This window comes from Augochlora pura, chromosome 6 (assembly GCF_028453695.1).
Source record: "Augochlora pura isolate Apur16 chromosome 6, APUR_v2.2.1, whole genome shotgun sequence".
NCBI classification, from domain to species: domain Eukaryota; kingdom Metazoa; phylum Arthropoda; class Insecta; order Hymenoptera; family Halictidae; genus Augochlora; species Augochlora pura.
The window spans coordinates 6,072,499-6,199,168 of NC_135777.1; the positions used below are offsets into that span (position 1 = coordinate 6,072,499).

General features: G+C 37.6%; 23 protein-coding genes across 48 annotated transcripts; 12 read left to right on the forward strand and 11 right to left on the reverse strand.

Moving 5' to 3' along the window:
- Window positions 1-1,602: 1,602 nt before the first annotated feature.
- LOC144471749 (uncharacterized) lies at window positions 1,603-2,702 on the forward strand. Its single transcript, XM_078184110.1, has 2 exons — window positions 1,603-2,223; window positions 2,332-2,702. Exons 1-2 carry the CDS (start codon window positions 1,893-1,895, stop codon window positions 2,634-2,636), a joined length of 636 nt encoding a protein of 211 aa, XP_078040236.1. The 5' UTR covers window positions 1,603-1,892; the 3' UTR covers window positions 2,637-2,702.
- Window positions 2,648-4,254, reverse strand: Mrps7 (mitochondrial ribosomal protein S7). Its single transcript, XM_078184108.1, has 5 exons — window positions 4,064-4,254; window positions 3,571-3,756; window positions 3,271-3,502; window positions 3,059-3,196; window positions 2,648-2,840 (listed from the first exon to the last, which is right to left on the reverse strand). The coding sequence occupies exons 1-5, from the start codon at window positions 4,111-4,113 to the stop codon at window positions 2,757-2,759; spliced, it is 690 nt and encodes a 229-aa protein (XP_078040234.1). The 5' UTR covers window positions 4,114-4,254; the 3' UTR covers window positions 2,648-2,756.
- A 426-nt stretch (window positions 4,255-4,680) lies between these two features.
- Window positions 4,681-8,271, forward strand: LOC144471746 (dual specificity mitogen-activated protein kinase kinase 4). Of its 2 annotated transcripts, none has more exons than XM_078184102.1 (9): window positions 4,681-5,139; window positions 5,324-5,395; window positions 6,291-6,411; window positions 6,503-6,577; window positions 6,714-6,891; window positions 6,960-7,079; window positions 7,225-7,524; window positions 7,610-7,836; window positions 7,939-8,271. In XM_078184102.1, the coding sequence occupies exons 1-9, from the start codon at window positions 5,097-5,099 to the stop codon at window positions 8,102-8,104; spliced, it is 1,302 nt and encodes a 433-aa protein (XP_078040228.1). In that variant the 5' UTR covers window positions 4,681-5,096; the 3' UTR covers window positions 8,105-8,271. The 2 variants fall into 2 exon arrangements, with proteins under 2 accessions (XP_078040228.1, XP_078040227.1); XM_078184101.1 differs by having other exon boundaries at window positions 4,683-5,139; window positions 6,488-6,577.
- Window positions 8,272-10,436: 2,165 nt separating this feature from the next.
- On the forward strand, window positions 10,437-19,940 carry LOC144471747 (forkhead box protein J1-B). 5 transcript variants are annotated; one of them, XM_078184106.1, is made up of 10 exons: window positions 10,437-10,592; window positions 11,213-11,280; window positions 11,376-11,478; window positions 11,608-11,902; window positions 12,573-12,743; window positions 14,609-14,802; window positions 14,882-15,056; window positions 16,533-16,892; window positions 17,844-18,022; window positions 18,337-19,940. In XM_078184106.1, exons 8-10 carry the CDS (start codon window positions 16,655-16,657, stop codon window positions 18,757-18,759), a joined length of 840 nt encoding a protein of 279 aa, XP_078040232.1. In that variant the 5' UTR covers window positions 10,437-10,592; window positions 11,213-11,280; window positions 11,376-11,478; window positions 11,608-11,902; window positions 12,573-12,743; window positions 14,609-14,802; window positions 14,882-15,056; window positions 16,533-16,654; the 3' UTR covers window positions 18,760-19,940. The 5 variants fall into 5 exon arrangements, with proteins under 5 accessions (XP_078040232.1, XP_078040230.1, XP_078040231.1 ...); XM_078184104.1 differs by having other exon boundaries at window positions 11,608-11,728; window positions 12,573-14,802; XM_078184105.1 differs by lacking the exon at window positions 11,608-11,902 and having other exon boundaries at window positions 12,573-14,802.
- A 75-nt stretch (window positions 19,941-20,015) lies between these two features.
- Window positions 20,016-31,436, reverse strand: LOC144471745 (cytochrome P450 4c3). The gene is made up of 8 exons (XM_078184100.1): window positions 30,870-31,436; window positions 28,093-28,290; window positions 27,212-27,394; window positions 22,889-22,958; window positions 22,223-22,349; window positions 21,905-22,141; window positions 21,630-21,792; window positions 20,016-21,340 (listed from the first exon to the last, which is right to left on the reverse strand). The coding sequence occupies exons 1-8, from the start codon at window positions 31,090-31,092 to the stop codon at window positions 20,988-20,990; spliced, it is 1,554 nt and encodes a 517-aa protein (XP_078040226.1). The 5' UTR covers window positions 31,093-31,436; the 3' UTR covers window positions 20,016-20,987.
- LOC144471750 (uncharacterized) lies at window positions 24,252-27,109 on the forward strand. Its single transcript, XM_078184111.1, has 4 exons — window positions 24,252-24,320; window positions 24,768-24,990; window positions 26,535-26,625; window positions 26,730-27,109. Exons 1-4 carry the CDS (start codon window positions 24,252-24,254, stop codon window positions 26,890-26,892), a joined length of 546 nt encoding a protein of 181 aa, XP_078040237.1. The 3' UTR covers window positions 26,893-27,109.
- A 4,461-nt stretch (window positions 31,437-35,897) lies between the features above and the next one.
- On the reverse strand, window positions 35,898-37,020 carry LOC144471292 (uncharacterized). Its single transcript, XM_078183190.1, has 3 exons — window positions 36,865-37,020; window positions 36,454-36,601; window positions 35,898-36,354 (listed from the first exon to the last, which is right to left on the reverse strand). The coding sequence occupies exons 1-3, from the start codon at window positions 36,929-36,931 to the stop codon at window positions 36,129-36,131; spliced, it is 441 nt and encodes a 146-aa protein (XP_078039316.1). The 5' UTR covers window positions 36,932-37,020; the 3' UTR covers window positions 35,898-36,128.
- A 909-nt stretch (window positions 37,021-37,929) lies between these two features.
- On the reverse strand, window positions 37,930-41,832 carry LOC144470827 (transducin beta-like protein 3). The gene is made up of 15 exons (XM_078182374.1): window positions 41,670-41,832; window positions 41,504-41,555; window positions 41,219-41,426; window positions 40,943-41,117; window positions 40,602-40,772; window positions 40,348-40,526; window positions 40,074-40,270; window positions 39,791-39,994; window positions 39,508-39,697; window positions 39,315-39,433; window positions 39,063-39,221; window positions 38,723-38,888; window positions 38,427-38,651; window positions 38,204-38,331; window positions 37,930-38,127 (listed from the first exon to the last, which is right to left on the reverse strand). The coding sequence occupies exons 1-15, from the start codon at window positions 41,693-41,695 to the stop codon at window positions 37,936-37,938; spliced, it is 2,391 nt and encodes a 796-aa protein (XP_078038500.1). The 5' UTR covers window positions 41,696-41,832; the 3' UTR covers window positions 37,930-37,935.
- Window positions 41,833-42,984: 1,152 nt separating this feature from the next.
- On the forward strand, window positions 42,985-48,418 carry LOC144471604 (pH-sensitive chloride channel 2). Of its 2 annotated transcripts, none has more exons than XM_078183818.1 (9): window positions 42,985-43,099; window positions 45,250-45,439; window positions 46,092-46,321; window positions 46,709-46,791; window positions 46,872-47,027; window positions 47,153-47,308; window positions 47,382-47,547; window positions 47,620-47,806; window positions 47,910-48,418. In XM_078183818.1, the coding sequence occupies exons 1-9, from the start codon at window positions 43,005-43,007 to the stop codon at window positions 48,171-48,173; spliced, it is 1,527 nt and encodes a 508-aa protein (XP_078039944.1). In that variant the 5' UTR covers window positions 42,985-43,004; the 3' UTR covers window positions 48,174-48,418. The 2 variants fall into 2 exon arrangements, with proteins under 2 accessions (XP_078039944.1, XP_078039945.1); XM_078183819.1 differs by having other exon boundaries at window positions 47,620-47,800.
- A 140-nt stretch (window positions 48,419-48,558) lies between these two features.
- Window positions 48,559-59,798, reverse strand: Dic1 (Dicarboxylate carrier 1). 5 transcript variants are annotated; one of them, XM_078183822.1, is made up of 9 exons: window positions 54,685-55,310; window positions 54,236-54,298; window positions 54,051-54,163; window positions 53,757-53,912; window positions 53,526-53,692; window positions 53,247-53,454; window positions 52,892-52,972; window positions 52,774-52,830; window positions 48,559-50,525 (listed from the first exon to the last, which is right to left on the reverse strand). In XM_078183822.1, the coding sequence occupies exons 3-9, from the start codon at window positions 54,144-54,146 to the stop codon at window positions 50,412-50,414; spliced, it is 879 nt and encodes a 292-aa protein (XP_078039948.1). In that variant the 5' UTR covers window positions 54,147-54,163; window positions 54,236-54,298; window positions 54,685-55,310; the 3' UTR covers window positions 48,559-50,411. The 5 variants fall into 5 exon arrangements, 4 of the variants coding, with proteins under 4 accessions (XP_078039948.1, XP_078039949.1, XP_078039947.1 ...); XM_078183823.1 differs by lacking the exon at window positions 54,236-54,298 and having other exon boundaries at window positions 54,051-54,197; window positions 54,685-55,311; XM_078183821.1 differs by lacking the exon at window positions 54,236-54,298 and having other exon boundaries at window positions 54,051-54,157.
- Window positions 59,799-60,244: 446 nt separating this feature from the next.
- Elp6 (Elongator complex protein 6) lies at window positions 60,245-62,163 on the reverse strand. The gene is made up of 2 exons (XM_078183824.1): window positions 61,959-62,163; window positions 60,245-61,644 (listed from the first exon to the last, which is right to left on the reverse strand). The coding sequence occupies exon 2, from the start codon at window positions 61,637-61,639 to the stop codon at window positions 60,827-60,829; it is 813 nt and encodes a 270-aa protein (XP_078039950.1). The 5' UTR covers window positions 61,640-61,644; window positions 61,959-62,163; the 3' UTR covers window positions 60,245-60,826.
- Window positions 62,164-62,270: 107 nt separating this feature from the next.
- Hop (tyrosine-protein kinase hopscotch) lies at window positions 62,271-68,503 on the reverse strand. Of its 3 annotated transcripts, none has more exons than XM_078183813.1 (12): window positions 68,176-68,503; window positions 67,525-67,823; window positions 66,966-67,325; window positions 66,036-66,239; window positions 65,682-65,962; window positions 65,228-65,552; window positions 64,738-65,127; window positions 64,219-64,592; window positions 63,958-64,085; window positions 63,551-63,832; window positions 63,136-63,473; window positions 62,271-63,014 (listed from the first exon to the last, which is right to left on the reverse strand). In XM_078183813.1, the coding sequence occupies exons 1-12, from the start codon at window positions 68,275-68,277 to the stop codon at window positions 62,681-62,683; spliced, it is 3,417 nt and encodes a 1,138-aa protein (XP_078039939.1). In that variant the 5' UTR covers window positions 68,278-68,503; the 3' UTR covers window positions 62,271-62,680. The 3 variants fall into 3 exon arrangements, with proteins under 3 accessions (XP_078039939.1, XP_078039938.1, XP_078039937.1); XM_078183812.1 differs by having other exon boundaries at window positions 63,958-64,115; XM_078183811.1 differs by having other exon boundaries at window positions 63,958-64,154.
- A 591-nt stretch (window positions 68,504-69,094) lies between these two features.
- Window positions 69,095-78,515, forward strand: LOC144471603 (FHIP family protein AGAP011705). 3 transcript variants are annotated; one of them, XM_078183814.1, is made up of 12 exons: window positions 69,095-69,623; window positions 69,777-69,988; window positions 70,494-70,745; window positions 70,823-70,973; window positions 71,089-71,334; window positions 71,908-71,955; window positions 72,994-73,161; window positions 73,243-74,526; window positions 74,616-74,814; window positions 75,040-75,051; window positions 75,144-75,303; window positions 75,543-78,515. In XM_078183814.1, the coding sequence occupies exons 1-12, from the start codon at window positions 69,474-69,476 to the stop codon at window positions 75,703-75,705; spliced, it is 3,045 nt and encodes a 1,014-aa protein (XP_078039940.1). In that variant the 5' UTR covers window positions 69,095-69,473; the 3' UTR covers window positions 75,706-78,515. The 3 variants fall into 3 exon arrangements, with proteins under 3 accessions (XP_078039940.1, XP_078039941.1, XP_078039943.1); XM_078183815.1 differs by lacking the exon at window positions 75,040-75,051 and having other exon boundaries at window positions 69,096-69,623; XM_078183817.1 differs by lacking the exon at window positions 71,908-71,955 and having other exon boundaries at window positions 69,097-69,623.
- Window positions 78,516-78,799: 284 nt separating this feature from the next.
- Window positions 78,800-84,436, forward strand: Rilpl (Rab interacting lysosomal protein like). 3 transcript variants are annotated; one of them, XM_078182557.1, is made up of 7 exons: window positions 78,800-79,073; window positions 79,770-80,117; window positions 80,193-80,313; window positions 80,584-80,711; window positions 80,880-81,250; window positions 81,316-81,414; window positions 81,481-84,436. In XM_078182557.1, the coding sequence occupies exons 2-7, from the start codon at window positions 79,806-79,808 to the stop codon at window positions 81,602-81,604; spliced, it is 1,155 nt and encodes a 384-aa protein (XP_078038683.1). In that variant the 5' UTR covers window positions 78,800-79,073; window positions 79,770-79,805; the 3' UTR covers window positions 81,605-84,436. The 3 variants fall into 3 exon arrangements, with proteins under 3 accessions (XP_078038683.1, XP_078038682.1, XP_078038681.1); XM_078182556.1 differs by having other exon boundaries at window positions 78,800-78,945; window positions 80,193-80,334; XM_078182555.1 differs by having other exon boundaries at window positions 78,801-79,073; window positions 80,193-80,334.
- Window positions 84,429-88,793, reverse strand: Pasha (microprocessor complex subunit partner of drosha). 4 transcript variants are annotated; one of them, XM_078182550.1, is made up of 7 exons: window positions 88,511-88,793; window positions 87,162-87,612; window positions 86,816-86,899; window positions 86,298-86,682; window positions 85,937-86,214; window positions 85,408-85,844; window positions 84,429-85,304 (listed from the first exon to the last, which is right to left on the reverse strand). In XM_078182550.1, exons 2-7 carry the CDS (start codon window positions 87,592-87,594, stop codon window positions 84,972-84,974), a joined length of 1,950 nt encoding a protein of 649 aa, XP_078038676.1. In that variant the 5' UTR covers window positions 87,595-87,612; window positions 88,511-88,793; the 3' UTR covers window positions 84,429-84,971. The 4 variants fall into 4 exon arrangements, with proteins under 4 accessions (XP_078038676.1, XP_078038678.1, XP_078038677.1 ...); XM_078182552.1 differs by having other exon boundaries at window positions 87,162-87,615; XM_078182551.1 differs by having other exon boundaries at window positions 87,162-87,632.
- Window positions 88,794-90,051: 1,258 nt separating this feature from the next.
- Window positions 90,052-93,582, forward strand: Tsf2 (transferrin 2). The gene is made up of 9 exons (XM_078183327.1): window positions 90,052-90,193; window positions 90,273-90,685; window positions 90,775-90,892; window positions 90,958-91,137; window positions 91,207-91,670; window positions 91,738-91,902; window positions 91,966-92,054; window positions 92,124-92,464; window positions 92,562-93,582. The coding sequence occupies exons 1-9, from the start codon at window positions 90,133-90,135 to the stop codon at window positions 93,200-93,202; spliced, it is 2,472 nt and encodes an 823-aa protein (XP_078039453.1). The 5' UTR covers window positions 90,052-90,132; the 3' UTR covers window positions 93,203-93,582.
- Window positions 93,583-93,595: 13 nt separating this feature from the next.
- LOC144471366 (uncharacterized) lies at window positions 93,596-94,096 on the reverse strand (the record flags this gene model as incomplete). The annotated part of the gene is made up of 3 exons (XM_078183328.1): window positions 93,596-93,726; window positions 93,794-93,938; window positions 94,019-94,096. Coding segments are annotated over 3 exons (267 nt in total), but the record flags the coding sequence as incomplete, so codon positions are not given.
- A 485-nt stretch (window positions 94,097-94,581) lies between these two features.
- Window positions 94,582-95,381, forward strand: LOC144471367 (uncharacterized). The gene is made up of 3 exons (XM_078183329.1): window positions 94,582-94,792; window positions 94,857-94,986; window positions 95,078-95,381. The coding sequence occupies exons 1-3, from the start codon at window positions 94,694-94,696 to the stop codon at window positions 95,332-95,334; spliced, it is 486 nt and encodes a 161-aa protein (XP_078039455.1). The 5' UTR covers window positions 94,582-94,693; the 3' UTR covers window positions 95,335-95,381.
- Window positions 95,382-95,982: 601 nt separating this feature from the next.
- On the forward strand, window positions 95,983-98,981 carry LOC144470912 (uncharacterized). Its single transcript, XM_078182502.1, has 6 exons — window positions 95,983-96,143; window positions 96,207-96,327; window positions 96,641-97,108; window positions 97,753-98,107; window positions 98,270-98,481; window positions 98,640-98,981. The coding sequence occupies exons 1-6, from the start codon at window positions 95,983-95,985 to the stop codon at window positions 98,979-98,981; spliced, it is 1,659 nt and encodes a 552-aa protein (XP_078038628.1).
- A 373-nt stretch (window positions 98,982-99,354) lies between these two features.
- LOC144470913 (uncharacterized) lies at window positions 99,355-106,803 on the forward strand. The gene is made up of 17 exons (XM_078182503.1): window positions 99,355-99,824; window positions 100,086-100,214; window positions 100,505-100,664; window positions 100,726-101,102; window positions 101,327-101,498; window positions 101,803-101,993; window positions 102,064-102,208; window positions 102,620-102,934; window positions 103,516-103,552; window positions 103,727-104,033; window positions 104,505-104,630; window positions 104,757-104,916; window positions 104,983-105,371; window positions 105,480-105,651; window positions 105,719-105,909; window positions 105,997-106,141; window positions 106,361-106,803. Exons 1-17 carry the CDS (start codon window positions 99,615-99,617, stop codon window positions 106,708-106,710), a joined length of 3,576 nt encoding a protein of 1,191 aa, XP_078038629.1. The 5' UTR covers window positions 99,355-99,614; the 3' UTR covers window positions 106,711-106,803.
- A 292-nt stretch (window positions 106,804-107,095) lies between these two features.
- LOC144471648 (retinol dehydrogenase 14) lies at window positions 107,096-111,609 on the reverse strand. Of its 4 annotated transcripts, none has more exons than XM_078183910.1 (5): window positions 111,386-111,609; window positions 109,961-110,143; window positions 108,319-108,558; window positions 107,455-107,837; window positions 107,096-107,386 (listed from the first exon to the last, which is right to left on the reverse strand). In XM_078183910.1, exons 2-5 carry the CDS (start codon window positions 110,091-110,093, stop codon window positions 107,282-107,284), a joined length of 861 nt encoding a protein of 286 aa, XP_078040036.1. In that variant the 5' UTR covers window positions 110,094-110,143; window positions 111,386-111,609; the 3' UTR covers window positions 107,096-107,281. The 4 variants fall into 4 exon arrangements, with proteins under 4 accessions (XP_078040036.1, XP_078040035.1, XP_078040034.1 ...); XM_078183909.1 differs by having other exon boundaries at window positions 109,961-110,179; window positions 111,386-111,607; XM_078183908.1 differs by having other exon boundaries at window positions 109,961-110,216; window positions 111,384-111,607.
- A 1,374-nt stretch (window positions 111,610-112,983) lies between these two features.
- On the reverse strand, window positions 112,984-115,599 carry LOC144471649 (uncharacterized). Of its 4 annotated transcripts, none has more exons than XM_078183914.1 (4): window positions 115,459-115,599; window positions 113,910-114,221; window positions 113,416-113,616; window positions 112,984-113,335 (listed from the first exon to the last, which is right to left on the reverse strand). In XM_078183914.1, the coding sequence occupies exons 2-4, from the start codon at window positions 114,214-114,216 to the stop codon at window positions 113,019-113,021; spliced, it is 825 nt and encodes a 274-aa protein (XP_078040040.1). In that variant the 5' UTR covers window positions 114,217-114,221; window positions 115,459-115,599; the 3' UTR covers window positions 112,984-113,018. The 4 variants fall into 4 exon arrangements, with proteins under 4 accessions (XP_078040040.1, XP_078040039.1, XP_078040038.1 ...); XM_078183913.1 differs by lacking the exon at window positions 115,459-115,599 and adding an exon at window positions 114,389-115,077 and having other exon boundaries at window positions 113,934-114,221; XM_078183912.1 differs by lacking the exon at window positions 115,459-115,599 and adding an exon at window positions 114,389-115,077 and having other exon boundaries at window positions 113,422-113,616.
- Window positions 115,028-116,676, forward strand: Prosalpha2 (proteasome alpha2 subunit). Its single transcript, XM_078183915.1, has 3 exons — window positions 115,028-115,172; window positions 115,523-115,855; window positions 115,935-116,676. The coding sequence occupies exons 1-3, from the start codon at window positions 115,132-115,134 to the stop codon at window positions 116,263-116,265; spliced, it is 705 nt and encodes a 234-aa protein (XP_078040041.1). The 5' UTR covers window positions 115,028-115,131; the 3' UTR covers window positions 116,266-116,676.
- The last annotated feature ends 9,994 nt before the right edge of the window (window positions 116,677-126,670 follow it).

The window sequence follows — 126,670 nt, forward strand, 5'->3', positions numbered from 1 at the left end:
TAACTCGGGAAGCAGCAGCAACAGCAAAGAAAGGCAGCAGAAGAAAATCAACATCAAGAAGTGCAGATATGAGGCAGCATTTTGGAAAAATGACCAGAATTGACCACTAGGACAACCACGGAGAAACACTCGAATGACCACTAATAATTATTTGAGTGTCCACTGATAACCACTTAAATCATAACTGATATCCACTTAAATTACCGTAACTGACTACTACGATGACCACTAGTGACCACAGGTGGACCAAGGGTCAGCAGTAATCAATGGAAGTCCATCTTGAATCAGAAAAATTTAGTTAGAAGACTTTCGAGAAGCGCTTTTCGAAACACAACTACATTCTTACGAGAACAATAACAGACTGACTAATTGAAAAACAACATTGCGCAGGACGCCTACCTGTCAGTAACGGTCAGCAATGATTTTCATATTGCTAATTCATTATTTAAAAAAATATTTTTCACTAATAAATTTATTATTTCCGATGTCTAAAAATTTATAACATTTCCGATAATTAGAAGTATGGCCAGGCATTCTCTGTTCCATTTTTACATTTAACATGTTAGAGACAATAATTGATTGAATCGGAGATGTGAAATAATTTTTTTCAGCAGGGATAACTCGAGAAATTTTTGCGTTAATAAATTCATTGTTTCTTGCAATTTAATATTTAGAAAAATTATTTAGCGTATTATTCAACTGATTTTCTTTCATTAATAAATTTATTATTTCTGCCTTCTTAATATTTATAACAGTTCCGTTTGTTCGAAATATGGTCAAGCAGTCCCTTGGCTATTTTGTCATTTAGTTTGCCATTTCGCGCTGCGTGACTTGTTCATTGTTTCGAACACGGCCTGAAACCGTCGTCTCTATTTTAACTCGTAAACGAAATGGCGGATTGCATTTTCCTCATCATGTTCGGAGAATAGTGCATTGATCTCTTACAATGTATAATAATCGACATAGCTGATAAGTATATGACTGTTTCGCAATCGATGAAAAACAGTTGAAACTCGCTTCTAAGAAAACGACGCATTATTGACCATCGTGCAATATCTCGCCGTTCTTTTTACGAGATGACAGATCTCATTCGTATTAAACTAGCAATAATTAATATCGTTCATAATTATTATTGTATTATTAGTGATCAGTGTTTAATGACAGTGCAGTGAAAGTGAACGTTAGAGTAGCTTGCACTGAAGACGTCCTTGTGTTCGTCACTATCGCATACAATTTAAACTGTGCCGTTTTTCATACGTTGTCCGAGGTTAATCGACTATTTTCCGAGCATAACGTTGATTTAAACTAAAAGGATGAGTTTCTTATTAATAATATTTCTGAGATTTATCAAATTAATAAAAAGGTCAGAAGATTCACTAATTGTTTATTATTTCGAACGCGACTCACAGTTTGATCGTAGCCCCTTCCTTCCGTCGCACCCCGGAGCGAAGCACGGCTCAACTCGCTGGCTGGATTTCATTGCAGCACGTTAAAAATTTGCGCGCCTGCCTCTGATTGGCTATTGTTTTTCGTTAATAACTCGTAAAAGAAGTCACAGAATGCATTTTCGCTAAGGGAAAAGTTACTCTAAATGGCCTCGGGAATCTCTCATTTTCCGGAGTTACAATAATTTTGATACACCCTTATATAAGGTCTCCCCTCCACTACTCGTAGCACATTCCAATGTCCATACTGATACCATACATAACCGTAACACCGTTCCTGTTGCGAAACAGCTGTTACATTATTATTTAATCCTGTGACTATTCCATGTTTTGTTGTCAAATGATGTCAGAATATCCTTATTCAATGTGAACGCTCAGGATACTTGAAAATCGAATGTAATAGAAGTGTGGATTCGCATATAAAATACAATACAGTGTCTGTAAAAAATGATGCAATGCTTTTCTATGCGTTTATCGAAAATTCGATCTCATGGACAGTTAATGTATCGTTTATTCAGTAATTCGAACATAAACAGATGTTGCAGTAAAAGCTTACCATCTAAACAAGAAACCAATGATCCTATAAAAATCGTTAAGTCTGTGAAATATCCTGATTATGAAATAATATACAGTTATCCATACATTAGATATGTTAGTGGTATGAATGTGGCGAAACGTACTCAAACGGTTTTTTGTGGAGTATGTACCGTGACATCTATAGGTGCGCGGTTACTAAATTGTATATCAACAGATCTTTGTTTATCATGCATAGTTGCTTGTAAGTTTATGAATTATTGAATGTAACCGCGATGTGAAATTTTGAAACAATTTTGAATTAAGATTTTTTTAATTTCATTCGTATTAATCTCTTTATAACACATTTTAGGTAGTTTAACCACAATTTTGGTTCATTTGGTAACTCTAATGTGCAACAATACAATTGGATTTGTATATTTAAGAAACAACGATGAAAGTGTAATATTATCGTACACTAATTATTGGGGTGAAAGAGTAGATCTGAAAACTGATATACACAGTATTTTACCTCTTTCAGAAACTCCTTTGAATCTTTGTTCTAGTATTTATAGAATATTGAACATTAAATACCGTAAAGAACAATTAAAATTAATAAAACGTGGACAAATGGTTCAGAAAGAAAATTTTATAAATATATTTGGTGCGCAATATTGATTCCTTGGGTATAAATTTATAATTACAACTTTATTTTATTGAAATAAATGCCTATGGTAACAATGATTCTATTGTTTCTGTAAATGTCGAATATATAACATGATTGTAGTTATCCCCTCCTTATCGCATCCACCTAAAATGCGCATAGGCACGATTTGCCTCGCACTGCTTATGTAAATCTTGCTTCTTTTTAATAACTCGACCCTAAAATATAGGACTTTCAGAAACATGTTAAAGAAAACGTTTCAGTGCAATAGAAAAGATAATTGAACGATTTAGTCAAGAAAAGTATGATGAGACACAGCAAGAACATAAATCTGTGCAACATTTATCTTAGATTTCTCTCTGGCACTTGTAAGCTACTTTTTTTCTTATCAAAATTGCTTATTTGTAAGAATATTAAATTTATCTTGTAACATTACCTTGTTATTGGATGCATCTATCATTTCCTTTGCTAGCATAAAAGGAAATGTTTGTTTAGAATCTTTCTCGCTTGCTGTTTCAATTAACCAATTCATTGACAAATATCTAGCCCTGTTTTCATTCATTGGTACTGGAACCTATAGATTTACGTTACTAAATAGAAAAGATTAATTCATGAAAATTACTTAAACAAATATATATATATTCATACCTGATAAGTAATTCCACCTTTTCTTATTATCTGTAGTTGCAACATTGGTGTACAATTTTCTACAGCTCGATAGAAAACTTCTTTCGGATCCAACAAAATAGATTCCTTTTGTTTAGGGTTAGAATTATTGTATAGCTCTAACTGCATCATTTTAATATGTTCAAATGCTTTATCCATTATTGCTCTAGCTACTACTTTCTTGCCATCTCGCATAATATAATTTATAAATTTCCTAACAACCATAAATAATAAGTACTTAAATATTGGAACTTCGCTCTCATTAAAAATTAAATAGCATACTTAATACGTTCATCATAAAATTTAGACGATGTCTGAGAATTAAGTGCTGCCCTAATAGGCATATGGGCTATTTCTTTCTCTTTCTCGGTTCCACATAATAACTCCTGTTCTTCTTTTCTATAAATTGGATTTAGGTAATGTGATGGATATTGACTGTAATTTTGAATAATATTTGTTGCTGTGTATCTGGAAATAACAATATACTATTCAGTAATAGTTAATCCTTGTAGTTTAGAGGATTGCCAACACTATCTGTATGGATTTTTGTTTCATTCATTCTTTTACTGTTACATAAACTATAATTTTTACAAGAATTATTCAAGTTATAAAATTTGTAGTGAACAAATTACCAGACGTAATAACGTAAGAAAATATTAAACTTGTAGGTTATGTTAGGAAGATCAAGACTAGAAAAGATCAAGTACAGAATAGCTAATATAAATCCGCAATTTACACAGGTTTCACAAATATTGTATGAAATTTGTAACGTTACCTTTTAACATCTTGTAATAACATTGAATTTAGTGCTCTTGTTAGTGCCATCTCCGCACTGCAGACTACATATACAGTCCAACAACAAAACAAGCGAAAACAATGGTGATTTTGTTTGTCACATCGTCACGTGGTCTGCGTCGTATACACGGACATCTCAAGTTGTATATCCATTGCGTATTGTACTTAATGAAATGTTCGATTGCTAAAATGTGATTAATTTATCAATTAATTAGAAAATTCCAGTTGATCCTCGCTAATTCCTAATATGTACGTATGTACATTCATACATATATGTAACATTTGATACATATGTATGTATTACATGCTTACCTAAGTTTCTTCTTGCATCTCGATCAGTATTTCTTATGTGTATAAAAATTACTTTGAAAAATTAAAAGATATATTTATTCCAGTACATTGCGAATAATTTAAAATTTATAGAATTAATTTCATATTTAATATTTTACATACACTGTACATATGTATGCATATTATTTAATAATAATATGTTAAATATGCAGCAGAAACTACATATGTACGAACTTTTACAAGGGTTGCATTTGATAACAGGTCTATTATTTTTTCTGTAAGCATATAGTTATATATATATGCAATTGTAAGTTATGAAAATACAATTACATACATAATCTAAGCTTGGCGTAAGGTCTTCCTTTTATATGTGCGCGCGTGTACGTATTATTGTACATACATACGCAGGATAGATTGACGTATACGTACACCACTGCAGCCGTCGACTATATGTGTAACTGAACACGACAGGTTTATGGTGACGTGCACTTTCATTTTTATGGTAGAAAGTTAAGTAACTATTAAATAGAAGTATTTCACGATAATAGCAGATTTGATTTCTTCTGTGCACTATTCATCGAAAACTAAAGCTGCACAAATGGTGCGCTTGCAGCAGAACACATATGCTACAGTGTTAATATCTTGCAGAAAGGTCTCCTAAGAGAGGAGTGCCTTTAATAAGTGATTCTTTGCTTATTAGTTAGATACTTGAAATCCTGAAAATGACTGATAATCGTGGGAATTTCTCAATTCCAACAAATCAAAGTAAGTTACAAGACCAAATGAACTGATAGTAAATAGAATAATATGTTTTACTACATAACCTTAGTGTTACTTTCTCTATTGATAAGCAATAATACAATGTCGTTATGTATATTTGTGTTATCCGATAATATTATGACATTAATAATATCATGATTTTTAAAAGAACTATATTGTTGATGCATAGGTTCCAGCAGATCATTTAGTTCTCTACGTTTGGAGTTTGGACCTATCAATGACGTTCAGAATGAATTATCAGGTATGATACATATATACCGGATAATTAATCCATGTGTACAGAAATAGCTGTATTTGTATACATTTTGATTGCATTTAATGTCATTTGTTTTTAATATAGAAACAAAGTACAAAGTACTTTTTAAAGTCTACAATCTTAATTTTAAATTATAGATGAAATTACAGTTTTAGTAAATGTACACGTATGTGTATACCAATTCAAGAATCATATATGGATTTACATTCTTCAGGATTTTGAAACTATTAATTATGTTGATACAGAAATATTTTGTTTTTTTTGTTAATTAAGTTGAGATAGATTACTTTTGCGGAATAATATTCAAAAGGTATTTCTACTGGAATATGATAAAGATGCACTACAATTCACCTAAATGGATTGTAGTTTCTTTATTTTTACATATTATAAAATATATTGAAAAAATATTATATATGTGACCTATGAAATTAATTGTTGAAACATATGTACATAGGAAAGTGGACTCTATTTCACGATTACTCTTATGTATTTCATGATAAATATTTGTAGGAAACATTTATCCATTTAGAATAGATATATAATATAATAATAATTAGGTGTAACACATACGTTTAAGAAACTGAGAGAGGCTAGCATGGTAAAAATTTTATATTTATTTTTTAAAAGAAATAAGCTATTTACAAATGAAATAAATATGAAAGTGATTATAAATCAATTAATTTATAATTGAATGATGCCCTCCAAGAGTTTACTTTTAAGAAATTATAGAATTTGTGTACAGTTTTTAACCCTAGCTAAGAATTTAATTTTTTCCATGACTAAGTATCAGGGAGCAGATATTTGTTAGTAACAACTGTTCAAAGAGATTAACTTAAGACATTTGCGTTAGTATTATTATATTTTACTTATTTTCTTACAGACAAACGAAGACCATTGAAATGTAGTTTTCAGACACAAGGAAGTGATATGACATTAATTAATTCAACAAATTCTTCCCTTTCCAATTCAAGTAGTGGTGCTACAGCAGCATGCCCACCTATGTAAGATATACTAAGTCTGAATATGATATTAAAAGAAACTTGTAAAATTGTTTCTTAGCGTTATGTCTAACCCTAGATCTTTTCGTCCAAGTTTGCCTTTATCTTTGCCGAAACTGCCGCTAAGACCACGTCCTGCAGTTCCTGCAGAACTCCCAGATAAAGCAAGGTAATTAAGTTAATCAAGCATCGAATTGTTAAATAGTACAATGTTATTAAGTAGTGGAATTTGTATTTGAATTATTGAGTATGTTGTCCGATTTATATGTGTATTAATAAGATAAATTGCGTAATATACATCATAGGGATAAGTTACGAATGTGTCAGTCCATGCAAAGTACTGGAAAATTACAGCTATCACCGAATATGATATATGATTTCACAAGTGAAGATCTTCAAGATCTAGGGGAAATAGGACGGGGAGGATTTGGTACTGTAAATAAGATGATTCATAGGATAAGTGACACTGTTATGGCTGTGAAGGTAAACAATTTAATTTATTTGCTATATATCAAATCCACTTCAATTCATACAAATCTATTCGATTACAGAGAATTCGTTCTACAGTGGATGAAAGGGAACAGAAGCAACTACTAATGGATTTAGAAGTTGTAATGAAATCCAACGAGTGTCCATGTATTGTGCAATTTTATGGAGCTTTATTTAAAGAAGTATGTTTTTGGATCTATTGTCGTAATATTAGTTGATTTGACACTGACGGTAAAATTAGATTTTCGTCGAATGAATCGATCGTATAATTTATCGTTACTCTTAAGAAAAGTATTGATAACATGAATGTTATTATATTATGTTCAGGGTGATTGTTGGATTTGCATGGAACTGATGGATACTTCATTGGATATATTTTATAAATTTATTCATGAGGTATTGAAGGATAGAATACCAGAACGTATTTTAGGAAAAATTACCGTTGCCACAGTGAAAGCATTGAATTATCTCAAGGAAGAGTTGAGAATAATTCATAGAGATGTAAAACCTAGCAATATTCTATTAGACCGACATGGTAATATAAAACTATGCGACTTCGGTATATCAGGACAATTAGTAGATTCAATTGCACGCACTCGGGACGCCGGATGTAGACCTTACATGGCTGTATGTAAAGTAACAAATTAAATGGAAGGTATTAAAGTTATATCGTGGATGCATTGAAGAGGTTCATTTTATTGTCGTCTTTTAGCCAGAGAGGATAGATCCTCAACGCGCAAGGGGCTATGACGTGAGGAGCGATGTATGGTCGCTGGGAATTACATTAATGGAAGTTGCTACAGGCTATTTTCCCTATCCTAAGTGGAATTCAGTATTTGAACAACTTTATCAAGTAGTTCAAGGCGATCCACCGAGGTTGTCGCCCAATGAAAATGGAAATCACTTCACTATGGATTTTGTAAACTTTGTGAACACATGGTAAATTATTTCAAGCATATTGACTTCACGTATCTACAGATTTTTACAAATAACTTTGCGTGCATTTTTATTCAAGTTAATCACATATTGTTATTCTTAAAGTTTAATTAAAGAGGAGACACAACGGCCGAAGTACAACAAATTATTAGAGCATCCCTTTATCAGGAAAGCGGAAGAAGACACGGTAGATGTTGCTGCATACATAAGTGGCGTACTTGATAACATGGTTCTCAGGGGTTTAACGCCTTTTACCACTAATCGACATTAAATTAACCACATAAGGATATAAACATTTGTACCTTAATTTCTATTACTTTCGAAATTTTCAATCTAATTACTGTAAATGAGCAGGTCATTTGCACTTTGGTCTAGTATAGATAGTAAAATTAATCGACATCGATCATTGTTGATAATAAATAATTTTGTGTAGAATCATATACTGTGGTGTTACAGAATCCTTATATACATAAAAATTAGAAGTGTTCTAACAAGTTAAAATTTATTAAGTAATACGTAGAGTGAACATTTTTAATTGATCTTTCATTTGAAATTATGACAAGAAACCCTGAAAATAAAAATGTTTAACTCTGTAACTATGATATTTGTTACATGTAACGACAGAAGAACCAATTCAGTTATTTGAGCTTATATCCTTCTCATTCTTAAAGTTTCTATAGAGTCGAAATCTTCAAATCCTTCCACTGGATTTCAATAGAATTTTTCTAATTCGTTGTAGCGTATTGCAATATTATTCCTTAATCATGTTATGCGTTGTATCAAATCGTTCATATAAATGAAAGAGCATGTGGAGAAATATGATTATTCTTATTGTAGTATACAAAAAAGAAATGTAAATTTAAAATTTATTGTCTTGTTATTATCGCAAAATTAATCCATATTATATTATACTACAATATGAATATCAACTTTCCAGTAGTTACGTTGCTTTCTCTTTTGAAAACGTGTAATATTGATTCTACAACGCTTTATTCCAAAATTGAAATGGTTTGGATGGAATTGTTATATAACGATTCTGATGGATGTGATTCTGAAAAATTAGAGTGATGTTGCAACAGTTATGTAACGAATGGAATATAACTGTTGCAACGGTTTCGATTATGATTGTTAATCGACATGTAACGGCTCATACAGAATTACCAGAGACCTTTTTATCCATAGCTGTTGTTATGAACATCATTTTGATTTCAATGATTATCGAGAATTGGAATTAATTTATAGCCATTTTTAACCGCTTTTCTTATTCGACTTTCTTGTTCAAGTTAAAAATTAAAATAGACATGTACGAATACCGCAAAATAGCGCAGTTCCTTCGTTAAATTGTATATGCGTATGTACATATACATACTGATAAAATAATATGTATAAATAAGTATTATTATACGTCTAACATACCTATGAACATGTGTGCGCAGAGTGTTACAGAATTTTAAAAAATTTAATAGTAACACCTGGCTATAAAATTTTAATTATTGGAATGAGAAGTGCATTATAAGACAATGTTGCAATGAAATTTTACTAGTCATATTATATTTACAATTGTGTACATATTAAGTTCATACTTATAAATTTGATAATTAATGATTATACTTATAAATAGAATTATTTTGGTGACTTTTTTCTAAGCTTCTGTGTTTATAGGATTTTTAACAGAACTTACATATCTAGATTCTTGATAGGTATAATTTCTACATCATTTCGCTAGATATCTGTATGTCTTTGATGGAAACTTTGGTGAAAGGATAAGTCAATAAGGTTACTTATTGCATAAAATTATCATAAAAATCAATCGTCGATATATGTAATCGATAAATATGTTTGCATTATTTGCACATTTATTTAGATTTGGAAAATGTTGACAATGAATACATATTGTAGAACAATTAATTCACTCTGTGTACATATGACGGTGTGATGTACACTTGCGCGGTTATTATAAACTGTATATATGCATAAGTCATTAGACTTAATGTTTACTTATATGAACTTTTTTTATTAAAATTGAAATGCATACTTCGGTAGAGTGGAATTGATGAAAGACAATTGACACGTGCGATGAAATCTAAATATTTTCTGTTGTTGTAGCAGACACTGGGCACATCACATCTGCTAGGAAACATCTTGTTATTTGTTAGCCGTACTATTGCGAATCATGAGCAGTATTCGTTTATACAAATTGGCAGTCATTTTGACAAATGTATTAATTTAATGATTTGTATTATTTCTTCTACACGTGTATGCAATAAAACAATTTCATATGCTTCTAAAATTGTTCAACTTCTTTCTCGCCGAGAATATTGCAAGTTAGGAGGAAAATATTATGTTTATCTTAATTAATAATAATAATTATAAATTCTTTATTAGGAAATGTGTATCGAATAAATTGATGCTTCGAGAAAATATGAAACTGGATAACAAATATCCAGATACTCTTGTCTGACTGTATACTCTTTGACTACCATTTAAGAAATCAAGTAACAAATTGCCGCCAAATTTTAAATACAAAGAATGAAGTAGGGTCACGTGACGCTGTAGGGTTCACATTTACTCCGCAAGGAGCCTCATTATCTACCACGCAAGTCTCGCAGACGCGTTATTAGTGAGTGTTCAATAATTTGCTTTTTTAAATAATCAGTTCAAATGTTGGAACTTGCCAATAATAAAATATTAATGACAACGTCAGTAGAAGTGTGATGATGCAATTTGTGACAAAATTCTAACGTTTTCATAGGAAATAGGTACGTTTAAATTTCCGATTCGTTGCTCTTTGCGGAATTCCATATACATATTGCGTTCTTTTGCGCCGCAATATTTACGCATTGCTTCCTATAATTAATATTTCAAAATTAATAAATAATTTTATCGAGTTAGTATCGAATATTCTATACGATTTTGCCTGATTAGAATGATCTGTGGAAAATGTTATTCTTCTCTTGCACTGGTAGCGGTTTGCCAACGTTTTCTAAAGTTTTAAAGCAGTTTGAATCTTCGACCAATCACAGGCCGCCATTCTCACGCCTCTCACAGTTTACGCGTCAAATCGTACTAGCAGAATCACGTGCTTCTAGCTTTTTCGAATTTACAAATGTTTTGTTGTTTTAATAGACTTTTTGTTGTTTAAACATATAAAAAAGAGAATAAAATAAACGCGAGAGAATCATAATTTGTCAAACAAACAATTTATATTTTTTAAGTAAGCAATCGGCCTTCTTTAAATTAATTAAGTAACATTATTAAATGTACAAACGCTATTTTTAAATAAACAAATAGGATTAATTAAACAAATATACATGTTTATGTAATAAATAATTATCACTTATACGCATTATAAACATTTTCTATGTTTCTACGTTCACAGATCGACATACCTTCAAACGTTGTTAGCGAAGTAACCAGGCAAGCTATTGAAGATCATGGAAAATTCTTGTAAGTTTATTTGTTTTTTAAAATTAAATCAGTCTAATTTTCTAACTTAAATCAAACTCTATTTAATCGTTAACGAATTTTCACTTTTGCTTTAGGAACATATTGAAAGGAACGATTCAAGACCATTACCGACATGAAGCCACTGAAGTCCATTATACGCAAGATCAACTATCGGTTGCATCGAGTACTCGCCGATCGGTGAGTCAATGTATTCAATGTTTTCTTAATTTATATAATAGTGAGCATAGTGACAAAATTAAAGGAAGAAGAGAATGAAGAGCTCCAGAAGCTGTAAAGAACCAAAGAATGACTTTAAATTCTTTTCAGTTGAAAGCCATTTTCTAAGTGTTAATTGATATAAACCGGTGCTCGCACATCATTCAATCGAGGGAATTGCAACATCGTTTAAGCTCGGGCTTCTAAATCGCTAAGGTGTAATACAAATGAGGTATACAGAATACTCGATTCTTACTAAGAAGTTTGCTGAAATATCGGTAACGATGAGCGTGAAACGGTAATGGCAATAAGGCTTCAGAAAAACCGGCTTTGCTTAAATTAACACAATTAAACAATGTTTAAACCGCTAATATAACGTGCTCGAACAGAGAATTTCAGATCGAAGGTAAGAGGGCTGTTGGACGGTTTCGGTTTCTACATGTTCGTGTTCGTTTCGTATTCAATTTACAATATCGTCTTTCATTTAACCGCGATGCTAGCGTCACCGTTCGCACTTGTAATGTACTCGCCAGGATCAATTTTGTTAAATATTTGATGGCATTACCATCATTCTCGTGAAAGCTATACTCGCGTTTATGGCTATATCCGTAACCCGGCTGGGCAGTAGCTAAGCTTTTTAAGTTATCCATTGATATGTGTCCACATCATTTCATACCATGACCTATAAAACATATTGCAAGACCATACGACGAAACTAAACGTATCCGGGTCGATCTACATAACTTCGAGGAAAGAACTATGCATTTATTAGTACCAGCGTAAGTTTATTTTCAAGGGAGCAATATTTCAGCAACGTTTTAGCATTTTCTCGTGTTTTGGACGAATAATAAAATAAAAAAGATTATATTTTAGTCACCGTGCAGATAAATTATTTCGTTTAACATAGAAAAAGAAAGAAAAAAGCACTCAGTCTAGTTTTAGAAAAGTCATTGCCTTTATACTTTTTAAAGTATTGGGATAATTTTTGCTAGGGGTTGTTTTCCAACGTTCTACGATTGATATGTAAAATCTTTGATTTTACTCTGTATCTGACGATTTTGTCTTTTCTGTTTTAGTAACCCATTCGGAGCGTGTGATATTTTGGATTTTGGTGCTTTAGAGCTGTTCTTTATTAAAAAGAGCTTAAATTTATCGTCGATCTGTCGCACTTGAAAAAATAGAGTTTGTGGCCAGTGTAAAATCGGGTTTCCAGACCGTTGTGGTCTGGCCGCTGCCAGTCGTCGCAGGTAATACCAGATAGCGATGGAACGGAAAGTGATTATGAGTCACAACCTGACGCGTCTGTATGCTCAGGGGAGGGTAGCAGGTGCAACTATTGTTAGCGCTGGTGGTTCTGGTGGTGCTGCCGGTGCTAGCATTACTACCATTACTGCTAGCTTACAGGGGTAGCCACCAGCTGGGTAAGCCAGTAGGGGAACGGATGTTCCCAGGAGATTATTGATCGTGCAGGTAGATACTTCCACTTGCGACTACATACACGACCGACCAACCACGCCAGAAAAGCTTACAACTGAATTTATATTCTTCTTTTCCTTTGCCAAAAGGGTTGAGATTTCGGATAGAGAGGTTTTTCTTGGTCATCGAACGCTATAACATCTGTCGGACTATTTGGCTATCTTATCTTTTGCGAACGTAATCTGTGCGTCTGTTGATTTTTATGCAAAATACAAATTCTCCGCGTCGACTGCGATAGATAAGAATTAAATAGCATATTCCTTCGATTTTGAAACATTAGATTGCAACTACTCCGTTTTGTCACAAATACATAAACTCCGCAGTCTAGTAATAAGACTATATTGTTTTTGGATTTAGAATAGCTGACACATTAGGCTTTAGCATTCAGATCGTAACAAAATCAAAATTTATATTATATTATTGTTTTTACTGTCACTTAGTTTAATTATCTTTTTTTAATCTTTTGCCTTTAGCATTTAGATTTTAAGCTTTAGACTTTAGGCATAAATTATAAATAAATGAATGTTATAAATAAATAAAGAAGATGTAACATATGTAAAATTCGGCGAAGCGCTTTAACATTTCGGATCGAAGGAACGTCTCAGTTTCATTGGGTTCTTGAGATCATCGAAACGATCGACATCGCCGTGCTTAATTACCAAAATCGGGGAACAGAATCGAGCGTATCGACTATTCGATGAAATTGATTGCACGGTAAACACGTCCGCTTGAATATTTAAATGCTGTAGCATGGTTCCGGGAAAGGTGGGCTGGTCGAATATTCGGATAACGCCCCCCGCGAAGGTTGCGGCGTACAACCGCGTACAAGGTGAAATTGCGTCTGCGTTTCATGCGACTCTGTCGGAGGGAAATTTTTCCCTAACGATCTCGGCGGACGTCGGCCAATAATACCCAGGCCTCTGAAATTTAACACGCCATTCTCGGGCTCGTCGAATGGCCGTCCTTCTTTCCCCACTCTTTCGCGGTTGGATATCGCGAGTGACGGTCACTGCCTTCCTGATTCGATCAATGAAACTACCTCTCGCAGACCGACTAGGTTATGCGTCCACCCCTAGTTTAGATCCGACCAACTGATTTTTAGCTGCCCTCTTTCGATATCGATGCGTGCCCGACCATCGATAGCTCGCCGTCGTTTACTCGTTTGTCGATTGATTTACTTCGCAATTTTTCATTTTCATTTTCGTATTTATTTTTCCTCGATCGGCGTATATAGAATTCTTTTGCGTAGTCTCCAGCCGATGATACTCGTGCCCTTTCGTTTCTCCGGAAACACGATACTATTCGGTTCGAAAATTTCTCGATTTATTAGGCCGAATTTCCTAATGTTTCTGGAAAAATAGAATTGTCAACAACGGGACGACACATTTCCTGTGAAATTCGCTTGAATAGTTGTGTTATTTCTGGCGCGAGCAGATAATTTCATAATCGATATGTTTCTTTGGTATTACTACGCACAACACGAGACAACAATATTATGTGGAGAGCGAAGAGCATAGCGGAGTAGCGTAAAGAGAAATAAAGAGTATCAACCGAGTAAAAATTTGATAAAATTTTATTCGAAAGATTATTCGCAATCTGTTAATCGGATCACTTTTTCTCCAATTTTCCGATACAGCGTTACAAGTCAACTGGATTTTAGTTTGATTTTCATTCAATCGTAATACGAACCGAAGTAACTCGAAATCGATGATCTAACACCGACGAGCAACGATGTTTCAAGAGAACAATGCCAGTACGTTATATTTTCCGGTGATATTTCATGAATTTTGAGCGTTATAGCATCGATAAACATTAACGATGGCTCGAGACGTAAGAACAAGTTTCTAAATAAACCGGTGTAAGGTGAACAAATGCAATTCGATAACAATCGTTTCGAAACTATTTACAGGAGTACGCAACGGTTACCAATTCGTACAATGTTTCTGCAAAACTACGACAATCCAAACAGACCTGTACGATGGACGGAAGCGAAGTGATCGACAATTCCGCGGTACATGTGCATAGTCATCGAAGCCATGAGGGCATGTGCAGACCATGGGGGCCGTTGCAGCCGATGCAGTCAGGTGTGTCCCCGACAGGAACGAGAGAAACAGTTGCGCCATTTCCATGGTTATCGTGCAAATAGGACCATCGTTTCGACTTTTATCGAGTATTATCGTAATATTTGTTTGCGGGTAACGCATACGCGGCTAAATAACTGACGCGTGTATCGTTAAAATTTGAACGATCGCGAATGAAAAATGAACGATCGAGGTTCTAGCTACGGCTGGTATCTCGACAGTTTCGAATAATAATTTCGAAGAAAAAATGTACGAACAGTGTCACCGACGGTGTGTGGCCGAACGAAGAAACCGTAATAGAAAGCGCGAGGAAAGCACGCGTGGGCGAGGTCCCCGGGTGAACCGTGCACCCCGCGAAATTAGGGAAGGGTAGAACAGCCCGTACATATGGTTCACCTGCGAATGGTAGCCCCAACACCTGTCCCGCTATCCTGCCGTCCGTAGGAGCGTGGAGCGTGGAGCTAAGCGCGAGCGTGCAAGTCCAAAGCGCCAACCACGATCCATGGCTCTACGTCGCGTCTACGGCCCTACGGCAAAGAAACTAGATTCAAAGTGGGGGATTATCTGGGCTTTCGCTAACCCGTGCTAGTAGTTTCGTTCGGACGATCATGCGGTTTAGTTGTACCGTAGTTGTACGTCGACGGCCTTGTATACGCGTACACGCGACATAACAACACCGAAACGTGTTTAACGTTACCGGGCTCGCGTTCAGATCTCCGCGTACCCTTTTCCTAAGGGAAGCGTGCAGCCCCTTCTGTTTCGCGGTCCGCGATACCACGAGTGGATCGGTTTCGCGATTCGCGCGACCATCTTTTCGGAAACCGCACTGCGAACCCTTTGTATTTGTGAACCGATCGCGGGACGATTCTAGTGCGACCTGATACAGCTGTTACACGGAAGTGTTGTCGCGTGTACACACGAATGTGAAAGAAACAAAAATTTCTCGACCGATCGAATTCGTTGCGCATCACGCAGATCGGTTTTATCGCGACCGCAACGACACACGAAAAGCTTCTTCCGCGCACTTGTCCTCCAACGGAAAGGATATCTTCGTATTTGCTGGAATATTTTATGCACGCCGGTGAGTCGAACTAGGCGGAACGGTGACACTGGTCGCGGCAATTTTCCTTCTCGGATCAATGAAATCAATTCGAAAAAATATTCTTCCACCGGCGAACAGATTCTATATATCCAAGTGATACATGGAACAGAGTGTGTTGCTGAACGTAATTAATTTGCTAAAACCTTTATCCTATATATATATATTTTCCATGCGACACAGTTCTCCGTTGGAACCGTTCGATAAAACACTATCAAAGAGTTGTGGTTCGAATTAAATATTCATGAGGAATAGTAGGCGGGGTGTGTAGACACTTTACGAAATTCGGTGTGTGTGAGAGAGAGAGAGAGAAAGAGAAAGCGTTACAGGATCTCGACGTTGTTCTCAGGAAATTATTAATACGTTGCGATCTTTTATAGATATCGTACGCACAGCTGTTGGTATTCGATTAGCGAGTTCCCGTGTAATATCAACCATTTTACACACAGCAGATCACCGCGATCCACCTTACCTCTTGACCGTGAAATGAAAGATTATCAAAATGAAGGCGGAGGTGATCGTAATTGAGACGCCAATGGACCGTGGTTCGTCAGCGATGAAGGAGAACATACACGACGACGAGTTCGGCGACGAGGCAGAGCTGACGAGCCTCTCGTGGTTACAATCGCTCGATATTACAAGTGCTTCGAATTTACCAACGCCGCCCTGTTCTCCGTCTCCACCACCTGTAAATAGACAAGCGAAAAAAAAACTTTCGCCTTTGATCAAGGCTGAACTGGGTGAGTAACGGATCCCTTTCGTTGCGAACGGTTGCACAGACTATGGCAAGGATTTCGACAAGATATGCACACGTTTATGATTTCTTTGTAAGAATAATTCGCGTTTCGCTACGTTTTCGTCGTCCGAGATGCTTCGTCGTTCCCTCATTCGTTCCAGAAATTTTATAGTTTTCAAATATATTTCGTATACCGCGTATATTTCTTTATGATCCTTTACGACCTATTATGTGATATTAATTTAAATGTAATACGACAAAGTAACGCGTATCGTATGCTCGTGTTCACGATGTTGTCATTAATTCTCACTTCCGAGGTATTTTATATACATATCTGCGCGACGAGATGCACGATTTCTATCATTTTCTCCAACGACTTGAGACATCACCATTGGCCCCCGCGAATGAAAACGTATCAACGCTCTAATAGCGTCAGACCTCGATATCGATGGAATAAATCAAACGATTCCGAGGACCGACAGTTTTTTTCGGAAGATTACATTGCAACCGGTACGCGTTTGGTAGAATTTAGCAAAGTCGAACGATGCAACTCGTTTATGAAAACGGAAATAAGTGGACGCCGCGGATTCCCATTATATCGTCGTTGGCGTAGTATATTATCTTCTTTCATTAATCATGAACCCAGGTCTTGTACTATTGACCGGCAGCGCATTTGCCAGGAACATGCTAGTAACATGTTACCATTCGGGTCGTTCCGTGAATACATATATGCACACGCTTATGCATACAGCTTGTACAAGTATACATATGGGAATTCGTTGAAATTCGAAATTCAATTCGAATACAAAATTCGTAATAAGAAATAATTTGTAAGAATCTCTCATCGTACGATATCGAACGCGGAAAACAACGCGATTTTCTATGAGCAGATTTTAAGTAACAAATGTATAGGTGTTAACTACAAATCGGTTGTCCTCTTTTCCCCTCCCTATAGATTTAGCCGAAAACGCTGAAAAGTATCGAACCGATCCGGACGCAAAACCGCCATTTTCTTACGCTACGATTATATGCCTGGCGATGAGAGCAAATAACAATAAAGTGTCTCTGTCGAACATATACGCCTGGATCCGAGAGAACTTTTTGTTTTATAAATACGCTGATCCGGCTTGGCAGGTAAGCGATTCGATGGAACAGGGTCAAACTGTTTGCAACATCCTCTCCGATTTCGACGAGACGCTCTGTACGGATTAACACGGTTCGAACAAGGTTTCGTTGCAACTGCGCGGCGGATAAGTGACGAATTTATTGCATGAATTAAAAATATCGGAACGGTGAGAAGGCTGGAAGCAACTGAGTAATCCGATAGATTAATTCACTTGGTTCTCGAGACTTGTAAATTCGTTCGAAATCGGAGAGAAGGACCATGTTCGGTTAGATATGACCGAAGTAGGAAGGAGGGTCCGATTAATTTTCAACTTTGCGAACAGAATTCGATTCGGCACAACCTGTCGTTGAACAAGTGCTTCGTCAAGTTGCCACGATCGAAGGGCGAGCCCGGAAAAGGCGGCTTCTGGAAATTGGATTTGGAGCGGATGGAGGAGGGCAAGAAGTTGAAGCGACGCGCGACGATCTCGCAGCGGGTACGCGGTATCAAGAAGCAGACGCCGGTGACAAAGATTCTAGTGAACAATCCGCTGAACCATTGTGCACCGTCGAACAGTTCTCTGTCGACGCTGTACGAGACGCCACCGAGTAGCGTGTCGCCACCAATACCAGACTGTCTCTCCGAAATGACCGACTCCACGCAAGTTAGTTTAAGCGAGGACGATCTCACCGGCTTGTTGATCGCTACCGCGGGTTGGGACGAGAATCAGCTGGATCTCCTCGATTCACTTCTGGACACGCTGTAGAATCTCTAAAACGTATAGAAACGTAGAATCAACCGGTCGATTTTCTTTCACGATTCCGATATTATATGCTCAAAGACCGTTTCGTTCTCGTTTTTTTCTTCTTTTTTACCGATAGGTGTCAGATTTCGTTCCTAGCGTATTCCGTCCATCTCTAGTTTACCGAAAACATACCGACATTATATATGTACACCTAAATATAAAAAAATATACATACTTGCGATCAATCCGCGAAGTATAATAACGTATCAGGGTCTCGCGGAACGTTCCAATTGTCTTTTGACGAATAGAGAGTATCGTATTAGTCGTGATACTTCTTAGCGCACCTATTTCAATCGTGCACTTACTTTCTTGGCGAATCAACGTTGTTTTACCCGTGTAAACGGACATGTCTCGTTCCGCGTATCTTCGTTACTTTCCTAATAACGTTTAGTTGTGTGCAGTGTATCTTCTCCGAGTCCGAGATGCTTTAAATACGTTTACGAATGGTAAAGGTTGTCGATACGCGCATACGTCGACAATAGGTGGCGGACCGTATCGAATCTTTCCGAACCGTGAACCGACATCGCGTAGACATCTCGAGCGAACGGTGTACGCGTGTACAGCAATATTTCAACCCTTTGTAATACATCGACGAGTAACATTCCCATTACTTGGCGGATACATTACCATTGTTTGAATAAGTTTTCGTACACCTTACTCCCGCACCTATTATTTTGCCGGATCGAAGCGGCAGACAGAAATCTTACCACATAAATTTTAAACGTAAGCGTAAAACGTAATTGTAAACTTCTATTTGGTATACATATATGATATTAGATCGTCGTCTAAGGGAAAAACGATACAAATGTTTGCGATGCGTTAACGTGTATAGTGCCTTTATATAAGTAAGAAACATTTGCATTTTGCGATACGATATTAGCATAAATTTGCCAAGTCCATCGACTCGTACCAAGTACGGTTTATATATTTCTGTTTAGAAATCATGTGGACACGAAGTGCCTTACAAGTATTATTGGAAAATAAATTGCTTGACTCGAAAGGAAAATTTCGCTCTTGTATGAAAACATTTAACATTCAACATATGCGCAACTGAAACAACTATCTTTAGACTATCATAGTTATTGTACATTTCCCACTTGTTTGACTTACGATTACTTTAACATGTAGAACCAGCCTTGGTATCGCCATTGTAAAAAAAAAATATTATACGGCTCCTTGCTATCGTAACTGAAATTCTCGAGAGATTTTTCATGCCGAAGAATTTTCAAGTTAAAAACAAGACTGTGACCGTTTAATGAAGATGGAATAGAATTTTTCTTTTCTTTTTCCCCTTTTTACTTGCAACACGACTTTAAGCATCCGAGCTTCTCGAGTGGATTTTCGAACATCTTCGATTTACGAACATGACGCGCGCGTCCTCTAACAATTAATTATATCCGAAACCGTTTTAAAGACACGTGGCACCGTGTGTGTAAGTCGATATCCTGTAAATTGAAACTACATTATTGTCGAAAATAAAGAGTACGTAAATGCAGAATAACAACCAGAAAGGAATTATTTTTCTCAGTAACAAAGACGGAGTCCGTGTCCCCTTTGCATCTTTGGCACGTGTCTATCTTATAACCATGTCGCGGATCTGTATGCGCAATAAAGATAGTCAGCATTCATATATATATATACGTATGTATACATATATGTATAATACGCATACGCCCAACTCTGATATCGTTAAACATTTGACACATTATCGACCGCTGTTAATACTTTTCAAAACGTGCATGATCGTCCACGCTTACGGACATGTTAATCGACCTAATACTAATAAGTATAATCCGCTCTGTTTTGCGTCGCATCATCTGGGTTTCCGTTAAACAAACACACACAAAAACACGCGCGCGCGCATACATACATACGTACAAACACATATCACAACATCAAAGTTCATTTTGTCGTACTCCTATATACAATTTACCAAATTGCCATGTCGCAGAAATAAGAGAAAGAAGCTAAGCGAAGAGGATGAAATGACCGCGTATACAATTTTCAAGTGTAAAGAAAAATGTAATGTAAACATTCGATAAAAGACTCTATCGTATTAAAGGAAGATAAAATGAAATGGGTCGAATGCATTGTCACTGGAGTCGAAAGTCGAGCAACGATTGCTCGATAAATTATTATATACACACGTAGGCCGGACGATATCGTACGTAAGACGATCTGGTAGATCTCTAGGTAATAATTTTCGGTTCTCTCGGGGTGACTTTAAGCCTCAATCCGTTCGCGTTGTGCAGTACTAATTCGCTGCTGAAGCGAAGCTCGTTTTCAGTGTCCAACGACTCCACGTGGTAATTTCTCAATAGAGTGATGATAACAACTTTGACGATCATGGTGGCGTATCTCCAACCTATGCAGTTCCGCGATCCCGCACTGAAAGGAATGAAGGCGAACGGAGGATATTTGGGTCCATCGGGGAGAAACCGTTCCGGCCGGTAACAGTCCGGATCCGGAAAGTATCGTGGATCGCGATGAAGAAGGAACAGATTGACAAGAAGGGTCGAGCCGATTGGAATGTCGTGTCCCGCTGAAACAAACGTATCCACCGTCAATTCTATCCTATTATTATAACTGTCGCGATATCGAATCGCAATCGACATCCTCGAGCAATAATAATTACATCATCAATAATTATATCATAATTACATCAATGAAATTCTCTATTTAATTGAAAAATCATGCAATTGAAAACCATAAATATGTATTCCCCACTTGCATTTCGACGAGACTGGCGATTAAAATAATTAGCAGTCGATCGAATCCGAATGCTTTCGAATCGTTTTCACGCGTTCCAGTACTCGAGTCAACATACTCACATATGTTAATGGGTTTATAGATTTGTCTGGCAATAAGCGGCGCAACCGGATACACTCTCCATGATTCCTTTATGCACGCCGTCAACCACGGCAATTTGTTCAACATGTCGGAATCGAACTCGTTCGTCCCCGCGACGTTATAATATTCGTCCAGAATTTTCTCCTGTAAAAAAAACAAAGAGAGATTCGTTCAGGTTAGTCCACGCGATTCGTTACGGTCGATACGAGTGGCGTTAAATTCGCTGGCGCGGCGAGCATCGCCCCGGTACACTTGCCTGATACTCCGGGTGACGACCTAACGCGTAAAGGATCCAGGACAAGCTGGTGGCCGTGGTGTCATGACCAGCGAATACGAACGTGTTCACCTCGTCGCGAATGTCTTCGTCGCTGAGGGCGTCGCCGTCCTGCGACAAGTCCAACAGCAAGTCCAATAAAGTCTGGTATTTGGTGACCCGTTCGTCCACGTTTCTTTTCTCCTTTGCCTTCCATTGGCTCTTTCTTTTCGCGATGATCTGCGATCAAGAATAATTTAATAAACACGTGGCTGTCGATGCATTTTGTTTCGGATTAGACGGGAGAATGAGAATAGTTACTTTGTCAACGAAACGATGAGCGACGGTCAACGCGTGCTCGTGAGTTTTGCCCCATCTCGATAATTTGAAGATCGGATCGAAGGACAACCAGATGTTTAGGAATCTTCTTTGGGAGATTGACGCTAATCTATGAAGATGACAGAATATTCATATTAAAGCATATATTATAATTATTGCGACTACGGGAAATGAGGGATCGCAAGATTGGTATAGGATACTGTGGGTGTTTGCACAGTGCGACGCGAATGCAACAGTAAGAAGATTGCAAGAGGGGTATCCGCGATTGAAGTCGCCCACGGCGCGATATGTTAGGAAATTGACCAACACATGTACGCTAACGGGGTTGCTGGCTGTGGCGGTAGTGGAGCCGGGCGGCCGCGTACTGTGCAAAACGCCTTCGCGGAGTCCTTGGAGGCTGATGATTCCGAAAGCCGGTGAGCCGCAAAGCGGGGTAAGTTTCAGTTAATTGTGAATTTTATTTATAACAAAGATCTTTTGATTGTAAATTTTGATGGATATAAATTCATTTATAAATATACGTTAAAGTCGTTTGGTCCACTGTCGAAGAAGATCAAAATGTATCAAGAGATAATATACAGTTTTAATATGAACATTGGGTAACGCTATAATTCTAAATATTTTTGGAAGATGAGAAAATATACTTACGCATCTACAGCCTGTACGTATTCGTTCTTTAAATCCGTTTGTGCGTTGATCTCGCATCCCATGGAACTGTCTGTAAAAGTTACACGACACAATAATAAAAATTTATTAATGAAAGGAGTTTGATTTAATATACTCGCATTGATCGATTTGTTTAGTGATTTGTCTTGCGGGTATTTTGAAAACATGTCAGAATCGATCGTTAGGCTGTTCGTTCAATTAAATTCTTTAAATTGCTAAGACAATGAAATTGTTGAAATATTTAAACTGCTGGTACTAAACCGAAATTTTTACTATTGTTACAGATCCAGCGACTAGGTGGACAGATTATACGCGAATGGCTGGCTTGTCTTCTCTCTCTCTCTTTTCCTGTTCCTGAACTGCAACGCAGCTTCCCTCATCCTCGCATCAGGTAGCGTGCGAATGCAAATTATTACGTTGAAATTTGTAGAATATTTTAACTATTACAATGACCAAAGGAATTGCCCGGAAATCATTTGAATGGTAATTTGTTTTCTAGTTAGGCAGGGTCTTCCTGTACGTAACGATTTTTTGCGATTGTTTCAAGTTTCAGTTGCATCAGCAGGATTATCGGCTTTTTCTGTTCTTTTTTTTTTGTATCGGAATTTGTTGGTTCGAAAAAATGCAGCGCTACTCGGTGAATATCCAGGGCGGCCGAGAACACGAAAAAATTTTGGGATGTCCTATCATTTTGTCGCGCAGTGTAGAATTGTCATTTTGCGAAGCCGGATCACCGAGCTCGGCGAAGGGGCGTATCCGTCCTAGCGTTACGACGTCCAGGCGGGTGGGGGGTTGTTGGGTATCGGTGGAATCCGTCGTGGATCCCAAGGGGCTGCGGACAGCCCTGGACTATCTTGAAATAATAGCGTTGCGACCATAGTTGTTCCACGCGTTGTCTTTAACGTCGCGAAAATTGACAACGTGCTTGTCGCGTTAGAGTTGCGAAATAAATGCCACACTGCGAGCAGCCGTTTCAAGGATCGCTCTATCGTCGCAGAATCGTCGTCGATCTCCTTTGAAGTTGTGTCGAAAACATAATGCGGCAATATTCCCTAAATTGTTTCGATTTTTCTTCCGAATGCATGAAATATGAGAAGCTTACATATTTGAAACATCGTTAACGTTGAATTCACAAGTCGCCTAATTTGTTAATCGATACTCGAATCGATATCGCGCGAGTTGTGGTCAAAACGATCGTTTCGACAAAATGACAGTTTTCGCGAACTGTCAAACGTGAAGAGACTTGCCAAAATCGTCGAGTGATTTGAAAATATTTCAGTATCAATGCACATGAAATAGTCGATAATAATTTTCGTAGCATTTGTTCCAACGAAGGCGGTCGAATATGGTTTCGAAAACAAGAGATTCAACGATCGCTAAACGTCGCGATGATTTATTTTTAGAACCCAGCCACGTATGAATATTTGCATTAATTAATAGACAGCTTTCCCCGTATTTTACATTGATATCCATAAGAAGCCAGATGAATGCTCTATAATAGAAATTCGTTGCTCCAACAAGACTGTTGCGTGCCCACGTAACAAGATATTTCGGTTCTTCTTTTAATTAATACATTGTATTAATTCCATATATTTAATATATGATAGAATTGTGGTAATTTCAAAAAGTTTGTCGTTTCGTTATTCAAATGAATAATAATTGACAATTTTCTCTTGTCTTAATATATTAATTTTGTTATCGAACATACAATGTACTAACTAGAAGTATATAGGTTACTAATCGCGTTACGAATATTTCTGTATCTCGTTTAGATATTGCATCGTATTATCGGAACCTGTTTGCACCATGTTTTTTTAATTTGATATATTATCGAAATCCGATCTGCAATTTTGTCAATTAGGTGAAAATATCGGCCCTCCTCTACGAAATAACCGAGCGCACCAAACAATTGGCCGAGCCGCGGGCTCGGTTGGAAAGCGATAAGAGATTTCAAAGTCGTACGACCGTGGCGAGCATTCCGAAAGCTTCGGCACGTATAGTAGAGCTTTCGAAGCCACGGCAGCCGTATCAGCATCCATCCAAGCCTATCGGTTACGTTTCTCGCGGTGCTCTACACGCAGTTGGTTCGTACTTTGTTTCGTCACTGTCTGTAAAACTAAGTAGTACATATTCGGAATTTCGGTTTACAATCCGGAACAATACCATTTTCTGTTTTGCCTTTTGTTAAAAATATCGTTCAGCGAGTTATGCTGGAGACAGTTTTGCCAATTACAAAAGACGATACTATCGTTGAAATTTCAAGCTTATATCAGATTGGGAAAAAAGAAATCCATTATTTTTTCAGTAGACGGCTGTAATGATCGATCAAATAATTTCACATTTATGCTCGTTGAAAAGGTGACATTTCGCACCACAAAAATTCTTTTTCTGTTTTTTCTTTGGTCCATTCGGTTGCGAGCGTGTTAAAAATGGAAGTTAACATAGATAAAGTTCGGTACATTTTATAATTTTTCTTTGATAAAGGTGAAAATGCAAGCCAAGTGTGTTGAAATTGTGAATGGTGTTTATGGTCTCGATACTGTACCAGCCAATTACGCGCAATTTTGGTTTCGTCGATTCCGTTCAGGTATTTTTGATGTTAAAGATGCGCCTCGTACAGGTAGACCGGTCGTAGAAAATGTTGACAAAATCACAGAAATAATCGAAGTTGACCGGCATGTTAGCGGTCGTAGCATCGCCCGGGAGCTAACGATCGACCATGAAACGGTTTTTGAACCATTTGCACAAAGCTGGATTTAAATAAAAGCTCGACGTTTGGGTGCCGCATCAATTAACACAAAAAACCATTTTGGTTCGAATTTCCATCTGCGATGTCTTGGCCAAACGGAATGAGATCGACCCATTCCTTGAACGCACGGTGACTGGGGATGAGAAATGGATTGCATACGACAACATTGTGCGAAAACGTTTATGGTCAAAGCCTGGTGAAGCAGGTCAGACGGTGGCCAAACGAGGACTAACAGCCAAGAAGGTTCTGCTGTGCATTTGGTGGGAATCATTTATTACGAGTTGCTTCCATATGGTCAAACACTAAATTTGAATCTCTGCTGTCAACAACTAGACCGTTTGAAGCTAGCGATTGACCAGAAACGGCCAGAATTGGCCAACAGGAGAAGTGTTGTGTGCCATCAAGATAACGCCAGGCCGCACACGTCTATAGTGACTCATCAGAAAATTCAGGAGCTTGGCTGGGACGTTTTGATGCGTCCACCATATAGTCCAGACCTGGCAGCAAGCGATTACTATATTTATATTGCATTGCAAGACTTCCTTAGCGATAAGAAATTGGCATGGAGAGAAGATTGTGAAAATCGATTACAAGAGTTTTTCGCTAACAGGGGCCAAGACTTCTACGACAGAGGCATTATGAGGGTACCTTTAAAATGGCAACAAAAAATAGAACAAAACCGTGCATATTTGACCTAAATCAAACAATCGGCAACATGTTAAACAAAGTCTTGAAGTTCGCGTAAAAATGATGGATTTCTTTCTCCCCAACCTAATATTAGGGCGCTCCACGGTAGAACGTGTTTCTGTAATTTCAAAAATCCACATACGTGGCCATTAGTAATTTACATTTGCATTTAACATTAACATCTCTTCGCAGCCACGCAACGTATAATCGAGTTATCGAGACCGAAGAGAAAGCAAAAGGCAAAGGGCAAGAGAACGAAAAAGGTGTATGCTAGCAAATCAAGGTAATTTGTTTGCATTCTTGTACCGTTTTCTTTTCTTTACAACTGTCATGATTGTCGAATTAACAATCTTATTTTTTATACGAACAATGTCACGTTTCTCGCAGCTATTTTGCAAAACACGCGAAGAAGAGGCAAGGCCGCGAGTACAGAAAATACGAGCGTAGGATGAAAAGAAGAAAGTTAAAGAGAGCAAAACAACGTCCGCCAAGAAGGTCGGATTCCGACAGAACTATTATTGTGGTAGATTTAAAATCCAAAAACAAGTGAACAAGTTTATCGTAATTTCATGTATGGTCTCGGTGTGTTCTCGAACAATATAGGTTTCTAAGTAGAAAATATCGCTTTACGATGTTGACATATTTTTATCGATATCTATTTACGAAGAAGAATGCATACGATTCGTTCAATTAATTAGCCGAGCCTTTGAATTTCCATCGGTAATCGAACATCCAAAAATCAATTGAAATTTGCCGGAAAATCATCTTTGGAATATTAAAACATCCCCGAATCGACAGCAAATAGAATTGCGATAATTGCAATTTCGCGTGTACGTGCTGGAAATGCTTTCAGTTTCGAGTTCGCTTACCGCATATTATGTCCAACGTAGCTCGTTTCATGTACGGAAAAACGTCGAAAGATTTGCCGACTTCTTTTCTCAGACAGGAAATTAATATTCCAGCCTCTTTGATCGTTGTCTTCAAGTATACCTCTAAAAGACCGCTGTGAAACGACGGCGTCAACAACTTCCTCCGCGAATGCCATTTGTCTCCTAGAACGGAATGTATAATGTATATTACAATAGTATTTTCAAAAATTTCAAATTATTTAAATAGAAAAAATACTGAATTCCCGACTAAAAATTGTCAACGCATCGAAATGCGAAGTGAATCGCATTTGAACGCAAAAAAGGACGTGATATCAACAATGTAATTATCGATCCAATTAATTCGTATTCAGGCGGCTAATTCATACGTTGGATCTGCGAACACAGTAACCAATGGATAAAAGCGACTGGGTAAGCATCACGTTCCTTTTGTTGACTAACGTGGCTAAAATTAATTCGACCCGTCCATATGCGGGAAACCGCAAAGACATCCATTATGTAGATTATCGTAGATTATGTGCACAATTCGAAATGAATACACGTCGCGCGGTATGTAAAGGAATGTCGAAACATTAGCGGAATATTTCAATGATTCAACTGGTCGTCGTTGCAACGACTGCGTCTGCTAAGCCTCTCGCGTCTCTGCGACGAAAAGTACTCGAAAAGTGAACAATAAGTCGACACGATATACTCGAAAAACAATGTACTTCTCTATTATACCGATTGAAACTGATCCACGCAACTGGCGCGTACTTTAAAGTATCAGTTCTTGCGTCCAATTTTTGGCATGGATTGTTTTTATGAAGAAAAAAATGAACAAAATCAGATAACAAGCGAATACGAAGAGAATGCGAAATGCTTACCGGTGCTGGTTAACAAACCGGTGCCGAGCCACGACCGCAGATACTCGTATTCGAGACTTTTGTCGATGTGAACGCTGCTGCTCAATAACGGCTGAACCGCTTCCGCTTTGTAGAGAAAGATGAAGGGCCTCATGCCTACCCAAAGCAAGTACATGTCACCCAGCTCTTTCGCCCAGCAGATCATCTTCTTGAAGGCTTCTGTAACAGATATCGGTTCGCGCGAAAAGATTAGCAACGCTGACTTGTTTCGTTCTTCTTTTTCCATTGTACAAATCGATTGAACAGAACTCTATATGGAAGCAATTGCTAAAGCAATCTAAAGTTAAAATTACACATGGTGTATAGTTTTTTTTACATGTATCATATATTGTTCTCGTTGACTTTTCGAACGTTATCCTTTTATTTTTAATCTATTAAAAGACACAGATTTCTACCGTATTATTATCTTTATTTTATTAATAGCTGGGTACATCGCCAAGAGTTTCATTAAACCGTGTCGCGCACAAAAATCTCACCGTTTCAAAGAATCCTCGATATCCTGTGCTATTGGACTAATAACGATCGTTGACCCTAGCCATGCCGCGCAGAAATAGATCTTTGACGGTTCTATTCAAGGTTATTTATAATTACGTACCATGTCTCCAATATATTACAAATTTCATTTTATAATATACCAGATTTTTCGTACACGTCGGAGTCGCAGTTTGTCTTTGTTATTAAAAATTTCATTAAAAAATTGTTCCAATTAGAACAGATCTTTATTAGATCTTCAGAATATAAAATCGAAACTTGATATTAGCGGTTGTTACACGGTCCCCTTGTGAAATCTAAAAAGCAAAATATTCGAGCGTGTACCAGTTCGAAGAAGGCGATTTCTTTTTACAAAACCGTTCGACGAACACTTTTATCCAGGGGTTGCGCCGATACGAAATTTCATAGAATTCCATGCAATTATACGGTACAGTGGCGTTATTCAGGACGCAGGCGACCTCGACCTGCTTCTTCTTTCGTCTCGTTCCGTCTCGTTTCGTCTCGCGAGAGGTTCGCGCGATTATCTTCAGCATTCAATACGCGCTCGAGGTGGATAAATCTTTTTTTCTCTCCTGTTTTCCTCTCCCTCCCCGACCCCTCCGGATTCTTTCGCGCGTGCACTCGCGACGATTCCCCCTCGCTTCTCATATTTAGAGCAGGCTACTTATTTCCGAACTATACGTACACGCGTCTTTATCTTTTCCGATTAACGTGCGATTTGTTCGCCGACCTTATTAAACGGTCGCGATAAAACCAAGCGCACATTTTGTTACCGAAAGGACTTTGACTTCTCTCGCTCGCCGAAGATCATTAATTTAGCCGCGCGGTCCCTTGCGATTTTCTTGGTAGAATGCAATTTACCGAGGCGTCTCTCTTCCATGCGAACGAAGTCGCTCGGATATCAGATACATAATTACCATTTGTTTTCCATTCGTTTCGGTTCACTTTGAATTATAGTCCGGTCGATCCGCACATTTCAAATGGGACATTGTTTTACCGTCGATTTCATCGCCGCGGCGGATTTCTTTTATTTCAACAGGGATTACAAGAATTTTTCAATAATTCTATAAGATATCCTAGATGAAAAAAATAACGAATTATTCCTAGAATGAATTAACACGGTTTATCTTAATTATTCGGTTCTCAATTTCAAAATGTATTTCATAGTTTTCGATTTAGCAAACTTCTCCACATTATCGCCGACTTGTTGCAATAAATAAATCACAAGATAAATCACGATGAATAATAAGAAAATAAAGAACGTCTCGCTATAGCGTCTTTGAAATATGCAAGTTTTCCAAAAATATTAAAATATTTAAACTCTTGGAAAATCGAGTTACATTTTCTTGATATTGCTATCGCAACTTTCTCCGAACGGTATTCGTTAATCGAAGCTCGCGCTTGTTCATTGTCAATGTCGATACACCTCCTTGCACGATTAGAGTGTCGCCGCATTCCGATTTCTCGGGGTTGGGTATCAATCGTGTCAAATTGAAAATAAAAGTACGCGAACGAACGAACGGTGGCGGGCGGCGGATATATCCAACGATGTTTCACTCCAGCTACATCGTACCAGATATTTTCACGCGTCCGTGACACATTTCTTTGCACTTCTTTTCTTTTCCAACAGACACTTGTTGCAGTCTTTTTTTAACAACAAACCAATATCGTGCGAAACATTACTTTACATCTTCCCGGGAACATTTCTGCGTAAACATTTCACGTCTCACGAAAAGTCGTTAACAGGTAATTCCAGCTTCTATGCGTTGCCATAATTTTATCGTTACCGCACCGACGAAAATATCGAAAACGATAAAGACATTCGGAAAAATTGATTCGGAGCAATTCGTTCGAGTAAATGATGATATTTACAATTTATTCTGCACTAGTTAACATCGATAATTCAATTTAGAATTTACGTTGCGCACTTGTACACATGTAAATTACCGAGATCTACAAGTCGCATATTTTACATCCTTGTTCCAGTTTCAGAGAAACGACAAAATCAATGCTTTCTCCGAGGAATAAGAAAATTGAAAATGGTTCTTTTCCAAGTTGTAAAATTGAGAAGCGATTTTTCCAAGTGACATCAAAGTTAAAAACGGCAAAATTGAAACAGGTTTACTAAAGACGACCTAGTCGTTGAATGAAACCGTTCAATCTTTCCGAAACATGTTCTCACTTGGACATCGTACCAAAACCACAACATCTCGACAATATCGCAATTGTAGCAACCGCGTACTCACCTTCCGGACTGCAGCACAGCTCGCAAGCATTCCCGATGATCGGAAACGCCGGAGGGTATGGCACCTTCCTAAGGGCGTAGAGAAACTTGCCGCGTCGCACGGCGAGGAAAAGTACGATGGTCAGCAAGCACATGGACAGGGTCAACGTAACCCAAGAGGCTCCCATTGTGAAACTCGGCGGCGGCATTTCGAATGCGCTTCCTCTTACAGAAAGATCGAGCATACGGTTCGCATATTTGTGAAATTCCAGTGGCCTTGACGACGGATTGCTCGGCACTAGCTGCGAGCGAACCGCTTCCAAGAGGAATCGCTGATTCGGATCCCCCGCGGAGAGGGCGAGTTCAGCCCTCCGGTGAATCGATCTACTAATTGGAGGAATTGCCGATGCTGGTTGCGACACTTGTTGCGCAGATACAGTTGAAAATTCGTCGAAGCGAACAAACTCCTTGAAACCGTCGTGAACAAATGGAGGAAGACGAAGACCCCGGGACCGTGTGTGCAACGCGTATCATCGAATGACTCCCTCGGTTATACGTTGTCCGTACCAAACAGTCTCCCTTATATACTACTGAATACTCTGTGTACTACATCAACGGTCAGTGGTTAACTCTCCCACCAATAGAAACAAACACGTGGGACGTGTATAACACAGCAGCAGCAGCAACCGAGTGGAGGTGTCGAACACTCTGGTTCCTGGCAAGGAAGTTACATTGGCCGTTTATCCACGGAACACAACGCAACATTTGCATGTTCGCACGGTGCCGAGCGCGCGTTATGCGCCGTCCACGTTGAAATTGCCTCGTGTGCATAAGGAAATCGGAACTGCATCCACGCAGTTTCCTTATCTTTATCTTCATCCATATCCTTATCCTTATCCATATCCTTATCGTTATCCTTGTCATTGTTATTATATTGTGCCGTACGTGTCCAGGGAATGTATACATTGCACGCCGACCCAAATCTTATTAATACTTATTAATATTATTAATAATTATTTGATTCGCATTATTTAATTTTATTTGTATTATTTCACTTTAACTGCTTTCTTTTATCTTTATTTATTTACAGGCTAATACCAATTAGGAGATATACGATATAAAATATAGAACAGACGCGGACTCTCAAAGAATTTCAAGATACTGTTATATTTTGAAATATAATAGTATATATTAATAATAAATAATAGTGAAATAATATATTTTATATTTTTTAATATATACGAAAAATAGTAATATATTAGTAATAAATATACATTATATTATGAAATGGGACTATACTTTTCAAATACATACCTCTACAGAGAGAAGGGTTCCCTGAATTTTTGAATTAGAAATTTTAACCCTTTGCCGTCACAGCCATTTCAACTTGAAACAGTTATTTCGATTTGTACGGTGTATCTTATTTATTTGTACCAACAGCAACACTGTAACAATTGCTTATCAATACGAGAAGGAAATATTAAAATTATTATTAAATATTAATTATTATACAGAATATGATATAACAATTTTATGTCATCGCTCGGGTGAAAAGATCGTAAATAAAAAATTATCAGAATTCGGCTAGCGTAAAATCCTCGTCGGCAAGAGCAAAACAGTAATGCGCAGGCGGAGATTGGTATGAAAAGGAGACCCTGCGAATCCAAAGTTCAAAGAAGGACAAACTTTTTATGCGAAGATGTTTCACCTGCGCAACGACGACGTCGATCATGATGATGATGACATCGATCACGACGATGATGATAATGATGGTGATGGTAGTAATAAGGATGATGATGCTCTCGTTTTGATCATCGCCGATGTAACTTTTACGTAACATTTTTCTGATATAGCGCTGCACTTTTCGGCTTCGAGATTATGTCACGCGACTTATCCGGTCCCGTCCGGCCATCATTTACTTTCACGGGCGGGAACAACTTTCTATTCCTCCCTTTCGACCGTAACGTTTCGACCTGTTCACCGAAAAAGATTATCGGATCGCGTCGATACCCACCGTCGCGAGGAAGCTGCCGTTGTCGCGAAACATCCCAGCGCGATGACCGGCGGATTCCGTTGATTCGGGAGTGGCGAGCACGTGTGCGGTTTATGGCAAAGCTTCCATCCGCGCCACATGTTCGCGATGTAGTTTTTGAAAGCGTTCACTTTCGACTCTCGGTTCACGGATTCTCGTTCCATCTTTTTTGTTCGCGCACCGATTACTCGATGTTCTCTCTCGGCGTGTCCCATTCATCGTCGAACAACGAGTTCGATGATTAATCGTGTCAAAACAATTACGTCAGAGCATGAATACACCGACATGTGTGTGTCGCGTTCGGTTCTCTCGTTGTGGAAAAAGAAAGAAAGAGGGAGGAGAGCGACACGTGTGCAGAAATGGAACTGCCGAGGGATTTGCATTTACCTGATTAACCTCTTAGGCACGACGCGCCACTATTGTGGCTTTCGTGAATGTTTTGTGCTTTACTCGATTGTTTGATTAATTATTAAAGTAAACGATTAAAGTGAAAGTGTGTATGCATACAATACATTAAGAAAAGAATATATGTAATTAATACTAGGTATAGATATACGGATAAAATGTATATTAAGCGAAAACGGTAATTTAGTTACGAAAAACTTTATTTGCGCAAAATCCTGCCGTGCCTAAGAGGTTAAGTGTAAAGAGTGGAGAACAGCGATGCGATAATAAATCTCGAGAAAGATTTGAAAATCCCGCTGATAAATTGCCGAACGAGTGCTACAATAAATAATACATGGTATTAAACATAGCATTGTATTTATTAAATAGTAATAAATACAATAGAATAAATAAATGCGCGATAAGTGGAGATAGTGAATAATACGAATAAATTATGGATAGCGAATTATAAGTAAAAAATAACAAATAATAAATGACTGGAGTAATCGTAGCAAAGTCATCGAAGAAGCTGCGTCCATTTGTTGGAGAAGCTACTTATGCAGGTTCGACCGTGCTCCATTGTTGCGAATGTAAAGGCGTTGCAACCGCATTGTTACTGATATCCTATGCTGATAAGGAATAGAAGAAGACTCGTTGGTTCGTCGAACTTTGTCGAGCGAGTGATAAGACGACCCCAGGGAAGATTGCGATCGAGTTAATGAATAATAGCCGTTCTATTATGTCAAAGTCAAAATCAAGGTGCGCGCGACAGTGAAACGATTTCGACTACGTAGCCGATGTAAAATTGCAATTGACAGATCTTTCAGGGAATGTGCCAATCACTGTATAGTCATTAGACAGCGGTTTCTATGCATTTTTCACAAAAATTACAAGAACGTTGCATTATTTTCAAACCGTTCGATCAATTTTAGTTATCTTTTAATCTTTAAAATTATAAAAATTAATTTATAGTAATAGTTTAACCACTAAAGTAACCACCATTTAATTTAAATTTCTAATTCAAAATTCAATTTATTAATTATAATTTTTACCTCTTTTACAATAAACTCTCTAAGTATTATTATATACTTAAAAAATATTTGAAAAAAAATCTAACAATTAATTCAAAATCTGTAATTAAAATTCGACTGACTTTGAACAGAAAAAGGATTTGCGCCTTAAAAATTATCATTTTGAAAAAGGATTTCAAAATTTGATAATTATAGCAATTGACTAATATCCACAGTGTAGGCTATATCATTCGAAATTTACGTTCGCTATATACATTTGCTGTACGTATTGCTTTTGAAATTTTCAGAATTCAGACGCAAATTTTTCGCGGACGTATTTTTGGAGCTACGTACATTCTTCGAGAGAATAAAAAAAAAGATGGATATTTTTCAAAGATTCGCGCAATAGAATACCGGGGTGATAGCGACGTGTTGAAACAATGATCGGCGCGTACCACGACGTCGAAACTGGTCGAGAGACTCTGTCAAAGTGTCAAAAGACGATCCCCGGCTGTGGTCGCCGGCTATCGTGCATGGCGTCGCGACACGCCTCTCGCGTGTATAACCGTTTGCCTCTCAAGACAAACGTGTTCCACGTGTCTGACCTCAAACTCCTCGATCTTCCGCGAGTTGGCAAACATGTGACCTTCTATTACATAATCCCGAGAGCGTTTCCACGTGTAACGCGATCTACTTGCTCCGAGGAAGAAGAACACTTTGATCCGCTACAACCGAAAATGTGTCTCGCCGAAATGCTGTTCTCTCTCTCTCTCTCTCTCTCTCTCTCTCTCTCTCTCTCTCTCTTCCCCCTACCCAATCCTTCTCCTCCTACACAACCCTCTGCAGTATAACACAAAATTGTCTTCATTTATAAATTCCTCGTTCGCGATTGCCTTGCTGTTATTTAACAATTTTGACGTTTTTTTTCATTAATTTCTTATCAATTCGTACTATTTCTTCTACCGTATTATTCGGGATATTATTTTTTTTTTTTAAATAAAACAGGCAAAGAAAAAGAAGAAGAAAGACGAGGAGAAAGAGCCTATTGAGAAGTGTTTTGAAAGCATATGGAAACGAGTCTGCCGGCGGTGCAGTTTATTTTGAGATCAGATAAACTTTCTTCGGGTCGTACAGATTCCAAGAATGGTTGCATCGATTATGTCAGCACTGGAATCGAGCCGACCCGAAATCGCGACCGTTCCACAATCGCCGCCCATTCCCGTATCCGAACTTACAAGGACGAACGTGTCCGATTCGTTTCGCGTCGGTCGCTCGAAACAGACCGGTCTGCTGCGCAAGCCGCGTTCGCGAAGATTGTTACAGGGAACGTGAATATCGATGATGCATACGCAAATTATGTCATCCTTTTATTCGGTCATAAATCTCGTTTACGATCGATCTTCGCGAGGCGCCGGTACATTATTCTGTTAGTATCGTATAGTAATCGGTCGCAGTTTCAATCGGAAATCCATTAACGACAGTGGATGAACAGTTTTCTCTGGCATCGAAACAACGATAGAAACTGCTCATCATTTTCTTATTTTCCTTTTTTTATTTACCTCATCGCTGTACCCTAAGTTCGTAGAATAAAAATTACGAAGCAATGGATCATTTATTAGCGTTTAATAAAAACATATAGCGAATTCGTAAGAAGAATAAGAAGCTTATGAAAATAACGAATACACTAAATGACAAATATATTCGAACGGAATATTTATCCGAATGAAATTTTATTTGAGTAAATTGTTATCTGGGTAAATTTTTATTCGATTTTAGATAAATAACCGATAACGTCCAATAAGATTGTATTCTCTTTTATAGGCCATTTGAATAAATATCCTCGTCGAGAGGGTCGCTAAGCGGTTTTGAAATTTTCCAATAACGATCGGTAGTCGTCGCTGCAGCAACAGGTAGCGATCAGTCTGTGCTCCCGGCAAGTGTTCGCATGGAGAAATCGACAATCCGCCAATTTACATTGATAAGGAAGGTCGTGAGCATAAGGGTCCGTACAGCAACACGCGTCGTGCAATAATTTTTCGCCGCAGTACGGGTACACCGAACTGTCGCACAAAGGACACCGTCTGGAACACCGAATCAAAAATTGACCCTTCGCGACACACAATTCGTACACAGTAAACGCGGACCAGTACGATGATCCGCAAAATGCTTGGCACGCTTACCTGTTGTACGATGGTTTGTAAGCGTAATTAATCGGAACGTCGTTATGTTTAACATTCTGCTGAGGTATTCTGGTCGATAAAAGTGAAGCGAACGCTGCTTCTTGCTTCGCCTCTGCTATCGAACTTCTCGTCGTGTCGCTTTGTTCATCTGGTTCGTAGATTAATATGATTATTAGAATAGCGACGTCCATTCGGTATGCATGCATTCATTTTCAAATCGCCATCGGTTGCATTCTCCACGGTAGAATAAGTAAATTCTGTATTTGCCCGATAATAATTAAACTAAAAAGTTATGCCTTGTTTTTGATAGATTGAAAATAAAAAGTTCACGTTTCTAAATTATTGGAAACTTTCCACAGTTTGAAATTGTAATATAGTGTTGAAGAAATTTCTCGGTTTTCGTGTACTCACTCGAACCGGTAACGACGCCCGAACGAAGAATCAAATATACGCCGATCATCGCCGCGAAGCCAGACATTTCTCTTGAATTGCAATTGTAAATTGGTCCGCGCTTTAGCCAACACCGACGAGCACTGCCGCACACGTCTTCCCACTGAAATCATCTACTCAATGTGATTTTTAGTTGAATTTCTTTTCGCAGCCCACGCATTTTCCATTTACATACATGTAGCTCGGGTTTCAGGTTTCTCAGGCGAGAAAGATCCTAAATGGCCAGAGTACCCGTTACTTGTAACTGGTCCGGAGCTTCCTGTTCTTCTTTTTGAAGCGTTGCCGATACGCTTGGCAATCATAACCAAACTGTGGATTTTATGCGTTTGCGATAAAAATGGCATAAAACATAGTAAAAGTTTGAGGACATTTCTGCCATCTCCTCGATTTATTGAAATCATGGAGAGAAAAAACAGAGTATTATTAAAGTTATATTCCTTACAAATTGACTCGGACAATTTTTATTTCGCGTTAAGATCCGCAGTTTAATCGTAATGGTCAAGAATGAGTTTTTATAAACTTGTATGTACCTAATGGATATTCTGATTCTGAATCTCCAATAAATGTTCCTAATTTAAATGGGTGATTCGAATGATCAAGAATGCTCTTCAACGTGATTCGTTTTATTCGATAAATTAGGAGGACAGCCTTCTATGTTTTTATACGATATCAATGCGGTAGATTCTCCTAAACAGTTCTGCATCCTCCGTTTAGTTTTTCAAGCCTTAATTTTGTCATAATTAATGTGTCTTTACGACCCTACAAAGTGCGTATGTGGCGCCTTTATCGAAGAAACAATGAAGCTCGGTTCGTACAGCGCCGCAATTGGAACAGTGGGAAAACATTCAAATTGTTTGCCAAAATCAACTGTTGGTAACTCGGCGAAATTTTTTAGCATTTTAATAAAACAGTGACGCCACATATGCTATCTACAGGTTCGCATAGAAACATTAATTTTGACAAAATTAAGGCATAAAGGTTTTCATACGAGTCGAAATAATTACAAATTATTTTTAATTATTTTAATTTTTATTAAGTGGCGGTTTCCGTAGATGTAATACATGGTTTCATGCGATTTAACGTATATGTTAATAACTGAAGATTTTGTAATAACTTTGTAACTCTTGTATAATGCCTTTCGGTATATGGTATCACTGATTCCAATGCGAATACAGAGTTTTCATGCGTTTGTTCCTGTTCCACTATTAGAGCCTTTATAACAACCTGTTAAACAAAGAATAAATATTATAGTGTCCACAAATTGTTTGTTGATATTTGAACAGTTTGTTTGAATATTTACTTGAGCCAATTGACAATGTTTGCTGTTAGTATTCCATATGATAGCACATCTCAGTAATTCTTCCTTGTACGAAGAACTTAACTCAGTAATTGTTTGTAGAAGCTTGGGATAACTTTCGATTAAAATACCTGTAGAATTTAATTTCTTACTATCGTTTCACGGAATCTTGTGATTTCTTTGCACTTAAAAATCTCAATAATGTTATCGTAAAAATATAACTTACATTCTATAATCTTCAGTACTTGCATGGGCCGTTTCAACTTCAAACTTAAATTTAGCGCAGAAGATAGTTTATTCGCGTCAAGTAAGTTTGCCAATTCCTGTTCTTCGAGGACTAGCTGTTTCGTTTCTAATTCTGCCTTTTCCTTCTTTTCTTGTGTTACGTCTTTCCAAGTAATTAATAATGAATCACTTCCACCGCTAATTATTATTTTCTCGTCTCTTCTAACTACATTTAGAGCGTCACACTAATATATTACAAATCACTGAGAAATTCAAATGTACTCAAATAATACTTGCCAGCCAATGCCCACACACGGCTGTCATGCTCTTCTAAACTACATAAACACTCGGATGTTTTGATACTCCAAAGTTTTAAAAGCCCGTCCCCACTCGCTGTAATTAACTGCATACCACGTGATAAAAATTCTGCTTTCAATACTGAAGATTCATGACCTTCCATTGTCTATAATATTAAAGTTATTTAATGTTAATTTATTAAGTCCAGTTATAGGTAATTTCCTTTAGAGTGCCATTAAAATTCAAAGTATCGCTAATTAATAATAATTTCTACTCTATACTATATATTATTATTACACATATACATATATAACTGATCGGTCTTTATACCATTCCTTACTTTTAAACAGGAAAGATCTGTCAGTGACCAGAGCTTCATTGTACAGTCGGCTGACGTTGTTAAAAGTACTTGATCAATTGGAGAAAACCTTACACACCAAACACCTCTTCTGTGACCATGGAATACTCCAAGCAATTGTAAATCATTGGCTGACCATAACTGCAATACATAGGTAAATCACATTTCTGAAGGAAATATGTACTACAGAGAAAATTATTAATTATGAACCGCTTAAAATTTAATTTATCGCACTTTTGCTGTTTTATCTTGTGATCCAGTTGCAATCAATTTGTCATTTGGTGAAATAGTCACAGAATTAATATCCTTTCCGTGAGCTAAAACGGTGTTCGCCACATTTAAGGAATGTTCATCTGAAACAATCAAATATCTGATGTAGTGTTAAAGATAGAAAGACGTGAATGATGGCCGGAAAAATTATAATTACCATCAAACTGTAAATTGTTTGGTAGGTTCCACAATTTAAGACATGAATCTTGACTAACGGAAGTAAAGAATTTACATGACATTTGAGAAATTGCAACAGATCCAACAGGAGCAGTATGCTTAGTAGCAGATGCAATACAAGACACTTTTAAAGATTGCTTATTCATATGCCAAACACGAATACTATTATCCTATAAATATATAATAATATTATCGTATTATTATAAAATGTAATAGATATAAAAATAAAATATCATATAATAACATATTATTATAAAACCAACCTTCGCCGAAGACAGGAATAAATAGGCATCGGCAGGCGTTGTTGCAAGAGCGATAACAATGTCTGAATGCCCACGCAATAATTCGCAATTCATAGTTAATGTATCATACAATTTAATGTCACGACTGTTAGTAGCAACAGCTACATGAGTTCCATTCTCTCCAACGAAAACCACATCCAAAATTTCGTCGCTATAACCGGCCAACTGAAAATAGTTTGATTTTTTTATTACAATCGGTATTGTATTTAAATATGAATCAATTACAGACAGTAGCACAACTCACCTGTTTAATACATTCAAACGTTTCTAATGAATAAACAATGATATTGTGATCAACAGTGACTGCAGCAAACGTATTATTGTTCTGATTATAAAGTAGATGTGTTATAGAAAGGCTTTCTTCTCCTTCTGTCGATATGTCTGATAATTCGTGGGCATACACTTCTTTTCCAGCTTTCATTTCCCAAATCTTAACTGTACCTGTAACAAATTAAATCATTTATCTCTTGAGTCAGTAGTTTAAAGTTAATCATTATGTGATTACAAACAATCTAAACCTTTATTTCCCGCAGCTGCAACATAGACATTATCATCCAATCTGTTTTGAGCAATTGTTGGTAGTGATACATTTTTAGGTATAATGAAGGCATCTTCAATTTCTTCGTACACTGGTAAAACACGTATAGGCGATTGTGAAGCAATATTCCATAAAATTAGTACTTTATCTCTTCCTGAACTATATGAAATGTAGCGTGGTCATAATACAAACTCGTTTGCAAGCATTTCAAGTCGCGTAATATCGTTACGTTACCTAACTAAGTAGTCACTGTTATCATGAAACGATATAGATGTAACTTTGCTGAAATGACCAAGGAGTGCAATTTCTCTGTTACCAGTTGATATATTCCAGCCATAAATTTTTAAATCATCGCCAGCAGCAAACAAAAGATTCTTTTCATTGTCAGGATGAAAATCTAAAACACTAAAATTATATAATAGAATACAATACCGTTAAAAATATCTTTTTCACCTTGAAAGACTTGAGAGAGTTTCTATTACGATAAACTCGGCAAAAATTATTATTCCTTGTTACAAGAGATGTGTCTAAATATTTTAGGAATTCTCCGCATCGTAATTGAGCAGAGATTATACCTGACGACTCCTTCAGCTCCTCTTAGATTGTGAATACAAGTGTGATGTTGCAAATCCCATAATTTGATAATACCATCAGTGCCTCCTGATGCCATCAAACTGTTTTTGCTACAGTAAGCAATACGTGCTACCGGACCCTTGTGAGTTGATTTCCATATCTTCAACAACTTATTATCTGAAACGGCAAACATCATTTTAATACAAATAACGTAACAGAGAATACAATAGTATCAAACTGATACGGATTGTAAAGTTACAAAAAAATAATGAGATTACCTTTCCAATCCCAGAATTTAAAGAGACCACTTTTATGATGTGTAATTACGTTTAAATCATCGCTGCTTGCTGTAAATGTATTAATCGCGTCTTCATCTTCACTGTTTCCATCTTGCAAACGAGATACCACCGTTAAGTTATTCTGTATGGATACAACAAAAACTGTAGCATGCTTTTGACAGAATAAATATTGTCCGTCGGTGCTCCACTGTAATATTAAACAATATAATTATTTTATCCCTGTTAAATTTGAAGTTAATCTGTGCATCAATGTGCACAATGTACCTGAACATTTCCTCCGGTGTAAAATGGTCCATGCTTTGATTCAACAGCAAGCCTGTAATTTGAATTTCTTTAGTTAATTGTCATAACGAACACTGACATATATATAAACACACAAGAGTAGTACGATAAATTAAGTATGAATTTTTAAAATAACAAAGTAACTTACGCTTCTTTTAAACCGGCGTTACTCATTTTTCTATAAATATTCCAAACACATTATCATAAATTTAATAAATATGAGAATTACTTCGATAACCTGGTTGCAATTGTGTATTCCTCGTAGGTTATGTTATTCTCGCGCACGTGGTCGCGCGACATCAATCGAGTGCGAGAAATCGAGTTCAATTTCTCGTGAATTGTGGCGCCACGTGCTCCGTCAATCGGCGCGACATGACAAGAAGACGGACGTAATAACCGCTAATACCGAATGTTAAATAGTAACGCGTTAAGCTTAACAAATCCCGTTTGTTCTTCGTGAAATAACAGAAAAGATAAAATGAAGACGAAGCAACGGAGGAAGACATATCAAAGCATTAGGACGCCTCTATCTGAATTGACTTGAAAGATGTATTTAACTGGACGAGAGTAAGTCATTTAACTTTTTCACCTTAATTTTTCTTCTATACTACATGCTCGAATAATAATTATAGGCTATTAAAAGAAGCGTACACGTTAACAATTAATCTTTTGCTGTTTCCCTTTTTTATTCATCTAATTAAGTCACCATGATATGATTTAACTAAAACGTGAAACATTTAACCATGCTACCATTATTACTATCATTGTTACGATGTTCATTTATAATTTTTTTTCTAAACAGAAGCTATCTTCTTAAATTGTACCAAACAGGAACACGATTGAAATTTCGTTCTTTGTTCAATACTTTTAATGAATTTAGTGAGTTTAAATTTTACCGAGTAAACATATATATGTTTATATGTATATAGGTATGTATGCATATGTGTACATGCATGTATGTCGTATTATATCGATAACGAAATAAGTGAAAAATTCACGTTTCTCCAATTTATTTTTTCTATCCCCGAGCCTGTAACAAAAAATTGAAAGAGACTGCAGTTCTTAGATCTCGGATAACTTATACGCGTACCGATAATTGTCTTGAATTTTATGGTTAAGATTGTCAGCATGTATACAAGTTGACAAGATTTAGAATACGCGTCGTTTAAATATTTGTTCGTATTCGAAAAGAGTTATTCCGTTCGGATGGTGCCCGAACATTTCGGTGGGGTGTAACTATACGTCGCGGTAGTCGCTGTAAGAGATATGCGATTAATAATTTCGTTTGCCGTGCAGCGATATATTAAAGATGCTAATGTGTGGCCAACTATACCGTGCATTTATTGTTTGCTGTACCATCATGTGTTCCCTATCATATGCAAACGGCTGAATGTAGCATTGTAAACGAATCGGCGAGTGGGAGAAATAGCTGGGTAATGTCTGGTTTCCAGCGAATTAGTCTGAGTTTGTTAGTAAAGCAGTGATGATGGAACTTAAAACGTTTTTAAGAAGAAAAGATCATGCCTTCGGATTTCTCGTTTATCTCGTACAAATATTGCACCTGACCTCGTCCACCATGTGAGTTATGTTTTTTTATTAAAAAATTTACTCGCGAGCTACTATATAATATTAACGCTTCTAACGCGACGATTTCATTTACTATAACCGTACAATATGGTGTTACCGCACAGGTTAGAAAATCGATCATTTCGTAGCGTGTTAAATTTTCAACGGTATTTTGCTAAAATATTTTTCATTTAACTTTATTCTACGATCATGCTCGTTATCGATGAAATTGAAATTATAGTGCATCCAGGTGTAGTTAATTATTTATCAAATCGTCGTATTCGCATCGTCGAATTTCATTCGATTTCTGATTATTCGCACGCGTTTAATTGAAACAGCTTGAAATAAGTCAAGAATAAATAAGTGCACGCGCGCTTAAATCCGTGAAAATTCGAGGACAAAGCTACCATACAATGTTCTGTCGTGCAACGAGAAACAGCGTTATAGAAAGCGTGTACCGTAGAAAAATAAATGAAAACTCTGTTTTCAATCGCGACGATGTACGATTCTAAGATAACCTGTACAAACACTTGCATGTTTGATCCTATAAATTAAATGTGTTTAGCTAGATAAGATGTAAATGTTGTAATTAGCGGTAGCCCCCGTCCTATCGATTTCGAACGAACTTTTTCTTCCATTCGGAAATGTACATCACGGAAATTTCAGTAAAAGACAGAACAAGATAGATGAATAAAGTGATGAGATACTACAGATAATAAAGTTTCTCTTTATTATTTTCGACTTTGCCACTTATTTTCTATTCTGTCATATCTTTTCACCGCATTGCTTGTTTTCTTTTCCCTTTTCTTATTTTATTCATAGATCATAGAAATTATTATTATTATAAATTTCGTCTCGAAGAATCGCGACAGATTTTCAGCGTATCGTAAACGCAGTCTCTGCCGGCCGTATACAGAGACTACATTATGCTTTTCGGGCAAACAAGCGGTCTCTTTAATCTGCGGAACAAAGATTTCTGCGAGCGAGATTAGATCGTTTATTATGGCGCCGGTCTCACGAGACTGCAGCTACTTGGAACAAGAATGTATAGGGTGGTACGGTAAGAGTATCGTTCCAATTGTGACAACTTTCAGCGGACAAGCTCTATAAATGAGTTGTCCGTTCGCGACAGGTTTTTCAAATGGAAATGTTTCCGTAAAAAATGGCTTTTCAACGAGTGACTAATTATTGTCTCCATTGCAGCGCGTGAAACACAATATCGCGCTAAACTCGCGAGCATAGAATATGTTTAGGCGTTATAAATAATATAATTGCGATGCGCATAAAACAGGCGTACGAACAAATATATATCGGAATGTAGAAAAATATTGTTTTCATTTTCGGTGCCGTTACGAAGAAAGAATTAGCTTGAACAAACAACGCTATCGTATTGGAACCGAGTAAGCGCGTCTGACCATCGCGCGTCGATTCTACTTCGTAGCAATTCGAATCGGGAACTGTTCTACTGGCGAGTCCATGAATTTATTAAGCCGAGCGGCGGAATCAGGTGTGGACAATGTGCATACCCGTATTCTCGGCGTGAAACAACACACGTATAAATCATGGAGGTGTCGAACTATATGATCGAGAGACCTTGTCGATAGCTGGTTACGTTGACACTGTGCGCAAGCAACGTGATTTAACGGACGTTGCCGGGAAACTATAACAAGCAAGCGCGAAGCTTTAAAATGTTTACAGCTATTAAATTACTTTAATTTCTATTTCCATGAGATATTCGAACACGTTACGCTAATCGTCGAGGGCGCGAAGCTGGATGGACGCGAAGACGTTCGCAATTAGAACAAATTGACGGCGGTGGCTTTCTAAGTTTATCAGCGGATCACGCGTTGAAAAATTAGCTTTTGTGTTTCGAGGAGTCGCGTGCGTTGCATCATGTCACGCGCGTAGTTATAAATACAAAACAATGAACTCAACGCTGCGACGGATGGAATTGAAATTCAAGGCTCTTCATTCGAAGCAACTTCTTCCTTTATCTTTTGTATAATAACGCGCTACGGCGCTTGTCACTTTCGCGCGTGGATTTTTCTACCATTTCGTTTTCTCGTTCCTGAAAAATTGTAACGGAGGCGGCTTCCAGAGACTCTTCGAAATTCGGGTCGAGCAAACTTTAGTTTATGCGAACGATGCGATCTTGTTTCTAGATTGGAAAGTTGTCCGAAATTGAGCAACGATCATTCGATGACGCAAACGGAGCTTATACAGGAGTTGACGAACACTTGCCGTTATGATAAAATGGCCAGGCCGCTGGGTGAAACGAACGCCACGGAGCCAGTTAAAGTCTATGTCAGAGCTTACATCTATACGATCAAGTCGAACATGGCGAAAACATTGGTAATTCGCGCAATCCACGATTTTACATTTAAAACTGGTGCACTTACTCTTGGAAAGCGGTAGAGAGACTCGGCTCAAAACTGACAATTTCTCTACCAAAATCTTACGTGGCCGTCTAACATGATCGTCTCGCCATTTTATATTATTTTTTAAAATATTTTTCGACATTATTTAACGTTATTTGACATTATGATGACAATTATAATTTGACGTTATATTATTTCTTAAAATGGCAAAATAACAAAGTGGGCTATATCAGAAATTGTATTTTAACCCCTTGCACTATGATTCCTTTCGCGCTGCGTTAATTAGCATTTATTCGTTCTTAATATTTTCTTTAATAGGACTAAACAATTCCTATTTCTCACATTGTCTTTATTTATCTTCGTCTCTGTGCTTCGATAACAGAATAATTATATTTGATTTCGATTCGAAATAAATGAATAATATTCATATTTATGAAATCTTTGTCACGAGTCTGATTCATTATTATAGCGCAAGGGTTTAACGATACAACGGCAATGCGACGGCCATGCTAGATTTTGAACGACCTAGAACGTTGCTTTTGACCCCGATCTGCTGCCCTACACGTAATTTATAGTATGTCTAACAGTTCTCTGTTCCATACGCACGTGATACACTGTGATTACAGCAATTTGACGTGCACATGATACTGCAATACAGATACTTGGACAATAGGTTAAAATTCGCAGATATTGCTCCACGCTTGAACCAAATATACGGCGGGCACCACGTGCACGATATAATTTGGACACCGGCCGTCTATGTTTCCAATGAACGAAGTTCAGCCCTGGTAGGGACCAACGTTAAAGATCTGCTCGTTTCTGTAGATCCGATGGGACTCGTTACTTTAAACACCAGGTTTGTAAGAAGCAAGAAACAAAATTTCTAACCAGTGTGCACGACTCAAGATTTATGATCCGTCCCGATTTTCAAATATAAATAACATTTTATTTTAAGCTCGCTTAATTTTCTTACAAATTCTTATTTTGACGTTGTTTTTCAAGATACTCGATGATACTTAATGCTTTATTATTTTTCATATAATAATATTTGATTCATTTGCAGGAGGATTATCATTAATTTTCATATTTCATTTCTTCTTCTTTTTATTATTATCTTTAATGTACGATATCTATTGTTCAAAGTTTTTATTGTTTATCGCGTTGATCATCGATCTCTCATTCTAGCCAGACACCACATGTAAAAGACAACAAATTCTTACTGAAAATTACGTCCATTTTCCAGGTTACAAGTTACTCTGAATTGTGGCCTCAGGTTGGAAAAATTTCCGTTCGACGTCCAGGAATGTCCGCTGATTTTCGAAAGCTGTAGGATGGTCGTTGTTGTTGTTGTTATTGTTTTACGAGAACAAAGTGTTTTTACGAATGAATGGAATTTTTCCCTACAGGGACATACGACGTGAACGACATGATGCTGATTTGGGATCGGGATCCGATAATATTAGCCGACGAGTTGCATTTGACCGAGTACAAGCTTGTCGACAAGTGGGTGAACAAGACGGATGTGTTTTACACCACGATGGAACAGCATTACGGTCATTTTGGTATGTTACCGTGTTCAACGTTATCAACATTATCGACAAATATTGTTTCACTTTAAAGCCATGCTCAGTACTTGATTTATTTAATTTATTCGCTCAACATGAAATTGACTTGTAACATTTCACAGCCGGCAATTTCAGTACGATCAGTATCACGTTCAAGCTTGCTCGTGAAATGGGTTTCTTCATGATGGACTATTACATACCATCCATATTGATAGTCGTGATTTCTTGGGTGTCCTTTTGGTTGCACATGGATGCGAGTCCGCCACGAATAGTTTTAGGTAACGCGTGACAGGAACAATGCTGGATTCGCGAATAAATTCAAGATAAACATGTCTCTTTTCATATTTTTAGGTACAAACACTATTTTGACCTTCATGACTCTGGCGTCGAAACTAGAAAACTCGTTGCCGAAGGTTTCCTATATAAAAGCCAGTGAAATTTGGTTCCTGGGGTGCACGATATTTTTATTCGCGGCGATGGTCGAATTTGCATTCGTCAATACGATCTACAGACGGAAGTAGGAAACATTACGCACGATTATTATCGTAATTGAATCGTTACAATTTAATCGCTTTCCGATTTTCCGTAGGAAGAACGTGCCGCTGAAGAAGGTGAACAGCAAATATATTCTGAAGTCAACGTTGACGCCGAAATTGGCGCGCAAACAGTTCCAAAAGAATACCTCCAGCCTGGAACGATCACGTTCGTGGTCGTCGCTCGACAACGCTACCAGCACCGATCAAGATTACACGAGTCAAAACTACCTCACTGTACATGTCAGTTCATTTAGGAAAATGGAAGCATCGGTTTCGACAAAGATGTTTTCAAATTTTCTGCGACAAGCGAGACTGCCTTTCTATTGAAAATGCTGTTTTCCAGAGTTTCCCGAGCACGCTGAACATACCGTCTGTGAAGATCGAGGAAGACAAGGATCAAGAATGTTCCGTCGGAAGCATCGTGACCGTAAACAATACTCCACCGCCGAAACCTTTCTCGAGAAGGGCAACCCTAGCCCAGTTACATAACTTCACGACGATGACTCCTCAAGAAATTGCTCAATGGATCGACAGACGTAGCAGAATTGTGTTCCCCGTTGCTTTCATTATATTCAACATTTTTTACTGGTCCTTTATCTGGATATAAGTGTCTCGTTTCGCGATGCAATTATTGCTGTATTCCATCTGTTTTCTATATTATCGGCAGAAAGTTTCAACCTCTTGCCTTCGAACACTGTCAAGCATTGTCTAAAATCGTTATCGAATCTTGTAGATATCATGAGATTTTCTTCCTCTGCTTATAGAGTATTGTAGATTGTAACGATACTCCTTCATAGTATCTTGAAAATAAAAAGCCGTGGAACGTAATACTAAACCACGGGGTTAAATCGCTATCTCTAGGCATCTCATTTTTATTTTAACAACCGCTACAAGTTGTAATTCTAATTGTTTATAATATGACCAACGTAATATTATTATTATCGCCAGGTATGTATGTACCTTTTTCATTTTTAATAAGAAAAATCGAGAAATTTCTTTTGCAATAGCACTCATTTTATTTCCATAAATTACATAAATATATTTGTTTGAAAATAATTTGTGATAAATAAAATTCGCAATAAATACCATCTCCGTAATGTTCGCATCAAAAGTTTCGTAAACTGTAAAAATATTTCTTCAAATATCGCTCAATTACGTATGCGAGTAGAAATTTTTCTACTGTTTTGGTACATTCGTACTTAAGTATAGTATAGTAACGCACGCATGGAATGTATTAATTTGTACGGCAACTATTGTCGACTTAACTGATAAAAGATAGCATCTACAGATTGTTATTCCAACCACATACAATTATGAAAGTAACAGAACGAAGTTTCTTGTCTGTGCGATAAGCTTTAGAGCGAATATTTGTGCATCTTTGAAAGAAAAGCCTAGGCCTGCTGAAAAGCACCCACCAAAACAGTAAAAACTACTGTCCGCTCTATCATTTTATGCCTCAATTTTCTTGGTATATGTTGTATATATCGAATCATTTAACGTAAAGACTATTGAACACTGAATATAACGAAATATTTACAATTTATCTCAAAGTATTCAGCTTTCCATCAACTCATTTTATATACTTAATTTCGTTACGGCGTAACGAACATATTGCAGCGTAAAATGATACAGTTCCTTAAACCCTGCAGACCTTTACAGTTTTACAATTCCTTAATTTCTCAATACAATCAAATTTAGAATTTTTGTTTCAACTGATTTTGAAACTAGATCGTAATCAGTCGCAATTCCTTGAATCACATTTGTGTTTAGAATGTTTTAGAAAATATTACAGAAATGTATGTTCACGCGGTACGAAAATCAAAGTATAGCATTGATTGGAATGATCTTCTGTTACAAGTACATATGTATCATACCTACATGTAAATAATTGAACGAATTGTGTTTCAGAAATGAAGAGGTTTCTGTTTGACAAGAACGAATCGATATTCTGATCAACGATACACACATCGTTTCAGGTACAAATTTTCAAATGCCATAAATAATTATTTACGACTGTATGGTCATCTTGAAAAAGATCTAAACATTTTTCACAATTCTCACCTATACGATACCTTAGGCAAAATTAAGCGATTAAAAGTAATATGATAGCGTAAATATAACATTACTCCATTTATTCGAACGAAACATTATTGAAAGATTAAATAATAAGCAGAGATTTGTTTAACAGCGCGAATCATCTACGATAAAAAGTAGAACAGAAAATACAATTTACTCGAATGAAATTCATAGAAATATTTCTAAGCTCGATTACCATTTCCGATATGTATATCAAATGTCTATCAGATTTAACGCTCAAACTTTATTTTTATATACGCGCTACTATATAAGTTTTCCAAAATAGTGACACATATTTATTGTTTCGCTAACACGACATTTATAGATTTTGAGCGATCGTAACAATCTGTATTGCATTGTCTAATGGCATAACGTCCGACATATTGGACTGTGAATCTTTTTTACCAAAAAGAAAGGTAATCCTTAATCAGATTTTAAATCGAGATAAATGGAGTATTCTTTCCGAAGTGCACAGAAGTATTATAATGCTGACAGCCTGCGTTCATAATGAAAGATTTTTGCAAACGGTTATTATCATTATTTCAGAAAATGACTAGTTCTACAAATGCTTCGCTCGTGTTATTAATTAAATCTTGCATTTTATTTAATAATAAAATTATAGCGCCTTAACTACGTGATTATAAGACGACACAATAATTCGAACTCTGTGGCACCTGGTTTTTTTCATTGTTTTCGAGAGCATTTCAATACTTCCATGACACTTTTGACGTACAAAAATATTTTGTGCTTCTCAGACAATAATTCAAGTTTATGTTGTTGATTTTTCAACAGGATAAAATCCAAAATTAGACCTCAGTTGTTCCAAAAACACAAAAGTGAGAATAGTGTGCGGAGCTAATCTGATAAATGCAGGTACATAGCCCTAGAATAAGAAATATTAATCATATTTTGAACAATACGAATTCAGACCAGTTCTTAGACGCACGATTTCAAATGAAAAGATCACAGTTCGCATTTTTCAAATTCTAGTCGTTTTAAATAAATGTTATAAAAATGTTTATTTTTCCTATTTTCTATATCATAAACTTTTAACGCTGTTGAACATTGTTGTACCTTCGTTAGATTCTTATATCATAATAAAATATCACTTTAGACTAATTCGAAAATTAATTCTAAGAATGGTTAATTGCTGTAATTTCAACTATGTACATGTATTGTACTGTCCTGTTCCTGCAAGGTTATTAGTAAATTGTTTATTGGCATTGTTCAGACTTTATAGGATGGATGATCGGGATTATCGATAAAGCTTGGTTACTTGGAACTGAAAAACCTTGAAAGTGGGGGGGATATGAGACGATAAGACTAACAATTAAAAACGAACTGTTGTCAGACGGTGGCTGGTGGTCCATGATTGCAATAATATATGGATTCTTCCGATTATTAGTTGACACGCAGGAATGTTTATGAACGAGTGGCGAGTGAAACTTGAGAATTGCGTAACGGCCCGACGCACCACGTTGCATTCAATAAGCCTTAAAACCTAAAACATGTGGACAGTTTCCGGTTCTTATCACGTCTAGCAGTAAAGTCGGAAAGACGAGAGTCCAATAACGAAACTACAAACTTCTGACAAACTTCATCTCATTTAGAGACTGTCTTGTTTACAGTTTATCAATCGTAAAGAGCAACTAGTAGCAATCTTGAAGCAAACCGTAGTTTCACTAAATTAAAAGTAGTAAATACTAAACTATGTACTACTATAATGTCTGAAAAATTATCTAAATTGACGTTATTATCTACTGAAAATATAAATTGTGTAAAAATTTCAATTACGAAGACGTAAAGCTAAGAATATACACTTATGATGATTGGGTTCATGCATGTTTCTGCAGCACAAGTTTTGATAATAACTAACAAAAACACGTGTTTGTGATTTGCGTCACTTTTGAAATAAAGGTGCGATGTCATTTGTGAAGGGAAATAAAGAGTAAGGAAATATGAGTAAAAATTTTATAGACTACTATAAAGTATGAAGAGAAAACGGAACACTCCAACAAGAAGCTAATGAAAGAATGCGTACAGGACATGAAGAGTGAGTGAGTGAGTGAGTGAGAGAGAGAGAGAGAGAAGAAGAAGAAAGGAAAAGGGACAAACGTGAAGAATAAAATAGGAACAGATAGAAAGAAAATGAAAAAGTGTACGAAAAAGTAGCACTGTGCACAGGAGAGAAATATTTTCTAAAATAAAACTAAGGAAACTACGTTTCAACGAGAAATTAAAAGTAATCTCTTAAAGATGGGTCTGATGCGAAAATTTCATGCACTTAGACGACGATCGTCGTTTTATGTAGCTAACTGTTCGAAATAAAAGAATCTAATAGAATACGCAATGGATCTCTGGATCGCATATTCAAATAGTTACTCACGTGAGTACGTGCTCGTGTAATGAACTGAATTAAAGATAAGGTCGAAACAATTAATTTTGAATATTCGAGATTATTTTATTTAACATATCTAGCCAAAAAGCATGAGACAACACCGTGACATTGTACTGTCGTTTCCAATACGAAATTATATGGTTTTCTTGAAATCATAAAGAAATATTCAAACGAATTTTGTTTTAAAATCATACGGATAATCATACATCATAATAAACTAGGTACATTTTATAAATTATTTAGACCATTCATACAACATTAAAAACTACTTGTTGACTCTTGGACTTTTTTATTAACTGATTTTACATTTGACAAAGTTTGGCAAAAATATATATTCGTCTAAACTATGATCTTTTCATATTGTCTAGTATACATTTGAATACAAATGTCTCGGAAATGTATCAAAATAAACTAAAAAAGTCATAAAGAATCTTTAAAAACATTATACTAAATATAAATGTATTATTCTCTTTTATGCTTTCATAATTTTTCTTTGACTAAATAAACACTGTCGATAAATTCGAGTGTGCAATAGTATGAAGAGTCTATTTTAATGTAGCTTCCATTGTAGACATTCCTATTTATAGCTTCTACAGGTTAATGCACTAAGTATATCTACATAAACTGTTAGAACAATTCTATATAATATTCGGAATCGGAGTTTCCAAATGTATACTGATAAATGAGTACTACAATTTAGTAGAACATGAATAAAAATAATAAGTGAACTTACTTTGAAGAATGCTGTTGGTCCAAGCTTCGCAGTGTATACAAATAATTCCACAAGGTTCTGTAAAAGAGTTTTAGGCAATTTAGCATTTCTTAATTTCTGTACATATGTTAAATATTACCTTAAATTCTCCTGGTTTGGCATTCATTGCACGAGTTTTCAATACATCTAATGGCTGTGTAAGAGTTGTTGCTATAGCACCCTTACATTTGAACAAATATTTGGTTAGTACATAATAATTTGAAATAAACACGATGCCTGAGTAGTCACATGCAACTGAGTAGTCACTACATTTTCTTATAATAGTAACATGTTATAATAGTATAGAAAAATATAACACATATAGGTTATAGAAATTAAATACAATATTATATTGATGCAATAGATATTTGAAAATGTTTTCTGTCTCATCTTTTCGGTAGTTTGTTTTGTATCAATAATTAACTGAAAATTACTTATTATTTACAAATACTTACTGCGCATACACTCGCTAACACATGAGTAAGAGGATTATCTACAAAATGACCGCTCTGCAACATTATAATTTTTACTTGATCATAGAAGCTCAGTTGTCCAATAGTCATCAATGCAGCTCTTGCTGTTGCAGTGGAACAACCACTAAATAATTTAAATAAACCTTCTTCTCGAATTATGCGCACCACTCCATCTAAAGCATGCTTATAACTGAAATAATATTAAATATTAACCAGTAAATAAGAAGTATAATCTATAGTATGTATTTTGTATGTTCTTACTTTCTTCTTAATTCCGGTGATAATTTTATATCATTCTGCATGCGTACATTAACCAAATCTCCTGGTGTTCCAAGAACACCACCAATCATACCAGAAAAACCAGCTAGTAGTAACTTTTCACGAAATAGCATAGGCTTCTCAGGAGTTTCGAACGTTTGTTTACCTACCTATATACAAGAGATCAATGAAATAAATTTTCTTAAATTATTAGAAGAGAAAATAGAAATTTACTTCGTATGCTCCAAATCTGGCGGTAGAATATGTAAGTTGTCGAAGCAGAGAAGCACTAAGGCCATTGTACAAAGCCAAAATTCCTTGTTTCCTTATTATATTGCCAGTTAATTGTATTACAGATATTTTGCCTTCCTGTTGTGTTTGTAAATGCACCTACAATGAAAATATTTTTATAACATATCTAGAACTGTTATACATATATTTTTAAAATCTGTTACAAATATTATTGGAATCGAATTAAATATTAATTTCTGCATAATATTGATCAAGATAAATTTAACAGCAAAATACCTTCAATAAATCCAAGGGATGTGTAACACAAGCAGCACCTGCAGATGAAAGCCCACCAAAGTACCAACGTGATAGTTTTTTTGTTTTGTCTGCCATTGTTTCATGTTCTGTATCTTTGCAATAAAATGAGAAAAATGTGTCCAGTAACTACATACAAGTATAACATGTACATATATTCAACTTACCTGCTTTCTTAAATACACTAATTATGAATAACTATTAATTTCAAATCAATAGAAATTCATACACTGTAACTCATTAATGTTTATTAAAAAATAATGAATGCGTTCAATTTTAATATAACAGTGAATTTGCTTTCATTATAACGTTATATGTACATATATATAAAATATACATGTATGATGCATAAGTGTATGAGTAACATTATGTAAGAACTCTTCACTGACATTAATAAATTGTTGATTAAATGAAATGTTTAAATTACACAGAAATCATATGACAAAGATTCTTTTGAGAGATCGATTTAATTAATGTTTAAATGAAGAACATAATTGTGTTACTAGTCAAACATGATACATCAAATTTTACAGGAAATGATAAAAAAAAAATAGAAAGTAATGAAAAATTTTCTATACTAATTCAGAACGAATATATTGAAAGGTATATAACTTACGATATTGCACGGATACGATACAATACGCGACACATTTAAATCATTGTCGCGGAGTTAATACATTTGAAAATGTTTCATTTCTATCTGACGAAGCGCCCCACATTATTTAACCGAGTCTGGAAACCACGAAGGCGCACGCATCAGCTGATAGCCACGTGTAATATCACCTCTTTTTGTCGCAAGGCTAAAATCACTATTGACACACTTGAATTTGCAAATGATTGCATTTATTCGAGAATTATTTACAAGTTCGCAACGTCATAATTTCGGGTCACTTCAAGGGGTTTAAGATGATAACTCTGGACGTCGGTTTTTGGGGTATTAATAATTTTGGTGTAATAACAACGTTATCGATGAACGCGCTCAAAACGAGTGTGTCGGACTTGTATGTATTGAATCTCGTAAAATGTGCGCGTCTGACGTCGAATCTTCTATTCCGGGCATTTTCACGGTATTTAACAATTTATATAAGATCCGAACAATACATAATGCATATGTATATATTTGCGAATATTATCATTAAAGTAACGTTGATACAATCTTGTCGTTGATGATTACATTGATATCGGTTACTCGTAACGTATACTTTCTAATCTTTTAAAATGCAGTTGTATTTACAATGCAGTGTTCAATGAAATTGTTAAATGTTTCAAATGAAGTATTTAATATTGCTATATGTTTGTAGTTTATAATTGTTGGTATCTACGTTTACACGAATCGTTTGGAAAATTCTCAGTTCTTTTTATGAAATATCAAAAATTTACGTGATTACAATAAAGAAACGTTAACTAGAAATTTTCGTACATTTAAAAAATTCTACTTGATTGAAATTCCATAAGGATTTGTCACGTAAATAATAAAATCTACATATATATCAGATTATTCATTTATTTTACACGAATAGCATTTTACATAAGCCACTTTGCATACAACTCCCTTCTTGCCGTTTACATATGTACATACGCATGTACATGAATGCGTATAATTCTGTACACACAGTCATAACCTAATTTTCTATTCATACACTCTTTTTTTTATGTATTTAAACGCGTTTAACATATCACCCGTACAATTTAATGACGTTGTAATTAATATACTAAAAACCAAATTCTTCTCGCAGTTAGCCTAATGAAATAATTTGAAGAACTTGCCGTAGCAAATGAACAGTTAAATCTTCTTTCCGTGGGAAATACAAAATTTCATAAATTCTCGGTATAGAGTAGACGTGTTAAATAATAGTTGGAGTTTACTTATCTTTTATTTACTGCTACTAAAGAAACCGTCTAAAACTGATGCCACATCAGCTGACTAACGAAGGCGCCTCTCCTTATGCCTATGAACGACGTCGTACGATCCAATCGCACGCACCTACGTATTCTAGGACAAATATGTATCGTCTTTCTTGTAAGGTCACTAACGCAATCTGTAACAGATGTATGTATGTATTTCGCATATGTCTGCAGAGGCATTGCAACATTTAAGTAACAATGGAGTATTCCAAAAATACGTGGAACAATCTGAAAACATTCATACCGCTAGTTCAAGTCTCATTTCCGAGATTAGTAATGTTTTAAAATTGGAAGTTCCACTTCCGACGCGCGCTAATTTCGCTGCTGTCAGCTGACTGTTGGGTCACACGTACCATGTGCACACATGGTAACAGAGGCAGAGGTCGACGACAATCTCTCGACAGCTGTCTCTTTTCTGGGCAACCCGCTATGACTTCCCATATCTTTTCAAATGTTTCTTCCTCTTCCTCTCCATTTTGACCGTAACGTTAATTTTTCAATATTTTTGGAAATCATTTACATCAACTACACTTCACGAATTCGAAGTGGAACATATGTATTCATATTTTTTGCGCGAAGTAAACGGTAAAAGCAGTATTTGTAATAGAATATTATTTTGATTTATCGATACACGATTGAAAATATGAAATTAAAGATTTCTCGTGTTTCTCGCATCTCTTCGTTGGGGTCGTCGTGATCTCAGAACTGCAGAGTTAAATCATTCGATGACGTGCCCGACGCTGGGTTCTCACAGAACTTTAAGGATCGCCGTTGGTAGTCCTCTTCGTCGCAAAAGACCTGCTGCAATCTCGTCCGTACTATCAACTTCCTATCTTCGTGAACTTTCCTCAGATATGGCAACAAACTCAGTAAAAAGTGATAGTCGGCGTCGTCGATGTGGTTTTGCGGATTCGAATGATACGCAGATTTTAACTCTATGAATTGTTTCTGTTCGGTATCCAGCAGTTTGTCGAAGCTATTGAATTTCTCGGATTTTTGCCGTCTTTTCAGAGACATCTCCGAATTGTGTGCCCGACGTTTTCTCGATTGCGACACCTCGATTTCACATTCTTTAATCTCGTATTCGGACGCGTCGTTTGCTAATAGATTTTCCGATCTGTCCTCGCTTTCCTCGGTGTGCGCCGCTTGCCAAGGATTCTCGTTCAATTCTACTTCAAGAATATTATCGCTAAATTTCCGAGACGTAAATTGATCTTTCAAAAACAACATGCTAGAGAAATGCGGCCAGGATGATCTCGCTGGCGTTCCTCCTTCGTCGCTCGAACGTCTTTTTGGAATCTTTTTTAATTCTCTTCGAAACGTGTCGCGTAAACCTCTCCATCGAGTTTTAACCGCTTCAACTAAAATATTGAAAATAGACATCATTCGATCGAATCATCAGATTTCTTCCGTAATTAGAAAGGGCAGTTTCCGGCATTTTTCCGTCTTTAGCGACTTTCTAAAATTTTGACAAATATGTGGCTTATTTTGGACATCAAGCCGCATGTTATAGAATTTTTTCAGATTTTTCAGTTGCAAGCTGTGATTATCAAAAATGAAAAACCAAAAAATAATCGGAAAATTGAAGATTTCTCAAAAACTAATATATTAGCTATTTTTATATTAATTCCCTGATAAGGTACTATCACTGCTCGTGTACTCAATTTTTCTCAGTTTTTTTGCTTTATTGCAACATTGTCAAAAAAAAATGAAGACCGAATGTGTTTTAACGCGCGTATAACAGATAAAAGTAAAAACCATGTACATATACGTATACAGGGTGTCCCGTAGCATGTGGGACCCACTTCAGGAATAAATTTTACACGCGAAAAACAATAAAAGAAATTGTAGCGTCGATTCTGACCGTTACGTTGCAAACGACATCTATTAGAAATTGTTGGCATTTCTTAATCAAGAAGAGAGCTCAGGATAAACAAGGTATCTTCCATTTTCTAACAAATTATATTCGAATTTGTACATTTCGTTCAACAAAATAATCGTTTCTGTGATAGTTTTACAAATAAAATTATTACTACTTTAGAACTTATAAAAATTTCAGAACATATTTTATACATTCAAAATTATGAATGTATAAAATAAATGTGGAATCAAATTTGATTAAAATGTTTATTTCTATAATCGTCCAGTATTAAGTAAACATCATTTTATTGAATAGTATCGAATATAATGTTTGGGGACATTTTTTTTTATTACTTAACAAAATTATAAAAATATTTTCATTTTTCAATCTCTTTAATTCCAAAAACATTTCAAATTCAAAGAATTTATTTATATCTGTTCCTCATTGAAACCTATGACATTTTTTTCAAAAGTACCACATGTAATGAATGTCAATGTCGAAGTTTTTCAAATTCTGAAAGATAGAAACATCGCGCCCATCGACTATATTGAAGAACAGATGATTAGATTGATAGATAACGTAAACAGGTACTTACCGTTCAAGCCCATTTCTTTACTAATTTTCTTCCATGTTTGGCGAGATATATCCCTGTTATGGTAATTTTTACTACTGGTGTCCCACAAATTATTATGGGAGAAAACCGTGAGTATCAGTTTTTCATTGTCCATCTCAATGAAGTTTAAGTTCGTACGAATGATCCTGGATCACGCCGGTGGCCTCTATTGCGACTCGCATCAGATCGGACGAAAACACGAGATGATTTCAACGACCTGCGTGCTGCTGCGTATACGGACGAACTCGTACGACCTCGCACGTCAGAACCTCGCACCTCTCGCATCGGACGACCTATAATACGCCTATACGGTATACGTACGCATCCAGTAGAATCGCTCTCGTTTTCTTAGCTGTAGTTATAATGTTTGAGATCGAGTTCGCATCGTTTATCTGTATACAATCGATTGCAAAAATGTTTGGACGTTACTGCAAGCAAACAGAACTTCGAAATAAAACCGTCGTTGATTTACTTTAATTTACAGTTGAATTGACTTCGTTCCTAAGCGAAACTTGTCATTGTTCATTGATATTTACTTCGCATGTTCGGAAACAATCTGAACGCGACGAGGAGATGCTATCGAGAAAGTGGTTTCCAAACAATTCCACGGAAGAAGAAATGAAAATGGAAGAAAACCAAGAGAAGAAGAAAAGTACGAAGAGTGGTTGAAGGGAAGAAAATTTCCAATTCGCACCTCTTTCCTTATTTAAGAAGATGCGAAGAAAAACTGCAAAGCGTCGAATGTAAATCAATATTATCATGTATCAATATTATTATTTCGTAACGGAAGACAGTCCAATATATCGAAATAATACTATTAACTATGAAAATAATTTTGTGATCGACTGTACGTTCACATTACAGACGACTAGCTTGTCGCGAAACGCGACGATACTAGTATATCGAATACTGCATACTTTATTGTACTGTATACGTACTGTTTACCGTATGCGGCATGCGAACATTATTAGTCGTTCGCGTATGATCGGACTTGATCGTCCGAAACGAATGGTTACGGAGTGTATCTACTTCTGTAATATATGTACGTGCGTCGTGTAAAATGGACACGAATTTTACCGATTATTATTTGAACGGAATAACTTGCGAAAGTATTATATATATATCTTCGAATGAATTCTGAAGCAATGGGCAATGTAACATTTAAATATGCGAAAGAAGAACGCGACGTTGCATTAACGTATCAATGTATGCTTGATCATTGAAGAACGATTGCTTCGATTAATAGCGAAACTTACAAAATTATACCCGCACCTCGGGAGCTTAGGTCGCAACAGATCGGACGAAAACTCAAACTGATTTCAACGACTCCGCGTATATGAACGAACTCGTACGTGCGTCGTGCGGCATCGGACGATCAATAAATGCCCGGTATAACCGCTCCCATTTTTCTTACCGTATTTCATCTGTTCGTTCGTTTCATCTGTAACTTAAAGAAAGTAGAATGCCGATTACAAAGAGAATGTCAATAAAACGTACGCGTAACAGAACTTGAAATACAGTTGTGTATGTGTACTATATGTTTCTACTATTCGTTATTTTAATATACACTATTCGTATATTTAATAAAAGCAGCTATTTGCAAATTAATTATGAAACGTAAGAATTTAACAGTCAATGTAAATCCAATGAAAGAGAAGATACAAAAATCAGTACATAGTTATCGCCGATGGAACGGTTGAACGGAAGTTGCAAAGTAGGAGGAAATGTGGACTTTCAAGCGCGTAACACCTAGGAAAATTTAGTCGTTAGTTATTAATTGATTAGAGATTGATTAAATAAATTGAGAAATATTCTTTATTTTCGAGAAACTATTCTCGACGGAGAAAACTCATTGTCAATTTTTTAATTTGAAAAATGTCTACTACTTTCGAAAGTTGTAAAAAGATATGTTCGAATACAGATTACGTTTTTGATTAACAAAAAATAGTACCACAAAACGCATGTGGCAATGCTCGCTATCGCTTATTATCACTTACCATTTAAAAAATTACGAATCCAATGTTAGATGAAAAATCACTGGCAACAAGTTATCAGATGCAATGTCATTTGATTTTTCTCAATCCAAAATGAAATCTGCATTCGAATTTTTTATTTTATTATGGTTCATAATATTGCATTATGAAAAACGGATACTTTTTCTTTTTTATTAATTAACGATATACATATGTAGAATTAGGTGTCTCTTATCTATAAAATATGTATCATCTATCTTAAAACAATAATGAAAATGACATAATTATTAACATGTGCGTTAATAAAAGACATGGGTTATTTTTATATAATTTCAATATATGTATAAAATCGTATAAGGACAAAATTCAAATCACATTCAATATAATTACTTTATACTGAGATTAACTACTGCCCTGGTGAGTAAATCTTTACTTGACGATCCGATACCTTGTATATATATCTTGATATTTCTGACCAATTGTGTTCTTTTCTTATATGATCTACTCTCCAATTAATCGTTATTTTTCCAGACACATCACTGGAATATCCTGTTTCAAAGGAATCGATCATAATGAACAAGTGAGCCATATATTTCATTATAGGAACAGCTAAATCAGCCATGGAATTCTGTAGTTTATCATCGTACGTGTGTATGGCAACGCACAGTTGAGATGTATTGTCACGTTCAATAAGCGACCGTAAAAGTTTTAAATAACACATAGATTCTCTTAACGTGAATCCTAAATTGTAAAGGTGACTCATGTCATCGATTACAATGATTACATTTTTATGATACTTTTTCATTTCATAATATTCATCTCTTATAATCCTAAATAAACTGTTGCTTATACTATTAGTGACATCAGATATCTCTTTAATGCTAGTTTCCTGTAGCTTACACGTCTCTTCATTGCTTCTACTCTCCATATTAGATCCAATAATTTTCATTGGTTCTATTATATTAACTTTACCTTCTGCTTTCAAAACTTTAAGATTATAGCCAAATTTCATACCTACATTGTGGTAATGATTGAAGGTATTATGAAAAAGTACAAAACAAATTCCATTATTGTCGCTTAACGCATTGAGGATTACTGAATTTAACACAAAATTCGCGTTGCTGTTGTGTCGTTCTTCAATTAAAATTAATTTTCCATCCATATTTACTTTATCAATGCCAAGTATATTAGCTACTGGATCCATTTTACCATCAACCATATACTCTAAAAATAAGAAAGTTAATATTCACGTTTTAAAATACCCATAAATCTTTTTTTTATCTGTAAAATTATCGATATTCATATTTATTGCATATGATCGCATTGTTTCAGAAAATAGTTGTTCATTGCATTTTCTTCATCTATGACATAACCTACAGATAGCGAAGCAAAATCGTAACGTTTTCATTCGATCGTAATAACACTTGCAACAAATTTGAAAAATTTCATCGAGTTAGAGAAACATAGAAACGTATGTATGAACAACTACTTCCAATTTAATCCCTTAATGCACAATTATTTTTAGACTGTTTATATACCCTTCTAGAACTTGAATTCAATGTTTAGTATATGTTTAGAGTTGATTCTGATCGATTCTCAAGAGAAAATTTACATCGTTCAACCCTCGATGCTAAAATATTCTTCAATTTAGGAATGTTTATGAAAGTATCGAAATTGTTCTTAGTTAAATTTCTATAGCCGTAGACTATGAGACCAGCAATGTACGGAACGCGCCACAATGGCGATGGGTCTCAGGGTGGGGGCAATTATTAAACATTGGAAGAAAAAGAAACTCACTGTATGCACATACCATTTACAGGTATATAAATAAACAAATGGATGCTATTCCATATTTTTAACCTTTCCTTTATTAAAAAGAAACGCTGACTATTTAAATTGTGTCATTGGTTACATTCTGCTCTGTCTATGTTATTTATTGTGTCATAAAAATCATATTCATTTCAAATGCGTCCATAATATAAACGCAATTTAAGATCGCACTTAATTAAAAATATTTCATCGTTGCTAACTTTTTATACTCTATATAGTACGTCATGATATTAACATTTAATTTTCTAGTATCTCTTGACATTAAGGTGTGCACGTCTCATATAAATCATATTTTTCACGTGTCTTCCGCAACGGGCAAGAGATACGAAGTTGTCATTATTTAAGATATTACTATTTGATTGCTGTTACAAAAGAAGTTTTTACTAATATTCACACTTACTTAGTACTCAGTAATTTAGTATTTAGCAAGTTAGTATTCAGCAAGAAGATCTCTAATATCTTTACAAAGAGATGCAAAATCTGGCCTTTGATGGCTTTGCAAGTGCCAACAAGGGTACATAATTTTTACATAAATAGCTTGCGGACAAGTAGCGGGGCAAGGAAGACGTGTTCCTCTTTCTAATGCAGCTAATAATTCCGTACTTCCTTTCTCTTGCTCGTTCTGTAGACGCTCTGTACTTGAGTCAACTCCGGGTAAACGGGGTTCTTCGCCGAAGGCAAACGTTTCATACATGGTCACGCCGAATGACCAGACATCTGATCGAGTAGAAAACTTCCCATCCCTAATACTTTCAGGAGCATACCTAAACAACAATCATATTTTCAAATTCGTCATTCCAATAACCTGAAGTCATTTTTAGTCGATTTTCAGGAAATGTAATTATATTAAAATTAATGTAATGTAATAATATCTAATACTCTTACCATTTAATAGGAAGTCCACGATCCGTCTTCAAGATATAATAATCGTTCTTTCCTGTAACCTGGGCCAGTCCAAAATCACTAATTTTAACTTTATTTTCATCTGCAACTAGAATATTTCTTGCAGCTAAATCTCTATGAACAATGCTCATGCTGCCCAAATAATTCATCCCTGTTGCAATATCCAAAGCAAAACCCAACAATCGTTTGTATGTTAATTCTTGTTTGTGAATTGCCAAATAACTTTGCAATGAACCATGCTTTACATATTCCATTACTAAGCAGACCTCTGGTTCCGATACTACCCCAAGAATTTCTACCACATTCGGATGTTTTAGGGTCTAAATTACATTTCAAAAATAAAATATATAGTAATGTCAAATATTACGTATTAATAATTTTCTAACATTTTTAATACCTTCATTATGGCAATTTCTCTTTCAAAGTCCATTATATCAGCTTCAAGTGCTCTAGTTTTCAATTTTTTAATAGCCACTTGTTGTGGCTCTATATCCTTCCCGTTGTCTCTTTCAAGAGTGCCCCTATAAACTTCTCCATAAAAACCTTGGCCAATTCTACCTTGTAAGATTACGTTACAGTCTATATCTAATTCATATATGCCTCTCAATTGACCTAAAGAACCATTACTGCTTCCTCTAGAACCACAATCTTCTGTTTCTGGTTCGTTTCTTCCTATTACCTATTCAATTAATATTATGATATCGAATATTTATTAAGTATACTTGCTTAAGTTATTTTATGATGTAGAATGAAAGTTGATATAATGAACAGCAAAAGTATATTATATTTATTAACAGATATTACCTCACCCAAATTACTAGGATGTCCAAGTCGAAGAGCTTGTGTAGAATGTCCAATACGATTTATATTAGGAATTCTGTTTTCAGAAATTGAACAACCTTCCGAGTTTCGTCTAGTGCTAGACAGCAAATCTAGATGAGCAGAAAGATCTTCGGTACTACCTATGTAATTGTCATTAGTATTCATTAAACATTGCATACCTAAAATTTAAAGTTACTCGTATAAAAAAATTTTCAATTTATTACTGAATAATAAAAATCTTACTGTCATCTGTATCATTCCAAGGGAGGCTGGTATTGTCTGTGTATAAACTAGACCTTGATTCACTACTTATTGATTTGCTATCGATATTTTCTGAATTATGCTCATCATATCTTTTTGATCCAGAACTGAATAATTTAGGAAACGCTGTTGTATAAGCATGACTCCTTCGAGAATTGTAAACTTGATATAAAATTTGATTTATATCTCTCATAATTGTTTGTGGTTGTTTTCGAGTGCCGCTTAAGTCTCCCCAACAATCAAGCATTAATCTATAAACTTCTGTAGGACAACTATTTGGTATAAGTAAACGTTTTCCAGATCTGTAGTACTTTTTCATAGCAGCAGCATCTTGGAAATCTAATAACGTAGCTCCTCTGAAACAAAGTAATATACAATTTACAATATTATAACAATTCTGATTGATCACTATAAAGTAAAGGATACATTGTTAAAATTGTGTATTGTTCCATGGATGCTGGAAAATATTTGTTACTTACAACACCTAGTAAGTGATATTACCTTGCAAAAATCTCCCAAATTGTTGTTCCAACAGCCCAAACATCAGCTTGGAAACTACGCTTGGCTGATTCAGGATCATTATAAGTTTCAGGAGGCAGCCAATGAATATCTGTTTCCGTATACGTGAATAATCCTGGGTCAGCTAGTTTTACTACAAAACTGTTATTAGTGTGCGCATGTACTAGGAGCTTGTTGCACCTTATATTGCCATGAACTACACCATTTTCTTCAAGGTGCCAAAGTGCCGTTGCTAAACAAGCTGTTGCTTCTACCATATCCACAGTTTTAATAGTTTGAGAAGAAGAACTCCGTAGATATTCGTCGAGGGGTCCTTGTCGTACCAATTCCAAAATCATTCCAATCAATGGTGTAACAGTTAGCCCATACAATCTGAAATATATTTGTAAATTTCAACACAGTTTTTTTAACAGTATATCAACTTCCTTTCTTTTAAATATAGATGGAAAGACAGAGTGTTGTTGTTAATTACCTTACAAGAGCACTAGAACGTAATTGACACCATTTCCCAGCAAGATCCAGAAATTCTTTCGTATAATTTGCTTCCTCTTCCTGTTTTAAAATTTTCAAAGCAACTTCCAATTTTTTTCCTTTAGTTAATCTCCAAATTCCTCTATACAGGGCTGTTGGTGAACAATGTTGAGTCTCTGTACCTCTTAAAAAAGGTTTATAAAGTTCAAGTTGATTTCGTGGTACACAGCGCGGTCCAGTTTTTAAAACTGAAGCTACAATTTCTTCATCAGCTGCGACTTCACTCACTGCACTCTCAGGAGCACAAAGTAGTAGCGACGATTTATCTTAAACATAAAAATATCAAAATCATCTTGATTCTGTAACGAATCACATATAGCTCGGATGATCATTATATTCTTGACACTATATACAATGAATAGTTCTAAAATATAATAAATACAAAGAGAAGTTACCATATTCAGATGGTGGTAAACACTCTGAAAGATATGAACTCCCTTCAGAATTTTTAAACGATGCAACACATTGTGCTAATGAATTATATTCACCAGAAATACCAGTAATAACAAAATCATCTAACGACACTCTCTCTTCTATCCTTTCCGTAAAAAACTTTCCTTCCTTGTTACATGCGTCCAAGTAGTACACATTATATTCTGTTTCACTTTCTCTAAGTAAGTAAGAACCAGGCTTATTGGCACGTTTTTGTTGAAGTTTCGTATACGAGAAGTCTTGCCTGAAGTACAATTGATAAATGAGTAATAAAATATTTAATAGCATTTGAAAACATCAAGTAAATGAGATCCTACCCGACTGGACCATGGCATTTGAGCTTATGTAGCCTTTCTAAAGTTGGGGTAACAATCTCTCCGCATAAATTAAACGTCCATTTCACGGCTAAACGATAATAACCATCCAATGCGGAAACGAAGGACATTAAATGTGCATTTTTTCCAAATGTCAGATACGATGGTATACCATTTTTTCTTGAAATTTCAACTGTGTTGTCTTGTCTAAAACATGATAAATACAAATTAGTTAGCTTTTTAAATAAATTGCAAAATATATACTAAATATTACATAAAGTTTTATGTTCAGAAGTAGTATTGAAAACTACCAAAATTTGAATAAAGTTAAAATTTGTTAACTAGTCGCACTTTTTACATGTAGAAATTCAAATTACCACTTCGATTTACAGGAACATTAAAATAATAACAAGAAAAAACAATGATCTGTTACCGATATTTTCTTTTATTTAGAAAAAATATTCAATACAGAGATTATTTTAATGACAATATGTTATTTTTCAATAATTTATTTACACTGTGTAATGTATGTGATTTTATGTTAGCATATTGAATGATGATATGCTTCTTGATATTAGCCATTCTGTTTGTGACTTTTGCATATACTCTATGTTGGTCATTGTGTTCTTTCTGCAAACAACTATCTGTAAAAAAACATGTTGCAAAAACATTGTTGTGTGTATATATATATATATATATATATATATATATATATATTATATATTAATATACCCAATCGATTACCATCTTTTAGAAGAATACCGCTAATAAGTTTCTCTTAAACCCTCTGGCAAATTCATTAAATTTCTCATAGAGAAAAGCATACGAACTTCAATTTATGAAGTTTTCTTTAAATATAGTAATATCTATGTAAATCAAAGTGATAATTGCGTTCAATTTCTTATTCTATATATTAAATAATTAATTGTAAACCTTATAGAAATAAAACACAAATCTTCAATCGCACATAATACAGTCAATGATGTAGCATTTGTTTCATAGTACTTCACTGCATCTACATTAACTCTCAAAGTTACTTTTGTCGGAGGATTCTGAAGGCCTCTATCCATTAACACCTCATATTCTTCGTATGGATAATTTGGTGCCATGCATTCAAATTGCTTAAGATATTGTTCCTTGACATAATTGGCATCGTATCCAGAAATCTTTCGAAGAGCATTCTGTATTGGTTTCTTAATAAAAAATGCGTGACGTTTTATACATTCCTTAGGAATATATTTTCTATAATCAGATTCCACTGTTTCTCTCGGTACTTTTTTCTCTAACATTACTCTGTGAAAAATATTAGAACAAATTATCCTGACATAATTTAATCATTAAATGTACGAATGATGCTAAGATAAATTACTTTTAAGATATTAAATTAATGTTTTTAAAGATTAAATGATGCTAAATCGAACTATGCAGTTTCTATGAGTTTACTTTATTAGAAACTTAGAGATAAATAATTGCTTAAGTCAACTGTGTATACCTGTACATATCGCACACACCAAGACCAATTAGTTCTTGTTTATGCCTGTCATAGATAATATCTGGAACTTTATTATCCATAACATCTGAACGTGCTTGTTGAAAATAATAGTCGTAGGCATTTGTATCTATATGTTGTAATCTACGTAAACTTGAGGGTTTAAATCTAAGTCTCAAGTCAAATTTATATATATCTTTTGATTCCATACGATGCGCTAACGGATGCCAAAGTTTTGTATAGTGATTTCTAAGCGCAAATAGATGTCTGGCAACTGGTCCGATGCCTATACTTTTACAAACCTATAAATCAACAAGTTATACTTGTAAGGAAGAAATGTAACTGATAACATTAACAATAATGGCATATATAGGATATATAAATATATATTGATATATATTAAAAAATAATAATTGTTCAGTTAAAGTTAGTGTGAGTTTTCTTATGAGTCATTTAACATTTTTTAGATGGTACAAAAACATTGGTTACTTAGTCATTTACAAATTTAAACAGTCAGCGTTTAAGATATTTTTTATCTGCATGAACACGACATGGTTTTCGTTGCCTTTAAAGGATGTCGAAAACGAGATTAAATTTTATTTGTAAATGATACAAATAACAGAGAAACGTAGATAACCCTTGAAGATCGTTTACCTTGATACAGAGATCCTCAATCGTTTGACCATATTTATATGCGAAAGTTAATTCTTTTCCTTCGTTTGCAACATAAACGATCGCCAATCGATCGTTTTCCATTGTTAGTACATGTATACGCTCCTTTCACATTTTGTTATTTGGATAATAAACCTAACAGTTGTTTACATATTTACAACACGAACACGCAACACTGCGCATGCTCTGATAGGACTACATATATGAGTACTCAACACCTTGTCTGTCATGTACAATAATGAGTCCTACTCCTGCACGCTTCCTGTTCTCCCTAAGCTGGTTCGCACATCTTCATCATTTTACTGCGCATCCAGCTTCACACAAGTAGAAAGAGAACGAAATACAACGGAGAGAAACAGAAGGATAGCCATCTGATCCTATGCGTGATGGTGTGCACACGGATGAGAAACCGCTTAGAGATAATACAGGTTACTGTAGTCCATTACATTCATTCGATTGGCGCGTCATCTGAGGCATGCGTCCTGAAAATCTATTTGTAAAGTAGCTTCAACTTTCAAATAAATTAAATCTGTTGCGTCGAGTGTATTTGAAAAAACTGTTCAATGTACTTCAAGGTAAATATGTTCCCTGGAAATGTATCATGACGATAGATTATAACGACGAAAAATGAATAACAAAAGTTAACAGATTTTCAAATTTTCAAATTCGATGCGGCACGTCTACCCGTTGTCCGATCAATTTCAGCTTTTGATTGACTCGTTGGTAGGAAACAGGAATAATTTTATTTATTTTAATTGAAGGTGGACAGGAGTACGATCCATTTACTGTACATACACGCGCAAAATTTGTCACGAAAATCAGGGACACGAACGCATCTACATAGATTGTATACACCGTGGTAGGCGATGTCCTTGTCCTTATAGTTTATAGTTTTACATACGTGTATAGTCCGTGGTCTCGTCAAAAATGGGTTACTTTATTAATATGGGCGATCGTGGACTGGATTATCAAACATACGAAATGCTTCCTGTAGCGTGTACGATTACAGGCGTTAGTTAAAGCATTAGTAATGCGCAAGTCACCTGATAAGTATGAGATTTGCGATTTGCATTATCTCCGTGTCCTTGCCTCGTAGCTGGACAACTAACACGATAAGTAGAACTGTTTTGACAAGGAAACTTGGTTAGTTGAATCGTTGCGGAGAATAAAAGGATATACAGTTTTTATAGTCACTAATGACAGGACATTGTTCAAAGATGAATAATGCGTGAGACAGGCTTACGACAAGCGTGAAAGTGGTTAAAATATAAATTTTCAAAATGAGCTGGTTACGGAATAGCCCGCTGAGAAATAGTTTCAGCAAGCAACGATCGAGAGACTCTCCACCGAAAGATGCAGACCCGTCAGCCTGTTATGACAGTTTCTGTAAACATTGGCAGCAAGCTTATGAAATCATTTTGTACACATCTGTGAGTTGAATTTTTAAAGCGTCAGTGAAATTAGAAAGTGTTTCGAATGATGTTTTGTGTTGTGTGTGTGTGCGTGTGCTTTTCTTTCATTTTTACACGACAGAGGAAAATGACACTGTAATTGAAACTAAATACGTCATTAAATTTATGTAGCCACCTAAGGGAACACTTACGCAGGATGATGTTCTTGGAGTTGTCAATCACATAGATCATATGATAACACTTTTAATATTGGAGTTACGGGATTCTCGGACTTTCAACAATTATCGGCAATCACCAGCAGCGACTCATTCTCCTTGTTTGGAGTATTTGTTAAGTGAAAACCTCCTTGTTAAGCTGTACGACTGGAGTATATATACTGGAAGGTATTTATTTTTTAAGTAGTATACATAAGAAATAATCTTATCGTAATAGTACTGGTATACACATACTATGTGCTTGTATATTTTACTAAATTGAATTATCAATATATTCTCTGCTGCCATTTCTGACAACAGCATCTTTTATAGTTACAATGTTTTATCAATGATTATATGTTTTCTTCATAAGATTAAAGATATGTAACTAAAAAGAAACATTACTATTTTCTTTATACAAATTATAAATTCAAACATATTGTACGTACATAAAACTGTTAGCGAATGTTTTAATTACTCAATATTTAATTATTAATTGGTCTATCGAATTATAAATAAAAACAGTTTTATTCTATTTATTCTTATACTTGTGTATTTAACAATTACTGTTTTTTTTTTTTACTATGTTACTTAGTTCAATTTATTTTTAGGTCTTTAATTAATGTATGCTACAAGAACAATTTGTTCAAATGAACTCTGATATATTATTTTTTAATGTGGATCATTATTTCAGATTTAATAATGCCGTACGGTTGGAACAATTAAAACTTTATGAACTTTTAGTATCGCATAATAGTATTCTTCTTGCCCATGAACCTATTGCCAGACCGTTGTTACGATTGCTTGAAGATTGCGCGAATGATATAATGCTAGCAGAAGTAGAAAAGAAATTGGTAGTGTTATTGAATCAATTATGTGTAACTTTAATGCAAAACATGGCATTACTCGATCTATTTTTTCATCCAACAGCAGTAGGAAAAAACAAGTAGGTAGAATATGCGTATACTTATTTTGCAATTGTACGAACTTTCGGTTGTTGTTAATGTGAATATACTTTTTCAGATTTATCATCTTTACATTATTAATACCACACGTACATAGAGAAGGTGGTGTTGGACAGCAAGCACGTGACGCCATGTTACTCTGCATGTCTCTTTCCAAGAAAAATGATCAAGTCGGAATATATATCGCGGATCATTCTAATATATGTCCTGTATGTACCATTGACAAACATTAAGTCAATCCATAAATAGAATTTAAACATTTTGCAATATTCTAATTTCTCGTAATTTATTGTGTTTAATGTAATATAAATTTTATTTAATCAGGTGTTAGCAACAGGTTTGGGTGCACTGTATTCAGCGCTGCCTAGGAAGTTAGATATCGAAACGAACGATTGGCACAGATTGACACCAGACGATGTTAATGATCTACCAGCATTAATGCATCTAATGAATTCTTTAGAGTTTTGTAATGCTGTCGCACAAGTTGCACATCCTTTGGTGCAAAAACATTTGCTAGAGTTTTTATACCATGGTTTTCTGGTACCCGTAATGGGACCAGCTTTGTTACAGGTTAGTACAGGTCATTGTTCGCATACTTTTTATTGTTTGGATTAATTAGAAACTTTTTTTATAATACAGTCTCTAAAGGATTTAAGTAATTACACATGCAAATTCCTTGAAGTATGTTTCTTAGAATTCATATTTATGGGCATTTTTTTACATTATATTTGCATGTGGTAAAAGAAGGTATTTGCAAAATATGCAAATGCAAATTTTGTTGCTGGCTAATTCATCTAGTGTTAAATTCATGAAATTATATTTAAGTGAACATATGAATATTTTTTAATACATATTTAAACTGTTCAAATTTTGCATATATAATTTTTCATTCTATCTATAGAATTGATATCTATGTACATTTTTTGTTGTAAATCCAAAACCATTGTTTCAATATGTATTCTGTGACTTGTCAAACAATCTTTATTGGATAAATCTTTGTAGTAATATGTTTGTTTAACATCATAGTTGTAATGTATGGTGGTGGTAAATCTAAATCTTCATAGTTAATGCTAATAACATACCAATCATTTATATTACAATATGCTTTTGGTAATTGTCCAATGACATTTTTATGGTATTTAGGATTCACTTGGTTTGACCATAGACCAACTAGATGCACAAGAATACTGGGTTAGTACAAAACATCTTAATTAGTGCGAAAACTTAGTACAGTTAATCAAATTTCGGTAAAGCATAGATTAAAGAATCCCTTTTGCATGTAAAAATATATTTGTAATTTTATTAAATTTAACCATTTGTTTCCTTTAATAGTAACAATTTATCTAACTGTGTGATAATATTTGAAAATCACTAATAATTTTAATTAATTAAGATTGATTTAAGCTTTTACTGACATGCTATACTTAAGTTCATTGAACATTCCAGATACATTTAACAAAGACAGTAACTTGTGAACTGCGTTATATCTACATATTTCTTTCTTTTTAAAAGTTATAAATTATTAATCATTATAAGAATATGTGGTTCACAAGCTACATTTTTCATACATTCATTTTAAATATCATAAAAATTGAATCATTTATCATTTTTGTTGCTTGTAATAGCATAAGTTATATGTCATGTTATTACTGTAATTGCAAACATTTATACAGGCTATTGTTTGCCATGCTTAACTTTGGATACATGAATCATTATTCTGTATAGACTAATAATGTCCAAATCTAATCTAATCATTTAATCTTAATATCTTATCATTTCATATTAAGATATTTTTATTCCAAACTCTTGTAACCATTCTGTTTGGCCAAAGTATATATACTTTGTCTGTATATATACAAAGTATATATATTTGTACATACTGCTTTATTTAATATCACTATATTATGTGTGTAGATGTTGATTTACAAAGTGAAGCGTATAATTTTTTTTAAATTAAACGAATTAACTACTTGCATGTTTTTTTTCTTAAAGACTAATATCCTTCTTTTACCACAAAATAAAGTTTCTTTCTTATGTTTTATTAACGTCTTAATGTGAGAAATCACAATTCTAATGTTTGATATATTAACAAGCTTATTAGTTCTTCAATAAAAATTTCTAAAGTGTTCAACTAAAATTGAAAATATTTCTTACATTTATCTAGAAGGAAATAATTATTTTATACGAATTCCTATAATGCCATGGATAACTAATCTCTTAATATTACAGACCACTGTGGACGAATTAGTTGCAGCAACAGCTTATTTCGATTTATTTCTTCGATCTGTAACAGAACCTGGCCTTTTACGTTCGCTTGTCCGATTTTTACTAGAAGATAATTATGATGAGTGCAGAATACTGGATAGCCTTATTCAAAGGATATCATCGAGATCGAGGGTAAAAATATTATCAGTATAAACGCTGCTTCAGTTACAATACAGTGTAAAGATATCTTCTAGTAACATTCTTATATTCCAGTTATGCATAGTTACCATGGCACTGTTCGAAACTTTGGTCAACTTAAATTGCGAAGATGTTATGTTGGAACTATGTTTAGCCGCATTGAGTCCTTGTTCTCATGTAATGCTTTCTCAGCGTAGAAGACTAAGAGACATAGATCCGTTTGGACGTGCTGCCGAAAAGTTTTTGTCATTAACACCATCGTGCTGTTCACCGCTCGCATCTGTAAATTCTCAATTCAGTTCTTTACCTAATAGTACAACTCAGGAAAATAGTCTAAATGCTACATCTGAGCCTTTTAAATCGCTGTCTGCATCTATAAACTATGGTGCAAGGATATCGGATAGTTTGTACGGAAATTATCATGCATATCTGTGCGACGCTCGACAAAAAATAAGAGCTTGTCGTGTCGCATGTTCCAACTGGTCATATCAGTATGACGGAGAGTTGCCAAAGCAAAGCACTACCGGAAGCGAAACAACGTTGACAGACAACGCTACGTTGGCGGAACGCTCGCAGAATAAAGACGAAACGGTCGAAACTCTGTCATTAGAAAAATTAAAGGAATCGGCAATTTCGAATAGTGTCATCGAAAACACTTCGATAGACAATATTTTAATTAATATTCAATCGTTACTAGATGGAAAAGATTTGAACGCGAAAGAAGAAGAAGATGTAGACAGAATTGAGACAGAAGTAGTAGGTGTAGAGTTATCATTAGAGGAACAAGCAAAATTAAACGCAGACATTGCTGAATTGTTAAACGAAGACTTTGGAATCTTAGATTCTATTAAGGAGACTTCATTGACGGATAAGAAGGAACCCGACAGTGGTATTGACGATTCCAATACCGCGATGAACTCTTTTTTATCGTTAGGAGAGAGTAGTGGATACGAAAGTTTCGCATTTAAAGGTTCGTCCGAATCAACTCCAGACAATGAACCCAGTGAAGATAGAATGAGTGAACAGGATAAAATAGAAATCAAATTGAATAAAGAAAGTAGCATGCCGTTGCATAATGTTACTACGGATTCTGGTTCAATAATATCAGAAGAATCAACAAGGACTAAGCAAAGTAAAGATGCTTGTCGTCAAGATATATTTAATGGACAGCCTAATGTCGGTATATTTTTGGATGTTCTTCTAAGGAAGCTAGAGTGCATGACAAGTAATAATTTATATGTCAACTTACATTTAACTGGTCTTATCAGTAGACTAGCGATATACCCACAACCTTTGTTGCAATCATTTCTTCTAAACCATTCTCTGGTATTTCAACCCAGTATTAGGTCGCTTTTCCAGGTTTGTAACTAAATAATAATAATATATATGAAGATAATAAACAAATGTGTGCCATCTGTTTAAAAAAAAAACTTGATTCTGTTTCTTAGGTACTTGCCTCATTAAAGCATAAAATAGATCAGTTTCTCTCTCAACATAACAATGTAGACATATTAGTAGAACAAGCACGATTATTTTTGATTAGTCGTGAAGATAAGTTAGTGAATGCCAGGAAAAATGCATTAGAGGCTGCCGCTTACTCTGCACCCGTTAAAAGAAATTCTTTAAGTGTAGAGCCATTTTCAAGAGGTATGGCTTTTTTTTATATAATTAGCGATTATATATTAATTAGTGATAGTATAATAGTATAATACCAAGTTGTATCGTATGAAATGATTGTTCAAAATTGGACAGTTCAAATATACAATCGAATATGATAAAGTTTTTCGTATTAGTATTTTATTCTCATATGTGCGCGCACGTTTGCATAAATTAACATAGAATTATCTTAACATCTGTTTGGCTTTCCGGAAGTATTCAAACGATGTATGTATGATCATCAAAATATTAATATGTACGTGTAAATAATGCACAAATATTTAATGTGAACATTATATCTGAAGGTCTTATGTTTTTAGGCGAAAGTAAGAGGTGGAGTTTTACATCGTCTTTTACACAAATGCTTAGAAGAACAAGTGTTAATTCCGGTCCTGGTAGTTTAATCAGCGTTCCCACTAATCAGCCAACTGGTGCATTAGATGATCAGTTAGAAGCTATTGGACACGGTTCTGGATACCGGTAATAAGATTATGTCTAAAACTATTTCTAACATATCGAATTAAAATTAATTGAACAGTAAATAAATAATTTACAACTTTAGCCGAAATGTACTTAATTCTTTTCAATGTGAAATCTTGTTGTCACATACTACACTCGTACTAGATTAATTAAATAAAATACTAGTTCTGAATTCTACAGAATTATATATGAAAAATATTTTAATATCAATTGTATTAATAGAATTTTTAATTTAATAGATATTACACGAAAACTTCCTGGGAATCTCCAAACGAAGTAAGTCCAGTACAAAATGTGGTGTTATGTGCAGTTATATTAGACGAATGGCTAAAAGAATTAGCTGCTATTACACAGGAACATGCCATTATGTCCTTTACACATAGCTTGGAATCTAAAGTGTAATATGTAAGGCGGTCATGTTTACAAATTAAACTTTAGTCGACAATAGGAAAATTATATTCGAAACACTTTCCCTTTTCACAGGGTTTTCATAAGTAAACATGTGATATATTGTTAGATTCGTAAATCATAAGTTCACATTCTATTGTTTAGAATGCTTTTACCTGGAGTTATTGTTCAATGAAATGTAATAATAGTATACAGAATGTTACTGTAGATACAAAGAAAAAAAGTAATTATACTATTTTAATTTACAAATATAGACGCTGCAGATCGAGCAATTGTCCTTCGAATTTGTAGATACATTTTTATTTCTATTAATGTTGCTGTTTATATAACAGAATCATTTTTTATGTGACAAATCGTCTTTGCCGAATACTAATTAGTAATGAACGATGTCAGCCGAATTTTATTATAAGAATTGACATTTAGAGCGATTTCCTATTCAATGTACAATATATTATGACACAAATTATTGATTTTAGGTGACGTACGTCTTAAAATAGATGCAACAATTTAATGTCACAGATATTGAAAAAAAAACATATACTTAAATTGAAAAAGTGCCAAGTTAATACATTAATTGCAGTAATTTAATGCATATTTCATACTCTGGAAACTGTTCCACATGTTTTTCACAACTTGATGACGAAATAATTTTTACGAAAAAAATTAGCTTTACATAAAGAACGAGTTATATACATTAAAATATTTTACACAGTCAGTGCATACTGTAAAAACATTAGAATGCCTGGTTTTATTATTCGTACTTAATTTATTAATATAAACCAAACTTACGCAATTATTGATTAATTTATGTACAGAAATATGTTTTTAAGATGCATTGGCACAAAATGTTAGGTTCGTGCAAATAAACGATCGTTTTCTCAAATAAAATGTTAACTATATGTATTTTCTTCCGAATATTATATATATTCTACATAATCTATACAATACCATTCTATATAATTGTGCGAATTTTTTAAACGGTTAATTAATTTTATGAGACGCCGGATTTATAAATTAATAAATTGTGATTTCATTTGAAGAAACGACGTTATCATGTACATCAACTTAATATCATGTAGATATAAATCTATACCTCAGATCATGAATTTCGAAGTATGTTTAGACGATAATTAATATATAAGTCTAGGTTGAAAGGTATATATATAGTAACATTAATATTTTATATCAGTCGAATTCATTAATTACGCAATGATTTTGTTGAACCTATATTGTACATAGTTTAAAACATAATCAATTTTCACATTCTAAAAAAACGAAACTTAAATATTAACATCTGGATTACGATATGACAAACTGAAAGTCAATACTTGCCAATGTTATTGCACAAATAGTTAATGCTTGCCTCAGTATGAATAACATATCAAAGCTTAATGCAACAATAATTGAGCTCAATTTTTGTTACTAAATATTAGACATCAATATACATATATATATATATGTACATATTATATATATATTAAATACATATTATATACATATATAGTATATATATATATATATATTATGTTAGTGCAATTGTTAATAAATTGTAATAATTAAGTGGCAATTAATGACAGTGATAGTGCAAAATGTACATCAAAAAGTGTTATAATTGTATATTGTGTTAAGAACTTATTGAACAAAATATTTTTTGATCACTTTAAGATTTATATTTAGTATAAAATACTTGCCGTAATGTGATATTAAACTAGGGCCTCGGTGAATTTTCCGAATTCAAATATTTTTACTTCGGTTTATCTCGAATTTCTATCTCGAAAAAATAATCATTGCATCTAAATTATTTTTTTCAATAATAAAGGGGAAAAAATCATGTGTAATCAAGTATCATTATCAAAATAATTTAATATTTGCTTTATGTGTTTGATTATAATGCATGGTGTAATGATATTTTATCCGATCGTATTAATCATTTTTAATGTAACTTGGACACAAATAATTTGTTTATGCTTACAAGAAATCATTAATATTTAATAATTTATTAAGAGCGGCAGTCTGTTGTTTTTTTTTAAATTACGTTAATAATTTGATCCAATTTTTATCGAATACATGCAGTATTTTCAAACAGGTAAATATGCTCGCGATTGTTTATTAAAGAAAAATATTTAATATTTATTATTAATTTAACTTGCTTTTCTGTTATGTTTAAAATTGTTGACATATTAAAAACGTGAAATAGTCTATTGTAATTATTTGACAAATTTAAGTATTTAGAATTGCATGTAACTAACCCAATAATACAGTTTATAAAATGTAAAAGTGTACTAGTAAAACAAAATTGTACCAATTCAAACTAGTTACAATATGAAAGAATTTGATTTATTTAATATTGTATACACGCAATTCTATATAATTTTTCGAAGTATCCTAATTTTTATTGTAGTACATTTTGCTATGATAGATTTGTTATAAAGAATTGTATAATTTAAAGTTCATAATAATTATGAAGTAGGTCTTTGTTAATTGAACATTGATTTCATTCTAATAACATAGCTATCATAATTGTGAAAATTGAATCACGCAAAGTATAATGTACATATAAATTTCGAGAAACTATAATGTTATCCATCTGAATTGTACATTATAAATGTAATATAAAATAGAGCATATATTATTGTGTTATAATGAAGATGTTTTAATAAAAAAAAAAAAAACGGTGTGCAAAAACTGAACAATTGTAACTTATGTTAAATGAAATATTATATTTATTATTCCCTAGAAATTGCACATTTTTGATTATTCAAGGAATGTTATTATTTGACTGTGTATATGTTATTTCCGAACGTGTATGAAATAAATATATACAATCAATTAATTTTTATGTATAAGTTTCATTGTGTATTAATATCGTTATTAGTTACAAGTTCCTAATAAGTCATGTAACGGTTTTTAAAAAATCTAATATCCTAAAGTTTAATGAACATTCAGCTTCTTTAGAAAATTAAAATTTGTAAATGCAATTTTTTGCAATATATGTACACTATTTCGGTGTATCTATGAAATATGTAATCGATTCGATAAGTTTTACCTTCGTTATTTTAATTTGTTGCAAAGAAAATGATCAATATATACATTATAAAAAGATAATCTTCATTGTAAATGTTTAATTTTAGTATTGCAAGAAATTTGAAGTCGTTCGATCGGAAAGACCCAATCGCCGTGAAGCTTTGACTATTTGAACATGCCGTTCGCGAAAATCGCGGAACCAGAGAAAAGGTTAGCTTAGTTAAAGAGTTCCTAGATCATCGGTTCTCAACATATTTGATCCTTTTCTCGAAAATATTTAGATTTCCGCAGACATTTCACATGGTGCACACGACCAGATTGATAGTCTATATATACGTGTATGTATAACAAATAATTGTGTCTCCTAACACAGCGATAATGTACCGAGTTGAGCGGAATTTGACATGAGCATTGAGGGGCGCGATTAATCGTGATCTCATACTTTCAAGTATTTAAATATCGTCAGTTAATTTTCAATAGTATCATTGGCGATTTTGTACGTCAAATATTATCTTGTTAATGAAAGCCACGCCTAGGGTAATACAAGAATGTATTACATAAACATAGTTTGAAGAAACTTATATTAATTGTATTACTTCTACTTAGATGTGCTTAATAGAAATTATAATAAATCACTCGTTCGTGCACAGAATATTCATTTCTGACAGTATTTTCGAACTCTTGCCGGTTCTGTGATAAGGCTAGCTTTAATATTATACTTGAATGCATCCTGTCTTATGATATTGTGTTTGTTAATTTTGACATATAGTCATGCATGAGTAGACCCATTAATTCTGTGTTATTCTTAGAAAATTCTTAAAATGGGATAACATAGATAATATTCAAAATATAATATACTCTGCATTAAAACAAATCTATACGACTGAATGTACACATAACAATGGTTTGAGAGCACCATGGAATGCGAAATGTCGATTGAGATAAAATGTTCTTGACACCCATAGTACTATCGCATTTTGGAGACTTTAATCGATCATCTAAGTAATGCATTGATTTTCTTCTATTATCAACAGATTTATATATAGTACACTCTGATATAAGAAGTATTCATGCCTTTTTGTCTGGAATATTATAAGACCAGCAACATGGAGGACTATACTGTATTATCGGATGTGTCCGTTGTAGATGTTTATGATATTGCTTCAGAAATAGGGAAAGAATGTGAGAAATTAATAGACTCGTTCGGAGTACAATCTGTGACTAATTTGATGCCAAAGGTGATACATGCATTGGAACTATTAGAAAACCTTGCTACCAAAAATGAATGCGAGAATACAATAGTTCAAGAATTACGTGCAAAGATATCACAATTGGAAAGCGATAAAATTGGCAAAGCTGAAGATAGGCAGAGATTTGAAAAAGTATTTCCTTTATTCAAAAATTTCTTATTACTATTCTTAACTTTCTTCATTGATAATTATGTAATTACTATCCAGGAATTAGAACAAATCGAAGAACATTGGAGACAAGAATCTCGTGACCTAGTGGGAATGGTTACACGATTACAAGAAGAAAATAGACGATTAGCAGAAGCACTCCATGAATCGCGTAGTGACAGTCAGTACAGCAGTAAACAAAGTACTAACAATCTACCTTTTATTTACTAACACAATGTTAAAACTATTATCCCAGACAGGATAAGATATTTCAAATTAGCATTTTCGTATAAGATTCGTTTAAAAATAATTATTCATTGTATTATACTTTTCTAAATGCAAGTAACAAGATAAAACTATAGATTAAACTGTAATGGTAATTTCTAATATCTTATCTTGTACTTCTGTAGCGTATATGCGTGTATTATTAATTACACAAATATATTTTCAGCTTTTACTGCTAGTCAGGAAGTCGATGTAGCAGTGTTACAACATTTAAGATCCATGATAGATAAGCAAAGAGATCAAATTCGTACGAGAGACAAAGAGATGGTGCAGAAGAATTTGGAAATAGAAAATGTAAATTGGTACTTACGTTCGTATGTAATTTGATACAAGTAGCAGTAGAATACCGTCTTGTTGGAAGTAGTTTAGGATGTGCTGTACTTTAATTTTTTTTTATTTGTTTTTTCACATCACATAATGTACGTTTCATCCTAACGTGTCTTCACCCTTTTTCTTTTGCAGTTAACAGCACAGGTTGAGAAACTTGGAGTTGTTGGCCGAGAATTAAAACGGAAACAACGTCAAGCACAGATGCAAGCTCGTGGATTAGTGGAAGAAAGGGCAGACTTTTTGGCTCAGTTACAAGACCAAAATCGTGAATTGATAAATCTACGAGCACGTCTTGGTTTGGCGAGAAAGGAAAACGAGGATTTAACTAAACTGCAAGGATGCCCAGATCTAACGAATAAAGCAGTTTATGATCTCGATGATCCCGACAGACCGAGATTTACCACTGCAGAATTGAAAGAAATTTTGCACGAGCGAAATGAACTGAAAGCTAGGGTCTCGGACTTAGAAGATGAATTAGAACTTTATCGACCAAAATCTGACACGTACGTGATTCTTTTCAAATTGCGACTTCCTATTAAAATCGCCTTGTAACTTGTTTCTTCTACAGGACTGAAGAAGATAAAGACGCTCCGGTCCAAGGGCCGCTTCCTTACGAACCGGATGACGCACCTTGGAAGAAAACATCGGAATCTGGGATTCGTAAATTGTAAGTATCTTCAAATATTATAATCATAATTACAATAAATACTATATCGTATAATCTATTTTCCAGTTTCCGGAAAATATTCTCAGAGTCTAGCAGTAGCTTTTTAGTTGGTAGCAGTCCACGTAGAAGTCTTTCTAGTTTATCAAAGATGGCTCTTTCTGGGAATACTACGTGCGATGAGCCTGTATAATGGCTTCTTTATTTTGACAGTAATTAAATAACTTGAAGCGTTTCACGAGAATTGGTTGAACGTATGGTTCTTGGATTAGTATACAACATTGTATGTGATTTCCTGATAATAACTACGCATTTATAATGTTTTTTTTAACATTTAAAATTAGATAACATTAGGTATTTTAATTCATTGACGCAAATGTAGGCATTTATACAAAAAACGCTAATGCATGCATTACTATGTTATTTTTTACTGTACACCGTGAAATGAAATATTCGTAAATGTTCTCTTTTACGTTCCCGACTTATTTCGTGCATTTAGAACAGCCTTAACTTAATTCTATTACTAGTTTTATCCGCTCTGTACATGTTGATGAAAGTACATACATTAATGTTTCTTCTCCTCAATAATTTTCGAATTTTATGTACGGTCGTTTCGTACCAAATATAAAGGATACCAAAAATCAGGATACAAGTAGAAAGTAGTTAATGCTACGTAAAGAAGTATGTTGACGACATAGAATGTAATTTTTGTACCTAAATTTACAAACTGATCTTGGATATTTGTCAAATATACATGCACTTGAGTAACGTCTGACTAAATAGCGGTTAAATTAGCAAGAACTTATTTTATCATTCTTTTAGTCGTGTCGCAATTTCCGATAACAATGTATCAGATTAAATATACAAAGGAAAATTGATCGAGTAACGTAGTATTTTTACTTTTGAATTCCAGTAAAATTTTTTAAAAACACTATACATATTTAACACAGAAAGAAAGATTGTAGATAAAGTCGCGTAACTCCGTTCTATATAATTAAAATTTTATCAATTCTTATTTGAATTTATAAATTCCATTCATTTATAAATTCCAAATATACCATTTACTGAAATGTTAAAATTTCAAAATATACTAATAATGGCAATATGTTGAAGCAAGCTTTATGTAATAAATCAAGTCCTGATTAAACACGATTTTAAATATTTTCAAAATTACATTTTATTTTAAGTGCATGTGCTGAGAAACTTATATGCAAATTAAAATTAGCATTAAAACGTGTTGACTTGTTCTTTAATTATATGGCTCGTAAAGAAAAACATAGCCATGGTATTCAGATAATTTGTAAATAAAAATCAGAAATCGCGCATTTAAAAGTATTAAGGATAATATACTTTGGGAAAAAAGATCTTAATATATGCTGATATAATAAATGACAACAGTAGCGTTATTACTGTAAGAAATATTTAATGAAACACACATGGCATATGATATACATAGTAGTCGTTTTTTTTTTAAATTACTTTATCAATTGAAATTATAAAAGGAATCAAAACAGGCTTTCAATCATCGATAGTTTTCTTACGCGATTGAAAAAGGACACAGATTTATAAACATTACATAAACAATATTATAGATGTAATTAAAAGATGCATACATTAATGTAACATAATCGTACAGTGATATTAATTATTAATTTAATGTTAAATTTCACCAATTTAATATAGAGTTTGTAAAGTTTTGTAAAAGTTTTACACCTTTTAAATATCCTAACATTCTACACACACACAAAAAAATTATTTTAAAAATAGTGAACACACATATGGCTACTTACGTAAATTGAAATTTTATAGGATATGTAAAATAATATTAAAACTTTAATATTCTAAAAGATCATACCGTAACTTAAGTTACATGTACACTGGCAACACATATCTGTAACTTAAGTTATAATTAAAAATTAGTATTATGCGTTCCTTTTGTAATGAAACAATTTCTTTCAACTGTAATCTGTTGAAGTATCATCATAATTCTGATCCTACTAAAATGTGCCTATTATATAAACCTATTCGTCTTCAATAGTCTATGTTAACGTATTCTCAAAAAAAAAGGAAAAAAATCAGAAAAAGATGAATAAAATATGTCGGTGAAATATAATCTGTTACGCATTTTCAAGGAAAATTAAATATGTTTGTGGTATTGAAGAACAATTAGATTTAGAATTTTCCAGAGCATATAATTCCACGGTAGTTACTAATGTTTAGAAATGAAACGAGAATCAAACCAAATACAAATTCTGTATCGTATATATAGGAGAAAAATTAACAAATTATATTAGTCATACTATTGACTATCGTTAAAAGTGCAACAAAACACTTAACAATAATGGCTGGCTGGTATTACACATATCTAGTTATGTAGGAAGAAATTTGTACATGTACCATATAACGTAATGTTTAAACAAATTTCGACGATTTCGTTTACACACAACTATATAATACGTACACGATATGTGAAACTAAACCCGAGTTGTCTGCAATTTACAGTATACAAATAATGAGCGTTAATGTTTGTATTTTCTACACGAGTAAAATAACAGTTAAAGCAAACAAAATTGTTTAAATTACCTTTGATATATAAACAGTATAATATCTATGACTACGTAATGATCAGTAGAACAAAGACAACGTAGAAATAGGACTCACACTGTTTGTGTTACTAATTTTATTTTAACATTATCGAATATTAGCAACTATTCAAGTATTGTATGAAATCTAGGTTTAAAAAAAAAGAAACAATGTAGAAATGAATTATGTGAAGTGCCAAAGAAAATGACAGGTACAGTTAATAAAGTAATGTATATAATCGTGGAAGCAATTGAAATGATTTATTTGTAATTTGATCATTTATTTATATTAATTTTAGTAGTAATTTCAATAGAATAAGTGTAATAATTTTGAATACATTGTCACCGTTGTTAATATGCGAGTTTTGATGCCTTATTACATACAGAACTGAAGCATAGTTTATTGTAATCAGTTCTTTGAAAATAAATGGTCATGTTCTCAACACCACTGTCTTTTTAATGCTCACATATATTTATATATCTAAAATAATCTTAAACGCTTAATTTAAACAGAAATATACGTATTAGCCTCCTCATATAAAAGTAATTCTAATTTTAAGAAAGTATATCTACATCTATAATAGTATAACAAGTAAATCTAATTTAAAAATCTATAATGGTGCAACAAGAATACGGCAGATGAGGTAGTACTCTGTGATATATCGATTGTGTTGACAACTGGAGTTCAGTTCTAAATTTCATTTATTCTCAACCAGCTTCCCATTGCACCATTCACATCATATTGTAAACAATGAATTTGTACAGTGTGTGTAAAAAATGAAAATATTAAAGAGTGTACACAATATGATAATCAGCACCATTTCAATTGAATCATGTTTTTAAAATGTAATGTTCGACATATGAAATACTTTGTGCATGAGAGACAGAAAATAGTAAAGAAATTCGAAGTACTTTTGTCATTTAAAAATCTTATGAAATAAAGTACGATTTGTAGGATTCTCATGATTGACTAGGATGCTATAAATCTACATTGTTCAAGTTAGCTGCGGACCCTGTTGGCAAATCTGGTGGCACAAACTTACCAATAGGTTGTATTGCCTGTCGTTGTTCGGCTAATTTGCGCATTTCTTGTCTAAGTTTACTTAAAATAGCATGATTTGGTTGATTCACCGCGGCTTTACCTTGCAGCAACGTTATCTCTTGTTCCAGTTGTTTCTTCTCTTTGAAAGACTTTACACTACGTGATCCATAGAGCCTCAATAAAGAACCCCAAGACTGTATATGAGGATGCATAAGTTGCAGGATCGCTTGTGCTGCTCGTTGTTTACCATCTTTTTTATTACGACATACCTGAACACAATGATTAGCAATTGAAGTACAGTCTATTAATTGGAAATTTTCACAAGATCATAATGAAATTTCCATTGATTTAGATGAATATTTAATTACTTACAACAGTGGCTTCGTGTTTTCCTACTCGCATTGTAAATTCATTGCGTTGATGCTTTAAAGTATTTACAGAATAATTAATATGCATATCTCCCAGGCCATAATTTCGTTGTAAGCATGTAATTAATATAGCATGTGGAGATGGCTCAGTGGTTTTGGCACAAAATTCTGCGACTCGTGGATCGGTTATCGAGATTTCATCGAAGAACGACAGGTCCGCGTCAGAATTTGTTCTGGATGCCTTGATCATACGGCTGTTGTTACCAGTGGCTGCATCACCTCCATTATCGCCGGAGATTTTATCTCTCATTTGAGGAATTAGGATTTCTAGGGTTTTACGAGCAGCATTAGCCTTTGCTTGTTTTTTGCTGCTACCAAAACCGCTTCCATATTCCATGTCATTAATGCAAACAACAGCGGAGTACGGTGTTGCAGCATTTTCTGAAACGAAATTTTCTTCGAACATTTGCCTCGACACAGATACAACTCGAAGCGTAATTCATTCTATAGAAATCGTTCTTCCTTTGACATACCTAATTCCTTAAATTTATAAGTTGGTTGTTTTTTAAGTGCATGTTGCACGTATTCATGAAGTATACAAACATAACTTTTCCCCGAAGGATTCATTATCCAGTGTTTTGGTGGCCTTTGTCCACCATTGTCATCTCCCGTAACGCCACTACTATTTCCTGTCAAGTTAGTGCTACTAACTGGAAATGTTATTAACTTCGTTCCGTCGGGTAAAGTTGGTCGTTCCAATTGTTTACGATGTTTTTTATTTTTCGTAAATTTTCTTCTTGCCGACCATGACCTGCAATGATAATAATGAAAAACCCTGGCTAAACTACGATGTAATTGGCTGCGAGTTAAGGATATCGTTGGAAACACACTTACTGAAATCTCATTACTTTGATAGCTTTAAAACGAAAAAGTGATTGACAATAAATTCTTAATTGTTCGCTGTCTAAAGAATGCGCTGCCCGATTTTCTTGAATTGTTTCGATTTTTGCGCTAGGTAAACTACAGGCTTCCGTATGCGGATCACGTTCCTTTTCTTTCTGCCTCTCTTCCTCTTCTTCCTGAAGAGCTCTTTTGTATTGAAGGCAAGGTATAGCACTCACAGGTACTTCGTGTTTCCTGACACTACCAGGTCCAAGAAAATATGGTTTGGCAAGAGTACAAACTCTACTTTGTTTATGAAGGTACAAAGGCATCCCGCTGTTGTGTGTTACTTGCACCCAACCCTCAGGAAGCACATCAAAATGATTGTGGCCAATTTCTATAAATAATATAACGCCACTGCGATTTAATGTTTTGGTTTTCCTTTTCAAACCAGACGATGTTGTAATAATAAAGATCATATTTACATACAACTTGCGTAAAAAACAAATAAGAGTATCTTACATACTTACCATCCAAGACAAGTTTCTCTTTTTCTTCGTATGGCACACTATCTTTCTTGTCTTTTCTTTTGCCTTTAAATTCCTCTGGTAAACCTAATAGTAGCATATAATACTCAACTAATAAATGTTCTCTGCTGCTGTACAATCTATGTAAGAAGTGGAAAAAAAAAGAACAAATAATCTCTTCTTTTTTAAAAATTTGTTTAACTCTTCTTCCACCCACATACTCTGTAGCATCATATATTGTACTTTCAATGTGTTTTCTAGAACTTTTACCCCGTAAGCTTATAACACGAAAATGTGAAATATATATATATATTACTATAACAGAACTTCTTATCTCATAAAAAATTACCTTCTTCTAACATAGCTTCAATTTCTTCATCAGGTACATCAGAATCCATACTTTCGTTCGTATCAGAGTCCGTATCTGAACAGTTCTGATCCGGATGACGTTCTAGATCATCCAAAACGTCGAAGTGTCTTAAATCGTCCGTAGCCGCCATGCTGTCTGTGTTAGATTCCATGACATAATCTTCCATGGTGGTACTGTTACACGCATTCGTATCATAAGCGGATACAGTGTCTTCTTCCAACGTTTGACTGCACTGACTCGTATCCGACATTCTGTTGTGAATATCGATAGTGGCTTCCATTATAGTCTTCATTACCGAGATGCTTTTGTTCGTGAAAACGATGTCTTGGTGATTTCCTAAATCCATCTCGCTTCGAGAATTTACGCACAATTGCGACGCTTCTTCAAGAAGTTCTTCTTTATCCATGTCCATTGTTGTATAACGAGGTATCTGCTAAAATACTGTAAGGTCTGATATCCAACGATACATAAGCGCAATATTACAACAGATGTCTAACTTCTCTTAACAGATAAAGTATGCATTCATCAACAGTTGACAAGTGTTCGAATATGGCTTAAGAAATAGATATTTTGATATAAAGCGTGGACTCCGTATATAACTCATAGATTAAATAATATCACACGCGTTGTATGGCCACACCACTTTCACCAATGAGGCCAAAGTCCAATCGATTTGAAACCACTATGAAAATGGCAACGAAAATTGGACATTTGCATTAGTGTTAGCAGTTTGCGGCCTATTATATATCCATGAGTACATATCACGTAACTGACATATTATAACGTTTGAATATTGTAGACGGTTAGCCAACATAATTTCCTGTATAACTTACACGGCTAGCTGAACAGGAACAACATTGAGAAATTGAACCTGTTAACTAGCTTCAACTACGCTTTGTGCTAAGAAAGATAATATAGATTGTGTTTAATTTAAGCTTTTTAATACCTTAACGAAACTAATTATTTAAAATAAATATTAATAGATAATCGAGCAAGTTTCATACGTATCTGAAGTGCGTATCAAGAGAAGAACTTTCACTATTAGTGTGTAGACTGCAAATTTTCTGCATTTTTAAACAGAATAAACTACCAGCCACAACAATGGAAACTTTGGAAATTTGTTTACGCAAATGTTGATTCGCATAACGAGCAATAATCTAATTACAACATCTACACACAATTTTGATATTAAACAACATCAACGTGTACGCGTATCGCACATATAAATGACGATTGTATAGTTAAGTATAATAAAATGATCTTTGTAACGTCTTCTAATTAACACAAATCGATATTATCATCAATATCATACATTTCCAAAACAGTACCTTTATTAATTGTATATCACAATATGTAATGTAATCTCAGTAAACTACAAACTCTATAATAGTTCTCCAACAATACAATTTTCCAAAGCTAGGTTAGGTATTATCTATAAACGAGTCATTTCGATCAGCCGATGTTATAATTTCAATAGAAGTTATGTAAATCGTTTGTATCACTTTTATCTTGAACACATAAGCACAAACACTATTTAATTAATTTAAACCAACATTGTAGATTTAATGAAATGTGAACCCCATTCCAGTCAACAGCAATATCATCCATCCCCATGCGTTTCGCACAAGTTAGAGGGGAAACTCGTAGAAATTACCGTTACGTGTTCTACACTAGTCAGTACCTAGATCCGTTAGCGAGGGTTAATATAGAAATTTTCTTTGCTATGATTGGTTAACGACTTATCGATGAGATAGAGCGGCGCTCAAGTTAAAATAAAATAAAACGAAAACAGTGAATGAGCAAGAGAGCAAGGAAAAAGAACAACAACGGCTGGGCTCTCAATTTGACTTTGACATAATTAATGTCTTTAGGCAAATTTGTAGAGATTTAGCGCCCCTAGCGGAGAAAAACTGAAGCTTCTTCCAGTGTGCGCACAGCGCCATTCGTTGCAGTGGCAAAATATATAAACTATTCGCCGTGAAGGTGTTAAAGTACATTGTTACAAATTCTTTAAATTCGAAATGTCATAACTCGGTTCAACAGAATCGTACAACAATGAAAATTAGCGTATTTTAAAGAACAAAGTCTCCTCTTTAATTTGTAATAATCTTTTCTGAATTTGTCTGATCGAGACTTCTCTAGCGAGCTTCGCTATTTCTCCGATAGAGAGCGCCACAGACTCAGTCTGCGGGATTTCAAAAAATAATTATTTAAGACAAAATGACAAAACCATAAATAACAAAACCAAGCATATATTAACAACAATATATTATACGGAAACAATTTACAACATTGCAAAATGTGGTCAATCGTGCTATGATGTTTGGTTAAATGTTATTTAAAGTAATTACATTATGCAGCGTTTTTGATTACTTTTTTCACATTCTCCCAATGCAGGAGACTCTTAAACAATTTCATGGCTTGGCTTATTTATTTGTGACTTAATTTTGCCATAATTAATCTTTTTAAGTGATCCTCTGATCAAGACACGTAGCGCCTCCAGTGGGAAAATGCTCAAACTCTTAGCCAAATTTGAGCTTCTCTATATTTTCGATAGAGAGCTCAATCGATAACAGAGATTCATCCAACCAACGAGTAAGTTAACTGATAATAAGAGCATATACCGAACAGAAATAATTTATTTACTAATTTAATAATTTCATATCAAATATTTAATTAAACTATTAGCATTGAGTGAAAATATTTAAGTCATATAGTACATTCATGTAAAATCTTCGTGGGTCTTCCAAGGCAGCGCCATCTATATGAGAATATTGAAATCTAGCAACTGTCATTCGTACTTACGATGTATAACACACCGTGCTTGTGATTGTGGCATAAAACTCCACATGGTCATTGGTCTATTTCTACAGCACGTCCGTGGTAGCGTCACCAGTACTGGGTGTTGTCTCTGGGCTTAATTAATGTTTAGTTTAATAAAGTGTTAAAAATGTTGACCGGATTTCGAAGACAGCTGATAGCCTTTAGTTTCATTTGGTTGCATGTTCATGGTAAGCAATATAACGTTTAGTATTGTTTTAATACTTCACGAATAATACTGTTTTATACATTGTTCACAATTGTTCACAGGTCAGAATCTGAATAACACTGTTACATGGTGTACAATATCAGAAGCTGAACAAGACAAATGCAATGCATTTTCAAGAGCAATCGACCGTGAGATAGCATTCTTCGAACAAAATTACATATCGCTGCAATGTAAGCAAGCGTCGAGCAAAGAGGAGTGTGTGGCGATGCTGGACCATGAGAAAGCTCAGATAACCACTTTGGATCCTGGAGAGATTTTTATAGCAGGACGATATCATAGTTTAATACCAATTATGCAAGAGATATACGAGAGTGGATTGAACTATCAATACGCGGTCGCTGTGATTAAGAAAGGATCTTTACAGGATGTACAGAGTTTACAAGACTTGAGAGGCAAAAAAGCCTGCTTTGCCGGTCTTGGGATGCTTGCTGGTTGGGTTATACCCATTCATGTTGTAAATACAATCTATTTCCTCTGTACCTTTTTATATTTTTCCAATAGTAATACTTACAGCAGTAATTACATATAATTTTTATTCATTAGCTTATGAAACAAGGTGGACTAGAAATTATCGATTGCAATAATCATGTCAAATCTGCAATCACATACTTCGGACCTAGTTGTGCAGTTAACTCATTGATAGACAAATATAATCCATTGGGTAAGGTCATGCATACCTTATTGTACATCGCGAGCAATTTGCATAGGTATTATCTAAAATTCCAGGTGATAATTCCGATCAATTATGCAAGCTGTGCATTGGCAAGATACCCGGGGAAAGGTGCACCAGCGCGGACCCTTATGCAGGATATGAGGGAGCATTTAGATGTCTGGTAGAAGCTGGAGAAATTGCTTTCTTAGTAAATTCGACCGTGGATGAAATGATATCAACATCTTTCGATTTCCGTATGTTTTCTACTCTGCGATCCGAGCGTCGCGAAAGTATGAAATAATGATCTCCGACTCGTTTTCCAGTCAATGTGAAGAAGGAACAGTTCGAGTTGCTTTGCACGGACGGCAGTCGAAAAAGTATCGACGAATTCAAGCACTGTAATTGGGGAACTGTACCGTCGCGCGCTGTAGTTATATCCTCTGCCACGAAACTCGAGATGCGTCGAATGTACCAGCGGTTTCTGGAGAGAGCAGTTCGAATATTGAACAAGGACCGCGTGCAGAACTCTACCGATATCTACGACAATCGTTTCGAGAACAGGCCGGGCTACAATAACAGATTCGACGAGAATAACTATAACAGAAGCAGCTACGGCAACCCTAACGAATACAACACGGACAATTACGAAAATCGGAACGGCTACGACAGAAGTTACAATGGCAATGGATGGGACAAAACGGAATCAACGAATATACAACCGATAGAGACGTTTAACTTGTTCGAGTCGGCGCCGAAATACGGATTGCATCACAACTTGATGTTTTCGGTAATTATCGTGTTCACGATTTTAAAAAGTATCGCCTCGATCCCCGGTGAGATTTCGCAAATTTTAGGACTCTGCCCGAGACTTTGTTCAATTGCCAGAAAAGGATCAAACTTATAGCGGGTATTTGGGTAGATCGTTGGACCCCATACTGGAAGTTCGTCGCTGCCCCGTGAATAAAATGACGTTGTGCGTTACATCCGATCCGGAAATGGAGAAGTGTGTGAAAATGAAGGTGAATATGATTTTAGGAAAATAGCTCTATCTGTGTTGTCAACGTCAATTTATTTTATTCCAGATAGCGTTAAAGGCTCAATTGCTGAAGCCTGAGTTGAATTGTCACAAGGGCCATAGTCAAATTCATTGCATGCAGGCGATTCAAAGCGGGTGCGTAATCCGAATGCAGAGATCTCTCTTTCTCCTACTCATCGTTTGATTTAATATATTCGTGTTTAGGAACGCGGACGTATCAGTGCTGGACACCAGCGACGTGTACACCGCTGGACTACGCTTTGATTTAATCCCGTTTATCTCCGAAGTCTACAATCTGCCGACGCCCGAGTACTACGTAGTTGCGGTAGCGAAGGAAGAGGATGACAACACGGATTTGACCTACTTAAAGAACAAATACACCTGTCACACCGGGATAAATACAGCTGCAGGCTGGGTGTATCCTCTCGCGTATCTCATTTCGAATACCTGGATCAGAGGCTACGGTTGCGACTCCGTGCGTGCCGCTGCCGAATATTTCAGCAAATCTTGCGTACCAGGTGCTCTCAGTACCGAATACAACACAGGTAATATACCCGGAAATGAATTTTAAACGGATTGTTCGCAAGTACCGTATATCTCGACACGAATTCGGTCTCTGATCTCGTTGTACTAATATCGTAGGAGTGCCTTACGACAACATGTGCGATCTGTGCCACGGAGCGAGCTTCCGGTACTGTCGCCGAGATGCTTCGGAGGACTACTTTGGCTACACCGGTGCCTTCAGATGTCTGGTAGAAGGTGGCGGCGACGTGGCCTTTGTGAAACACACGACGGTCGCCGAGAACACCGACGGGAAACGGAAGGAGACGTGGGCGCGCAATACCTTCCTCAAGGATTTCGAGCTGCTTTGCCCCGACGGTAGACGACGACCCACGACCGATTACATGGACTGCAATCTTGGCAAAGTTTCGTCGAACGCTATAGTCACCCGCGGAGGATATTACGGATACAACGAGACACAGATAAACGCTTACATAAATTTGTTCATTTACGCGCAGCAGTTCTACGGTAGGAAGGAGCAGGACGAGTTCAGCTTCAGCATGTTCTTCAGCGAGCCTCCTTACAGCGACCTGATCTTCCAAGACGCCACGCAACAGTTGGTGGTCGTCCCACCCGAGAAACGAGAGTTCAGCGCCTATCTGGGCAACGACTTCATGCGAGCTAGAAGAATCGTCGATTGCAACGCCGGTGCATCCGCTATAGAGCAATCGATAGTGGCCACGATGGCTATGATTCTATTCACTTACGTGTTCAGTAGATAAAATTTGCATTAGTCTCTCTCTTGATAGAACGTGTCTCCGTTCTACGTGTACAATAGAATCGTATGAAGATTAATTTTTTAAGAAGGTATGTTACATAAAAAGGCAGCAGTATACCGCTACGTTTCTAGGTTGCAGCTTCATGTTCAGCCCGTGAAACGAGTTCGCGAGTTGATCGTAGTTTCTCTATTTTATATACAAATGCCTTGTTAGTTGACTGAACGCGTTCAGTATCGTTTTAGAACGTGAATGCAACATATTTGTTATCGACCGGGGGATTCCAGAATCGAAACCGATCCGTCCATATTTCGAGATCTTAACGTTATTGTAAGATTTTAACGTATTATAATAGGTTTAACGTGTATCTTATGCCGTCCACTGACATTTTTGTACATTTCGATTTAAATAAATTTATATCTTCGTATGTTTCGCTATTTTTTTTTGTACAGTTTTACGGCACTTCATTGGACGATGATCACAGAATCAGATCTTCCCAGACGACGTCAGTTCCTTGATCCTTTTATACACTGTCAGTAAAAAGTGATCATCGTTGGGCGAAACTATTATTATTATCGACGAGAAGAATATGCGAACCTAAGGAAAACAATCTCCGTTGCAACTTTTTCGATAGGGTGATCGTCGTGGGCTTCTTTCCGCCGGTCTTTAACGTTTTAAGAGATTTCTTTCTGTTCGTCGTGGACAACTGTCGGTTGCGTTCATTTTGCGTGGCTCGAGGTACCTTAAAAATAATCGATTAATTTAATATATTGATGTACTGATATGCTATATTTTCAAGGTGTTGAAAGCTATATCGCGTACACTGGGAGAATGCTTCTGCTGGCTCTGCAACTTTGGCTGCGCTAGAACATCGATGCGTCTCAGCTTCTTCGACACGCGACGCACCCTCTTGCGACGCTCCTAAATCACATCCCACCACCGTTACGAACTATCCCGTTGAAAATTAATGGCAAATTACCTTTCGCGGCTTCTTGCAATCCGTTTTCAACGTCGGATTGTTCATTATTATCACGGAGTTCGTGCCGTTCGCTTTCCTAGGGGCGCACCAATATTTTCTCGCGGCGCTGAAATCTTTGAGATCGTTTCTAGGATTCGTCGGACTCATCGGTGATTCGTGCACGTTTAACGCTTGTTACTCACATTCTCCTTCGAGCGTTTCGATTTGTTTAAAAAGTATATAACTTGGAATTTTTCAGTGATGTTGCTTCGGTCGGATCATCGTCTCTGGTCGCCGGTTTCGATAAAATAATTGAAGCCGGCGTACGTCATGGTGATGCACCGAGCCACGCTTCACGGTGATCCCACCCATCGCTTCTTTGTCACGCAACACATCATCAACCGTCCGCCAACGTCCTCAAAATTTTCTTCACCGATCCGCATACCCTACCGATATATACCGCAAAAACTCTCAACTCGAAGCAACTCACACCATTTTAGCAATTTGATAACAATTTAATAATCACAACTGTTAACGATATGAACACGGATGTCGTCCAGGATAAAACGTCCAAGTACGAGAAACTAGCGAAGCCGAAGAAGAGGATCGACAGGAACGTCAACCACAATGCCTTCAACGTAAGTCTTTTGCCCATCGAGAACACTGGAAGTCGAATCGACGGCAATGTATCGCTTGTTTCAGGTGAAACCTGGAGCATTGTCCTATCAGATCACCGACAGTTTGAACAAACTTGCTCATCCCAAAAAGAGGCAAGAGCCGAACGAGTTCGTCGCTCCGGACACGTCGAATAAAACTGCTCCCGCAGCCACAGGTATTTTCTTTTTTTTTTTAAATATTTCTTTTTCTAAAATCATATTAGAATATTACATTTTCTAAAATCGATTTTACTGTATTTTTTTTAGTAAAATATGGGTCGCACAGACTGATAAACAGCGACGAGCAGTCGAAGGACGCGCAGGAAAACAAAAAGAAGAAATTCCTGATAGATACATACGCCAGGATCGTCGCGGCCAGGAACAAACGGACCTCGAAACGGCTGCAGGAACTGGCCAAGCCAAAGAATTACTCTCCTCGGTTCGCGCCTTGCGACGAATTCGACGATTACATGCAGAACATGAACAAGTGTAACATAAAAGCCGCTCCGCGTCTGTCGAGATAAATACGATTAATGTAACCAATACGAAAAGATGAGAATATAAAAGCATATTTAACCCTTTACGGTCGTATTAAATTTATACATAGACGTCACGCTGGTCGTTGCTCAAATTACTAGTACATAATACATAAAGATTAAGCAGGAAAAACAAAACTTCTTTTTCAAAGTTCCTTTTTAAGATTTAAACGTACGGAATAGTACGTTTTAATTTTATGTAAAAATAAAAAAATAAATAAACAGCTTTAATAACTGAGGGTAGACGTGCAACCGCGAAGGGTTATAGTTTTTAGTCTCCTATCGTTTCTTTCATCGTTCTTTATTTCGCACGAAATGATTTCGCATTGCATCGAATATTCTCATTGAAAATAGACGAACGAGAAGAAATAAATGAAGTTCATCGTTCTTCATAGCAGGTTTTGCCATTTGCTAGAAAGCAACCCCTACGGTTAGGGAAGTTGCTAAACAAAATAGAAAAAAATGGAGCGATACCGTTTAAAATGAATTATCCCGCGAACATCAGCCACGAAATGGCACCATCGACTGGTGTCCACGAAATTGCCACCGTTCACAATCTAGACGTTTGTCAAACGAATCGAAGCTATCGCTGATGCACCATACCGTTCATTTCAAATCGCAAATTACTCTACAAACATGCCTGCGAAAGCGAAGAAGCCCGCACCCGCGGCGAAAGACGCGGGCTCCGCGAGGGGCGGCGCTTCGTCCAAAGCTGCCCCTGCGAAGGACGCGCCTGCTAAGCGAAAGAAACCGTCGATCAAGCGAGGACGTGGACAGAAGGCGAAAACCAAGACGAGGTAATGACTTGACGAAAAATCGTATCGACCGACGTTCTGATTTCGTTCTTCGATTGTCGACAGAACCGGCAAGTACACGTTGAAGCTGAAAGGATGGCTGCAGACACCGGCCGACTGGGCGCGTTTCAACGCCTGGGCGAAAGTCAACGCTTTGCCGAGGAAGTACCCAGAACCGGAACCCATAGTCAGCATCAATTTATCTACGGACAATTATGGATAATTAGAAAAACAGTTTTAACTCGTCGCTAGACAAAATTTCGAACAAATGTTCAATCACATTTAAATTCATCTGGATAACAATTTACTCCAATGAAATATCATTCGAATTAATAGATAAAATAATTAATTGCGGATCAAATGAATTATTGGAATAAACTGTTCGACTAGAAGAAGTTCGGTCCGAGAATTAGATAAACATTTATTCGAATAATGTCCACTTTTGTCTCCCGAAGCAACCCGAACGAAACCCGGCAATCTCAAAAGTGTATGCTCTTCAGGTACGGCCGTCGAAGCCGTTATCAAAGCTGAGGAAGAGGATGAAGATACTGTCGGTACCAAGAAGAGTGCCGGATCCGAGTATCCTGTGTCGACTCGATTGGAGCATCCCGAAGACCGCGTTGACAGTGGTCGCTTCGAGGCGTCTACTGCTTCTGTCTCTGCCGCGAGTGAAGCTCTGCGATTACGGTCGCGTATTTTACAAGGTCTCTCCCGCCGCGTTGAAGTACGAGCCGTCGCAGAGGCTGCTGGAGCTTAGCAAACCGCACGATTGTATCAAAGAGAAACCCAAGCCCAAGGAGAAGAAGGTCTCCGATTGCCTCGCGGAGCCCCGGTGCCCCGATCAGGACAGGTTGAACGAGTTGGCCGAGTGCAAGAAGATTTTGAAGAATCCCGGCGTGCTGTCGCCCGAGGAATGGGCCAAGATCTTCACGCCCTACGGCGTGAACAGAAGGGCGCTGGTCTACAAGGTTCGTGTTCGGTGTTATCTGAAAACGTAGGCTATCGTGCTCGGCGGTGTCTTGAAATTGAAAACGGTGACCTCCGAGGAAAATGGTACAATGAATTCAATTATCTCGGAAGGCAGTCATTCGTATGCACGATCAAGCTGATTTAAAAGTATTACTCACGCGTATTTAGCAGGAAATCGTGCTAAAAACGACCGGTCTCACGGTCTCGCACGGTGGCACGCCGCGTGAGTCATACGGCGACGCGACTATGTAGGATCCTCTGATCTGTAATCGCGCGGATTTTACGCATTTGTGGCCTGCGACCAGCAGCTGTAACAGAAAATACAAGGCGTTAGAAGGAATCTGATAACGCTATCGCAGTTGCTTGAACTTATCTAAATTACTTAAAGAGACACAGTTTATTTCCATTTCATTCCTGCTTCCTGCGATCATCTCGGCCTTTTTATTTTGCATAAAGACTGCAGAGATTATGCCCCTATAACAAAATTGAGTAGACTAAGCGAACAAGAATTTAAGGATACTGTTACATTATATTCAATACGCTGTAATTATCGAAATTATTACTCTTAGGAATTGTTATATTATTTTAGGAAATTAATATCTCTTACAACTAACTCCGACAATTGTTATTCTTGCCTTCGTAGATCACACCGTGGATGATGTACCTGGCCCTGCCGAAGTACACGTTGATAAGGTGCCGGAAGGACAAGACGGCGAAGGACATCAAAAAGAAGATCGTCGAGAAGGGCGAGGAGAGAGGTAAAGAGGCTCTGGCCGAGCAGCAGAAGAAGCAGGGCACGAAACGGAAGCACGAGGAGACGAAAGGGCAAGGCGATGGGGACGCCGAAGAAGACGCCGAAGAAAAGGATGACGAGGACGACGAGGAAAAGGAGAAGAAAGCGAAGAAGAGAAAGCTGGAGAAACACGCCTGGAGATACGCCCCCTGTCCTTCCGACAAGGACGCGTTCGCTGTCAAGAAAGGAGCGCTGAAGGGGAAAGGTGTGAACCAGAGATAGCTGGAACAATTTCGCCTTCGATTTTCCTTGGCCTTCGATTAACGTTATTTAAATTAATTGCGCGCGTTAAACGGTTCCATGTAACTGTTTTAATATTTATGAAAATGCATTCCCAAAACTGATAAGTATTACCTTAACATCGTAGTACCACCTGGCACTGACAAATTGGCGGAGCCGCGCATCCACAAAAGCACAGCTTGCAAGAAGGATCCGTTCAAGGTGAAGAAGGCGGCGTTGTCGGCCTCGGCGTCGGAAAGGGTGGAATCGCTGGCGAAACCAAAGGCTCCTGGTACTCCCGTGGAGAAGAAGCCGCCTCGCGAGAAAGACGCCTTCGGGAGGCCGATCTTCGAGATGCCTGTAGGATACGTCGCTTTTGACAACAGCTTGTACATATTATTGTACAGGGTGGTCCAAAATAACTGGCAACGAATTAGCGGGGAGTATTTATCCCGCAGTTATTCTGCACCGCTCTGTAAACGTCCCTGAATGATTCTAAAAGTTTATCGATTGCTCAGCCATACGGCAAAGTCCTGCCAAAGACGAAGCCCTATAAAATGGGCAAATGTCCGTCGGACGAGGACGAGAAGAAAAAGAAGAAGAAGATCCGCAAGAAACGACCGATCGATCCGATCGCCTATGAGAGCACCTACGACCCACAAATTGACCCCGAGTTGGCGGAGAAGCAGAGACGGGAGAGGAAGAGGGCCGGGAAACTGCGGAAACCGAAGGAGAAGGGTGAGGACGAGGAAGATGCGCAGAAAGCGAAGAAGGGACAAGAGAAGAAGAAGGAGAAAGAAGAGGCGGAAGTGGAGGAGAAAGAACCGGAGGAACAGGAGGAAGAGGAGGAAGAAGAATGAGACGAATATTCCGCGATTTATTTCAATGATTACGGTGAACCCGGGGTCATAACTTAGGGGTGCCGCGGCGACTCGGAGAAATTGCCGTGTCAACGGTTACATTTCAGTCCTTGTCTCTTATGTAATTAGATTACATATCGTATCCGAGCTGTCAGCAACGCGATTAGTATTCCGGTAGAAATCACGCTCGCAGTCGCGATCTCTTGACATTCTTGCCAAGACGGTACAAAAGCAGACGTTTTATCGCAGACATGCTCGTTATAAATATCGGTGTAAATGGAACGAGGAAAAACCAGGCATTGCGATTGGAAATAAACTATATCCTAGTTTTCCTCATACGACACGTAATCCGTATGTTGACGGAAACCGGGGAAATACTGATCGCCAGCGACCGAACAGCGAGCAACGTTTGCGCTTCGCTCGAGGACGATAAGACCTGTTTTTGCGTCGATACGAAAAGAGTAGCTAACTCGATAAGGCTTAACAAAACAAAAAGAGGACTGGTTTTCTCGATAACGTTCCGAATAAATTAGCGAAGAATCAACCGGTATTGTTGGAGTGTGTCGGGCGATTGGTAGGCGTACGAGGTCGAAGCTTCGCATCAGGATAAAAGAGCAGCGACAGGTGGCAGAGATGACACAGCGCCGGGCAACGATGCTGTTAGCGATCGCCGTTTGTATCATCGGAATCGGTGGCATCGGATGCGATGGCTCGCAGCCGGAAACGCAGGCGCCGACCGGAAGGATTCGCGGCTCTTTTCTGGAGTCGAGGCTCGGCCGAAAGATTTATTCCTTCCGCGGCGTGAGATACGCCGAGCCGCCCACGGGACCGAGGCGTTTTCAGGTAAGTTATCGCTTCATTTCCTCGACAAGTTTATTTCGACTTTGGAGTCCACCCGACGCGTGACGACACGGCTTCGTCGGGTGGAGAGCGCGAGAATTCGAAGGCGCGGTTTTATCTTCGCGCCGGCAACGCCCGCCTAAAAGTTATTACTCCGCGACCTTCGGCCGTGGGACCGAACAAGATTCCTCGCGCATTTCCTTTTTACAAGGATATTTATGAGACACTGGTGAGAATGGGTGCCGCAATTTTCTCGTCACGCAGGTTGCCACTCCAGCCGCCGACTGGAACGATGTTTTCGACGCCACCGAGGAAGGTCCCAGCTGCCCGAACCTGGGCAGCGCAGAGACGATATCCGAGGACTGTCTCCGGTTGAACGTTTACACCACCAAGGTAGATGATCGAACTGACTTCGTAGGGTTGGGATCAAGGGTACCGCGTGTATACTCGAACCTGAAAGGAATTGGTTCGAACCATTAATAAGTACTCTGTCAAAACATGATGGTAGTTTAAAATGCATGTGGTCAAACCTGTATGGGGTCGCCGAGAACATCTTATAAATATTTCGTCAGAAAAATATTGCGAAACTTGATTATCGAAATTGGTTCAAGTTCGCGAGTACCATCGAACTTGATCCCACCCCCGATCCTTGCGGTCAACATTTCTAATCAGATGTCTCTCAGCTACCCTCGAGTACGGAGAAGGTCAAAAGACCGGTCATGGTCTTCTTCCATCCTGGAGGATTCTACAGTTTCTCCGGGCAGAGCAAATTCTTCGGCCCCGAATACATCATGGACGACGACATCGTGCTGGTCACTGTGAACTATCGTCTGGCATCTTTAGGTAATTGGACCGCGACGAATCAATGTTGCCTGTGGTCCTTTAACACCTGGACGTTTTACAGGTTTCATAAGCACCGGCGACGCCGCGGCACCGGGTAACTTAGGCTTGAAGGACCAAGTGCTGGCGTTGAGATGGGTACAGAGAAACATTGCCACCTTCGGCGGAGACCCTAACTGCGTGACTATTAGCGGCTACAGCGTCGGCGGTCTCAGCGTGTGGCTACACCTGGTCTCCCCGATGTCCAAGGACCTCTTCCATAGAGTCATCGTGATGAGCGGATCGCTGCTGACCACCGAACCTTATCCAACCGAGCAGAAGCGACTCGCTTACAAACAGGCGACCCTTCTGGACTGCCCCACTGGCGACAACCAGGCGATGATCGATTGCCTTCGGACCAAGCCCGTGGAAAACTTCACGAACACCATCTCTGATTTATTTGTTCGTATCGCGACAACCGGAGATGCGACTGAGAATGGACAATGTCGAGTCATGAATAACTGCGGTCACAATAATATAATAAAATATGATCTGACAGGATAATAAATGTCTGACAGGAAAACGGAAGTTAATTTTGACTCGATGCAGGCTTGAGTCGATCTCTGACTGACAAGCGACAAGCCAAGGACATCTTGTTAATATATATAGTTGCTATTTTGATTCAGGATTGGCACGGTGATCCTATAGTGGTATGGTACCCGGTCGTGGAGCCTTGTGTTCCGGGCGTGGAACGATTTCTGCCGGATCAACCGGTCAATCTCATCAGGCGAGGACAATTCCACCAAGTCCCGACCATATTCGGGGTTACCAAGGATGAGTTCGGCGGCGTGGTCGTCTGTAAGCACAAGTTTCATTTTAATTTATTTCTATGTATGCGGGTAAACTCCTATTTTTGACGATACAGAACCCGGTGCTAATATTAAAACTGTAGGCCTAATTTATCGCTACGTTTGTTAACAGTTTGAAGTGTCCTATAGAAAGGGTCAATCGTGCTAAATCTAGATAAGTAGAACTGACCTCAATATTAATATTAACTTTTTGTTCTCTATTATAAAAATAGGTTTTACCCTAACGAAATAAATTCATAAATAAATCGTGAAGCATCGGTCGAACACTATCTCTACACTTCCGATGTTCCCAGCGTTCGAGAACGAGACCAAAGAAGGAAACAATTACTACGGCGAGATGAACGACAACTTCGATCGCATCGCTCCGATCAGCTTCATGTACCAGCGCGGAACGAGCAGGTCGAAGTTGATCAGCGACCAGTTGCGCAGCTTCTACTTCCGAGGGAAGCCGATCAACTCGGAAAGCAGGAACGGTCTCGCCCAGGTAGCCGGACTCGTTTTCATCATGAATACGGTGCAACAAAATATACATGATCGTCGCGGTTGATTTACAGCTATACGCGGACAGCGTGATCATTTTCCCGATGCATCGGGGAGCGAAACTGGTCGCGGAGAACTCGAGAGAACCGGTGTACTTCTACGAGTTTACTTTCCAGGGACGCTACAGTTTCGTCAGATGGAATGCTTCCACCACGTACGGTACGTCCATGTTGGAACTACATTCGGTCAATTCGCGGTCCAAATTTCGATTCATATCCACCGCATAACAATTGCCTGATAGTTATGCAGGCGTCCGTGATCGCGTCTTATCCGTCATTCGATAGCCTCGGTTCTTTTTTTCCTGTTGTGCGATCGTTTTGCTCGCTCCTTCACAGCGAGCAACAAAGTGATTGGGTCGTTAAAAAGTATGCGGCGTCACCGACATGTTTTGCCGCACCATGCGAATCGTAATAGAGCGATTGATATCTTGAGAATTCTGAAATGTCAAGAACGAACAAATTACAGCAGGAAATATGTACATAGTTTTCAACAATTTAATCGCTTCTCGTTACTGTCATTGTTACGCTGTTAGGTGTCGTCGAATTAAATTGGACTTTCGTCGGATTACAGGCGTGGTGCACCACGACGATCTCCAGTATCTGTACTTCATGAAGGCGATCTTCCCGTTCTTCGACAGCAACGCGCCCGAAATCCCGATGGTGAAGTTGTACACGTCCATGTGGACGAACTTCATGCGAACCGGAAAACCGATTCCGAATGACGGCCCGTACAAGAATATCGCGTGGGACAGGTTCTCGCCGCAGAAGGACAACTATCTGGAAATCAATTTGAACCCGACGATGAGAACCGGCTTGCATCCAGCCAGGATGCGCGAATGGGACACGCTGTTCCCGCTGCCCCCCTTGTCGCATCCCACAAACACTTGTTAAACGCAATCAATCAATTAATAAAAAAACTGTAGCAAACGTCGCCGCACAAATGTATCTTAAACATATCAGCAAATAAAAGGTTTACGCTCCTTATCGTTTGTATGCTTGGAACAAATCCAGCCTGAAATGTTTGCGGAACGAGCGCGAAATTTTTCCTCTCGTCAACCAGATAGTTCTAGGGTGAAAGAACCGATTACTGTGCCCTTTTGCCAGCCTTCAAGAATTTTAGCTACTGATAACAATTTTACTGATTTAATTGACATTTCTTAACAACTGAAGGATAAATTTTCCCGCAAAATAAACGCAACATTCTCTTTTAATATATTTCTAACAAATAGATAATCAATTGAATTTAAATTTAATATGTCTTATACGATAAATGTAGAGTTAATTAAAAATAAACCAAAGGCACGGTAATTGGCTACATCCACTGCTAATCTCGAGATCCAGTTCAATTTTGAACATCGTTCTGCAAGGTAGCGCTGACAATCCGAATTTACACGTTTCCTCGCGATTCTCTGCGCTGCTGTTATGAGTAACGAGACAGACACGGCGATAAATTGTCGTTTATCAAAGCACGAGACAATTGGCAAGATCCTCCCGGCCGTGGATGGTAGGTTCGCGAAAAAAAAGCTCGAGATACGTGTTTGCTTGCACGGGGCGATCTTACGTGATCGTTCACGAAGAGCACCATTGTTCCAGGCGAGTGTAATTGGGTTTCCCCACTCGCTTTCCTCGTCGCCAAGTGTATGTATAAATCGCTCGGACCAGCTCTGTGACCGTTCAGTGCTCGCGCGAGCACCAGACGAGTTCGATACCTGAAGCAACCCACTCGCTGGGCAAACATTTCCGCGAGAGCTTCTCTCTCTACAGGCGTGACGCATCGTGACAAAATGAGGGCCGCTTTGTTAATATTCTGCTGCGCAGCCAGCATCGTCGCTGGTCAGAACACGACCGACGAGCAACAATTGCTGGTGCACGCGCCGACCGGGCCCATTCGCGGGTCCATTTTGAACTCGAGATTGGGGCGGAAGATTTACTCGTTCCGCGGCATCAGATACGCCGAACCACCCATCGGGCAACAACGTTTCCAAGTAAGCAACACGACGGTGTACATTTTCTTCTGGACGGAGCTCTTCAGATTTCCGATAATTCGTCGCACGGTCGTTCATTCGATAACAATTATTAAAAGTATTTTCACAAAGGCGTCTGAATTACTTAGGTATCTAATTACATCAATAATAGGCTAGAAAGTAAAGTAGACCTGATATTTTCTTTAAAAAGAAAAGTAATAAAGATCGCATCTTCGCGCGGTCTGAACTACTGTGCGCCGTGGCCTTGGCCGCGAAAGAAATGCGGGTGGACGTAGGTGGAGACAATGAGGCTCACACGATCGTTATTCACGGAACGGTGTAACGAGACTGTTCCGTTTCAATGATAAATACTACAGTTACGAGATTATCTGATTATCGCGGAATCACAACATACGAGTCGACAATCTTGTTGGCCTCTTGACTCTCACTCTCGTTGACAGTGCATCGCTATCTTTAGCTCCGTGTTTTCAGCCTCCGATTCCCGCAGCCGACTGGCAGGACACCTTCGATGCCAGCGAGGAGGGTCCGAGTTGTCCTTATCCGCGGGCCGAGAAGCCGTCCGAGGATTGCTTGCGGCTGAATGTGTACACTACGAAAGTGAGTATAGTAATTGTAAACGCAATAGTATAGTAAAAAATAAATAGTAATAAACTAAAAAGCATAGTAATTGACTACCCCACGGTATCCGGCTCTACAAGCCTACCTAATTACCAATTATTTCAGCTGCCCTGCGAAGGCGAGAATGTGTCGAGGCCAGTTATGGTGTTCATCCATCCCGGTGGATTCTACAGCTTTTCGGGTCAGAGTTCGTGGTGGGGTCCACAGTACATCATGGACAAGGACATCGTTCTGGTGACAATCAACTATCGATTAGGAAGTTTAGGTACTATTCGTGAACATTATATATCGGATTCACAAACACCAGAGATCTTAAAGATGTACTTTCCAGGGTTCCTCAGCACCGGTGACAATCTAGCGCCAGGGAACAACGGTCTGAAGGACCAGGTGATAGCTCTTCGATGGATCCAGAGGAACATCGCTCACTTCGGTGGCAATCCGAACGCCGTCACTCTCGTTGGCGACAGCGCTGGCAGCTTCAGCATCATGCTGCACATGGTATCGCCCATGTCCCAGAATCTGTTCCACAGAGCTATTTCCATGAGCAGTTCGGCGATGTCGGCTAGCGTCTACGAAGGCATCGCTAACTCGGGACAGAAAGAGTTGGCTAAGAAGCAAGCCGAGCTGCTCAATTGTCCCACCGACACCACCGGCTCCATGTTGGTTTGTTTGAATACCAAGCCAGTCGAAAACTTCACCGACACCTTGGAGTCGATGTTCGTGAGTTATCAAAAGATTCATTTTTATTGACGTCAGCGCTAGCGTTAGACGTCAATTTCACTTATGTCGTTAAATGGTATAATATTAGTTATCCTTTTTTCGCATAAGGAATGGAAAGGAAACCCGATCCTGAATTGGAAACCCACGGTGGAGCCCGAAGTCCGTGGCGTCGAACGGTTCCTGACCGCTCAACCGTACGACCTGATCAAGCAAGGAAAATTCAAACAAGTGCCGTACATTCTTGGCGTCACGGAGGACGAGTTCGGAGGACTATCTGTTGGTAAGTAGTCCGTGGCCTTTGCCGAAATCTTTGACGTCTTTATCGAAACCTCCATTGTTCGTTTCAGCTTACGAGCGCGACTTCAAGAACAATGGCACATCCTACCAGGAACTGAACGACGAGTGGTATCGTCTTGCCCCCATCATACTCTTTTACGAACGCGACACTCCTCGATCGCACTACATCAGCAGGGAGCTGAGAAAATTCTATTTCCAGGACAAGCCGATCAACTCGGCCACCAACAGAGAAGTCGGTCTGGTTAGTATAACTTGTTACGACACGCTGCCAATCTCGAGTCTCCTTTTTATCTTAAAATATTGTTAAATAACTTTTACTATTTTACAGCTGTACGGTGACGGCATAATCATATTCCCTGTGTACCGAGCGGCCAAGCTGTTCGCCACCTACTCTAAACAACCGGTGTACCTCTACAAGTTTTCGTTCAAGTCGCGCTACAGTTTCCAAATGTGGAACGACACCACGCCGTTTGGTAAAATTATATAAAGCTATATTAATTAAGTCCTTAATAAGTACGTTCGCGGACTTGCTTTAACCAGCTTTAACGAAAGCTGGCGGTGTTTATTCTAAGACCGGGTAGTTTAGCGCGGTGGTATATCTTACAAGAAAACGCGTACGGCTTATTCAACTACGTAATACATACGCGACGGAGCGATTAGAAGTACTTGACGCTTGTACTATACATTTCCAGACGGTGTGTCTCATCAAGACGACCTGCAGTACCTGTTCTACATGAAGCAAATCTTCCCGTACTTCGAGAGCGACGCGCCGGAAATTCCCATGGTGGAGGTTTCTACTTCCATATGGTCGAACTTCGTGGAAACTGGCGAACCAATACCGAAGAACGACGAGAAGTTCCGCGACGTGACGTGGAACACGTTGGTGCCCTCGCGAACTAATTACCTCGATATCAATCTACATCCAACTATGAAGACGGACTTCTTCCCCGAGAGAATGCGTTTCTGGGAGAGGCTGTTCCCTCTGCCGTCCGGGCCGCAGGGGGCGAGCGCGAAACACGGTTCGCACAACGTGAAACACTGAGAGAGCTTTTAGAAGCAAAATCGATTTGTGACCAACGCGACTAGTCTTCTGTCCAAAGACGAAGCAGTATAAATATAGCAAGATGCAGATAAACGTCGCTGCCATTTTATTTCCGCTCCTTTACGTTTCTATTAGCGTTGCCCTTCGTTCCGTAAAACTCGGTTGCGTCCATCTGTTTGGTCGAGTCATAAATAATGCTGTTACAGTAGATTCTATTTTTGGCTGTGCCAAGATTGAGAATAAATAAAATAAGAAAAGAGAAAATATAGATAAAAAAGATGAACCACAATAAATGTATGATAAAAAAGAAGTCATTTGTGAGTCGACCTAACAGATTTCTACATTACCGAACGTTTTCGTCCAATAGTAGGAGTTCTGACCCTGGTACAAGACAAAAAGAAACATTTATTATCGTCAGCTCCGTAGACCGAAACAAAATACATACACAATTTTCCATAAAAACGTATATCTAATCGCGAATACTATAGCCGAACTTGCGAAGTTCTCGAATACTTTGGAAGAACACAATCTCTCGCATTGTATGATGAGTACTACGAGTACAGGGACCCTCTCACAGCTTCGGATCCGTCGGCTGTAGATTCACCAGGGACTCGCTGAGCTCCCAGAACTTCTTGCCCATTGCTGGGTCGTCCACGCCGCAGCACAGCGACCTCTCCTGAAAGAGCAAGGCGTCGATCAGTAAAATTCTTGCATTCGACTCGTAGAAAAGAGATCGCCGCGTACCTGACAATCCGAGTAGTATTTGCCCGTGACTTCCGTCAAAACGGGGACGATGGCTAAATGTATAGTCGTCTGAGCTCCCTGAACCTCGTTTTTGCAGAAGGTTCTCAACAAGAAGTTCAGTCCCCAGGACAGTGGCGGTGGGACGTTCTTCCAGATGCCTGTGCTCATGAGGCCGGGGTGCAGACAATTGGCGGTGACGCCGGAGCCTTGAAGACGTCGCGCTAGTTCCAACGTGAAGACTATGTTCGCATACTTCGAGACGTAGTAGAGGTATCCGGGCAAGGTTGTCGTTGGATTCGCGTTGTTCAGATTCAGTCTCGCTAAGACGTATAGGGACGAGGCGACGACTATTATGCGGCTCGGCTTCGATCGCTTCAGCAAATCTGCAGGGAATATAACATCATTAATACACTACGGATTTTAATAGTAATTTATTTATTCGTGTACACTGGTTAAATGGAACCATTTATTATTATTACCATTTATTGCCGAAGGGAAATTGAAAGAAAGAGATTTTATGCAGCTGTTGCACAAGGAGTATTATTTCAACAGTTTTATTTACCTATTATATTTATCTATTACCATATAATAATAATAATAATAATTTTAATATTGGATTTCTAAATATTGTTCATACTTTAAAATAATATAAAATATTTTTAATTTCCAGGTATGAAAGGGATATTAACGAAAAGTGCGAAGTCAATAGAGAGATTTTCTTCCACGCTATTAAAAATATATTTAATAAATAGGTGAGATTGATCGAGTAAAATTCTTCGATAGTAACCGACGTATTTTGGAAAGCTCAGCGTTGCGTCGTAGCAACATAACGGAATCGTTAAAGGTGGAAAACAGTTATCTCACCGATCAACAGATGCGTGAGTAGAAACGGCCCGTAATGGTTGGTCGCCATGGTCATTTCCAGACCGTCCTCGGTCACTTTTCTCCTGAAGACCTCCGCGGTCCCCGCGTTGTGGATCAACACGTCCAACCTGCTCTCTTCGCGGTTTATTTGCTTGGCGAACTCCCTGACCGAGGCCAACGACGACAGGTCCAGTTTCCGCACCACGATGTTACTGTTCTTTGTTTCTTTTACAAATTGCTCTGCGGACAAACCCGTTCGTTTTCTACGTTACTGTTCTGCGGCGTTAACCGTTTACAACTTTATCAACACTTTCCGAATTGCTTATTCCTCTGCAGCGTTTATATACAATTTGTAATCGTACCTGTGATAATTTTTTAAATACAGATACAATGATATTAACACGGATGCATGATCGGTTTATTCATAAAAATGGCGAAGACGCTCTTCTCTCAGAAATGATTGAATAAACTGTATCATTCTATCAAAAATTAAAAATGCTAGAAGCTGTACAAAATCTGAATTTATTAGCTCTTTTCTTAGATTTATAGTACTGATATTAATGATATATTTATAGTACTAGTACTGATACGGTAACCCTGTTAGTAATAATTACGATATCTAAATAATCGCACGTTTTACCAAATAAGAATTACTAATTACAAACAAGATGAAGAAATGCTTCAAAAATGAGATGAATCTGCCACGACATCGACGACGGTAATTAGAAAAACTGGCCCTAATTCGACGGTACGGGGCCGCGGATTCAGCGAATATTACCGTCGGAATAAAGTCGGGAGAAGAGGATTCGCGCGCGTGCGAGCGAACCGTGGCGATATGCTCGCATGACATTACCATGCAATTATCGTAAACTGCGATGCGCCGCGATAATTATGAATGGAAAAGCACGGTAACATTTAAATCGATCTGTAATGAGCAAGCACGGACATATACATATGTAGATCCGCGGTTCCGCTAACCGGCTGCCAGTTCCGCTACTTGGAATCGTTTGATATGCGAAATTAATTGACATCGACAACAATCCAGCCCGGCTGATTTCTTATTCGTAAATTCTGTTCCGCATTGTACGAGCCGTGCAGGACAGCGGCTCTCAAATGGAGAACCATATTCATGATGAAGTACACGTAAGCACGTGTACCAATTGACAATTCTGAACTTTAACGCGTGCAGTTCTTGCTGTATGAATACCCGTGTATTTTTACATTACGATAATGATGCATTATACGTGTTTATATTACACGTGTATCTATATTATATATTATATGTTATATATTATATATTATATGTTATATGTTATATATCATATATTATATGTTATATATCATATATTATATGTTATATATTATGTGTTATATGTTATATATCATATATTATATGTTATATATTATGTTATATGTTATATATCATATATTATATGTTATATATTATGTGTTATATGTTACATATCATATATTATATGTTATATATTATGTGTTATATGTTATATATCATATATTATATATTATGTGTTATATGTTATATATCATATATTATATGTTATATATTATGTGTTATATGTTATGTATTATGTGTTATATATTATACTATATTGTACTTCTGTAATAAACCTGTATCGCGTCGCACCTTTCAGATTGTTGGCCTCGTCGACGTTGCGACACGCCATGATCAGCCTCGCGCCTCTTTTCGCCATGTCCCTTGCGGTCTCCTTGCCGATACCGGAAGTGCAACCGGTCACCAACACCGTCTTCCCATCCATGCTCGCGTTGCTGATGCAGAAGCCCAATGTGTACTGATTGTAGAGGAACGCTGCTAGCATAAACAGCAGCACGCCGAATATCGCCGCTACGGCCAAGTAACAGAGCGCCGTGCACGGCACGATCTTCAGAAACATCATCTAAATGGGATGGTGTACGAGAATGCGTGACGTACAGTGCCATAATGATATCGTGTGTGTTATTTTTGTCATGGAAAAAACATGAGTGCGGACAAGCGGCAAAAAAAGCGGGCGAACGACAGTCGATCGTGACGACATCGGATTCGATTAAGTGGTCAATTATATTTCTCTAGAAATTGAAAAAAAACCCATGTTCGCAGTCGTGATTGAATGATATCGTCGATTACGTTTTTCTAGGAATTATGAAATCAATTTGTCAATACCTCACTTTGATTCTTGCTTTTAAGTTAATTCCTCCGTCAGTCAATTTTCAAAAATTAAAAATAATAGATTGACATTTCAGTGATAACACTATACCGCTTTTTGATTGTTTAAAGTTATAAGCTTGAAGAGCCGTGTTCGTTTCGTGTTAAGAAATTCGATTTCTAAATTCCTAGAAAGAATGAAAACGATCGCGCCGCGGCGCGGCGTTGGCATTGAAGTCTCCCGGATCGGGAGAACGCCAGGCAAAAGGTCGATGACCGTGAAACACGGGTCGTTAGACATATCGGACACTGACGTTCTACTTGACGGAATGCCTTGAATCGGTTCCGACGTGTCAGTCAAGGGATTCGCGCGACTGTGCGCGACGCGTTCGATTCACGTCGCAGACGCAATTACGCGGAAAATTGCGACCATTACACGCACGAAGATCTCTTGGATACCGTTGATTATTAGAAACCCGTGTCCCTTCGGACACAAGGTAAACCGGTTCTCGCGTCGAATTTCCCTGTGATCCTCGCGACGACGCCGAGTCGATGGGATTAAATCGTGTCCGTCGAAACAGCGTTATCAATCGATTCCGCGGCGTCGGACGTTCGTTCGTGTTCGTCTCTCGCTTATTACACCAAGGTAATTGTCGCGATTCCAAGCTGAGTTGTCGGCTTGGACCGAATTGGAATCGTCCGCAATTAAAAATTGCCGGGACGCGGAACGCGGGCCGCGTTGTAATTGGAAAACGCGATGTTAACGTGGTCGTGATCGCGCAAGAGACCGTCGGGGTAGTCGAAATTCAAAAGGACAGCGGAAAAAGTGTTAAGCAGCAGGCACGAAAGACCGAGAGAGAGAGGCGGGGAGAGAAATAATCACAGCTCGACGGCGAACCATACTCACACCGGTTGCTACCAAATTCTCATTCAGGCTGGCTCGAGACTCTCAGGTGCTTGCGTGCCGTTTCTGCCGAAGCGTTGCCTCTGTACTGGCATTACGATACGTGGCCGTGTACCGGCAACCAGTTCCTCTCGTTTCCTCTCTTTCCCCTGCCTTTTCCTCTTTTCTCTTTCCACATGCCCCGTTCCGCCACTTCTCTCTCTTTCTCTCTCCGCTTGCTGAAGAACCAACGACGAGAGAGTGGCATTCACGAACTTTAAGGTCAAGTTCCCCGGTGGCTTCCTCCTACAGAGGAACTAGTTGCGTCTCGCATTAATGCGCCCGCCAGAACGGCTAATTTATTAGCGGCGACCGCAAAATCAAGCTCGACCGATCACAAAATTTTCGCAGTGCCGCGATAACGTTCATTTAAATCATCCGTTCGACTAATAAACTCGGTTGGAGTTTGTAGCGGCCTAAGTGTCATACTCGAGAATGTTTCTTCGTGTTCTTAAATGTAATCTGCGCGTGACAAAACCGTTAACGGGGCTGGTGATAATTAATTATAAAGTTAGCGTGAATTAGCTGTACTCAGATTATCTACTTCCAAATGAGCAAACTATGAATTATTCAACGCGTAATTATCTGCGACGCTACGTACAAACAAGTTAACTTTTTACCCCTGAATAATGTTTTCCCGATTCGAACGCTTCCGTAAATATACCGTGCCTAAATAGATAATACAAATTGGCCTTAATATGGGTGTATTTAACAGGTGCGAATGGTGAAAACCGCTTACTCATGGCCTGACGGCTGTGTTATCCTGATATCATCAAACAGTTATGTGAAATATTTGATAGGAGAAAATCGAGTGTGATTTACGTGTTTTTTTTAAAAGAACATTTTCAATGTACTTTAGTTCGAATGTACTTTAATTTGAATATATATTAACGTCAGCTATGCTATGCAATAACAAAATAAATGACGATATTCAAATCAACGTCGCCGATCGTCAGAACTCTAAAAAATCGTAACCTCGATAGATATATATGTTTATCTACTTTTATAACCGTATTTGTTTTTTGACACCGAGAATATTTCGTATACGATATTTTCTGTAACATCGCATTCGAGGAGATATTCGGATATCCTGTTTTAAGTCAGTGCACATTTGGTTAACCGTGGCAATGGTTATTCGTAACCAAAAATTATTTTCGTTGATTGTAATGGCGATCCGTAACAAATTAATATTCTCATCATCGATATAATTATTATTCCTAACATAAAACAAATCTTATCTGCACATGTAACGAATTAACATTTTCGTCGCCTACATGTCATGTCAAATAAAAAAACTATATTCATCATTCGTAATGATTATCTCCGTCGTTTATAAGTTTATCGGTAACCAAACAAATTCTACTCGTTTGTAACCCATTAATTAGTAACCAAAATCATTTTGAACGAAAATTCATTTTCGCCTTGTTTCGGTAAGGATAGTTACGGTCTCTGGACATCACGAATCTACGATATTCCCCGGGAAAGTTAGACAGCATAGAGGAAGCTTTCCAATTACGGTAGACCTCGGAACGTTTGACCCCCGCGGCAAGATCGAACGCAGTGATAATCAATCTGATGTTTATTGGATCGCGATACAAATTATTCCTCCACCTTCACTTTCTCGCGGACGGTCGCCGAGCGAGGACGAAGCTTAGCCATCGCGGCGTTCGTCTGGTTTCTCGCTAGTTGTTCCGAGTCGACGGCGTTTTGAAAAATCCGCGAGGCCAGGCTCGATATCCTGTGGTCCTGCGCTCTCATCGTGTTCTCGAGGTACGCGACCTTGCAGTTCAGACTGGAGATAATGTCGTCCTTCTCGCGAAGCATCTGCCTCAATTCCGTGCAGACTTGAAGTGAGACGACGTCCTCCGAATTTGTATTCTGCGACGTGTCCTGCGTCCTGGACACGGCGGCGCCTTCTTTTGACCCGAGAACGAGAAAGGAGCTGTTCGAAATTCGGTTCGACGATAACGCGCCCGCGTAAACGCGCATTACTTACGAGTACTTCGGAATCGTATCAAGTAGGTCGGCAAGTATCGCCAGATACAAAGCCATAGGCACAGCCAATGGAAAATAAAGAGGAACTGCGTTTTGATGCGATTAAGCAACGATCCTTCCAGCGTCGCAGGAGTCGATTGGTCGGGGCCACTTGAACAGGATACGGAACTCTCTTTCTCGATGTCGGCAACGTCATTCTTACCTAACATATACAAGACTTTTAGAAATTTCTAAGACCCCCGTAAACTTTTTCGAATTTATAGTCAGTCAGCGTTTAAAATGATTCATAGATCTATAGACTTTGATGACTACAAAGTTTGCGAGCATTTTAAAGGCTTTAAGAACTGTTTACTCTGATGAATTTACAGTTTATAAATAGTTTTCAAAACGCAAAGGCCTATACACTTGGATGATTTTATAGTTTGACACGTTTGCAAGGACTATGGACCTTAGTATATATATAATATAATTAACAAGAATCTATGGGAATTTTACGTAAACTAGATAATGTCCGGTTACTTTCGACGATCGGTTCCTTCTCTCTGATGTTGCTTAAACTGTCCTGATGTTCCGGATCCTTCGACAATTTCGTCCAAAGATCCATCAGCAAGTGCTCGATCGCCCCCGGCTGATAGTTCGCCAATTGGTTGATCGTGTCCTTCGATAATTTCATGTCAATTTTGCTGAGGACTTTTCGGTTTAATATGTTCCAGTTCTCTTTCTTGGTAATGAAATTGTTAGCCGGGACATAGTTATGGAGGTCGACATAGCGGGGATAATACACCTTGAGGAGTTCCGCCATCAGCACTGAGAAGAAGCGTGCGGTTAGACGAATGAAACAAACACGTTTCTCGAACGTTAAATACGTTAGGAAAATTCTAAACGATCTGCAAAGTACACTCGACATAATGCTAGACGTTCTCTTAATTTAACGGACGAATTTAAATAGATTCCGAAAACTCGTGGAATTGTACCGGCGTCAGCAAAGTCTCTGACGAGATTTCTGCTCGGTTTCGAGAATGGGATCGTGGCGATCCACGTGTGTAACTGTTCCTTCTGCTCTTCCGAGATTTTTTCATCCCCGTCGCTCGCCATGTTCCCCCTTTCGACGGCTTTAATTGTTGGATATATTAAACCCTAATCGATGCTCGCATTCAACATATTTTTACCGCGACTTCGTACCGGACGTCGCACGAATTCACGGGACAATTTGTTCGTGCGACAGAACTTGTCAGAAAGTGTCTTCCAGTCTGGCGATATTCTTTTTTCATTTGTAGTTCGGAAAACGGTCCGAAGCTTCATTATCCCCACATAGAAATAAATGGAGTGGGGCCATGCAAACTGCATTATTCCCATATAGGGACAAATGTCTCACTCTCTGAAAATCTGACTGTTTACGCCCTCTATAATTAAAATCGGAGAAAGGTTGAACTACATCGAAAGACATTCTGTCACTCGTCGATACAGTAGATCACGATAGTAGAGTGATAAAGTTTTTACGTTACAGATAGATCTCGGTGTGTCACAAAAAGGTGCGGTAGATATTTGGTTTAAATATCTTATCTGCGATTAAATATTACCAATTACTCGAGTCTAAACGTCTAAAATTACTAGAAGACTATACATTCAAGTAAAAAAGTCCCTAGCGTCGCCGTACTATGGGTTGGTAGCATGCGGACAGTATTTAGTAAGCAGTATTGTTGCAAAAGTAATTGTCATGGCTTCGGAGCGTTACAGTTTCTCGTTAACAACTTTCAGGTAAAAACTAAATCTTCTCATAAAAAACTTCGATCTTTAAAACCTGAGTTTAGAGTATCTTATTTGTTATGTTCGATATTTTTAATTCAATACAGAGAAATTACTTTGAAAGTGATATAACCTAACATCGAGCCACTTGGATTAGTTTATAGGATAATTGTTGAATGTACGCTAAGAAAAGATCGAGTTTTACTCGAAAAAGGTTTTACAGTTGATGCCGGTTATAATAATGAACAATTTGTTGCTTTTCTGTGAAAACTAATTGATTACAGTGAAATATACTCACCATGACTCGTCAGATACTTCTGGTAAAATTGTTAAACTACAGACGTTGATTCAATCTATTACAGCCCTTCAGGGAAGTTGGTGCAGATAGAATATGCCTTGGCTGCAGTCGCAGCTGGTGCGGCCAGCGTAGGTATCAGAGCATCCAATGGAATTGTGCTAGCCACTGAAAACAAGCACAAATCCATACTGTACGATGAACACAGCGTGAACAAAGTAGAGATGATTACAAAACACATTGGCATGACTTATAGCGGAATGGGACCTGACTATAGACTTTTAGTCAAACAAGCCCGTAAAATGGCTCAGCAGTACCTTCTCGTCTATCAAGAGCCGATACCCACTGCCCAGTTGGTGCAGAGAGTTGCTATTCTCATGCAAGAATATACACAGTCTGGGTACATAATACCTTTTCATACTCTTCTCCTTTATTTAGAACCTACAATCAATTCATTGGTTTGTTCTATTAATTTACAGAGGAGTTAGGCCCTTTGGAGTGTCTCTATTAATTTGTGGCTGGGACAATGGCAAGCCCTATCTATGTCAATGCGATCCCTCCGGCGCATATTTTCCCTGGAAAGCCACTGCCATGGGAAAGAACTTTGTCAACGGCAAAACTTTCCTTGAGAAAAGGTATAGCGATTCATTGGAATTGGACGACGCCGTTCACACTGCCATTTTGACTCTGAAGGAGAGTTTCGAGGGTCAGATGACCGCGGACAACATAGAAGTCGGTATCTGCGACGCGAACGGTTTCAGGAGATTAGACCCTTCCAGCGTCAAGGACTACCTTGCCAACATCCCTTAATTGTAAAACTATTTTTATGTGTTGCTTTAACGAATCTTTGCACATTTCAAAACGATTAAACTAGATTCTTATAATAAAACTTTTCGTTAAAAATAAACCTGCAGTTCGTTTTCTAACCAAAGTAGTTATTCCGCATTACTCACGACTGCACTGCTCGTATCTATACCTGAAAAACTTTATTTTAAGAAGATGTTTGAACTTTTAAATATTCTTGTTAACATTACTATTCCTATGTCATTGTTTTATGTTAATGTATGTTCTCGCAAGCAGCGTCTGTGGCAGAAAAACGCCAAAATGTAATTAAGACGATATTGTATACTTCTCGAGGTTTACTATCTCGTGAATATGTAATTTAACTATATATTTTCTGGTATGTACGAAAGATACGTAATGAAATGTCGATAACCCTGATTTATCATGTTATTTATCGTTGTTACAAAAAGATCTTGCAAATTACCCTCTTTCTAGCCTCAAAAACCGGAAGTTCCCAAACTATGCGAACGTTACTCACGAAATCATCGTGGAACAAGTGCAACAATTAGAAACGCAATGAACGACAACGTTCGATAACCTCGACGAATGATACCTTCCTATTCCCGTATCCAATTAGTGGTGAAATATAAAGATCGTATGCTGTTTTATAAATTTCCTTAATTGCAATAAATCTTACCGTGCGAATCAGTTTTGCAGCTCCGTATTTGCCGCGTCCAGTTGCATATCGTCAGGGGCCGTAGTACAAAATGGCACCGGAAGATGGACACCGTGTTTCTCAATTGTGCGATCCTTCCCCCGTGCGCCGCCAGTACAGCGAGCGAGCCCCATTAGAAGGTTGTACGCTGCCGCGAGGTACGTAGGTCTTAGAGAGCGAGTTTCCAGAGCAGTGATTAGCGAAGTTGTTTTTAAAAACGAAACCTTCGACAACGTGACGAACGTAGAAACAATTGTCGCTCGCGGGGAAGGTGTCGCCAGGAAGTCGTGTAAATTGTGCGCGTACGCGAACGAGTTTTCGTAGTCGGTGCGCGGCCGGCCGGCTGGTTTGTTTCGCGTGTCACGTTGTGCTGTCATTTTTCGGTAGTTGTTAAACGGTGTTTGAACAAGATCAACCAGGACACGTGCCGTGGCTGCCATCAACGAATGTGCACTGGTAAGTACTTTTCGTTTGCCGTACTTCCGATCTGTTCCGTCGCGCACAACACACCCGTCGGACCACGGCGTGCATACGCAGAAAACTAAAGCTCGCGAGATGGGCTCTCTCACCGTATCGATGTTGGTGTGTGCAATACACATTTGTTTCCCCAATGTCGACCGTTTAATTCTTCGAATTAGGCCCCCGTTAAACGCGCTGTTTTCGTCCTCGGTTCGTTTCAGTTCTCGATCGTACGCGTTCCTCGACACAGTCGCCTGTTGAGTCGCGTGTCGTCGATTGTTTGTTTATGTGTCGGCCATTAGTCGCGATCGGACGTGAAAGAGTCTGTTGATCGAACGTCGCGCTCGTTTTTCGCTTAAGGTCATCCGATCTGTCTTTTATTTTTTTCTCCGTGCTCGTTGTTCCCACAAATATTCGGCTAGCCATTTTACCGTCGATTCGCTGAATTTTGAATGACCGTCGGCTGCCTGGTGAAGCACCGCTACTCCCGCGGACATCTTTTGTCATCCACTTCCGGTTCGGCCGCCAACGGGATAATGAAACGCTTTTCTCGCTTAACAGGGTTAGGATGCTATTTCTGTGAAAATTGCCGGGGATTATTACTCGTGTAATTACAGCGCGAATTTTTACTGAATTTCTGTGTCCACGGGAACCAGGCTCTCGGGGACCCTCTCCGCCACTTAGCTTCCGCTAGGTCGAAATTAGGCGTCTCGAACAGGAAAAGGAGAAAACGTCGTACAATTCTCTCGCAATTGCACAGCGTGTCCCGGCTACCTCGCCCTTTCTTTCCTGGAACTATTCGCATGGTGTCCGCGTTCCGATCGAGTTTTATCGTCGCTCGTAAAACCGAACGACCTCTCGCACGCGGAAAAGACTCGGTCGCCGGGCGCGTGTTGCTTAACAATGAAACAGTTTTAACCCTTCGAGGATAATAGTCGGGAGGGGGCTCGAAATAGATCAACGGAACCACCGACCATCGTGGAAATAATTTGCGCGGATTATTACGGATCGTGTAACTGGTTCGGTGACGCACAGTTGCCAGCGTACATTCTTGACATTTTTGTATTTATGTGTATATCGCAATGTTACGGCGCCGTCGGCGAGCGAAGCGACGGCGACCCATAAGCGGCGAGAACGTTACTGTACGGAAACGAAAGGGTACACACGCGGGGCGATCGTAATTTTTGCCTCGTCGACCGTGTTCGACTGTTTACCGGTCTCCATCGAGTTATTTCGAACTGCGCGTTTCGAAGAAAAGACGAACGGCGTAGAGGGCATTGCTATTGGCGAGTCGCGTGTTCCTGCTAATTTGTGTACACAGTGCGCCGTGTAATATCGGTAAACAGAGACCCGGCGGTGTCGTATCAGCGGTGACGCGTGACAATGGAATAACAAAGGAAGTAGGCTGCACCCGATACAAATTCACCGACAAAAACGGCAAACGAAATCTGTTCCGAAAATTAGAAGAATCGCGTGATTCGTACAGTCTTCAGGTTCGCCCGTTTCTGCACGCGTTCGCAAGAAAAATCGCGGTCAGCAACTGGAACATCCTATATACCCCGTCGCACAGTGCCTCTCCCACCCTTTCCCCCCGTACCCCCCGCTCTCGCGACTCTCCTAACTCGCTTTCCTGGCGACGTCTCCGGCATTGAAGACGAACAATGCCGGATTTTAATATGACGCATCCGCAGACGCGTTTCCATGACTAGCGACGGCTTTCATTTACTGCTGCTCGAACACTGTTTCCATGTTAGTACTTGAAGATCTCCACGGACAATCATAGTCGCCGGGGGTGGGCGGAGAGGATCCGGCGGGGGATAGAGAGAGGACGAAAGGCTTCGGCGAGCCCCGTTGCACGGTTTGCAATTTTAATGTCGGCATTACAAGAGACCGGTCCTCCCCTTCCGGCCAGCGAAAGCGCTGAATTTACATTTCCGCTTTCGCGGGGAATTGCAAGCGCGCGCCGATGTCGCTTATTAAAAATTCTATGTAGAAAGCCATCGACCTTCCTCACCGCCGCCGTTCCTTGGATTTCCCGGCTTTGTCTCGGCCTATCGCTGGCTCCTCGACCGAGTGCCTTCGAGACTCGACACCTCCTGGCTAACTAGCCACGGCGCTGATCCTTGAACCAATCGACGCGACGTCTCCTTATTACTACCACCCTCCTCCCGCGAGCCGAGATACTTTTGAGACGACTTGACCAAGAGTTGCATCGAAATAACTGTATCGAACGCGGTTGCACCGGGCGACACGTTTCGAACGATTAAGTATTAGTTTCGTAATGAGTACTAATACTCGTACTAATGATAACTAATCATGTATTAATTCCATTGTATTAGGTCCATAATAAGTATTAATTCCACCATAACTCTTTTCCGCGCCGCGCTGTGTATAATTTCTATACATAAATTATACTAAAAGATTCTCTTTGTTTCAGTTCATATTTTTCACGATAAATCAACCTTAAACAGCAAATGTCGTCTATTCATTTCACACATGAAAAGAAAGAAACTCATGGGACGCTCTAATATCTTCAAAACTTTGCGGACACTAAAAATGTGTTTCAAATAACTTGTTAGTAAGATTCTTACGAGTCAATGTGTGACGCGAAAGTCGATTTACTGTACTTTTTAGGCAGAATCGTAGCCTTTGTCACGTCTCAAACGTAGAAAACGTAGAAAATGTTTTTAGCACAAAGAAATAGCCGGTACACTTGTCGCAACTGAGATACCGTGCTCTCTCGGATGTTTGTAAACAAACAGTAACGTCTCTGCAGTGTAATACGAGCCAGAAGCAACGTATCCGTAACAGTTGCAGCACGAATAGGACACGAATAGACTGCCGATTTGTCGTGCTTCTAAGAAATACGAATCTAACAGAAAATACCGTAGGAACTCGAGGACTTCGTCGCGTCGTTTTTAATTCGCTAAAAATTGTGGAAGAGAGATAGAAATTTATATCTGGCTCGTGTTCGTTGCAATCGATGCGGTCTGCTCTCGCAACTGTTTTAATCCTTTGTACTCGAAGCCATATGTTAACCATACATATAGTATCTCGATTTAGTAAAATAAATAAAATAATTTTAAAACTGGATGGAACAATTTTGTGCCATAGAGTCGCCTACTCGAGTGCAAACGACTGAAAAGCGAAACCGACATTTGAACAATTTTCAACCCGTTTCGAAACCGTTACAAATTCGACATAGTAATAATAATCGTAATAATAATGTGGCGCAATTTGCGGCTGGATTTTGATAGGAGGTGTCAATGTTAAGTGTAGCCCGGCTTAGTTCCGTCTAGAGCCCAGCAGCTCGCGCCTACTTAGGGTGCTCTCCCAGGCAGGTCACAGCGAAGATCGTGTAGCTTAATCCCGATCCACGTGGTCTATCTAGCGAGCTCTCGTCGCAGAAAAATTCTCGAGAGAGCCATTGTCCAGATTCTCCGGCAGATACGTCCATAACTGCACGTGTCAAGCGGTAGGAGCACGTAGGCGAGGTTTCAGGAACGGTGTCTTCCATCTGCGGGGTCACTCTAATTACCGACGGCTCCTTGCCCCGTGGCTCTCCTTTTGTTTTCTTTTCACCAGTGCCACCGGCTGGACGATGCAAGGCGCGGCTGAAATTACACGCCATCAAATTGCGCTTTAGGTATGCGAGACGCGGGGTCACGTTCCCTGATAGGCCGTTATCGCTTTAGCTCGAGCATACCTTCGATTCTCTCGTTTTTCTTTTTTTCAAATGGAGACACGGTATTGTCTTTTCACAATTCACGGGTCGATGGTTTATTGCTTCGGGGGGCATTATTATTAGTTGTCGGTGGACTCGTGTTAATTTCGTTACGTATATGAAATTCAGTCTAGTAATTTCATTGCTGAATATGCTAACTAACGAGTCGGATTGATATCAACACACCGTGTAACACACCCATAATTTCTGTATTTAATTTTATGTTAAACATGCGTAGAACTAAATTCTGTTTATTGAATATCATTGTTGCTTATTAGAGGTATAGAAACCCCTTTAGTTCTCCAAATATTTAATATTTGGTACCTAATTTCATACGCGTAGCATATGGGTAGAACTAATGGGGCTTCTGCTGTGTTGCATAAATATAATTATTTATTAACGAGGATGGACAGTGCTCTTTAGGTGTTACGTAAAATTAGGTAAAAAAGACAGAGTATTAAATGGCATATTATTATCATTATCATTAGTATTATCAATGCATTATCGTGTATTTCAGTGCATAGTCGAGTAACTTTAAAATAACAGTTTAGAATATTTTCAAGAAGCTTTTCCTTCGCATGTTCATCTTTTATCACTTTGACGTATATATGGAGATGCAACAGGAAATAATTCTATTTCAATTGCCTATTAATTGACCACTTCTCCATCCGTAATATTAATTCACTAGCATCGTAATACCGTAGCTAATGTGACTCAATTACACGGTATTTTGTAATTTCCCTTCTCTCGAATTCCATCGTAATTTAATCGAACGAAGCTCCGAACTTACCAATTACAACGCGATCGAATCGTTTTTTGCCCGAAATTAAAAATTTGCGCGAACGACCGAAGAAAGATTCGCGCTGCCGCGTTTTTTCGAGGTATATTCCATGGAAGTCCGAGGTCCGCTTTTGCATCTTGCGAAAGTGTCCCCGACCGCTTCAGGGGATGGCGTCTCCCCCGCCGCGAGTTGTCGAACTATGCTCGGTAGCTCTGTTCCTCGTCCGAGGAGCGGCCACGGCTTTAAACGATCGTTGCGGTTAGTTCGATAACGATCGTTCGAACTCCTCTCGTTACGTTTATAGTTGGCCGGTATCAGGTATTCCTTGTTTATTTGACACGCGGCCCGCATTACGACCCGGCCATCGATATCCGTATGAACGTACAAATGGCGGGGCTGTTACGCACACACGTGCCCCCCGCCGCCGCCACTCGTACGCGCTCTCGTGTCGGCCTCCGGAGCACGGCAACGCCCGGATAACACCACTTTTACCCTGTTTGTGCTCGTCGCGGGATAAAACACTGGAGATCCTCTGGCACACCTCCTACGGACTAAACTGCCACGATAGAGCCCTCCCTCCCCCCCTGCGTCAAGGAGGATTCCACGTCTTAAGCGACAAAGGGATGCTCCGAGGAGAAATTCAATCTTGGAAAATCGCAGGTATCTGCTCCGTGGGTGCTCGTTTAAACGACGACGGTCCATGGGCGAGAAAGCACCGAAAAACGGTGGAAAAATATTTTCTGGACGAGATCACGTGTTGGGTGATTAATTGAATGCCTTGGAAGGCTGCGAGTCTCTGTCAGGACCCAGGAAGATACCCTTGGCTATTTTTGGACCTGCATTAATATATGACTTCTTTATTAAAATCACGTATCATTATGCATCTAAAGGATAAATAGGGTGATAAAATAAATTGTGCAGAATTTAAATACACTCCAGTTATTCCCGTCAGAGATTATAATTTTATATTTAACTCAATTTGAAGTAGACATCTACGGCATCGTGAAGTGAATAACAACGACTAAAATTGAACAGGAATTATATCACATTGTAATCGAAATGTTCAGTTAAGTTCTACAATGTTCGTCCAAAAATATTTATGAGTTTTCATCGTTCTTCGACGTCCGATAGCGTTCTCGCTGGTCGTTAAACGGACACGCGGTGGTTTTTCGATTCATCCGTCCAATCTCAGTTTCCGTGGTATACCGAGACTCTTAATCGTTCGTCCGGGCCGGAAAAAAAGTCGCAAAGTCACGGGAAACCATCTGTCGTGTCCTGATGGTTCTCGAAGGAAGCCAGCCCGCGAGGACGGAAGAAAGAAAGGAAGGAAGGAAGGAAGGAAAGGAGCGGCGCGCAAGACAAGCAATTTAATCCAACATTCTCGTTTACTGGCAGTCATCGGACATGCCGCACCGTTGCTTTCTTCGTCGCCGCGTAGCATCCGCGCGCGTCCCTGGGAAATGGATGGGCGAGCAGGAGGATGGGTAGATGATGGACGCGAGCGCGCGCGCGCGCGCCCCCCAAGAATTGACCGCGTTGGCTTCGAGCTTTAATTTAAGTGGATTAACGCCGACGTCCTGCGAGCCTTCGCGCAACTTCCGCCCAGGAAATTTCGAAGTCCTACGGAGTGGACATAGTTTATAAGGTGTTCATCGTAACTCGGTAAATCTTGTAGCCGACCAAAGTGCCCTAACCCGCGCTATAATCGATCGCTCCGTCGACGACTGAATTAAATTCGAAAGTCTCCCGGAGCTACCCTTCTCGTTGCACACGCGAGACCATTCTTTCGGATCGTTCGATTTTACGAACCTTCTTACGAGCGCGGATTCGCCGCAATGATAAAAATCGAAGCGTGTATTAACACAAAAATTAACAGGACCGTCAACAAGATTGGTTTATGATTTGTTCTGTAATAATTCTTGATGCTATGGAAATGTTTCGAGGCAAATTTATTTATTCTTCTAATAATTTTATTCGCAATCGAAAGTAAATATAGATATAATATTAATTAATTAATATAATATAATATAAAATTAATAACTTCTTCTCAAAAGTATCATTTTGTAATATTAGAAAGTTCGCATTCGTTTCAACGAGCTCCTTATACAATAGGGGTGAGTAATTCCTCGAGTGTTCATAGACGAATGTGAAATTATTCTTCTAACATTTTTCTAAATTATCGTTTCATTTCAAAAGTAATCATTCTGTAATATTACGTGGTTCAACAAGCCCCTGAAACGATCGTGACGAGGGATTCACAAGCCCGCGAAATTTGCCCTAGAAACATCGACACTCGGGGGTGCAAGAATCGGGAAGAAAAGTACCGATCGCGGATCGCGTCGATCCTCGGCAATCGTTTCCGAAGGTTCGTCGCGGTGGGGGGATTGCGACAGGGTAGAGAAACGCGTCCTTTTTCGTTGCAAGCTCGCAAGCAAGAGTCCCCCCCCCCCCCCCCCCCCCCCGGCAACGCGCGCGGGATGGCTCGTGGATATCCGTTTGACGAGAAACGGCGTCCGGCCGAGCGATCAAAGCTTCCAGAAGCCCGACAAGCCTCGATGACGTCGATCGCTTCGGTTTTCCGTCGTCGCAGGCTCCGATGAGCAAGCTTTTTTCATCCCGGCCTGCACAGGCTCGGCCCCGCAAAAGCTCGACTTCTCCCTTTGCCCCGGCGAGCGATGGCGGCGGTGAGAGCCCAGCCCTCCTCGCGCGGATAAAATTAGATCGTTCCAACGATCTATCTCGTCGCGCGCGGCATTTTTTCGAGCTCTAGCACGATTAGTCGGGTTCGATTCGCGATTCACGACCTCGTTTCATCTTGCAAGGGTCCCGGCAGCCGGATCCGGGGGTTGAACCGCCCCGCGGAGCAGTCTTTCAAATCGAGAGCACGAGAGCCGCGTCTGCTTCATGGTTTTTGGATAGCTAGATCGGTTAAATGTACATTTTATTTTACTTAATTTAATTGAAGGTTGTATATCTTTTAATTACGAGATTTATAAACGCGCTTCCATCGGGAATCATCGAGTTACAATATCGTAATAGACTCAATGCGAAATTCCAAACTCCAATGAATTATTGAGTTTAAATATTGCTAAATATATTTCTTTACTCGGTCGTACGTTGTTATAAACATTGAGAGAAACTCGAATAAATTCTATCTTATAATTCTTACTCAGAATGTCTGCATTAATAAGAACAATAGCCTTCTTAAGTAAATCAATAATGATGTCTTATTGCTGTTAGTATGCCTCTCCGCGAAAATTCGCACACTCGACGCACTATAGAAGTATAAAGAGACCTAGAGGGAACCTAGAGAACACCTAAAGGGAAGTATAAAGAGAAAGAGAGAGGGGGAGAGAGAGAGAGAGTGCCCTCGTACGCGGGAATTCCTTTTAAATTTCAAGGCGTGCTCGTCCTTATCCCGGGAAACATAACTCCGTCCGAGGATACAATGAGCGGCGGGCATCGTGGAATGTAATTAAGCCGGAGTTACCGACGGAACAGGACTGATGTCAAATTATGGGGTAGCCCGGCGCACTTCCACCGCCACCCCCCGGTCCTCGTCTCGGTTCGTCATACCGATTTATTTCCTGCCAACCAATAGTTTCCGCCATTTTGCGGCCCGCGTTCCATCCTTTCCCGTGTAATATCCATCCGGGACCGACTTACGCCGCTCCGGGAAATTATAGTTCGCGGTCGAAATTCAATTTTTCAACACTCGCACGGTTCCCAGCGACGTTCAACCCGCATTGTTCTTTCGCGGACTTGCAATCCAGATTTTCTGCTCCTGTATTGTTTAACCACCTCCTTGTTAACCCTTTGCGGTCGAAGGCACCGCTAAAAATTATCATGCCACGTTTTAAAATAATTTTTATCAAATTTACTTATACTGAAAACATTGTTAAGAACCGTTAACTGTAACAAGCGTTATAAAATTCAATTTTATGGCGTATAAATATTTCCAGGTTATACAAAATGGGAACACTGTAAGTCTGAACAAATATTACGGATTTACATATATTTTGACTCCGAATGCAAAGGGTTAATCTAAGCCAGAATCAGATTCTATTCCCTTGTCACTAATATTTAATATATATTTAATACAGCATCTTTTAGCTCGCGTGAAAAGAATATTTGATTTTTAATAATTTAGATTCGAAATAGACTTTATAAAACTGTTTAAGGATGTTGGAGGATGTCTGTCTCGATTTTTGATTCCAGTTCTATGTTCTCAAATTTCAAAGCATCGTTGAAACGATCGAAGCCTCGGGTTTCCTTCGAATTTCCCTCGAGTCGTCCTTGAACGTACGAGGACGATCTCTCGTCGCGGATGATAATTCTTCGCGCGGTACGAGAAAATTCTTGGCAGTGTAGGCAGTTGCCTATTCAAGGCCGCGGCATGGTTGTGCAATGTAGATTGCCTCGCGAGCGCGCGGCTCAGACGAATCTGTTACGAATCGCGAAACACGGAAACCATATTATAACCGGTCGAGCAATCGATAATGTCGTTGGTCGGACGTTTATTTCTCGGGCGAAACGAGCAGCGTCCTTTCTCGTTAGCCAAGCATCGTCCCATCGTTCCCGATCGAAAACGCGTCTGTGAAACTATTTCGGCCTTGACCTTTTTCCACGGAGGCATGAAGCGGCCGAGGGTTGCAAACGTTCGCCGGTCTCATTTATTTAAAACATTGCGGTGGCGTGCAGTCCGCGAGACGTCAATCTCGTTTCACCGGAGTATTCTAATCTGAGACGCGGT

Coding starts and splice junctions, on each gene's coding strand:
- LOC144471749 (XM_078184110.1), top strand. CDS start 1,893: ATGATGCAATGCTTTTCTATGCGTTTATCGAAAATTCGATCTCATGGA. Junction 2,224..2,331: donor TTTATCATGCATAGTTGCTT/GTAAGTTTATGA, acceptor AACACATTTTAG/GTAGTTTAACCACAATTTTG.
- Mrps7 (XM_078184108.1), bottom strand. CDS start 4,113: ATGGCACTAACAAGAGCACTAAATTCAATGTTATTACAAGATGTTAAA. Junction 3,757..4,063: donor TTATTACAAGATGTTAAAAG/GTAACGTTACAA, acceptor TGTTATTTCCAG/ATACACAGCAACAAATATTA. Junction 3,197..3,270: donor AAGGTGGAATTACTTATCAG/GTATGAATATAT, acceptor GTAAATCTATAG/GTTCCAGTACCAATGAATGA.
- LOC144471746 (XM_078184101.1), top strand. CDS start 5,097: ATGACTGATAATCGTGGGAATTTCTCAATTCCAACAAATCAAA. Junction 5,140..5,323: donor CTCAATTCCAACAAATCAAA/GTAAGTTACAAG, acceptor GTTGATGCATAG/GTTCCAGCAGATCATTTAGT. Junction 6,578..6,713: donor GAACTCCCAGATAAAGCAAG/GTAATTAAGTTA, acceptor TATACATCATAG/GGATAAGTTACGAATGTGTC.
- LOC144471747 (XM_078184106.1), top strand. CDS start 16,655: ATGAAGGCGGAGGTGATCGTAATTGAGACGCCAATGGACCGTGGTTCG. Junction 16,893..17,843: donor TTTGATCAAGGCTGAACTGG/GTGAGTAACGGA, acceptor CCCTCCCTATAG/ATTTAGCCGAAAACGCTGAA. Junction 18,023..18,336: donor ACGCTGATCCGGCTTGGCAG/GTAAGCGATTCG, acceptor CTTTGCGAACAG/AATTCGATTCGGCACAACCT.
- LOC144471750 (XM_078184111.1), top strand. CDS start 24,252: ATGGTTTCGAAAACAAGAGATTCAACGATCGCTAAACGTCGCGATGAT. Junction 24,321..24,767: donor TATTTTTAGAACCCAGCCAC/GTATGAATATTT, acceptor TTTGTCAATTAG/GTGAAAATATCGGCCCTCCT. Junction 26,626..26,729: donor GTGTATGCTAGCAAATCAAG/GTAATTTGTTTG, acceptor CGTTTCTCGCAG/CTATTTTGCAAAACACGCGA.
- LOC144471745 (XM_078184100.1), bottom strand. CDS start 31,092: ATGCTCGATCTTTCTGTAAGAGGAAGCGCATTCGAAATGCCGCCGCCG. Junction 27,395..28,092: donor CGGTTTGTTAACCAGCACCG/GTAAGCATTTCG, acceptor ATTCCGTTCTAG/GAGACAAATGGCATTCGCGG. Junction 22,350..22,888: donor TACGTACAGGCTGTAGATGC/GTAAGTATATTT, acceptor TCATCTTCATAG/ATTAGCGTCAATCTCCCAAA.
- LOC144471292 (XM_078183190.1), bottom strand. CDS start 36,931: ATGTCTGGCTTCGCGGCGATGATCGGCGTATATTTGATTCTTCGTTCG. Junction 36,602..36,864: donor GGGCGTCGTTACCGGTTCGA/GTGAGTACACGA, acceptor TCTACGAACCAG/ATGAACAAAGCGACACGACG. Junction 36,355..36,453: donor TACAAACCATCGTACAACAG/GTAAGCGTGCCA, acceptor TCGGTGTTCCAG/ACGGTGTCCTTTGTGCGACA.
- LOC144470827 (XM_078182374.1), bottom strand. CDS start 41,695: ATGAGTAACGCCGGTTTAAAAGAAGC. Junction 38,652..38,722: donor CCGTGTGTGGGCATTGGCTG/GCAAGTATTATT, acceptor CTCTAAATGTAG/TTAGAAGAGACGAGAAAATA. Junction 38,332..38,426: donor AGTACTGAAGATTATAGAAT/GTAAGTTATATT, acceptor TAAATTCTACAG/GTATTTTAATCGAAAGTTAT.
- LOC144471604 (XM_078183818.1), top strand. CDS start 43,005: ATGATGGAACTTAAAACGTTTTTAAGAAGAAAAGATCATGCCTTCGGA. Junction 45,440..46,091: donor CGAACATGGCGAAAACATTG/GTAATTCGCGCA, acceptor CTGTGATTACAG/CAATTTGACGTGCACATGAT. Junction 47,548..47,619: donor AATACGATCTACAGACGGAA/GTAGGAAACATT, acceptor GATTTTCCGTAG/GAAGAACGTGCCGCTGAAGA.
- Dic1 (XM_078183823.1), bottom strand. CDS start 54,146: ATGGCAGACAAAACAAAAAAACTATCACGTTGGTACTTTGGTGGGCTT. Junction 53,455..53,525: donor TCACCGGAATTAAGAAGAAA/GTAAGAACATAC, acceptor ATATTATTTCAG/TTATAAGCATGCTTTAGATG. Junction 50,526..52,773: donor GACCAACAGCATTCTTCAAA/GTAAGTTCACTT, acceptor TTCTTATTCTAG/GGCTATGTACCTGCATTTAT.
- Elp6 (XM_078183824.1), bottom strand. CDS start 61,639: ATGGTTGATGGTAAAATGGATCCAGTAGCTAATATACTTGGCATTGAT.
- Hop (XM_078183811.1), bottom strand. CDS start 68,277: ATGGAAAACGATCGATTGGCGATCGTTTATGTTGCAAACGAAGGAAAA. Junction 64,593..64,737: donor ATTTGGGAGATTTTTGCAAG/GTAATATCACTT, acceptor ACTTTGTTTCAG/AGGAGCTACGTTATTAGATT. Junction 64,155..64,218: donor TTGGAATGATACAGATGACA/GTAAGATTTTTA, acceptor TTTAAATTTTAG/GTATGCAATGTTTAATGAAT.
- LOC144471603 (XM_078183814.1), top strand. CDS start 69,474: ATGAGCTGGTTACGGAATAGCCCGCTGAGAAATAGTTTCAGCAAGCAA. Junction 69,989..70,493: donor TGGAGTATATATACTGGAAG/GTATTTATTTTT, acceptor TCATTATTTCAG/ATTTAATAATGCCGTACGGT. Junction 70,746..70,822: donor ACAGCAGTAGGAAAAAACAA/GTAGGTAGAATA, acceptor ATACTTTTTCAG/ATTTATCATCTTTACATTAT.
- Rilpl (XM_078182556.1), top strand. CDS start 79,806: ATGCCTTTTTGTCTGGAATATTATAAGACCAGCAACATGGAGGACTAT. Junction 80,118..80,192: donor ATAGGCAGAGATTTGAAAAA/GTATTTCCTTTA, acceptor ATTACTATCCAG/GAATTAGAACAAATCGAAGA. Junction 80,335..80,583: donor TCAGTACAGCAGTAAACAAA/GTACTAACAATC, acceptor ATATATTTTCAG/CTTTTACTGCTAGTCAGGAA.
- Pasha (XM_078182550.1), bottom strand. CDS start 87,594: ATGGACATGGATAAAGAAGAACTTCTTGAAGAAGCGTCGCAATTGTGC. Junction 86,215..86,297: donor ATCAAAGTAATGAGATTTCA/GTAAGTGTGTTT, acceptor TTATCATTGCAG/GTCATGGTCGGCAAGAAGAA. Junction 85,845..85,936: donor TTATAAATTTAAGGAATTAG/GTATGTCAAAGG, acceptor ATTTCGTTTCAG/AAAATGCTGCAACACCGTAC.
- Tsf2 (XM_078183327.1), top strand. CDS start 90,133: ATGTTGACCGGATTTCGAAGACAGCTGATAGCCTTTAGTTTCATTTGG. Junction 90,194..90,272: donor CATTTGGTTGCATGTTCATG/GTAAGCAATATA, acceptor AATTGTTCACAG/GTCAGAATCTGAATAACACT. Junction 92,465..92,561: donor CAGTACCGAATACAACACAG/GTAATATACCCG, acceptor CTAATATCGTAG/GAGTGCCTTACGACAACATG.
- LOC144471367 (XM_078183329.1), top strand. CDS start 94,694: ATGAACACGGATGTCGTCCAGGATAAAACGTCCAAGTACGAGAAACTA. Junction 94,793..94,856: donor TCAACCACAATGCCTTCAAC/GTAAGTCTTTTG, acceptor CGCTTGTTTCAG/GTGAAACCTGGAGCATTGTC. Junction 94,987..95,077: donor AACTGCTCCCGCAGCCACAG/GTATTTTCTTTT, acceptor TATTTTTTTTAG/TAAAATATGGGTCGCACAGA.
- LOC144470912 (XM_078182502.1), top strand. CDS start 95,983: ATGCCTGCGAAAGCGAAGAAGCCCGCACCCGCGGCGAAAGACGCGGGC. Junction 96,328..96,640: donor ACCCAGAACCGGAACCCATA/GTCAGCATCAAT, acceptor TATGCTCTTCAG/GTACGGCCGTCGAAGCCGTT. Junction 98,108..98,269: donor AGGAGCGCTGAAGGGGAAAG/GTGTGAACCAGA, acceptor TTAACATCGTAG/TACCACCTGGCACTGACAAA.
- LOC144470913 (XM_078182503.1), top strand. CDS start 99,615: ATGACACAGCGCCGGGCAACGATGCTGTTAGCGATCGCCGTTTGTATC. Junction 102,935..103,515: donor GTCGCATCCCACAAACACTT/GTTAAACGCAAT, acceptor CGTTTATCAAAG/CACGAGACAATTGGCAAGAT. Junction 104,034..104,504: donor TCGGGCAACAACGTTTCCAA/GTAAGCAACACG, acceptor CCGTGTTTTCAG/CCTCCGATTCCCGCAGCCGA.
- LOC144471648 (XM_078183907.1), bottom strand. CDS start 110,231: ATGATGTTTCTGAAGATCGTGCCGTGCACGGCGCTCTGTTACTTGGCC. Junction 108,559..109,960: donor CGAGGCCAACAATCTGAAAG/GTGCGACGCGAT, acceptor GTTTGTCCGCAG/AGCAATTTGTAAAAGAAACA. Junction 107,387..107,454: donor AATACTACTCGGATTGTCAG/GTACGCGGCGAT, acceptor TTGCTCTTTCAG/GAGAGGTCGCTGTGCTGCGG.
- LOC144471649 (XM_078183911.1), bottom strand. CDS start 114,509: ATGGCGAGCGACGGGGATGAAAAAATCTCGGAAGAGCAGAAGGAACAG. Junction 114,222..114,388: donor CAGAGACTTTGCTGACGCCG/GTACAATTCCAC, acceptor GCTTCTTCTCAG/TGCTGATGGCGGAACTCCTC. Junction 113,336..113,415: donor GATACGATTCCGAAGTACTC/GTAAGTAATGCG, acceptor TCGGGTCAAAAG/AAGGCGCCGCCGTGTCCAGG.
- Prosalpha2 (XM_078183915.1), top strand. CDS start 115,132: ATGGCTTCGGAGCGTTACAGTTTCTCGTTAACAACTTTCAG. Junction 115,173..115,522: donor TTCTCGTTAACAACTTTCAG/GTAAAAACTAAA, acceptor AATCTATTACAG/CCCTTCAGGGAAGTTGGTGC. Junction 115,856..115,934: donor CAAGAATATACACAGTCTGG/GTACATAATACC, acceptor ATTAATTTACAG/AGGAGTTAGGCCCTTTGGAG.